General features: G+C 42.5%; 4 protein-coding genes across 10 annotated transcripts in view; all 4 read right to left on the bottom strand.

Moving 5' to 3' along the window:
- Positions 1-11,020: 11,020 nt before the first annotated feature.
- igf2bp1 (insulin-like growth factor 2 mRNA binding protein 1) lies at positions 11,021-56,115 on the bottom strand. 2 transcript variants are annotated; one of them, XM_029437832.1, is made up of 15 exons: positions 55,941-56,115; positions 54,834-54,894; positions 22,390-22,438; positions 19,470-19,521; positions 17,922-17,985; positions 16,766-17,056; positions 15,403-15,537; positions 15,202-15,324; positions 14,866-15,001; positions 14,635-14,757; positions 13,760-13,876; positions 13,147-13,221; positions 12,919-13,050; positions 12,689-12,802; positions 11,021-11,782 (listed from the first exon to the last, which is right to left on the bottom strand). In XM_029437832.1, exons 1-15 carry the CDS (start codon positions 56,113-56,115, stop codon positions 11,627-11,629), a joined length of 1,803 nt encoding a protein of 600 aa, XP_029293692.1. In that variant the 3' UTR covers positions 11,021-11,626. The 2 variants fall into 2 exon arrangements, with proteins under 2 accessions (XP_029293692.1, XP_029293693.1); XM_029437833.1 differs by having other exon boundaries at positions 13,760-13,883; positions 14,639-14,757.
- Positions 56,116-69,527: 13,412 nt separating this feature from the next.
- On the bottom strand, positions 69,528-90,585 carry LOC115012320 (zinc finger protein 646-like). Of its 4 annotated transcripts, none has more exons than XM_029437880.1 (7): positions 90,374-90,585; positions 87,540-87,793; positions 87,191-87,437; positions 76,845-76,934; positions 75,389-75,652; positions 74,827-75,009; positions 69,528-71,329 (listed from the first exon to the last, which is right to left on the bottom strand). In XM_029437880.1, exons 1-7 carry the CDS (start codon positions 90,506-90,508, stop codon positions 71,162-71,164), a joined length of 1,341 nt encoding a protein of 446 aa, XP_029293740.1. In that variant the 5' UTR covers positions 90,509-90,585; the 3' UTR covers positions 69,528-71,161. The 4 variants fall into 4 exon arrangements, with proteins under 4 accessions (XP_029293740.1, XP_029293742.1, XP_029293741.1 ...); XM_029437882.1 differs by having other exon boundaries at positions 74,875-75,009; XM_029437881.1 differs by having other exon boundaries at positions 74,827-75,006.
- Positions 90,586-106,629: 16,044 nt separating this feature from the next.
- Positions 106,630-127,817, bottom strand: rab11fip4a (RAB11 family interacting protein 4 (class II) a). 3 transcript variants are annotated; one of them, XM_029437930.1, is made up of 15 exons: positions 127,535-127,817; positions 120,127-120,214; positions 119,469-119,557; positions 116,430-116,590; positions 116,137-116,298; positions 115,675-115,809; positions 115,166-115,201; positions 114,844-114,952; positions 112,086-112,189; positions 111,325-111,465; positions 110,268-110,349; positions 109,945-110,082; positions 109,725-109,871; positions 109,417-109,560; positions 106,630-109,334 (listed from the first exon to the last, which is right to left on the bottom strand). In XM_029437930.1, exons 1-15 carry the CDS (start codon positions 127,685-127,687, stop codon positions 109,218-109,220), a joined length of 1,806 nt encoding a protein of 601 aa, XP_029293790.1. In that variant the 5' UTR covers positions 127,688-127,817; the 3' UTR covers positions 106,630-109,217. The 3 variants fall into 3 exon arrangements, with proteins under 3 accessions (XP_029293790.1, XP_029293792.1, XP_029293791.1); XM_029437932.1 differs by lacking the exons at positions 119,469-119,557; positions 120,127-120,214; positions 127,535-127,817 and adding an exon at positions 118,450-118,576; XM_029437931.1 differs by lacking the exons at positions 119,469-119,557; positions 120,127-120,214; positions 127,535-127,817 and adding an exon at positions 117,979-118,271.
- A 1,282-nt stretch (positions 127,818-129,099) lies between these two features.
- coil (coilin p80) overlaps positions 129,100-132,619 on the bottom strand; it is a 4,735-nt gene continuing 1,215 nt past the window's right edge. Inside the window, exons 2-7 of the mRNA XM_029436721.1 lie at positions 132,334-132,619; positions 131,656-131,745; positions 130,982-131,029; positions 130,835-130,904; positions 130,641-130,729; positions 129,100-129,734 (exon numbers count right to left, since the gene is read on the bottom strand). The exon at positions 132,334-132,619 is cut by the window's right edge and continues 702 nt beyond it. Of these exons, the coding sequence (XP_029292581.1) occupies positions 129,687-129,734; positions 130,641-130,729; positions 130,835-130,904; positions 130,982-131,029; positions 131,656-131,745; positions 132,334-132,619 (631 nt within the window). The 3' untranslated portion in view covers positions 129,100-129,686. The remainder of the gene's footprint in view (positions 129,735-130,640; positions 130,730-130,834; positions 130,905-130,981; positions 131,030-131,655; positions 131,746-132,333) is intronic.

The raw sequence follows: 132,619 nt of genomic DNA, 5'->3' as shown, positions 1-132,619 counted from the left end.
GCCTCCCGAACACAAACTGGAAGCTGGTTCCACTGGAGAGGAGCTTGATAGCTGAAGGCTCTGGCTCCCATTGTACTCTTAGAGACTCTAGGAACCACAAGTAACCCTGCAGTCTGGGAGCGTAATGCTCTAGTTGGTTTATAAGGTACTATGAGATCTTTAAGATATGCTGGAGCCTGACCTTTAATTGATTTGTAAGTCAGGAGAAGGATTTTGAATTCTATTCTGTATTTTACCGGGAGCCAGTGCAGAGCAGCTAATACAGGAGTAATATGATCCCATTTCCTTGTTCTAGTCAATATCTGTATAATCTGGTTTTTATAAATATTTATGCTCCAAACTCGGGACCGGAACGAGTTGAGTTTTTAAAAAACCTCAGTGTGTTTTTAAGTGAGTGTGATCCAGAAGAGTTCTTGTTTTTAGGGGGTGATTTTAATTGCACTGCAGACTGTACAGTAGACAGGAATCACCGTGAACCTCATGCTGCTTCAGGGAGAGCCCTGAAGCAGTTGATCTCAACTCGCAGTCTGAGTGATGTCTGGAGAGAGCATCACTCAGGACAGAAAGAGTACACATGGGTTCAATGTCGAGATAGTATGATGTCAATGGCGAGGCTAGACAAGTTTTATTGTTTTAAGCACCATTTTAATGTTTTTAAAGGGTGCACTATTCAACCTGTGGCTTTTACTGATCATTCTGTTGTTTGTTGTGATGTTTTTATTGCCAACATAAGGTGCAAATCTGCATATTGGCATTTTAACACTGCTCTGCTTTTAGACTCACATTTTAAAGAGGTTTTTATTTATTTTTGGAAATGTTTTAGAGAGGAAAAGGGTGATTTTAACTCATTGAGACAGTGGTGGGATCGTGGGAAAGCCGACATAAAGCAGCTCTGTCTACAGTACACTTTCAATGTTTCTCGAGACATTACTAAGTCAATGAAAGATCTTGAGTTAGAAATAGTGGAGTTACAGAGTTCTGCAGATTCCACAGGAAAAAGAGGCTGTTTTGAAGACCTCAAATCTAAAAAAGCCATCTTGGCAGACCTGCTAGACTCCAGAGCACAGGGGGCGCTGGTCCGGTCCCGTTTCCAGAACACCACCCTCATGGACTCACCGTCTAAATACTTCTTTGGCCTGGAGAAGAAGAACGGGCAGGGCAGACAGATCCACTCTCTACGGTCGTCAGGAGGACAACAGCTGACAGGAAGCACAGAGGTTCGTCGGAGAGCGGTGGAGTTCTACTCAGAACTCTACAAAACAGAGTACCGGGAGGATACAGAGGCTTTTAATCTGTTTTGCAGTAACCTGCCTAGAGTCTCTGAGGACTCTAATGAAGAGCTGGAGGGGCCTCTGACGGAGGAGGAGGTGCTGATGGCCCTGAACAGCATGCAGGGGGGGAAGGCCCCTGGAATAGATGGCCTACCACCAGAGTTCTACAGAACTTTCTGGGCGGTTTTAAAGACAGATATTTTAGATGTTTTTAACGAAAGTTTTAAAGACTCAATCCTCCCACAAAGCTGCAGGAGAGCGGTTTTAACCCTCCTGCCCAAAAAAGGAGATCTGCAGGACATTAAAAACTGGAGGCCTGTATCGCTGCTCTGCTCGGACTATAAACTGCTCTCCAAAGTCCTGGCCTCCAGGCTGAAGAAGGTGATGGACCAGATCATCGACCGGACCCAGTCCTACTGTGTGCCTGGCAGGTCCATAGTAGACAATGTGTCGCTGATTAGAGACCTTTTGGAAGTCTCGAGTTCATTGGGCATTAACACTGGTCTGATTTCCTTAGACCAGGAAAAGGCGTTTGACCGGGTTGAGCACCGCTACCTGTGGAGAGTCCTGGAGAGGTTTGGCCTCAGCCCTGGTTTCATCGCCAAGATAAAAGTAATGTACGAGAACATTGAGAGTGTGCTGAAAATCAATGGCTGTCTGAGTAGACCCTTTAAGGCAAGAGGGGGGTTAGACAGGGCTGCTCGATGTCGGGCATGCTATATGCTTTCTCCATTGAACCAATGTTGCACAATGTCCGTTGTTGTATAAAGGGCTTGCTTTTACCAATGTATACTAACCCTTTTGTTTTATCGGCCTATGCAGACGACATCATCGTTTTTATAAAGGACCAACAGGATATTTTAAAGTTGGGAGAAATTGTCAACATTTCTGGGAAAATCTCCTCCGCTAAGGTGAACTGGGGGAAAAGTGAGGCCTTAGCGGTGGGGGCTTGGAGCAATGGTCTTCCTCAACTCCCAGGTGGTTTAACTTGGAAGAGGGGGGGTTTGAAGTACCTTGGCATCCACTTAGGAAACGAAGAAAATGTTAAAAAGAATTGGGAAGGAGTCATTGAGAAGGTGGAAGGGAGACTTGGAAAATGGCGGTGGCTTCTTCCCCAGATGTCCTACAGAGGCAGAGTGTTAGTCATCAACAATTTAGTGGCATCTACACTCTTGCACAAACTTAAATGTGTCGAACCCCCTTGTGGTCTTTTAAAAACCCTACAGGCAGCGATTTTAAACTTCTTTTGGGACAAGCTACATTGGGTGTCTCAAGCTGTTCTGTATCTGCCAAAAGAGGAAGGGGGCCAGGGTTTGATACACCTTGAGAGCCGGACTGCTGCTTTTAAACTACAGTTTTTACAGAGGTACCTGACAGGGCCTGATGATGTCGTCTGGAGGCCGGTAGCCAGCACCATTTTTAAGGGAGTCGCTAACCTGGGTTTGGATGCATCTCTGTTTTTAATGAACTGTTGTTTTATTCGTGTGTGTGAGCTGCCTCCTTTTTACCAAGGACTAATCAGGGCATGGACAATGTTCAAATGGAACCGCCTTGAACCCGCAGCATCTCTGTACTGGCTTCTGGAGGAGCCTCTGGTGTGGGGTGCCCGGCTGGACCTGCAGGATGACAGCAGACCTGGACTCACTGAGGGACTGCGAGAGGCTGGAGTCGTGACGCTGAGGGGGATCGTCGACGCTGCAGGTCCTACACTTCACGACACCGAGGCAGTGGCGTCTCTCCTGGGTCTGAGGTCGACGCGCCACACCAGAGCTATCCTGAACGAGTGGATTAAGAGACTAGACACTGAGGAAATGGAGATGCTGCGGGACTATGCAGACGGCACTGAAACCCCTGATCCAGGGGATCCTTTTCCGGACATTGGATTAAAAATAGACTATACTGGATTACCTGAACAATATAAACAACAACAATCTGCAGCAAACATATACACACTAAACGGAAAAGCTTTTTACAAACTGTGTGTACGAGCACTCCACAAGAAAAGGTTGAGTGAGAGGAAGGACATGTTGTGGAATAAAAGACTAAAACTGCCAGAGGAGCGTGAGCCGGTGTGGAGGCTCTTTTATAAACCCCCACTGAACAAGAGGTCTGGGGACCTGCAGTGGAGGATCCTCCACCAGGCCCTGGCTGTGAACAGTTTTTTGTCGAAAATAGATCCCACCGTGTCCTCAGACTGTCCTTTCTGTGGGAAAACTGAGACCATCGAACACTGTTACCTGGACTGCCATAGACTGAAACCTCTTTTAAACATTTTAAAAACTGTGTTTTTAGACTGTGGGGAGGTTTTTACTGAGACTGCTTTTATTTTTGGTGCTGGCTATAAAAAACATAATGCAAAGAAATGGCAACTTTTAAATTTTGTTGTGGGTCAAGCCAAGCTGGCTATCTATAAAAGCAGGAAAAACCAAATAATGTCACTAACAGGACGAGGGCTGACAGAGATGTATGTGTCAATGGTGAAGGCCAGAGTGAGAGTGGATCACAGATTCCACTCTCTGATGAACAGTGATGGAGAGTTCACAGCTCAGTGGTGTTTCTCACCAGCAGTGTGCTCCGTGGTGGAGGGGAGACTATCTTTTAACCCTGTTTTTAACTAAACTAATTGAAAAGTAAAATGTTGTGTTTGTAAAAAAACGTCTTATTTAATGCAAATAAAGATGTTTTAAAAAATTTAAATTATCTATCTATCTATCTATCTGTCTATCTATCTATCTATCTATCTATCTATCTATCTATCTATCTATCTATATATATATAGAGAGAGAGAGAGAGAGAGAGAGAGATAGATAGATAGATAGATATAGATAGAGAGGTAGATATATATATATATATATCTATATCTACCTCTCTATCTCTCTATCTCTCTCTGTATCTATCTATCTCTCTATCTATCTCTATATCTATCTCTATATCTCTCTATGTCTATATTTACCTCTCTATCTATCTATCTCTCTCTCTTTCTATCTATCTCTATATCGATCTATCTATCTATATCTATCTATCTATATCTATCTATCTATCCATCTATCTATCTATCTATCTATCTATCTATCTCTATATATATATATATATATATATATATATATATATATATATATATATATATATATATATATATATATATATATATATATCTACCTCTCTCTCTATCTATCTATCTCTCTCTATATATATCTACCTATCTATCTATCTCTCTATCTCTCTATTTATCCATCCATTCATCTATCTATCTATTTGAAACTAATGTACTTGCAAGATTCTTGCTGTTTGGAGTTGTATCCTCATGATTGTTTGCACTTATTGTAAGTCACCTTGGACAAAAGCATCTATATGTCTGTCTATTCATCCACCCTTGAGAAGTAGATCCTTTCTAAAGTGGGAGATGTTGCTCCAGACTGTGTGATCCGGCCTCTGGAGCAGCTGAGACACTCCTATATCCATCTTTAAGCCTTTGTCATTGTCTCTTGAGTTCATCTTTATCAGTTTAAAGCACTTTATAGATGATTATAAAAACAATATAAAGCACACACAAAGACCACAAGGAGGCAAGAGGGTCCGTTTTCTCATCTTTTAATAACACATTCATATCTATGCTCTGTTTTGTTTACAAGGAGTTTAAAACAAGTGTTGATGAGGACTAAAGGAATCAGGCAGGCGGAGGGTGAAAGTCCATATACTGTAAAGACCAAAGGAGCCATCTGGTGGAAGCAGGCAGACTGTTCTCTCACAGACCCTCACCCTCAGAGCGGCATGAGGAGGACAGAGATGAGACAGAGCCTCCCTCCTTCCACCTGCAGCTACACTCAGCAACAACGGGTCCTTTTGTTTTTTAAACCACTCATTAGAAGGAAAATAGATCATCGATCAGTGTAGAAGGTCCTCGCAGGGCGCTCTACTCATGTAGGCTTTTCACAGAGAGAAAGAAAATACTAAATGCACCCAAAAACAAGAGATACAATCTGTTGTCATAAAAAAGAGAAACATTAGAAGTCAACCAAAATAAAACAAGAGTATTCTGAGAAAGGTTAAAGAAATGAAGAAAAGAAGATGGAAATTGAGGGGAATAAAATCTCATTAATGTTCGTTTGTTAAAACTGGTGGCAAGTTTTTGTCTCCCCTTTCAGATTATTATTCTATTTCATAATCCTTTGAAAACAACTAAAAATGAAGAAAGAAAAGAAAATCTTTGGAAGAAGTAAAGTTTTTTTCCTTTAATAGAAACACTACAGTATATGGAGGTGCCGCTACCCAGTTATTCATTTACCTATGTTTCTTTTGAGCAACTTTTTTTTTTTGTTATTTTTGTGTCCTTTTTCAAAAGAAAAAAATACCTATTTTTTTCCCAAGAGGTAGATCAACAAAACAATTATATGGTTACAGGTGTCGTGCCCCTTGATTCATGAGGTGAAATGACGGGGGTGGGGGGGGGGGGGTGGAGCAGCAGGGTGGAGCTACAGGACGAGTGTGGGTCATTTCAGCGGTTAGTTCTGATTCAAAGTGAGGTGACTGAATCAACTTCCAACACAAATAAGTTGTAAAATAGAAAGTATTCCCAGAGCGGAAGTTAATGCCTCTTTATGATCGGCGGGTTACCCGACACGTGAAGAGACCTCGTCCGGCTGCTCACACCACAATGTGTCCATATTGTATTTTTTTGCCTTTTTTCTTTTATTAACTCATGTATTTTTACAGTCCCACCTCCACGCTGGAGAGGGACAATTTCAAAAAACAAAAAATAAATTATAGTGGAAGAGTGAAGAAAAAGAAAGTGGGACTGTAACACAGTCTGTCCGTCCTTTCTGTCTGCATGTCTGTCCGACTGACTGTTTGTTCTTGTCTGTTTGTTAAAAAAAGAAAAGAAAAGAAACAATCTTCTAGCTGAGTTTGTTTATGTTTGAGGTAGCGTTCCTAGTTATGTGTCAAGAGGTTTGTTTGTTTTGTTTCGGTAGCATGTCCTTCTGCCGGGTCTCCCTTTTGTTTCAAATTTGTCGAGACTCGGCGTCCGTCTCTACTGAGGGATGGGGGAACACGAGGAGGAGTTTGCACTGCGTTAACGCAAACATGCCCTCGCAAGACTCTGTGTGTCTGTCTGTCCTTTCGCGTCCGTGAGGGCTGAGCTACATGTTGTCAGGTCTACAAAGCAAAGCTATGCTCTGCTGCCACAAACAAGAAGTGGGGTCAGATAGTTTACCCACAACTCTCACTTTCCAAGCTTCCAAACTTTAAATAAAAAGGACAACACCAGTGAGCTATAACACATTAACACATTAATACATATACTTTACATTAGTGCTGACAATTTTCTAAAGCATGCATCCATAACTTTCTATGTGTTTCACTAAACTGTGCCAGTCAGGCTGCAGATATTTAAATCTGGAACAATGACTGAAATAATTATTCCCCTCAACTCTACAGAGCACTTTAGCCTCTTTCAGCTCATTGTTTTGGTGTCATAACATCACTTTGAGCCATAGAAGGCAGCTGCTCTCAAAGCCCTCCGTACACCACCTGCTGCTAACATTCAGACATCTTTCTCAGGAGTTTAGTGAAGATCCAAAGTAGAGCTAGAAGGAGGATACGGAACATTTGTCAGGTGGACAGACAAATAAATGCTAATGTAGTCTGGATCTGCTAGATATGTAAAATTGCTACTGTGTGCTAACAACTTATATCAATTTAAAGGTGTTAGTTTTGTGTTTACAGCTTTTTGGTGAGAAACACGAAATCCAAACCGAGTGTGTTAGATCATCTGCACCAAAGGATAATATGTGCAACAGCAGGTGTGTAGAGCGCGGGGGCCTGCCAGCACATGTATGCCCAGGGCCCCCTAACAGCTTAATCTATGTTCACTCTGAACAATATTTGTATTCTTCTTATCTTTATTATTGTTTGATATGTGTGAAGGCACAGTCAGGATGGCTATTTCATTTTGGTTGAACTTTGAACAATAAAATAATTATATAATCTAACTGCAGCATGTCAAAGTTCATTTCCATATTATTGTGAAATGAATGGCTTCACAATTCTAAATATTGTGGTGTTTCTGGACATTGTATATGTTTCTGAAAATGGTCAATAGTAATATTACATAGCATATACAGTAAATGGGATAAAGCATGCACTGGTACAGTCCTTTAAAAAGTCTGGGCACAAGCTTGATACAACAAAATGATTTAAGTGTATTGCTTACATTTTAGTGTGTGATTAGTTTACACTGTGTGGCACCGCACACGGCCAAACTGATACAACTTATCAATATATCGCTCAACTTGCATAAAAAAGGACAGAGGGTTGTCTCTAGGGTCCAGAGATGATGGGGTGGGATTTCCTGGCAGCAGAGAGGAAAAGCAGATGAAACATAAGAAAGGTCTCAGTCAGGATGTGCTGCCACAGAGCAGCAGTGCTCGGTAGCATGCGTGTGTGACACACTCTACTGTCTCTACTGTATGTACAAAAACAAGGTGAGAAGAGGTCAGCTTCACCATGTGATGAAGTCATCTTCACTCTGAAATACTGCTGAAGTTATGTTAACAGCGTTTCTGTCTCAGTATTTCAGGTCGTTTGCTCAGCATGGCTCGATACTGCATGTTGGACTGAGCCCTTCCTGTGTGTTGGCACAGTCACTCATGTCCTGAGCTACATGTTAGTAGGTCGTCGTGTTTAGTAGCTGTTTTGTTATATTTGTAAATTCAAAAACAAAAGAACAAATCAAAATTGAACTATTTTCATTTTTCCAAAGAGTCAGAACATCGATAGTAAAAAAAAAAAGGTGGTTAAAAAAATGAAATCAAAAGGTCTTGAACATTGAGCAAAACGAACACGATGGAGACCAGCGCAAGAGAGGGCGAGGGGCCCTGATGTTCCCGCCCGCTCCAAAAATGAAATGATTTTTTTTTTTTAATAAAAGGAATTAAAACATCTCACTCTCCTCCCAGAGTACAGAAGGGCAACAGCGAAGGAGAACGCTTTGAAGTGTTTAGTGGAAGGACCGAGGGGGACAATAAGACAGGAGACGGTGGAGTTCACTCCTCCCTCCTCCCATCCTTCCTTTCCTCTTCCCTTCAAATCTTTAAAGAATTGCATTAGGTGTTACAGGAGGTTCTCAGTCGTTTTCATAGTTTGACGTTGTCGACATTTTTTATTAATTAGTGCAACAGTACGTCCCCAGATGTCACGTCCAAATAATGCTTGCTGTATTGTCAAAACTAAGATAAAACAAAGTAAATAAAATAAATGAATCCTAACCAATCCAAATGGCTGCAGGCTGAATAATGAATCCTAAAGATGGTGTCTTGGTGGTTGTGAACAGAGCTCTATGGTTTGGAAAGAGGTGGAAACTTGACACAGGACAACCATGTTGAAGTGTGAAGTTACCCCCTCTGGGCAAAAATGGAAGCATAGACACAATAGACTTTTCCCTGTTTGATGGTGAGCTGGTGGGGTGTGTGTCACAGAGGGAAGGTAAGACATTAAAAAGATTGTGAGTTATCTGGCAGTGTCCTTCAGTGACTCGCTGCCATCTTTCCTCTCTCAACAGCTTTTCCCATTCTGATTTTTTTATGCTTTTTTTCTCCAAAAATACAAAAGTATCGTGATCACATTTTTAACATCGTATGTACAGATTTGAATCTATTACTCAGCTGTGTTAATGTTGTTTTAAACTCTCTCACTTTCTGCTCCCATTTTTTCAAAGGTTTTTGGACCTCTCCCTCCTCGACAGTTGGAACACAGACGGAGGGCCATAGGTTCTCGTCCTACTTTTTTCTGCTTTTTTGTTTTGTTTCACCCAACCACATCCCCTGACAGAAATGAACATTTAAAATCAGTGAACACACACACACACATACACACACACACACAAACACACACACACACACACACGTAGCCAACAGGGAGCGTCTGAGGTGTTGTGGTCAGTGCACAGGTAATAAATATTCACATTCAGAGAAGTCAGAGCTAGTTCAGGTGTGTGTGTGTGTGTGTGTGTGTGTGTGTGTGTGTGTGTAGAATGCCCTTTTCTGCCTCCATGTACAGTCACGCTGGAGATGGATCACTAAACTCTGAAGAAAATCGCCTTAAAGGCTCACTGTCACATGTCTTCTTTGTGGCTGAGAAATACTTAAAGCCCTCTCAAAATGTTTGGCGCTTGGTGATGATGTCATCACAATAAGGCAGGAGAGGAAGGTCCTGCAGGGCACACGGCGGGCCAGTAGTCGCAGTGACAGAATGCGACATGAAAAAAGTGATGACATGTTTGCTCAGTGTGTGCACTTTAGGACCTCCTCTCCAGTTAACACCACTCCCCATTGGCCAATAGTTCACATAACACGACTTCAACCACACTTCAGGAAGACAGAGAGCATGTTTCCTCACCTAAAAAAGGCAAAATGGCACTGGACCCATTTCCTTTGTAGACCAGCAGTTTATCTCGCTCTGCTCTGAGGAAACACACAGCCTCCTCGTTCTCCTGAGCTCATTCAAACATTATCACACACAAAAAAAACAGAAAGAAATAACCAAAGCAACAAGACAATACCTAAAAAAAAATACTTTTTTCTTTAAAAAAATAAAAAATATTCAGGACTATCAGCTCTTTCTTTTTTTTCTTCTTATATAAAACACCAGCAAGCAAAAGAAAGTTAGGAATACTGAGGTAACTTTACCCTGAGGTAGGTTTTTTCTTTTTCATTTCTTCTCTAATCTGTTCTAATCTTGGCGAGAGCGTCCAGGCGTAGACCCCGCCCCTCATTATCATACGCAGGCAGGGTCTGGAAGCTCTGCCCACAGGCCTTTGGCAGATTGGGAGAGAGAACGAGGAAGCCGCCCCCCCTTCAGTCGGATTTTACCTTCTCTGAGCTCAAAGTAAGGAGCTTTGGAAGACTGCTTTTTTTAGTTCCCGCGCTCGGCCCAGGCCAGTCTTTAACATTCTTCTTTTCAGGCATTGTTTGTCCAAATGAACAAAGATGACTTTAATGCAGCGATGGTCTTATGAACCCCAGCTCCTCTGAGGAGAAAACCATCCTGTCTAAGACTGGCCTTGAGGCATCAGCACTGCAAGAAGGCAATGAGCAGAAAGTCTCAGACGCACTTTGTCTGTCTGTCATTGCAAAACGTTTTCATAGCTGTAGCAAAACCTCACACTCAATACATTCACCGGAGGGGCCGGGCTAACTCACATATCATATATATATAATATATATAAAATATGCCGTTTAAGGTGCGGGTCGCTAGACCGCTAGCATAGCTGCTGGCTGTTTTTATGAAGTTGTTTGATAATGTGTGAGCTAAGCCACTGCAATAGAACTGCAGGGCCAGCTGCGACCTCCGCTCCCCTTACTGTCTCCTGCTGTGCCTTCCGCCACACGGCTTAACGTGGAAGGGCCTCAGATCCTCCCCAGCCCCATGCCTCGTTGTAGGCTACATTATGCTACATATCATAGACAAGGGACTGGGAAATATACAAAGACCCCTTTTTAAAAAAGGCAAGGCGGCCAGACACAGCATTTCTTAACATTTACATGAAGATTATATATTTACAACCTCATATTTATTCCTTTTTTTATTTTAAACTCTCCACTATTCGAAGAGGTCTTTAAAGAGCAGTGTTAACATCTGGGACCCCTCTTCTAGACTTTCATTGGTTCGGAGGTCAGGGGTGATTGGGGCTATTGCCACATCTGTGCCCCCCCCCCCCGTGCCGCTACAGCAGTTTCCCTGCTCCCTCTCCCGGCTCTGCCTCACTGCATTCTATTATCAATAATAGCTCTGAATAAAACATTTCTATACATATATCTCTATGTTTAAAAAAACCACCCTTAAAATATAGGACTGAGTGCAGATGGTGGGAGAGGTCTGTAGGGGGCGATAGAGGAGCAGACGGCCTGCTAGTGCGTGTCAGCTGTGTCTCTGTGGACGTGCACCAGCAGTGAGGCTCCATCCTTACTGTGTGCTGCAGGTTGGAGCTGCACACTAGGAGGTCACCGCCCCTCTCTCTCCAGCCCTCTTTTCCTTCATCCCTACATCCTCATTCCGTCTCTCTTCTGGCCTGGCATCTGGTTTCTGTTCTCAAGTTACTTTTTGTCTTAATCCTCTTTTTTTTCATTTCATCTTTTGATTTTACTCATCTTCTCTCTTAACACCGATCTTCCTCCCTGGCTATCGGGCGTACTCCCTCCCTCTTTATATCTCTCCCTGTCTATCGCTGGGTCCGTGTGTCGCTCTCCTGTATCCGTCTGTCCGTCTGTCTGTCCGTCCGTGCATGGGTCTGTCTGTCTGTCTGTCCGTCGGGCAGGCGCGGGGGGGCGCCCACAGCATGTGAGGAGGGTGCGGGACCCTCACTTCCTGCGCGGCTGGTTCTCCTGAGTCAGTCCCTGCGTAGGGCTGCCCATCTCTGTGAAGCCCTGGGGGTTAGGGCTGGGACCCGTGCCCATCCCGCCTTTCTGTGGCTGTTTGACCTGAGTCAGGATGTCTCGGATCTTCCTCTGAGCCAGCTGGAGGACAGAGGACAGAAGACAGATGAGAAGGGTTTGTGGCAAACCGAAAAGCTGCACTAGTAAAGATATACACTGGTCCAAACTGCACACAGGCAAAGATGGAGACTAGCTGGTGAACATAGTGGAGCATTGAGGTGGTGGTGGAGACTCAAGCAGAGCCGAAAGACAGACACACCTGGACTCTGTGTCTGTTGGATGTGTATATGAACTGTTCACACTTGTTAATGTGGGGATGTGTCACTTGTGTTTGTAGCTTGTTACAAGATGACAAACGATTGACAAACAATGAACGCAAGTTTAAGCTGAAGAAGTTGTCATGTATAATAAAGGTTGACAGTTAAATTACAGTTGAGTATCATCTATATTCAAGTGCATTGATGCTCTCAGCCAGGGATGGGCAACTTTGAGGATAGGGAGGGTCAAAAAGTGTCCTCACTGCCACTTTGCACCCCCCCTTGCGGAGCTCCGACAGCTTGATTTCTGAGGGCGAGGGCCGCCAGTTGCCCATCCCTACTCTAAGCCTACTACTAATGTGACGAAGGAGAATGATGTATATAGAGTAAAGAATTGATTCAGAATTCATTTGTTTGGTAGCTAAACTAGAGGTACTAGGCGAGAGTACAGAGGAGTCCTACACGGCTGGCACAGGGAGCACAGCCTGTAGGACAATGAATCAATGACAGACTATAAGATCTATTACAGCGAGTGTCTGCAGAGTTAGTGTGCAACATGCCACTGATTAACCCTCGCTAGATGGGAATAGCAATTTCCAATATGTCAAATGTCCACAGGGTTTTTAAGGTAATGATAACTTCTCATAGTATACGGATATGTTCTTGATGTGTGCATGCTCTTCTATAGATAGATTTATCATAGAGTGATATGTTAAAGCTTAACGAGTACCTGGCTGGCGTAGAAATGACCATTGATCTTGACGATGACCTGGTCGTTTTCATCAGGAGTCTGTTCCCTGGGGACGACCACCTCCGCTGCTGTCAGGTTCTGCAGCTCATTCACCTGCACACACAAGCTGCGGTTACTTTGAGAGGAGGTAACAACCTCACGGCGGAGCGTTGTAGGTTTGATGGTTTTGAACACAGGTCAGTGGGCTGAATGACGCTCAGGGGGCTTACCGTCTTGCCTCCCTTGCCAATGACCCTTCCTGCAGCAGCAGCGGCCATCTTGATGTGAGTCTCCAGCTTAACCTCCTCCTTCGGCCCAAAGAAGTTCTCCTCCTTCAGTTTACCATAGATTCTGCCCTGAGCCTGCAGGAGGGAGACAAGACGTCCAATCCATTAGAAGTGTGTTGTGTTACAACAGCAGTTTGCAAAATAAATGGGATGAATATTAATGAGCTTTACCTTGAACTGAGCCTCAGGGGGCCCTGTCACAATCACCATCCTCATTTTAGAGTCTGGAGCTTCAGCCGGGGCGATCTGCAGGAGAGGAGGAACATCACTCATGGGCTCTTCTACAACCAAATATCTTTCACACCTAATAATAGACTTCCTATCCTATATATCGTTGATGAACTGAGACGACTTAACACCACATTTAGGTTAATAAATGGCCGATATATAATGTATAATGTTGTATTTACATCTTTGTTGACTTATCATTGATTGATCAATTACTGCAAATTCAAATTAACATTAAAAAAGTTCCTTTTTTTGTTCCTGGAAACTTTGCAGAGGATGTGTCAGGAGTTGTTCAGCCCTACGTTGTGTCTGCAGAGCTTCCTCTCATACTTTGTACAACAGCTGCACAGGGCTGGAGGCCTCTTTGTGTAAGCGGCACTGCCTGCTTCTGTCAGCACACAGTAATGATTTAGCACAAGCTTAATGACTACACAAGCATGTTGTCAACTTGTCCCTCAGATTTGAGCAGTCGGCTGGTAAGAGGACACTTCCGTGAGCGTCCTCGTGTGTCGTGTGTCCCTGCTCAACATGTAGCATGTGGGCTCCTCTCACAGACCTTGATGGAGGCTCCAGCGAAGCGGCTCAGCTGTTTGATGTGCTGTCCTTTTTTCCCAATGATGGCTCCCACTGCCTGCGCTGGGATGTACACATGGACTGTCTCCTGCTCTGGAGCCTGAACACACACACAAAGCAAAATATTACATAAACTGACAATCTGTTATGGGACTTGAGTCGTTTTCTCCTCCAGTCATAAAAGTGTTTTGCTTCTTAACTCTCTCTTCACTGAGATGTGTGAGCTTCAGAATCTAGTCTGCAGTTTGTTTCACATTCATCTGTGATCCCTTACATCTCAGATCAACACCTGAGTGTACCGGCAGGATTTATATAATAATAATAAAAACATATATGTATTGTCCACAAATGTGGAAATTTGCTTTGGGCTTCACAGGTTAGTAAAAACACATTACTGTACATCCCCAAACCTACACTGTGAATGGTGTTTACTACATTTGGTATGAAAGACTTTTTATAAAGAAAAGGTTGATGGGCTAGATCAGGCACAATCTGTCAATGTGTTGCTTTTTGTTTCACCTGCGTTCGATATTAACATCCCAATATGTTACCGGCCATGTTTTGTTCTTAGCCACCAGGTTATGACATCACAACTAGAGGTGTAGCGTCATGATGTGACACTACTCTTCATCTTGTGTCCAGCGGTTAAACTTTTGAAATAAATAATATTTGATTGATAGATTCTGGATGAGGGAGATCACTTCAGTCATAACGTGTGTTTCAAGATTTATTTTGTCCACTTTAGAATGTTCTCAGCCCACCACACCTTCACATGACGTAGACTCAACGCACGTGGAGTTATGAGCTAACAAAGCAATGTATTAAAGAAGGGGGTTTTCACAGAGCAGGTATTCTTACCCCGAAGCAGCCATAGGGGGCACTACCGGATGCGTTTCCAGGTGGGGGTGGGGGCATATTGGAAGAGGAAGGGAAGAGGCCCAGAGCACCCAGGTTGAGCCCCGGGATCAGGTGGGTCTGTTGCTGAAGAGAAGTAGGCTGCAGGTTAGAAAACTTCTAGTCCTCACACCGTAACAGTATGGAGCCCACAGTGTTACATGTGACATGAATAAATAGATCTTAATGACTCACATTCATAGCAGCGATGTCGTTCTCGTAGGCCTCCCTGACCTTCTTCATGACCTCCCCCTCGGCATGGCAGCAGGCTTCAATCAAGCCCTTCACTGTGATGGTCCTCTCTGGGTTGTACAGAGTCAGATCCTGAAGACTGCACACAGTACAGGAAGCTCATGAGTCCACAGCTGCTGGAGAGCCTCAACATGTGTGTGTTATATATGAAGTGTATACATTCTCTATACCACACATTAGATTGAATTAGGTCAGAGTGTGTGTGCGTGTGCGTGTGCGTGTGCGTGTGCGTGTGCGTGTGTGCGTGTGCGTGTGTGTGTGCGTGTGTGTGTGTCTTACGGGGAGATGGTGATCTTGGTGTCTGTGTCCTGTTCAACTTTCTTCAGGTTGCGTCCCTCCTTCCCGATCAGACGTCCCACAAAGTTGTTGTGAGCCAGAATCTTCAGAGGAACCTCATCAGCACTGCAAACATTTGGAAGCAACATTAGGATTTATTTCATCAGGATGCTGCTGAATACTATCAACATGTCAACAACATACGTCTTGGTGTCTTTGGCCTCCTGGTGCATGATGTCCAGGATCATGCGGCAGGCAGCTGAGCAGCCCTCGGGGGTCGAGTGGATGCTGATTGGCTTTTCAGCGGCGCCTGCGTTCTCCTTGCGATGCACGTCAATCCTGCAGTAATGGAAAAAGATCAGAATCCCTTTATGAATCAGCAGGTTCAGAACTCCCTGAGTTCAGAGCAGGACTTCAGGTTAACATAATGTACACCAGGGCTCATTCACTACATGTGTCAAAGGGCCAGCAGACACTGTAGAAATACAATAAAGAAAGTAATGTATTTAGGCCGATTATTATATTTCATATTTTCACTTTCACACAGGAGGCACACTGTAGCAGAGCTCAAGCAGCGTATGTTTTAATTCTGTATTTCCTATGATGGAGTGCGGTCCCATATACACAGCTTTAGTTATTGCTCTGGCACGGTCTGAATCTGCAGGGGGGGGGGGGGGGCTGCCTGCGGGCTTCACTCAGCTAATTGACACATCGGAGCGATGCCGTCGTAAATGAAACTGAAGCGTATCCACAGATTTACCCGACTTCAGTTGAACAATGTCGGCATACAGTTTGGCACAAACGGTTGTCAGGGGGACTATCAGCTGCACTACCAGTTGTGTTTTTATGCATCAATACTTTTTTCAATACTTTTTTAAATCATCTCTCAGATTGAAAGCTTACTGTAATTTACCACAACTCCATTGAGCCTTTAGGGAGCTGATGATGAATAAATCACTTGATCAAATTAAATTGAATTAGCACTTTGGTAAAGGGGCAGCTGGCGTAGATTGAGCCACGAACAACATGGATGTCAGGATTGTTTTTCTGTTAACTTTGTGAGCACTTATATCTGTTTACATGTATGTTGATGATTTGAGAGCAGAGTCAACTGAGAAAGGATAGATACAAGATAAATACTAAAGATAAGATTATGTAATTTAACAGTCCATGATGGATAGAAGTTGTTCTGATGTTGTGTATTCATCCGGCCACTTTATGTGATGCAGCAGAGAGCACGATGTATCACTGTGTTTCATAACAGTGGGAATGCGGTTTTGCAACATTGATGTTTCTGGCCGAAGCACTTAGTTCAGCAGTAATAACTCAAAGGTACAGCTCCTCAGAAAGACATCACACAGGGCTCACAGCTCCTCAGTGAGAGCTGACTGGAAGCCCCCATCTCAACTTCATTACAAACAGGTTAAAGCTCATGTAAACTCTACTCTAATTCATTTATTATTCATTTATTTCAAATTAGAGCAGAGCTATAACATTTGATGTTCCATGTTGTTCTCAGCCCGCAGCAGTTCAGCAGCTTGTTTCAGTGCAACAGGACGACACTCACTTGCTCTGCGTCTGCTTGGTGATGTTGCGGATGGTGGCTCCCTCCTTGCCAATGATGGCTCCAACGTACTGTGTGGGTACCAGCAGTCTCAGAGGGATGTCGGCGTGCGGAGGTTTAGCGGGCATCCCTGAGTTTGGAGAGCTACCACGAGGCCCGCCTCGGGGCCCGTAACCGCGCCGGCCATTGTCGGGCCCCCGCTGGCCTCCCTCCAGCTCAGAGTTCTCATCGGGGATGTAGGAGACGCGCAGAGCGTTGTTCTCAAACTGGTATCCATTCAGCTTCTGGATGGCTCTGAGGGCACGCAGCACATGAGATTATATTTCAGCTCAACCAGTGGAATATCTTTATGCTGCATTGTTTGTTTGTTTTTATTTCTTTTGTTCAGTTATAAGCATAGTAATGAGTTTTATCACAGTGTTTCTAATAATAACTCAAACACAGTGGTGGAATGTAAATAAGGACATTTACTCAACGACTGTACAATTGTATGCTACTTAATACTTCTACTGCAAACATAACTAAAAATAACTAGTTACCTTGGCGAGCAGATGTTATTATAACAAAGTAATAGTAATCCAATAATAGAATAAAACTATTCTGTTACCTAACGAGTACTTTTACTTTGATATTTAGCTGCTAATACTTGTTGACACAAAATATTGACTGCAGGAAAGTTACTTGTAATAGAGTATTTGTGTAATGTTGTAATGCTACTCTCAGAGATCACAATACTACACAAGATTAAAATCCAGTTTAAAATTGTAGTTCCTTTAAATGACCACTAGATGTCACAGGTGGTGCGTAGAAGATGCAACCTGATGAAAACCTCAAATCTGTTTTATTGAGATTATTCAATTAGATTATTACTATTCTACTATCTAACTTCTGAAGAGGGTTCTTAAGAGTGCCGGCACAGATCTCATGAAGTAGGAAGTCGTACATACACAAAAGACAAAAACAATTAATTAATTAAATTAAATTAAATTAAATTAAATTAAATCAATGAAATATTTTTTAAAAACAATGCAATTTTTAGATGGCATCTAGAGCATGCAGAATAAAACAAACTGTAAAATAGGATGGAAGCGTTTAGAGAGAAGAGAGTAAAAGAGGGAGACAGGGCAACAGGGTAATAAAGAGCGATGGAGAAACTTACTGCCTGGCATGCTCCCGGGAGGCATATGTGACATTAACCACTGCAGTCTCACTGTCTGTGTTCACTGAGAGGAGGAGAAAAAAGAGAGCATGTGTTGGTTTATTGATGCTTGCTTGGACTGCTTATGGTAGCTCTGGTACTTAGCGAGAATCTGTGAAGGTCCCTGTTGTTTCAAAGATAATCCACAAAGCAGGCTGCTGGAGAGACTCCTTTCACAAATTCAATTCTGGTGTTGCTACTCTGAGTGGTGGGAAATCTCCTCTGCACAGGAATTGATGTAAACAGCAAGTGAAACTCTGTATTTATCATTAGACAGGCTTCTCAATCAGCAATATTAATATTATTGCCTTATTGCAATAGGGTAGATCGAGCAAACTCATGGAATAACAGGACCAGCAGAGGCTCTCATGGAATAACAGGACCAGCAGAGACTCTCATGGAACAACAGGACCAGCAGAGGCTCTCATGGAATAACAGGACCAGCAGAGACTCTCATGGAATAACAGGACCAGCTGAGGCTCTCATGGAATAACAGGACCAGCAGAGGCTCTCATGGAATAACAGGACCAGCAGAGACTCTCATGGAATAACAGGACCAGCAGAGGCTCTCATGGAATAACAGGACCAGCAGAAGCTCTCATGGAATAACAGGACCAGCAGAGGCTCTGATGGAATAACAGGACCAGCAGAAGCTCTCATGGAATAACAGGACCAGCAGAGGCTCTGATGGAATAACAGGACCAGCAGAGGCTCTCATGGAATAACAGGACCAGCAGAGGCTCTCATGGAATAACAGGACCAGCAGAAGCTCTCATGGAATAACAGGACCAGCAGAGGCTCTGATGGAATAACAGGACCAGCAGAGGCTCTCATGGAATAACAGGACCAGCAGAAGCTCTCATGGAATAACAGGACCAGCAGAGGCTCTGATGGAATAACAGGACCAGCAGAGGCTCTGATGGAATAACAGGACCAGCAGAGGCTCTGATGGAATAACAGGACCAGCAGAGGCTCTGATGGAATAACAGGACCAGCAGAGGCTCTCATGGAATAACAGGACCAGCAGAGGCTCTCATGGAAGAACCGCAAACACATTTCTTCCTCAGCCACAGAGGTTATATTCTGAGATTTAATACACCCAACAATTTATTGAGAACATAATCAGCGGATGAATAGATAATGAAAATAATCGCTGGGAGCCGCTCTATTTATTGTTATCTGGGCTCATTTAGGACAACTTTCCTAAACATTTGCACTGCTCTTTCCGTTATTAACTATTTTTTGAATAATCAGTTATTTCTTCTGATAGATCTATCAGCAGGTGTGGAGCAGGTGTTATAATTTCTACACATAGAACAGTTGAGAAGTCATGCATAGATGTCTTGTCCTCTGTCATCACGTCTCTTTCTCACATCTCAGTGAACTCTCTGAACTGACTGCCGTCTTCACTGTGACAGGAACACAATCATCCCCAGCACAACACGGCTTTCAGGTCTTCACCCTGCTCTACAGTTAGCAACGTAACTGGGAGAAGATCAGAAGTCTTACCTTGTTCACAGTTCTCTACGGTTCCACACTGAGCCAACAGCCCATCCAGCACCTGATACACAGAGAGAGAGAGGGAGGGTAGATAAAGAGAGAGGGGGGGGGGGGGAAGAGAGAGGGGGGGAGATAGGGGGGGCAGAGAGAGAGGGAGCGGAGAAGGGGAGGGGAAGAGAGGGGGGGAGAAGAGAGAGGAGAGATAGAGGGGGGGCCTATAGCTCTATCGACGAGATACGCGAGAGCGAGCTACCGATCGAGCGGGAGCTTTTGTTTGGCACTTCTGGGCCTCGTGACAGGCCCGCGTTTCTGCTCTCTCTGGTTTTTTCTCTAGTCTCTTCCGTTCTCTCCGCTTTTTGCTCCTCTCTCGCGGCGTGGGCTCCTCTCTCTCTTTTTTTGCGTCTCTCTCTCTCTTTCTCTTCTCTTTTTTTCTCCGTTTTTTTTCTCTTTCTCTCTCTCTCTCTTGGCTTTGGCTCGCTCCTTCTCTCTTTTTTTTTTCCTTCTCGCTCGCCTCTTCGCGCGCGCTCTCGTCGCGGTGGGTTTTGTTTCTCGCGCGCTCGCTTCGCTCTTCGTGTGGGGGGGTGCGCGCGAGAGATAGAGGCGAGAGAGAGAGAGAGAGGTTAGCCTGAGTTTCATGCTGCACCCCCTGAGATCCAAAGTGGATTCATGAACTGCGTTCATCAAAGAAGAAAAGACTCTTCTAGCTGCTTCCTGCTACTTACAGTGAAGTGTGAGAGCAAGCGATCACATGATTCATCACATGAATGCTCAGAGCAGGGACAGCAGAGACTAGAATTGAACCTGCATCTGCCATAGTGTTCATTCTTTAAAAAAGTTTTTAATATGTTCATGTGATTTGAATTGATATAATAATCAAAGTCCATTTTATTTATGTGAAACCCTCAATATCTCCATCAGAAATCTTGATATTTACATTACAATGACACATAATTTATTCCTGACCATATTGCAAGAAAACTTGATCAAACATGCTTTAAGTAAACAATGACCTCAGCGTCAGCATTTCTGTCCAACACGATTATTAATTTATTCTGCTGTGACCTCTGACCCTCGTTAAGCTTCACACCCATGAAAATGACACTCAGTTCAGTCACTTTTGCGGAGAGACGTCGCCCTCGTGTGGACACACACCGCATGACCAGAGCAGCGGAGACTCTCTCACACACACACACCACACACACACACACACACACACACACACACACACACACACACACACATTGCGGCTTTGAGGTCTTGAAAAGCGCTATTAAAATTAAATGTATTATTATTATTATTGTCACAACCAGAGCAGCGGAGACTCTCACACACCACAACCAGAGCAGTGTAGAGACACACACACAAACACACACACACACACACACACATACACACACACACACACACACACACACACACACACACACACACACACACATTCCCATCTTGTGCATTGATTGAGGGGGGGCAGAGAGAAGTGATCTTGTTAGACTGTAAACTCATTGGACAGAGGGCTGCTCAATCCTGACAGTCATGTTGTGAATGATCAGTATTTCTTCATGGATTTAGGATTACATTAAAGACCACCGCTGCTGAGTAAGATGATTGATGAGTGAAATATTTAAACTTCACTTTGTTTAGTTGAGAGTCTCTGCTTCCATATCTATAGTGTATGCACAGAGGGCATGTTTGCAAGCTCAGATGTTTGTGTTGTTCATATGTTTTATAGGTGTGATCTGTGTCGCGCCTCAAACTGCATTTTGTCCTATTTAGTGCAGCAGTTCATGCTCACATGACCCTGATCAGGGCCTCGCTCAGCACTGTGGCTACACAATGAGCTGCTTGTGGTTGTTCAATGTTCCTGGAGTTGGTATTAAGACATCCAGCTGAAGTGACAACATAACTGCAGCAATTACCAACAAGCAATAGGTTAGAGTTTAAAACAGTTAGCCCATAAATTAATCGGTAATGTGTGATTCTAATCACTGGGCTCCCGTTACAATCAACCTGCAGCTTCCACTGACAAAGCTGGGAGGGGCTTTTACTTTGAGCCTCACCATGATTCAGTCAGCCCACTGAGGGTAAAGGCAAATACGGCCCATAAACACCCCCCACACACACACACCATCACCCCTGCACACACACACACACACACACACACACACACACACACACACACACACACACACACACACAGTCTCAAGTGGTGCAAATATTTGCAGTGCGGTCAGCTTGGGTGGCATTACGACCCTCAGCTTCCAAAGCTTCGAGTATCAGAGACACTGGAGCAGATTCTCGGAGGGCAGGTGTGCATGACTGCCAGGATTATCTATGATATGGCTGCACTGGCAGAAGAGCAAAGTGCTTCACTCATTCCTCTCCCTCCACTGCACAAACTTCACTTCAAGTCATCAGACTAAGACTCTTTTCTGCTCACTCCAAAAGAACACCTGGCTTCTGGAACAATTACAATTATTTCATAACTTTGTGATAATTAAAGCAAAACCAGATAAATGCTTCGGAGGGTTACTGCAGTAGGAAATGACTTGTTCCCTTAAGGGCTGGATCGTCGCTCTTCAGTGTGCTCTTTGTGTTTTTATCTGCTCCCTGTGGACACACTGTGAGGGCAGACTGCATGCTGTTTAAACATGGGGATAACAGTCTCTCCTGGAAGACTCCTGACCAATCACTGCAGGATGCTGCATCAACTGCATTTGCCTGTATGTGTGCCTGGTCAGCTTAGAAACACATTGAAGCCACATGGCTGGAGACCGGCGATTATTTAGAGCCTAAATATATATATAAACGTAATATAAATATAATATAAATGTTAAGTGGAGATGTTGTGGGTGGTAAGCATGTGTGAAGTCCAAGTAACAGACTCTCATTGTTCCCAGCAAGAAGAATAAGAGAGGAAATAGGAACTAACCTCCCACTGCAGGTGAGGTGGGATGTTTCTGATCTGCAGCTTCCTGGTCCTGTGGAGAGAAGAAGAAGAAAGAGAAGAGAAGGTAAAAGATAGTAAGATGAGTTAAAATGTCTAAAACAAAGAGAAGACTCTCAGACTTTTGGGACAGAACTAAGGCAGTGAGAAGTACTGTGTGTGCAGGCACGCGTGTGTGCGAGTGTGTGAAAGTGGACACTGCTGACAGGTCGAGCACTGAGTGTGCTGGGCTGAGGGTTCGGGGATGAGGGGCCACTGAATGAAGCCAGAACGTGTCTTGAGAGACAAACAGGTGGAGAGAGGAAGAGAGTGTGTTTGAAGAGACTTCCTATGATACGAACACGAGAGGAAAACGGTGAACACGCTATCCATCAGCTCTGACTGGCCCACAATGGATAACACTGAACACGAGTCCACCCTATGTCCCGGTGGTGTCCTTCACACAGTCTGCCACTGTAGCTCCACACACATCTGTGATGTCGTGTCAAACGTGTGACATCATTAAAAGGGGGCACTGACTCACTCACCGCTTTTATTGTTGGTGCTTTTGTTTGTCAATTAAGTAAATGATGCATGTCAGCGCTCCAGAAAAGCAGAAGGATTTTCTCCCCAGATTGGAACATCCCTGCTCCCATACTTCTTACATACATTGCATTAGGGATCAACTCGAAACCAAATACGTTATTTGGGAAAGCAAAAATAATAATAATAATAATAATTTCTTCTACCCACAGTTATTTTTCGGGAGAAAAAAAGCCATGATTGACATGTCTGTGTGTCAGCTATGTTTCTTCACATCGATTCATATCGTGGCCGCAAGATAAACATGCCCATTCTGTTTGCAACATGGGACTGACTGGTCATTTCATTTACTACACATTATAGAAGAGTGACGCTATATTCTGTAGTCGCACCGCAGGCTGACAGCTGACCTCCCAGCTGGATTTCTTTTGAACCAACACATGAAAATGAAGCTTAGAACCTGTAGGTCTGTCGTTCTTAGCTATACATGATCATTTCCTTCATTTAGAATCATGTCCAGAGTGGTTTAATTTAATCCATAATATTGAAAAGTGATGGTGTATTCTGTAGTCGCTCCCACCGAGTCAGAGCACGGTCCTAGGTCGTCATTCTGCATAATAATGAGCCATGTGCTTCTGTTTGTTGCAGGCAGAGTGTGAATCTTCTACCTAAACATCAACATGAAGCTTAGAACCTGTCGCTTTTATTTGTATGTGTTCATTTCTTCCATTTAAAAAAACACAATGTTTTATCTTGAATACACATAGCAGCTATTCTGTCATCTCTAGTGACTTTACAATGATTGCATCACTTCAATAATCAGGATTTCCAGATAATAAAAGTACATATTTCACCACAAGACATGAATGGTGAAGGACAGCCAGGCTTTGCTGCTCCATTTAGGAAGTGCCATCCCTGTTTGTCAGTTCCAAACCAATGACTCTGATGTTCACCCAGCGTTCACTTGCATTTCACACTCAGGGAGATCTATCTTGTGTGATGCCGCCATGTTGCCCATGAGGTGCTGATACCTCCACACCATCTGTACCATTATCTCTTAACCCAGATTAACTGCTGGAAACGTCTTGTTCTTGGCTGTTGTTGACACGACCACAAAAACACCTCTGCAGGTAGGTGGGGGGGCCACGATATCCAACAGCTTTTCCTGTCTACTTCGTCAACGGCCCTCCCCCTACACCCCCAGCTACTATAGTCCACCATTATGAAGCTTGATCTCCGGTTGTTGGAGAAAACCACTGAATCAACAGCAAGTAGTGGGACAGCCTCCTGCTCAGCCACCCACACACTCTGTGGGGGAAGGGTGGTCTGCTGAATAGAAGGGTACATGTGTGTGTGAGCAGGATTGGTTATGTATGCCTGCAGTTACCATGTATGTATGTGTGTGTGTGTTCTCTTGGCTGCGTCTTTTCCTTCACCGCTTCACGCATACGGGCGTCCACAGTAATGGCCCTCGTCCCCTTTAGCATTCAATACATTAGGAACACAAAGCACTCCTACCTTCTCTTGTAAACTCTTGAGAACTCTCATACTTTCGTATTGTTTAGTGACAAGCTGATTTGATCATTGGTTAGGATTTACAATCCTTTATCGGCCCGTTCTGGTAATCCTTACACACAAACCTATAGATTTTTATAGCATTTTTTAAAATGTCTTAATCTTTGTAGTACAAAACCAGGTTGTGTTACTGACAGTAGTTCATATATAAAGGAAACCATAAATATTGTCTTTTCATGTGTGTCATGGCTCAATCTCTCGTAGATCAGAGTGCACCTAGATGTTCAGAACAGAGCTGAAACTGAATGATTCTGTAGAATCAGAACGTGTAACAGATCCTTACACTGGACTATTTTCCATCTGTTGCATTAGTGCTGAACCTTTGACCCTTGGCCTTCTTACTGAAGCTGCTTTTTACCAGTGCATCGGCCCCTCTTTTCCCCTCTTTATCCAACCCAGCACCCCACCAAACAGCATCAATTGCCCTAAACCCCAACAACAACCAACCCCCATCTCCACCTCCAATGCTAAACCCCACCCAAACCCCCAGGAGGCTCCAGCACAGATGAATAGTCTTTTGTGCCTCCAAAATACCTGACATCCCCTATCCAAAACATGGAGATGTCCTTTGATCCTTGATCAATGCGCCGCTTTAACCATTAACTCCACACCTAACCTGCCAAACACACATAGAAACAGACAGTTCTCCACATGCATAACTTCTACCGTACACATCAAAATCTCCACCCCCGCCCCCCCAACATACAAATGTAAAGTCCCACCTTATCAACCCATCAACCCATTATCCTCTCCAACGCCCCAGCACCACCCCCCCAACACACACACATACACAACCCAACCCCCACCAAGCCACCAACAGTGAACTTGTTTGACCCCACTCGCAGCCTATCCCATTGGCTGCAACCATGGCAACATTAGGCATGGGCGGGCAGAGAAGATGGGCAGGTTGACGGACAACAGAACAACATGCTAACATTTGCTCGTTCCCTCATCTGTTTTCTTTTTTCATTTTAACCATGTTTGTCTTTCCCCCTCACCATGGTGGTCTGCCTTGTTGGGTCTCCTGTAACCTCTATGAGAGACAGGGCCCTCGAACCTGAGCTCAATGCTAAATAAACTCTTATTATTACACTGTTGAATGGATTCCATGTTTTACTGGTCAGATACCTGAATAATTACAGTAAAGCTGAAGAGGATTGGAAGAGAATAACACAATTGTCCAAAACGTTCCATTGAAAATAAATGTACACCACTGGAACAAGAAAGAAATCTGCTGTAAAACCCTCATCCCTGACCCATTGTTGATATGCAAAGATGGAAACACAGACAATGAAGCTTGAAAATGTCTTAAGTCGAAGGTAAAAACCGGAGCCTCAGCTGTGAAGGTAATAAATCCATGCTCAGCTCCAGCCTCCAGTGAAACAAAGGACCGGGAGAAAGAGGGGGAAGAAAGAAAAGAAGCAAAGAGAATGAAAAGAGGGGTCCTCAGGGAGGAGGTGGAGGAGAGGAGCCAGAGGAGAGAAAGGCTTTGCCTCTAGGAGGGGTCAAAGGCCAAGGGTTGGAGCGCTTCAGACCAGAGAGAGGGGCCTTGGGACCTCAGTGAGGCACGTCTTGTGTGTGAGCCAGTTCAGCTCCTTATACGTTAAAGAAACACAGGGTATATGTGTCCTCCTCCACCTAATGATGCAGCAACATAGAGATATGGTGCTTATTATTGGTAATGTTAACATCTATGAGAGACGGGGGCCCTCAAAGCTGACCCATATTGGCCGACCGCCCCTCCTAAACACCATTCCACTAAAGCTAACAAACATGGTTATCCACAATTTCAATACTTTTGGTCCACAGTAATTAAATTAAATTAAATTAAATTAAAAATGTTGTCCTTGATTCTTAATTTGCAGAGAACACATACATTTCAAGTCATTATTTTCTGTTGATTTTCTGTTTCAACTCAAAGATTACTTCACTTTTCCCATTTGCTTATCATCACATGACTGAAAAACTGAAAATACTAATTAAATAACATCATAAGGAAGCACAAGTCAGCCAAATGTGTAGTGCAAAGTCATGTGAATCTGTACTTTTTATTTTGAAGCCACTGGTCATCAGCCCTGACCAGTGGCTTAGAAATAAAAGACAGTATGTTCTGCCCGTTGCTGTGTACGGCCGGACTAATGAGAGCACAGCGCTCAATTCAACAGGACTTCATCACCTAAATGCAGAGTCAATATAATCAGCAGCTGAGGCCTGAGCTCCAGTGAGGGTAAACCTCAGCATGTTTCATGTGCTGCAACTTCAGAGTGCCTGACCTACGACACCACTGCAGTCCATCTCTGTCAAACACATGTCATATGGTCAAACTCCAGGAGAAAACACTGTAACACAGCAATGATGTGTTTGTGTGTGGACACATAACAAGCTCAGAAGTCAATGAAAAATGTTCCCAGCATGAAGTGGGGCAATACACACATACATATTAATGCTGTCATTCATAGTCACATGTCATCCAAAGTATTACATCTAATAAGACTATGAATATTAGGGATAATATGTGTGCTGGAAGTATCTTACCACCCCCAGTAGAACATTCTAATGACACGTTTGACTGACTGACACCTCTTCCAGCAAAGCGTACGCAGATGAACACTATTCTATTCACTATTCACATACTGACTCAGGTAAACATGAATTCATATGCATTGTTGTTGTTCATCAAGGAGAACAGATCATATAAACAATTACCCAACGTGAACACGAGATACAGTAACCATAATATATATATATATATAAATGTAACAATCTCAATGTATATATCTTATATATATCAATTTGGTTATACTATGTAAAATAATATAAAATTTTTTGATATATATATATATATTTATATATATATATAATGGAGAGAGAGAGGAGAAAGAGAAATGGGATAGAGAGAGAAATCTGAAAAAATATATATAGAGAACTAGAAAGAAAAGAGAGAGAGGAGAGAGAGAGAGAGAGAGAGAGAAAGGGAGAAGGAGAGCGGAGAAAGAGAAAGGGAGAGAGAGAAAGATAAAACATGGGCGAGAGAGAGGAGGTAGAGAGAGAGGGGAGAGAGAGAGGGGGAAGAGAATTGAGAGAGAAAGAGAAAAAAAGAGAGAGAAATAGAGAGAGAGAGAGAGAGAGAGATAGGGGGAGAGAGGAGATGAAATAGAAAAGAAGAGAGAGAGAAAGATAGAGAGAGATAAGGACGAGAGAGAGAGAAGACAAAAAGGGAGAGGGGGGAGAGAGAGAGAGAGGGAGAGAGAAGAAAATAGATATAAGGGTGGAGAGATGAGAGAAGAGCAAAAGAGAGAGAGAAAGGGAGAGAGCTAGGGAGAAACGATAGAGAGAGAGAAGAGAAAAAAAGCGGGGGAGAGAAGGAGAGAGAGGAGAGAGAGAGAGGGGAGAGAGAGGAGAGAGAAAGAGAAAACGGGAGAGAAGAGAGGAGAGAGAGAAGAGAGAGAGAGAGAGGGGTAGAGTGGAGAGAAAAAAAAAGTGGGAGAGAAAGAGAGAGATGAGGGGGAGAGAGAGAGAAAGGAGAAAAACGAGAGAGAGAGAGATAGAGGCGAGAGAGAGGCGAGAAAGAGAAAAAAAAAAAAGAGAGAGAGAGAAAGAGAAAAAGAGGGAAGAGCGCGATAGAGGGAGAGAGAGGAAAGAAAGAGAGGGGGAGAGGTGAAGGACAAGAGAAAAAGAGAGATAGAGAGCGAGAGAGAGAGAGAGAGCGAAAGGGAGAGAGACGAGGGTGAGAAAAGAGAAAGGAGAGAAGAGAGAAGCCAAAAAGGGCAGGGGAGAGAGAGAGGAGAGGGAGGGAGAGAGAGATAGAAGAAAGATGAAAAAAGAGAGAGAGAGAAATGAGGGAGAGAAAGAGCAAGAGAGAGAGGGGGATGTAAAGAGGAAAGAGAAAAAAAAAGAGAGGAGAGGGGAGAAGGGAGAGAGAGATAATATATATATCCAATATATATATTTGGATTTATTCTGTAAGTATAATTTTAGGACTAGAGAATATGAATATAAAGCGTAATACACATAAAAAAAGATAAAAAAAGAGATGACGAGAGAGATAAGAAGGTATAGAGAAAGCACGAGAAAGAAAAGGGGGTAGAGAGAGAGAGCAAAAAGAGGAGAAGGTGCTAAGTAGAGATAAAGGATATATCAGGTGTGCGAGGTAGATAGAGAGTGGGGGAGAGAGAGGAGAGAGTGGGAGAATGATATAGAGAGATTTAGATATGGGGTCCTCTCTATATCGGGGAGAGAGACGATTGATATATGGGGATAGGGGAGTCTCTAGACATAGAGAGAGGGGCGAGCTATAAGAGATATATAGTAGAATCGTCTCTCTCGAGAGCTATCTATAGTATCTCTCTCTCTGGTAGCGATATGAAGGAACATATATAGAGTTGGCTATCTCTTCAGCGTCTGTATCTAGCATCTCGCTCTCTCTCTCTCTCTCTCTCTCTCTCTCTCTCCTCTCTCTCTCTCTCTCTCTCTCTCTCTCTCCACATTGTGAGTAAGACAGTCCCAGCATCTCCCTGACCTCCAGTCTGAACACACTGGCCCATCTGAAGTCTTATCTTGCAGCTGTGTTCTCTCCGGTCGGGGAGACAAGCAGGGAAAGCTGTGGATGGTTCTGTGAACAACCTTAGAAGGTATATTCTGTAGGCTGACCTGAAGACCTGAAGACCATTTGCATGTGCTCTGCCATCAGAAAGTCTCAAAAGTCTCCAATCTTCAGATGTGTACAGAGACTGAGGTTTGACCGTATCAACATACCGTATGTATACTAAGATAACTAAGAAGTAACTAGCGTTACAATAAGACATATCTAGAGAGTCCTTGGTGTACAAGGAAAAGAAGAAGTGAGGATGAGCTTGTACAATGTATCTTTTCATTACTTTCACTTTAAGAATTGCCTCACGTATCCATGATTGTAAGATAAGGCAAGAATCTTTTTCAGACTTTAAGATGCTGCAGCTGGTCCAGCCTGACTCGCTGACACTACTACACCAGTGCTCATCCATACGCTGCAACGCCTTTCCTCCACAGTTTCAGTGCACTGAGCATTAGGTGACCTCACCAACAAACCACGTGAAAAACCACACTAAACAAATCACTATTACGGACTCGATAAACAAAGTGACAGAACTGCTGCGCTCTAGCCTGGCTCTGCCCAATTTCAAGGCAAACATCTTCTGTGAATCACAACACCGTCATTTACAAGCTCAACAAGTGTAAAAATGACAGCTTGCCATGTACTGGACTATTTCTTGACACACTTTTTGTTTGTGTACATATTAAACAAGATTTAACATGTTTCCAGTTTTTGTGCTAAGCAGACATGACAGGTATCTATCTTCTTGTCTCTCGGCCAGAGAACGGATGTATAGTGTAGTATGTGTCTGTGCTGGCCTCATCTGTAACTACTGCTTAGCGAGGCCCATGAAACACACATAGAGAAACACACACACGGTTGTAGAGCCATTACAAAGCCTTTACAATGCAGCCTGCTCTCAGATGTCCCCTAGTACCAAGCAAGCGCTGGCTGCAGGCTGGAAGAGCACACAAATGTTTTATGAGCGCTACATATCTAGCCAGCATAAAATCACAGATGAATTTTTCACGTGGGTTGAGGCAACCAAACACCATCACCCAGCATGCAAATTCCTATCATCTAATCTCATCCACCTGTCTTCTACACACTGTCACAGCTCCACCCACTCAGCCTTCCAACAATCACCACCATCACGGTGCTTTCTACTGAGCCGGCCTGTTCAGCACGGACGTTACATACTGGCTGCAGGTTGGATCCTACTACAGGTGATACAGGTTCACAAGTCACTTCCATCTGTTTGGAGGAACACCTGAATGGTACCTGGGAAACAGCAATGATACACCACCAGGAACCAGCAGGTGCTGGTTGCCCTCTTTCTGTTAGGTGATCCTGTTGCGCCCCCTCCTGAATACTCATAGTAGTTAAAGGAAACATTTTTGGAACCTTGCGCAACATTTATGTGGAAACATGAATTAAAAGTTTTCATCATGCTCAAGGGTGCAAACTGTGTCAATGCTCTCTTCTTTGCAACTCTCTTTCCTATTGCATGTCTCCTCCTTCTCCTTTTTGCATCTTTCCATTTTCCTTTATTCCATTCCTCGCTCCCCTCCAGTCCCTCTCCTGTACATTTTCCTCCACGCTGAAGGCTGGAGAGAAAGTTCCAGTGGATGTAACATGAGAGCTGTAAATAGACAGCACAGGCAGGAGGAGGAAAACAAGTAAGAGGAGGTGGTGAGAAGAGAAGAAGAAGGGGCAGTGCAAAGGGGGAGGAAGCAGTGATGCTGGAGGAGCGGCGCTTGTACTGCCAGCTGTAAATATGTGGAAATGCCAGAGTGTGAAAAAGAACTGTGAGGGAAAAGAGCAGGTGCGTTTTTAAAGGGAAAATCAACAGTGAATGACAGAGAACTGCTGCATCAGTGATGTCTGACAGCTAATGAGGTCACAGACAGTAGATGTGAAGAGTAAAGAGTAGTGGTTACAGCGCGGGCGTTTCCAGTCTGCCACGTCCATTAAATCTGTTTCCTTACGTTGGGGTGCTCATTTCGCACCTCTGTGCACGCTGTACAGGCGCTACCATTCCCTGCCATCTGAGTTTTTAAAAGCACTACATTAATATAACTGGGTGCTGCTCTCTATGACCCTTCCCTTTATCAGCCAATCAGAGCTCTGCTACATTCTTTGGACGGCCCTTTCGTTCAGCTCCTGCATCTTCTCCTCATAACAGTGACAATCCACACATTACCACACCAAGTATCAAACCGTAATCACGCCTCATGTGAGACATGTTACAGCCTTTCTTACTGCTCTTCAGAAGTGGAAAATAGAACAGAGCTAGAGAGAGAAACAGAGGTCGTCATCACTCCCTGATTGGCCCAGATTTATAGGGGAAAGGTCATCTCACTCACATGTTGCAATCTCATAGGTCCACTAAACCTTACTCAAGGCTGAATCTTGTCCAATCAAAATGTAATAATGACGCCACCATGAGCATTGTGGAGCGAGTTGACAGCTCACATGCAAAGGCACTCAAGTATACAATATTTATGTGTTTGTGTGTGTGTTATAAATATCCTTCCCTTAAGTTTCCTGTACTTCAACTAAGTTATTATTACTGCATTATCGCCTTTTATGGGTTTTTATTTATTTATTTTAGATTGAGAACAAGCTGAACTATGGCCTAAATAGCCTAGCAATCTCTCTCTCTCTAATATATATATATATATATATATATATATATATATATGATATGTATAAATATATATGTATAATATATAATATAATAATGATTGATGTACCCACCAGTCACATGAGGGGAATACATGGTGTTACTACTGTTTGTAAAAAAAAAAGAAGCTAAATGCTGCTTGTGTGTGTATAGACTCTGTAAGCAACACACACACACACACATAGGCTAAATAGAATATAAAAAAATGTTTTAAATAGAAAACACATGCATAAAGAATTTGGGTTTGTGTCCCTCATATTATAAAAGTTTAGCCTACAGCTGTACAAAAGAAAGGACGATTTAAGGAAGATTTGACATAATGCAGGGGCCATGTTAGTGGGTGAGGCCTCAGGTCTGGAATTGATTTATGGTAAAAGAGAGAGGGGTGTGCAACAGCAGGGTCAAAGTTCAGGCTCTGCTCTCCACTCTGACCCCGCCTGCAGCTCATGCGGCAGGCCTCCATTTTGGGGCGAGGAGATCTCCATTTTGAGAAGGTGGATGTGACTCACACTCAACCGTTATGGAAATACATTGACTTTTTTCATTATAAAAATAAATAAAAATGAAGCACACACAGCTTCCACCTCCCTGATCATTGTGTGACGTTTTGACAGCGAGAAAAGCCGCGGGCTGGTATACATTAGGAGAGCATTCATGTGTCATTCAGTGCGTGCAGCTCGGAGGTGCTCTTGCTGATACCGGACCCGCGGTCAGAGAAAGTTCACTACGTGACACGAAAATAACAAATATATGATGGGTTGTATATTTACTGCAGACATAATTAAATTAATTAAAGCCAGATCGCCGGTGAGGTGTTCAACATCTTCACCAACTCTTCCCTCACCCCGCCCCCGTCCTCTACTCGCCATTTTGTAATGCCTATAGCCATTTCATGTGAGGGACAGTGCTGGGCGGGAGCAGGAGGCCCACAGGAAAGCACCGTATAGTGTGTGTAAATGGCTGTTATTTATCAACGGAACTTGCATTAAAAAAATGTCATGTCCATGTGAAACTGCCCAACATAACGTACATTTTCACTTGTGTTCGGCCTTTATATTCCAGGCTGAAGTAAAACATCACATCACGAGCATGATGCTGTGTCATTATTAATGGAGAGCCTCTCGCTACATTGTTGCGATACGGAGTTGAACAAAGAGAAGAGAGTACGCTCAGCGCATGCCGGACCGGACTGAGGCCGTTACTTCACGCGCCTGCTTCACCCTCATGATCCTCTTGTTCTGCCACAGGGTCTGACCGTGACAGCGATGAAGCTCCATGCGGTAGATAAACAGTTTCACTGTGAGGTTAGAAGACGGTTAACGACGGTGTTGTTCCCGGCATAGACACTCGTGGGCATAGCCATTCTCTGCTTCACTACCACACCACCCTCTCTCTTTATCTCTCACCCATACACGTCCTACATGTGAGAGCCAGTGGGCGGCCATCTTGACCAACGCCCATTTACTACAATGAGTGTGCAGTCACATGACAGCGGAGAATACAGCAGAACAGAGCACATACACATAGAGCACATAGAGGAGGAGGGCGACAACAGCACATGCGCCATTACATGAAGCTGAAGCTAAGACTCTGCAGCAGCGCTGTTGGTCGTCTTCACAATCACACAGAGATGTATCGACATAGAATTACTGCTTCACATGTATAATATTTAGGACTCTCCTGTGCCAGTCTGTCAACTCAAGAACATGCACGCTGTTAAAACGGACACACCTCCCTTCGTGTGCGCGCACAGACACGCGCGTCATTTAGATACTCCACAACTAAAAATAATTCTAACAGAATCTGTGGAAACAATACAAGCGAACACAGCCTGAATTATAATTATCTTCATTATCTGGACACGGACACCTTCTGTTTTTATCTCTGTCTCTGCGCGTGCATGTGTAGAGTAGAGCAGAGGCGCACTAGCGTGTCTGTCCATTCACAAAGTGCGTAAAAAAAACTACTCGGGAGTTACTACAGCGGCGCGAGGGACGGGGGGGACAGGGGACGGGGCTGGATGTACTGCAGGCCTGCGCGAGGCAGAGGGAGGGGGGTTATTCTATAGAATGTGGGGGTTTGGTGCTGTAGAACGGCAGCCAGGATGGAAGCACAGAAGAGTCCTTTCCCGGTTTCACTGTAGTGCTCTTTTATTTAGCAACAGAGCACCGGTTATATCCCCGCGCCGCCTCCCGGGGGCTGCGAGCCCGGTAAAGGTTGTAGAATAAATACGGACGAGATGGGTTCCGAACATAGAAAACGGCGCGCTGTTGAATTAAACACGTAGCCAGTGGAGTAGCCAACATTTGTTTCCAATATACAGGCTGTGATGTGGCAGAACAGGGAAACAGTTTAAAATAAATGGAAACAATATAGTTCCATATATTCCATACTAAAGTCCAAAGTGAAGGATTATTATCTGTGTTCCTGAGAAATGTTTCCAAAGACACTGCGTCACTTCAGCTGTGACACGGAGAACCCCACACAGGAGGAGGGCGTGTTACATGTTTATAACTTATCTTTATTATTAATATTGTAATTATAATTTTTGTTATTATCATTATTATCATTCGGTGTCCTAAAGAGAGGAAACTTTTAGGTAGAAATGATTTGAACACAGGGCCAGGCTGATACTTTTATTTCAAATAAACCCAAAATACTTTCTACAATAAAGCAACATGCTGAGCTGTACAGCCTTAAATTAGCAGGCCACTGCCTGCTGGAACTATTACTAAATCATCAAGGAAAATCTCAACATTTAAACTGATTAACACATATAAGAAAACGGAAATAGTAACAGAATTGAGCAAATAACATGTCAAATGTTTCTAATTGTATTGTTATTTATGTCTGGCATTTTTGTATGTGATATGACAATTATCTAGGTAACATTTATTTTTAAAACAAAGAATTTTATTTTAATGAAAATGTATTGCAAGACAACTGGTACAGAAAAAACTAAACTAAAGCTCGGCCTTAAAATATATTTTCTCTCAAGAACACTATGAAGACTTCCCCCAGAAAAGACTACCTGATAAATACAGAAATATTAAGTAAATAACATTCAAAAAGGACCAAAACTTGAAGTATAATTTCAACTGAATCTAACTCATACTGTATCAGGACACCAACACATTATTTTAATGTAATTACAAACATTTTTGCTAAAAGAAAGAAAAAAAACTCATTTAAGACATTAAGTTTGTCATAATTTATAAATGCATAGTATTTTTATGAGTAGCATGTAAAGCTGAAAATAAATCATTCACAAATATTCACAAAAATACATTTATATTCATTAAGTAAAGTGTGTTTCATTTAAGATTTTCTGACACGTAGTCAGACACATTTGTGAGAATAACAAAACAAAAAAAGGACCTTTACAAAGAGAATATTAATAACTAGCTGTTTAATGGATATGTCATTGTCTCAAAATAATTGTTTGAATTCTTACCTCATAATCTAAAAACTAAAGAGAGTCTCAGAAATTCCAACCTGTTCATCTTTGTGATGTTTAAGAAGCTGCAGGAAATCATTTCTTCTTCACATGGCAGTGGCCTGAGATCAGAGCTGGGACAGGTAGTTACTCAGGTTTCTGTATAGATATATATATCTTTGCAGTAAAAGCGACATTTGATGATGTTTGACATCATTTTAACGACATCATTCATATGTAAGTCCTGAAATAGTAAAATAGTGTGATGATAATGTTTCTGTGATCATGATTATTGAATTTGAATAACAGAACTTAAATAATCCTCTCAGTAATATAGAAGCAGATTCTTCACAGGGAAAAGTGTATAAATCTTGACAAATAATTTATCTTTATTTATTTAACAAAATCCTTTGTAATCATAATCATTTTCTAACTAACTCCCTCACATTGTTTAAGAAAAATTATTATTTAAGGGAAAAATTCTGTAACATTTCTTGATCATTATAAATTATAAACACACACTGCTGTCATTCAGCACAGCCACTGTCATGCCTGTTTTAAACAATAAAAAGGTTTGCATTGTTGTCCTTCCCTTCAGTTCTTGGACTGAGTGAATGGAAAGCGGCCTCCGTGCTCGCCTCTTAAAAAACAAAATGGGGGAGAAGGAGGAAGAGGGGGGAGGAGGAGGGAGTTCCTGCTTTGTCTAAATGAGAAGGAGTGTGTGTGACGTCACCATCCACTTTGTTTTGAATCAGTGAGGAACAGGGCGGGACCAACAGCCGCCTATAGGGAAGCAGCAAGGAAAGGGGCCCGTCTCCACACACACAAACACAAACACACACACACACACACACTTCCCTCCTTGGATTTCATACCCTTGTTTGCAGCTGTGAACAGCAGAGGGCCGGCTGAGTCTCTGCTCCTCTCTGCTCTGACTTCAGATTCAGATTAGTTAGTTTTAATCAACACATGATGAAATTAACAGTGAGGAAAGTCTTCTTCAGGTCATCTACCTCAGAAAGCCAGGGAAAAATAAAATAATGCATCAAAAATATTTACTACTACTGCTACTATTATTACTACTACTACTACAGGTTAATTATCAGACACTCTTATCCAGAGAGACTTACAGTGAACTAACTACAGGGACAGTCTCCCTGGAGCAGCTCAGGGTTAAGTGCCTTGCTCAGAGGTACAATGGTGGCAGCCTGGTATTGAACTAACAACCATATGTTAGATTTTGGAAGCCGTATCACTAGACCACGAGACCATCACCACTACTATTATTACTATTACTGCTACTACTATCATTATTACTGCTACTACTATTAATACTACTACTATTATTATTATTATTATTATTATTACTACTACTACTATTATTATTATTATTATTATTATTACTACTACTACTACTATTATTATTATTATTATTACTACTACTACTACTACCACTATTATTATTATTATTATTATTATTATTATTATTATTATTATTATTATTATTATTACTACTACTACCACTACTATTATTATTATTATTATTATTATTATTATTATTATTATTATTATTATTACTACTACTACTACCACTACTACTAGTATTACTAGGCTACTAGGACTACCACTGCAACACTGCTGCTGACCTAGCAGCTGTTTTTTGAAGCGTAAATGGAATCACAAGAAGTAAAAAGCAAATGTCAGGCTGCGAGCGAACTACTCCACGGTTGCTAGACTCACATCACCACTAAAGGTGGACTAATGTTTGGTGTGATGACGTTTAGTAGTTGAATTTAGCGACTTTTGAGCAACCACCTTTTTTAAGACACATAGAAGCTGGGTTATTTACTGGCATATTATATGTAATAGAATAAAACGTTAAATTCTCTTCAGCTTGTGTTAACCACAATCATCATTTCAGGCTTCTAACCAAAAAACACACTGACTTTGAGAGGAGGGACCAGAAAGGGCTGAAATGCTAACTCATTCTGTATTTTAGGACTCTATAGTAGTATGAATGGAACCGCGTGCACATCCGCCTGACCGCCACACTCCTTCAAGAATGAATAGGTTGATTTACATAAATGAAAAGTACACGTCACATTTATAGTTTGTTTGTTTTGGGGCCCCTTGGTGCTTGTGTGGCCCTGAGCAGCATTAGGCTGGCAATGCCATGTCCTCCAAAATACACACTGAACATTTCCTCTCACATGCTAAAAACTGATCATTTCTTAAACTTTAATATGCCACACTGCTAAAATCCAGAGGACTTAGTCAGTAAATATGCTGTCACTTAGTCAATCAGGGACTTTGGTTCCTTCGTGGCCTAAACATACATCTGTCAATCATCTGGTCAGAGTAGGTAGTGTCCTTTCTAAAAGAATGAATCATACTGTCAGAACAAGTCCTTTTATTGTCAACACACACACATACGCACACACGCACACACACCTCCAGACCACGTGAGCAAGCGCAGTAGATGTGATATGGCACACCCCCGATTTGCACACACCCCCTTTAGAGAGGGGGGAGGGGAGACAGAGGGAGGTTTAACAGTTACAGAGCTGGGGATGGGAATTTTCTCTCTCTCTCTCTCTCTCTCTCTCTCTCTCTCTCTCTCTCTCTCTCTCTCTCTCTCTCTCTCTCTCTCTCTCTCTCTCTCTCTCTCTCTCTCCCCCTCCCTCCCTCTCATTCCTCCTCCTTTTCCCTTCACTTCCTCCCTCTGCAGCTCATATATGTCTGCATTTCAGTGCGCGTGTGTGCGTGTGTGCATGTGTATGTGTGTATGAACGGGGCTGCAGCACATGCCTGTGTGTCGGTCATGTGACCGGCAGGCATCGCCTCCATTTTAACTCTTTAAGAAGAAGAGAAGGAGAGAGACGAGGATCATGGAAGGGAAGTGGAGAGAAAGCAAACAATAAGCCAAAAAGTGATTCAACCATTTAAGCAGGTCAAATCTACCACCACTTCCACACTAAGGGCCTCAGTGTGGCCCCTGCTTTAGCAGCCAGTGTCCAAATGTGAAAGTGGTCAGGGTTCAAACCTCTGTCTTGAAGTGACACTAAAGCCTCTTTCACACATATTCCTGGTAAATTACTGGGATAACCTTCATTTTCACACCATGCCATGGCAATGCAGGAATAAATGAGGAGAGACAGTCCAGCAGATGGAGGTTATGCAACACTTATGGATGCCAGCCGCCATTATATATACTATATAGCATAATAATAATAATAATAATAATAATAATAATAATATATACTATATAGCATAATAATAATATATACTATATAGCATAATAATAATAATAATAATATATACTATATAGCATAATAATAATATATACTATATAGTATAATAATAATAATATATACTATATAGCATAATAATAATAATAATAATAATAATAATATATACTATATAGCATAATAATAATAATATATACTATATAGCATAATAATAATAATATATACTATATAGCATAATAATAATAAAGCAAGTTATAGTGGATTTTGTAGAGAAGTCTGCATCTCTAAATACACAATATGTTTGTTTACTCGCGGATCTTGACTCCTCCAATATCCTCCAACACACAGACGCAAGTCAAATCGCAAAGAGGTCTCTACGTTTCTATTTTCTCTGCGTCAGAAGACGTCTCGTATTATTTCAGGAAAATTGCGAGATGAGTCAGATCACCCAAGAAAGCATAAATGATAAAGCGTAAACACAGCCGTACTGGCATTTTCCCTGAACATTGATCCCTGTTCACATGAATATGAACACATGTGTGGAAATGTTCCTGCACATTTCAGGGAGAGACGGCATGTGTGGAAGCAGAACAGCAGCCACTGATATATGCTAAAGTACAGTTTAGCTAAATGCTATACAGACTTCTTACATGTACCGTGCATGTGTTACTGCACCTGTACCACTCGTATCTTGTCTCTTTCTCTCTGCTGTTTGTCATTTCCAAATGTTGCTTTACAACTCTATACTGCATGCTGCCATTGTGTACAGCAGGGACATAATCAGGTGTCAACTCAGGTAATATAATGTTAACCATGGTGCTCAGATTCCATCTCTACTCAAACAACTAAATAAAGTAAAAATAAAAAGTGTTTTGTCTCAGTTCTTCTCGTACATTCATTGTGCTCAGACAGACAGACAGACAGACAGACAGACTCTGTCAGTGAGTCCTGTGAAAACACAGGCCTTCAAAACGCTACACATTGATTTTTAGAATAAAACACATCATTCTGTGTCTAAATATAGAGTCTCCAGTCTGTCAAAGTTAGCTTCCACATTACATCTCCCTTTTGTCCAAAGACACTTACATTTACTTCTCCTACAAACACACTATTGGGAGGAATCTGGCGCTCAGTGGAGCTGGGGAGCGGAGAAGCCTTTAATAAACAGACACCTAAAAGAAACCTTAAATGTCTAAATGTGTTTTTGGAGCAGATAAATAAAGTAAGATAAAGGGAAACACTTAGCTCCAGAAAGATACAATAAAGGTTTTGCCAGATTGTCACAGGAACCATAACGTGTTGTCATAAAGATAACACCATTAAGATGATCGGAGGCAAGGTTTTTATATGAAAACTTTATAGGATTTAGATAGATATTAGATTTGTAGATATTATTCTTTGCATTGAAAAAGCGATTTTTCGATTGTGACTTTAAACACACGTAATCCTGCAGTGCCATCTGAACAAAGCAGTCATTTGGAGTCCTTTCAGCCACCAGGCATGAGATCGCCAACAAGTGACCCAGAAAGATGGAGGGGAACATGAGAAAGTGCACAGATTCAATACAAATGAATAGATGTCTTTATGTCCTGCAGGAGCTCTGCAATCAGGAATCATTGCAACATATACTGAAAGCTCCTTCATGTTTGTCTTCACAGTGTCAGTAATCCTACTTTAAACATTAAGATCACTATACTTTATCCTGTGCAAACACCTTTACACAAGAGATGATGTCATCGAGGTTGTCTCAAATTGGGCTTGAGACATTTTACAAAGTGTTTGGTGGAGTTTGGAAGACATGGCTGTTTACTTGGTAGGAGGTTCTAATGAGAGACACGATTGAGTTGCATTATGGGAATTGTAGGATGCAACATTTCTTCACACTATGGACTAAAAGTCCGGATCAGTCTGCTGCTGTGTTTGTGTCCGAGCCACCCAACTTAATGCTTAAACCCCTTATTACATTTTCTTTCACAGATTACAAATAAACATCAATTAACATTGTGTTCTTGACGCAAAAATAATGCTTTCTAAATCTATACTTCAGTGTTAAACTATTTGCATGCTTTCTGTATTTGTATTGTATGGTTTGAGTTTGGACGTGTAAATACAGCACTGACTCACTGACACAAAGGCCTTAGGCCACATTTCTATGTCCTTTAAGACTTATGGATAACTTGTAATTTGGTAAATGTATGTAGATTTACATAATTAATCAACTATATTTTTATTCTATTAAATTCAATTTATTTAAGATTTGGTTTGGTTAAAGAACACTAAAATTAACTATTTCTAAACCACCATTGATTTTAACAAATGCATTCAAAATGAGTAAGCAAATCCAAATATGATATAAATATTTAGCTAAACATTTAAATATTAATACTCCAACAGGTTTTACACATAAACCCTTTCATCTTCAGCTCGTGTTAACAAAGTGCCCTGAGGTCTGTTGGTGCATGAATGTGAGATGAGCAGGCAGAAGGCCGATCATTGCACAGAAACCTTTAGCATAGAGAGCAGAGCAGCCTTCACTGCTTTCACAACCCTGAGTTTGAAAGGCAGCTCTTTCAAATTAAAGTAAATGCTTTTAGGATTTGTTTCTTTTCAACACTGTTCCTTTCAGAGGTATTCACAGCATTTATTTTTAGGAAAGCAGATTGTCCCATTATTAATAAATGCACACAGAGGGATTCACAAGTGCATTTTGTGATTTATACCTAAAAGACTCCCTGCAAAAAAAGTTATTTTTGTATATAAATGTAAAATAAATCCACATGTGAAAAAAAATACGGTTCACAAACGCACACAAATATTTCTTGTTCAAAATAAATCCACAAATACATACAAATTCATCAAAAACATATTTGGATGTTGTTAAATCTACAAACTACTTTTTTGAGACTCCCCTGAAGGCATGTTTTTCAACAGGGAATTATCTTCAGCCAATCAGATGTCTCCCTGCTTCTCAGCCAATCACAAGAGGTATGATTTAATACGTTATGCACAGGGAGGGAACCTTTTTTTCCCCTCAAACTTTCCAAACAATAGAGTTAAAGGAATACATGGGAACAGGGGGAAGGGATCTCCCTGCGGAACCTAGTCAGTGACAGTGGTCCAAACATTTGACTTGTGCACCCCAGCTAAGTGTTAAAGCAAATCAAACGTGGACAGATCAGACTGTAAAGACTCCAAAAAGAATCCACACAAAGGGGTACAGCAACTGGATCTAAAAGAAAGAGCACCGGCACCAGGCGTGTAACTATTTGACTTTAGTTAGTTAGGTTAGCAAGAAGCAACTTATTAGCTAAAGTTGTCATAAGGAATCAATGCATTGCATAATATGCACACACATACGCACACACACATGCAGAGGAACCAGGAAGTTCTGTATGCGAAAGAGCAACTCCTCTCAGCCAATCAGAACCTAGTGTGATTCGCCTCCTGGCCTATGAAAAGCATGGATTCTATATGGGCTCCTTAATCTGCACTTCTTTCTCATTACTGCTAAAAAAATGTGAAGAATTTAGGTCCAAGGTGCAATGCCCTCGCTCCAGCCTCTCCCACACACACACACACACACACACACCTATCCCCTGGAGACCCATGGGGGACGTGTTGTCGGGTCAGACTGAGGAAGAGGTTAAAGGTAAAAGGTCGTAAAATAAGAAGGAAGAATGAAAGAGAAAAAGTGTCAGTCTGATTAGGGAGCAATAGTCTTAAACCTACACATTTTTCAACAATTAGGAAAATCGGTTTAATTAAAAAAATGATTTAAAACTATTTGAATAAATATTTTAAATGGAAGAGTGGTTTGAAGCAGGTATCATGAGCTATGTATTACCAAAAGCTAATTAAAAAAACTTGAAAATCGCCTTCATAAAACTTTAATATATTCTAAGTGTTTAAGTCAGTTTTAATTCCATCAACAGAAACACTGAGTTGTAAATAAAAAGTTCCACGTGAGAATATCTACTTTAGAGGAGAAAACACTAATACTGTCATGGAATGGGGAAAGTAGAGGAGTTCTGTTGATTACTTAGAAAGAAGAGTAGTTATATTGCTCTACAGGAAACATAAACAACACTTAGACTAAAATAAAATGTAAATGTAGCCTTTATAAATTGAAAAATCTACTTTGACCGAATTTCATCCAACAACAAAATATTTCTGTCTTCAATAGCCTTGCTTTTAGATTTTCTGAAACTACGCCTCCTTTTTAGCCAATTAACTTTTTCCAGTCATCATAATGACAGAGGTTTGAACTAACAGTGCTTCCTGTGTGAAATACATAACCATGGTTCATTCCTCTAGAACCCGTTCCTCTAACATGTTGCTTTGTCAACATTCAGGAAAGCTAAAAAATTAAATACTGACATATACATATCAGGTTTATGTAGCTACTTTTTAAATGTCTTCAGTGTGAAAACGTTGGTGGGTTTCAGGGTCCACTACAAACACCCGGACTTCCTTTTACATCTCATTCAAGCATCTTGTTCCTGTAGTTTGAAAATGAAAACTTCTGATTTTAGAACAACCCCCTCCCGTCCAATCAAACGGCTTCTTCTTAGAGCTGACATCCTATTGGTTCGTACGTTTGACAGATTCCTCCCTGCTGGTGTCTTAGAGCAATCCTGTCTTAATAGTAACATGTTAACATGTGGGAAGGCATCATGTCCCCTGAAAACATTTACTGCATCTGGAGTAGCATTACACCAAAGGGTTTCAAACCCCTTTTAGCAGGAAATATATCCTCTCTAAAGGTCAAATGTTTCTTTGTCTTTGTCCAAAACATGCAAGTGTTGCTAATACATAGTAGTTTAGTGGAGTTTAGTTTAGTTTAGTGTGAATGTACGGAGAAAAGGTTGCTAACCCTTTTTAGCAGGAAATATATCCTCTCTAAAGGTCAAATGTTTCTTTGCCATTAGGTGTACAACTGTGTCTCTGTACAGACTGGAGTGGAGTGACGGCACAATGCTGAAGTGAGTAAGATACAGTCCTTGAAGCCCGATCTCTTCACGCATTAATAGTTTTCACTTCAGTGCTTGTGCATGAGATATTCAGGCTCTTGTGAATGACTGTGGACTGAAGCAGACTGAAGGGGTTTGATTGGATTAAATGTATAATAGGTTTGTCAGTGTGTTGTTACATATCAGTCAGTCATTACAGGACTCCCTCATGGTGTTTCCACCAACTGCATGGAAATATTATCAATTGATTTATTATTTTAGGGATTTTATCTTTATCTAAAGCAGTTAAATCAGATTTAAATAAAGTCAATATTTTGTATTTTTCACAGAATTTGTAATGTCTCAATAATAATAATAATAATACAAATATTATATTATATTATAATATTCTATAGAGCACTTTTCATACAGATACAGCTCAAAGTGTTTTACAAAAGAATATAGAAATGCAAACGCAACACATCTCTACACTGGTTTAGATTTTGGTTTAAGCTGGTTATGGCATTGTTTAATTTAATATAAAGCTGCCACATTAGAGCCCACTCAAGACTTTACTAGATCAAACTAAATCCGTGTTTAGTGCAGCTCAGTGTGCATGTCTTAAGAGATCAGGCTGCCACTTCATCCTGTAGGTATGTAGTAACTGATGAAGATACAATATAGAAAAAAAGTCACGGCCAGGTCCTTGATGAAAAGCGTACATTCATGCTTTCTTGACTGAACAATGGATTTGACTATCAGGCAATTCTCAGATATCCACACATTCAATAATAATAGAAATAAAAGATAATGTAACATTGAATCCTTTCAAAATGATTCCTGGTAAAAGGGAAAGTGTATTTAGTCATCACAAAAAGTGTGTGATGAAAGATTTAGTAATGTTCTTTTGTAAATCATCATCAGTTTTACTTTAAATCACAAAATTCCTATTTTGAAATAAAGATCCTGCCTCCCCGTTGTTTAAGAAACACACCAAAGTCTGGTGCAGAACCAACACATTCTGGGGATTTATTCAAGGCACAACAGACAGGAGGTATTTCTGATAATACAATATTGAATGGCTAACTTGTGTGAAGCTGACAATGTTCTGTAAGATGTTATCATCAGCTTCGTGAGGCCTGCACTGGAGCTCTTATCACTGTGAGAGGTGTCTGATAGTAATGTGATGGTGCTGCCTCTGTGTGTGTACTGATCATTATACAGTTTACTTTTCTTACAATAGTAAGAGACTGATAGCAGTTGATTATTATTTTATTTTCTGTTTATGATGTCTTTGTTCTTTGTGATGTTCCCTCTTTTGAAAAGCAATGAAAAGTGAATTATAACAAAGGATCTGGGATGGATACTTAAAAACATGCTTTAAAGATGTGTCCCTTTATATGAAAGAAACTTCACACACACACACACACACACACACACACACACACACACACACACACACACACACACACACACACACACACACACACACACACACACACCGCTGGGTGTCATTACTATGGATGATGAGCGGAGCAGGGCTGCAAGGAGGCTCTCATGTACATGCACAAATGCTCTCTTAAAACACACACGCACACACATCTATACATATATATGCACAAGGGGCCCCATCCACCATGCAGACCCTCCCCCGGGGCCCCAACCCCCCAACAACCCCCCCTCCCCCTCCTCTTTTCTTTCTTCCTCTCTTTCTTTTTTAGTCTTTCCTTTTTTTTCCCTCCCTGCTCATCGTTACTCATGTATGTGCCGGTGTGGCATGCATGTACCCAGATGTGTGTGTGTGTGTATGAGTCTGAGTCTGTGTGTGTGTGCACACAATTTATTTTTAGTGAGCAAAACAGCGAGAGGTGGCCAGAATGAAGGAGAAAAAAAGAGCGAGAAACACAGAGGGGGAGTAAGAGATGGAGAGAGAGGGGACAGATGGTTTGAACCAGAGAGAAAAAACAATCAGAAAGATGGGGCGGAGGGGGGGGGAGCGGTCTTCTTAAAGAGACAGGACTCTTACCCCTTCACCTACATAAGGCCTCCATGAATCTATGCTGTTATTGGAGTCTGTTTTCATCCTCTCTGTCTTTCTTTGACCCTTCGCCTTCACATCCTTCCTTTAGATGTGTCCTTCATTAAGTTGTGGTTATCACTGCTAATGCTGACTGTCACTTCTTAGTTTAAAGTTTTTTTCTAAAAAAGAAAAGCAAATCGAAATATTTTTAATACATGTGTGTAAGAGAAGTGTGTAATACCGAAACACCTGCTGCAAAGAAATAGTGGGCACCTCTACTACTGGCTGCATACATTATACATTTACAGTCATCAGTAACAAAAAGCCAACTACTAACTAACAGCAGGACAAAAATATGCACAATTCCACCAAAGAGCTGAAGCTCTTCAAAATAACTTTATAATCTTCACATGTGGCGTCGGCCTGTAGTTTAGTTTACCCATCTGTGTGTTTACCGTGGCACTGAAGTTAACTGAGGCCTGTACGCTCAGTTTAACGTTACTTTAGTTTGTTTGTTTATTGGACTAAATCCAAAGTGGCAGAAACGAGTAAGCAACTAGAGCAGTCCGCCGGGGAGCGGTCGGCACTCGGCAGCCCCAGGAGACGGAGCCCAAGTCAGAGACCGCAGCAGCTCCACTGCTAACTGCTAACTGAAGCTACGCCCATCTCCCCGACAGCTATACACTCAGCGGAACAGCCTCCTGACAGCTGTGAGTCGTTTTCTTGTTTCTGAATTTAATCCAATATAGAACTATAAAACAGACTACGACCATACACAGACCATTGAAATATTATTGATAAGCCCTCAGGGCAGCTGTACTTCTTCTCCCTCTGTACTGAGGCAGACTGCAGCTAAAGTGACTCACTATCACCTCTAGAGGAACAAGTGGTATTACACACTGGAGGGGCCGGGGTTAGTCAGTTAGCAGTTAGCATGCTAACTTCAGTAGCTATCTCCGCAACACAACACAGAGATGTGTTTAACATGACGTCAACACTCTTCATGTGTAAAAGCGAAATAGAGAACCATCATTTCCATGCCGACAAAATATCTTATTCCTTCTTTTCCTTGTATTAACCGTCTCCTCTGAATATATGCAAGAGCAGAAAACTGCACCAAATAACTTGATTTATCTCCTGAGGGGAGACTATAGTTCTGTTGACCATGCACTAGGGATGTCACAAGAACCAATACTTTGGTACCAAGTCGATGCCAGAGGAGTTCAAGTGTCCCGTCGACATGTTGAAATTGTTAGCTTTTAGTAGTTACCATTAAGGGGCATTCAAGCTCTATCCAGTAAAGATGTGTATTGTGCGAAGGTAAATTATGAAGTTATCATGATGTGTTCAAATGTAATCTTGAAAAATTTACTTTTTGGCAAGAAACAAGTTTACAGTTGCTTTAATAATAATAATAATAATAATAATAATAATAATAATAATAATAATAATAATAATCATAGATAATAATAATAATAATAATAATAATAATAGATAATAGATATTAGAGAGGGAATTATGACCTGTTTAACTTCCAAACAGAAAACAGCGTGCAAACGTAATAAAGGAGTGTACTTGGGAATCGTGGAATTTCACTGGTATCTTTATCGACTACTACATTTCTGGTATGGTGAGAAATCAACACATGACAAAGTGCCACTATAGTAATAATCATTACATCAAAGTGATAATATACATATAAAGTGATCAAATACACAGCCCCTGTGTTCCGTCAGAATCAATGGTGGAATAACTATTTAAATCATTTACTTATCTACATTTTTGACTTGAATTAAAGTATCAGCAACAAAATGAACTTTCAGAGGTTTTTATAATTGTTATTATAATAATTATTATCGATGCATTAACAGTACTTTACAGTGTTTATCTTTTACAATGCATCATTTTCTATGAACATTCTAAATATGTTAAGTAACTAAAGCTGCAAAATAATTCTGATGAATTACAAAGTACAACATACATATATAATATAAAAGTACTTAAATGTTTTACTTTTACAGTCCTTAAGTAAATATTAGCCTAACTTTCCATCACTGGCAAAAGCCCACATCCTTAGGACTATTATCATTATCAATAACTATTTGAGTGATTATTTTCTCAATGCTCACTAATGCACAGTTGTATTTAAACAGCATATTGTATTCAAAATATTCATCACACCATTATAAGTGGCGAAAAAAAAGCATCAAATCTTCACCAGATAATGTTTTTTCACATTGGAGTCTCAAATGTATATTATATGTAATAGTCTTCTAGGATGAAATGTCCTCTTTGTGTTTCCACACAGTTTGTGTCCTTGCTGAGCCCTGATGACAGAGGGCTGTTGTTTTAGCCGGCTGAAGCCTCAGAGTCACTTCACCTACACGTTACCATGCACTGCTGCACAGGACGGGATATTTCTTGCAGTGTTTGTGTTGGCCAGTGTGGACAGAATGAGAACAGTGACCCACAGCCCCACAGTCCCGTATGATGTGTGATGACAGCACTCATCAGTACACAAAGATCAAGACAACGCTAAGACAATCCACCGCGTCCTTTTTCACTGACTCTCACAACTGCAACCGCTTCTCTGTCTGCGTTCTCAAACAATTGATGATTTAATGCAAATAGGCCACAGACAGACATGTAGAGCAGCAGCACATTACAACTCAGCCAGCGCAGAAACACTCTTTGCAGTTCAAATTTAAAACACGTTTCAGCCGTTTGTCTGACTTTATTACTATAACTCGTTCTCCGCTGGCATGGTGCAGAGAACATGGCAACATGCCAAGGAGAGAGAGAGAGATGAACATACCGTACCAGAGAGACTCTGAGAGTATGAAGAGAGAGAGAGAGAGAGAAAGAGAGAGAGAGAGATGAACATACCGTACCAGAGAGACTCTGAGAGTATGAAGAGAGAGAGAGAGAGAAAGAGAGAGAGAAAGAGAGAGATGAACATACCGTACCAGAGAGACTCTGAGAGTATGAAGAGAGAGAGAGAGAAAGAGAGAGAGAAAGAGAGAGATGAACATACCGTACCAGAGAGACTCTGAGAGTATGAAGTGATGGAGAGAGAGAGAGAGAGAGAGAGAGAGAAAGAGAGAGATGAACATACCGTACCAGTGAGACCCTGAGAGTATGAAGAGAGGGAGAGAGAGAGAGAGAGAGAGAGAGAGAGAGAGAGATGAACATACCGTACCAGAGAGACTCTGAGAGTATGAAGAGAGGGAGGGAGAGAGAGAGAGAGGAGAGAGAGAGAGAGAGAGAGAGAGAGAGAGAGAGAGAGGAAAGAGAGAGAAAGAAAGAGAGAGATGAACATACCGTACCAGAGAGACCCCTGAGAGTATGAAGAGAGGGAGAGAGAGAGAGAGAGAGAGAGAGAGAGAGAGAGATGAACATACCGTACCAGAGAGACCCTGAGAGTATGAAGAGAGGGAGAGAGAGAGAGAGAGAAGAGAGAGAAGAGAGAGAAGAGAGAGAGAGAGAGAGAGAGATGAACATACTGTACCAGAGAGAGACTCTGAGAGTATGAAGAGAAGGAGAGAAAGAGAAAGTCAGAGCATGAGTGTGGGAGAGCAAAGCGAGGAGGGACCGCCTCGCTCGCTGCCGCCAGACGATTGGTCGCACCCCCCTTGCTCCCTCCGCCCACCGTCCCCTCCTCCCCCTCCTCACTGCCATGAGAGGAGAGGAAGACAAACCATGGTGTGCTTCTCCTCTCTGTGTTAAAGCCCGTGCTACACACACATTTTGAATGCATTTAAAGTTGCAGCACACTTGACATAATGCACAGAAGGGGATATGAGGGACACGGCTGCAGCTCTTGGAGTTATAGAATAGAATCAAATAGAACGACAAATAAATAAACATGAAATATGAGCAAAAAGCGGGAAAGAATGTAACAGCTGCACAGTAAAATATTTACGAGTCAGATTAAGAGGACTAAACTGGAAAGAGAGATTCTCAACAGCATTTCAAATAAAAGAATATACATGAACATGAAGCAGACCAGTTCTTTTTTCTGTTGCTCAAGACATTTAAATGTGAAATGCTCGGTGCACAGATGGTGATGTGAGAGCATGTTACAGTGTGTGCAGTCATGTATGCTCACACACAGTTGGAGAGCATTTTGATAACAGAGAAGATATTAATAAGATACAATGATGATATAAAACCATGCAGATAGCAGCTATGGACAACGGTGGAGATCATCTGGGTGTTATCTTTATATTCTAACACCAGCAGGCATACTGCTTTAGTAGGGATCCCATCAGATTCTAAGTGTCCCGGAGCAACACAGTGAAGGCCAGAGGACACACAGCACCCTGCAGGACAGTCGCTGAGGATAGCAGACACACTAACCAAAGAAGAATGAGGGTCAATACAACTGAGCACACCAGCGAGTGAGCACAGTAGCATGGCAGCGCATTAGTAATGTGCTCACTTTTGCACAACATTCTTTTTTTTGCGTGATTGAATACCCAGTTACATCAGAGTTTAAACTAAGGCTGCAGGCGAGACACCATGTGACACAAACACTGGTTCCATGACAACAGACAGGAAGTAGTTCTGCACTCCGTGTAAGGGCGTTACTTTACCTTCAGAGCACCTGTGCCCTCACTAAAGCTAGGATGAGAGCAGTGATGATGAACTGTGAGCAGAGCTATGAAGCTACTTACTTTTAACAACATTTATAGTTGACTTTCAGAGAACAAACATCTCAACAACAAAAAAGCAGCATCATGACAGTTCTACGTTGAAACCTTTAACCACAAAAATACCTCTCAACTTCATTTCAAGAGTGAAAACACTCAAATAATATATAAGAATGAAAATGTTGTCAACATGAATGTGTGTCCATCAGACGGAGGGAGGACAGAAGGAATGACTCATCTTCGGTTTGTGAAGAACTTTGATGGATTGGGAGGTGGGAGGGGCTTCACAGTAAAATAAGTGTGCATCGAGGGAGCATATAGGGAACAAGAATGAGACGAGAGGGAAAGAGTCTGTTGTCTGCTTAATGACATTCAGTCGTCTTTAGGGACTCAGACACCTTAGATTGACTTTTGATTTATCAAATAAAAAGTGTTATTGTGAGCGTACTGAATGATGAACACATGAGCATTAACACAGCTACATATGCTCCACAGTTTGGAGGAAATCTAATATTCTCTGTGATTGTTATTTATCAAACATGGCATTTGACTGTTTTTAGATATTTGTCATTTGGCTAAAAAAAAAAAAATTCTATTAAATCAGTGAATATAACGAAGAACGAGCATCGGTTACTATTTGTCTCCAAATGCCACACTCAGGCATCACAAGGTGGAGGTGGAGGAGACAAGATGAGCTCTAAAAGTTGTAGCTAGTAAATCTGTGGGAGGGAAGATGCTAATGAGCTAATGAGCAGAGAAAGGGAGACACCGATGGATGGGTGAGGAGGGAGGGAGGGGGAGGTGCACCATACATTTTATACTTCTAAATAATCTCCCATTAATCATGTTCAATAAGTCACAAATTAATTAACTTGGAGTCAATCATATTACACAACAAACGTATTTAAATGCTGTTATGGTGTATTCTGTGTACATAACAGATGTTTTCACACATGTTCTTACAATACTCCCAACCCTTGTGTTTACTTACTAATAATAATGTTGTTATTGTATTATCTTTAATAACAACAATTGCAAACTCAGCAAATGTTTCCTTTAAATATTTGTATTCTAAAAGAAAAGATGTATTAGAAGAAAACATTAAATATGTCATGGTGTATATGTTTTCTGTAAGATCCAATATATTGATCGTGTTGGAGTGATGTTGTGTTGGGTCAGGACTTCCTGTTAGACCTCCAAACCTACAGAATGCACACAGGTAATCCCAGATATAAGCATGTACACCGGTGCAGTCATTATGAATCAGGCCACATGACAACATCACATTTAAAAGGAGCATACATTTTAGAGCATTATTAATAAAAGTGGACGTGTACAAAGAGTCCACAGTAGATCCTTGTTCATGTCAAGTTTCTCTCTTAGTTACATGGAATAGATCTTTTGAAGTATCCCAGTGCGTCCACATACCCAACAACAGGTAGACTAGAAACATGGGCAACAAAACAACGCATGATATTGTTCATGCCCAAGGGGGGGGGGGGGATGTCACAAATTTGCCATATTCATATAGAGCAAATACGCAGATTTTTATTAAAGATAATAACTTTATTAGATGTCAAAGATGAAACTTGCCACAATGCTAAACACTGCTGTAACCAGCACACACACACACACACACACACACACACACACACACACACACACACACACACACACACACACACACACACACACACACACACACACACACACACACACACACACACACACACACACACACACACACACACACACACACTACCAATGAAAATAAAATACCAGATCAGCAGTTATGGTCCAAATGTCGTGGTTGTAGCTATAAACTAAATCTAATTAGACGGGACACAAATGAAAACTCTGAAAATGAAATAAAACTAATCTAAAAATAAAAACACTAATTAGAATAATAACAACAAATAACTTTTGTGTGTTTCATTTACAGTAAAACAATGCAATTATTTTGGCACACTGTAACCAACACTTACATAAATATAAATATGCTAAAAGGTATTTTGATGTGCATTGTTGCGGAATAGGATTAAATAAAAAATTGAAGATACATTTCTAATGGACAGTTTCAAAGATTTGGGTGGATGTTACAGCTGTTACATTCCCCCCACCACACACATCAACTCCATGAAGAATATTACGACTGTCTCTGAAATTTAAAACCCCTCTATCTGTCTCACAGCAGTCATTCTGGATCCATACAGACACACAGAGTACATGTCTACATTATGGAGGGGCAGCCATGGGCGGTGCCCCCTGCAGCCTGTGAGGGCTTCAGCACAAACACTCCCAGAAAAAAAAAGAAGGAATTGAACCCTCGAACTTCCCGTTACAGGACTGCCCCTCCCCCCTCACATAAGGGGTTTGTTCGATCTGAATACCCACCCCTTCCACACAACACACCTCCATTGAGGTTCCATGTCAGAAAAAACTGCACCAGTGCAATTTTATGGCGTTTAAGCACAGATATATCATGATGAGTGTCTTATAAACAAATAAACCCCCCCCCCCCCCGCCATAGCCACACTTTCTGAATTTGATTTAAGGAAAACGATTTAAATGATATTACACAACTTCATTCTTTTATCTTAAAACAAAAAACTGTGTGTTAGCTCTAATTAATGCTCTTTAATGAATGCGCCACCACAGCTGGGATATTCTAAACATTTACTGAATTATTTTGTAATTGTGTGTTCACATCACACACAGCCATAGATACCCTTACTTGTCAGATGCGGCTTTGAGGTCTCGAAAAGCGCTATATAAATTCAATTTATTAGTATTATTATTAGATGTTAGATATCAATATTTAAACGATCATCTGAGGCGCAATTTGGATAATTCGGCTCTCGCTGGATGAACGGCCATTTTAAAATGGGGCCTCCAAAGATGACAGTTAGTCCACTCGCGCTGCATTGGTTTGTATACTGATATACAGCCTGCTGAAAGAGTGGAACACATGTAGGCGGACAGTTGTGCTCCAGCAGGGCGAGCTCCACACAGGGAACAGGCAGCAGCCTGGCCTGCGCACAGTCAGCTTTAGTTACTGCTTCGCCATTTTGCTTTCGATGCCTGGAGTTACTCCTCTGTGCGTGAACGCACCACGTGTTGTGGAGCCACCGAAGGCCCCAGCTCGCCCACAGTGGCTCTTATCTCACAATCACCTTCATCGTTGTGGGCCCTGGAGGTTACCGCAGAAGGTGTGGGCCACAGTCACAAGTCTTTACCGAGCCGCTGAGTTGAGAAGACTTCACAGCCGGCTGCCATGTTGCTTCTAAACATGGCAAGCGACCTGTTCCTGCACTTTGACAACAAGTGACATTCTGCCTCACTGCGTACTGCCATCCATCTGCGGGAAGATCACACTGTCTGCTGGCATTTCTGCGCCACAGCCATGATGCTACATTTCTTCATGGTTTGCTCTCGCGGCGCAGGCGTGCGCACAAAAACAGCTCGAACTCAAATATTTGACCACATTCAGGCAGAACCACATGAATACTGATTCTACAAAATGTTCAGATTTTAGAGCCAACAATAAACCACTAGCATCACATATAGTTCCACTGTCCGTTTTGATCATGTGATACACGCACACGCGTGGCCAAATGGCGGAACACTGAGACATGCTCCCTGCTCACCTCGTATCTGTGCCAAAGGTTACAGGCGTGAATGATGGGCTGCAGGCGAATTCCATAATACTGTTTAAAGCAGGTCAAGTCTGGCTCTTAGCACAGAGCAGCTGATCTACAATGGACCTCCGTTTATTCTTGTTAAGCTACAGGTTTATTCGTACATTCGAATGCTTTGGAACCATAAATACAAAGATAAATCAAATGGCTTTTTTACTGTGCAAATATAACACAACTGTCATATTTGAATTGCACTGCTGGCTACAAAAACAAAAGAGCTCTAAATATTATTAAACGATATTACAATAAGAATAAATAAAATCTCAAAATGCACAGCTGTGTTTTTACAAGAAATGAATGAGAATCTACAGCACTAAATATATAACGTTTGCAAAACAATTAGGACTCAGTTTAATCACATCAACTCCAACGTTTACATTTTGTCTAGAGATATTTTACCAGGTCAAAAAAATTAATAACGTCATTTTCAGAGTGCATTTCACGCGAATCAGTCATAACGAAGCGTATCAGCTTTTTAAAAATGATGAGATGTAATCCAAATATTCACATGCACCCAGGGAAATATGTTGTCAAAAAAAGGCTTACAGGAAATAATGTGTGCACACAATGAATGGTGTTTTAAAAAGCCTGTGGACAGAACCATGACACTACACACTATCATGTAGACAATATTTCCCTGAGAAATAACGTGCAACTGGGCCTGCAGCCTGCTTATAGCTTTATGTGATGACTTTACAAAGAATATTATATGTGGGTCTACATATGGCTCAACCAACAGCTGTATTTTCCGATGAAGACAAACCCCCAACTACCCTACACAGTACGAGAGCTGTCAGTTCACTTTCACAGCAATGGCCGACAAAGTTGAGGCTCCACAGTCACATCAGCACCAAAAACACCAAGCAAACAGCTCCTACCGCCGAACACAGCCGTGAACACAAAGACATGAACACAGAGGCTACACAGGCCTTTCAATACAACGAGACACATGGCGAGGGTTCAAAGTAGCACTTAATGCAAATTGACCAGTGAAGTCGTTAGAGTTGTGACTCGGAAAGAAAGGCGAGGTGATGCAACACATGACGGCTCTTATAGGGAGAGGGTAGTACCTTAGCTTCTTGGGGACGGAGTGCTCCACCTCAATACGTTTCCCCTGAAGTTCCACTTTACCTGGGGGGAATACAAAGACAAAGTTAAAAACACACTGTGGCTACATGCTAACTGTTTACTAGCTAGTGCAGGCCTATAGGGGGACGTGCTCTAACAGTTTTAGGGGTCATATGTGAAATGGAGGAGCCTAACAGCTAACTTCGTTAAACCTTAAGAACTAAAAAAGAAACAACAACAAGCTAAGTGGAGGGCGAGGGGTCCGAAGGACCCGAACTACAAAGTCCTGTCACTTGTGTCCCATAATGAGCTGCTTAGAGCCCCACAGATGCACTATGACAACCATGCGAACATGAACTCTCCTCTCTTTGATTTAAAGTCCAGCAGGCTGTATGGACGTGCTGTCTCCTGAGGTTTCAGGAAGATGAAGAAGCACGGGGAGCTGACATGGCGACCTTGCCCCCTCACGTTACATTTGTAAGAGATCATGAGAAATACAAAGCACAGACCCCACGGGCTGTATCAAGCTTTAACCATCACTGTGCCACTCATTGATCATGGGGGGGGTGAAGTCTAGTTTGGTCAGTAGCCTACAAGATATATATAAGATATGATATATATATATATATATATTTTCTATCTTTGTCACAGTGGAGAGCCGGCTTAAAGGGGAAGGGGAGCAACGAGGCTCCCAGTAGCAAGCCTCACACAGAGTATCAGTCCAACACACCCACATACCCGAGCCTGAAACACCCAGGCCATAGTCCCCTCAGGATTATATCATATATATCATTTCATTCGTTAAATATAAATATTGGCCTCGGGCTGAGGCTGGACGGTGTAGCTTTACGTTGACACTAGTGTGTCCCTCCCCCCTGCAAAAGTTGAACGGCTCCTCTGGGCGTATAGTTCTCCACACGCCATTAAACTAGCATCAATAAAACAATTGTGCGAATTTATTTTCAGCATCGGCGGTGGAAGGATAGTGAGACTGGGGCGCACAGCCGAAGGTGTCCGGGTATGCAGTACATCGGGTCTACCGCTCCCTTTACAATGAATGAAAGTAGAGGTGGAGGGGTCTTTGGCGGGCAGAGTCCACCGTAACTCACCAGAAAACGTCTCGATAGCCTTCATGGCCCACTGATCGTCCGGACAGTCCACAAACGCGTAGCCGGTTTTCATTAGGAACTGTCCGGAGTACGGGATCTTGTGTTCATCAAACGTTTTCCCCAAATCCTCGGCAGTCACGCTGTCGCCTAGATTCCCAATGTACAGCTTGTGCATGGTGGAAATTGTTGTTCCAAGTCCAAAAACGATTAATAAAAAAACAAGGCCCAGAATAACTCAAAATAAAAGCCAGCAAAAAAGTTTCTGTCCTGAATTTGGTAATAACGCAACAAGATATTGCCACACTTGCCACACTAACTGAAAGTAGAACAGTAGAGGGCAATAATATCTAAAAAGAAAAATGTCTGGAAAAAAATAGCAAACGAAACGCGTGTTATTTATCCGCAGAAAACTAAAATAAAAATGTTTTGAAAAGTGTAAAAACAGGTAAATCCCAGTAGAGTAAGAGTTGCAGCCGGCCCGGCAGACGGATAAAGCGGCAGCAGCCTATAGCCTCTGTCTGTCTGTGTGTCTGTCTGTCGCACAGGGAGGACTGGGTGTACTGGTGGATTGGTGATGGGTCTGTGGTAGAAGAGTGAGGAGAACTATGGCGGGATCAGCTCTGGAAAATGTTCTCTCTCGCTCGCTCTCTCTCTCTCTCTCTCTCTCTCTCTCTCTCTCTCTCTCTCTCGCTCACACACACACACACACATACACATACACCCTCTGTCTCTCTCCAGTTCTCAGCCTCCCCTCTTTCAGCGACACGCCTGCTGCCGGCGGAGGGTGACGCCGCCCTCTCCGACTCCGATTCACGCTTTTTCCTTTTTTTTGTTTGCAAAGAGGAAACCACGTGGTCTGCTTAGAGTAGGTTAGGCTGGGGAGGGGGCATCCCCTTCTCATAGGGTATTCACCATCTGAGCGCGTGTGTAGATGTGCGCGCGCCTGGGCACACAAGCCGAGAACCCTAATTCCGCGCCGTGCGCGCTCCATTCTGTACTGTACTGTGCACGTTGTGTGCTGCACCGGGGCTTTAATGCAACACGACGGCCACACATGCGCTTCTGCCCGTGCGGCAAAGTTTCGGCAGAGGCAGGCCACGGTAATGGAAGATAAAGATGTTGGATTGCATGGACTCACTTTGCCCTGCACCCCCTCTTAACTAGGAAACATTTACATTACATTTAAATAACAAGCCCCCCCCTGAATGTGATGCGTGCAGAAGAAGTTAGTCATCATGATGTTACATAAATGTACATAAACCTATGGTGAACTTCGGGCTGTGTGGGACAGGGAACAAAAGGGCCAGGGCCCCATTTTGCCTCAGGTGCCAAAGGCTCTGCAAAAGCCCCATCAACCGACACCATGTATCAGATATGGCGACTGCAGCCCGGCGGGTTGTGGAGACACTTTTTAGCACAGAGTATGGTTGTATTTGCTCAGTGAGGCCAAGGCTCCAGCATGCGATGCTCACAGCTGCAGCAGTGAGGGTGTACCACCCGAACACAAAATGGCACGTTAACTGCAGTTTATCATATTTCTGCGTGGGGCGCAGAGGAAATGACGGTATGGCGCAGTTTCTGGGCTACAGCAGCACGCGCCCCTCTGTGTGGATGGAGGATTTTCAAAATGGAGGCAGTAACTGATGCATACACCTACAGCCCCCCATACACACGCGCACACATAGTTTGTCTCACTTTGGCGCTCTGTGCGTCCAGAGTTAGCCTATCTACAGTATCTGTAAGGCCTACATCATGTTCTCATGTTCCCTCTGTGTGACACGTCATTCACACTTTGTAGCCTAACTGTCCAAGCCCGCAGCCAACGTGGCCCCACCCCTCACAAAACCTTTGCCTCATCATCAATGACATTAAAAACTAGGAAATGTTATTATAAAATCATAATTAATTGTTCATCTCCCTACTGGAGGAAATCACCAAAGTGTCCATATTTGATTCTGAATGCATGCCTGAAAGCATATGAATATGTTTGGGAATAAGATAAAAATCAGCAAATGGAGTAACATTTTTACCATACCATATGTTAATTCTAGATTAATCTAATTTCCATATCCAACATTAAAACCATAGGCATGACATTACTTAATCACATTGATAGCCATATTGGATGCACCAGCCTGCAGTGCAGTAATACTGTCATTATGGTTCAATAAAGCTTCCCCACCCGCCAATGACCAAATACTCACACTTCTCTGATGGTCATCACACTGATTCCATGTGCTTTCCAGTGATAAATGATATGAATGTTAAATATAAGAGTAAATATTCCAGAATGAGCTGAAGTGAATGCAGCGGTCCTTACGTCATAGTCTGAGAACATTGACACTTTTATTAAATTCAGGGTCTGAGGAACAAACTCAGATGCTGTTGGAGACCAGAACATTATTTATCAGGAGCAGCAAGAATTGAGGAAGTCTTATAGTATAAGTCATAGGGGAGTTTATGGCACTAGTTTTTTAATCCATATATGTCAGGAAAATATGTTTCCCATGCAGGCAAGTGGAGAATGACACGTGTTGTTTGTTACGTGTGGAGGTTGTGAGGGGCTGCTGCTTTCTGACCACAGGGATACCAAACAAATCACTTCCTGGTGAAGGCTTTTACAGGCTGGTCTGTCCTGGTGAGAGAGTCACTGTAAGAGTCAACAACATGTTCTGAATCTAAAGTGCAGCAGCTTTTACAGTTGTATGGCTTGATGACTAAATTAATTACAGCTAATGTAAAGTTTTTCCTTTGTGGCGTCATTAACATGTGTACTGGCTGAGTATGACTGAGTAACGTCCACAAGCTGACCTGTAATATTTGCACATACAAAGTGTTGGAGGGAGTATTCCCATCTTCTACTGAAGTCAAAGTTGCAATACTGCAATATAAAAACACTTTATTACATGAAGCATCCTGCTAAGTAGCACTTTAATGCTGTAGCTAGTTGAGGTTGAGATAAATTTTTTCCAAGTCCAAGGTGAAGTGTTAAAAAGCTGGAACCATCAAATGTTTGTGAATAATCACTTTTCATATTCGCTAATCGACTGATCCCTGCAGCTCTAAAATGTTAAACCATCTTATTTACTTTTGGCTAAATTAATCTGTAACAGTGCATCATATCTGTCTTTAATTTAAACAATCTAGAAAGTAAGTTATCAAATAAATGTAGTGCAGTAAAAAGTTCAAGATTTCCCGCTGAGATGTAGAAGAGTAGAAGTATAAAGTAGCAGAAAATGGAAATACCCAAGTAAAGTGCAAATACCTCAAAACTGTACTTAAGTACAGAACTTGAGTGAATGTAATTAGTTACTTTCCACCACATGCATTCTACCTCTACACGGCTTAGAGGAAGACAAATAAGGAAAAATACTTTTTTGTACTCATGCACTTCCTGTGTGTGAGTGTGTGTGTGTGTGTGTGTGTGTGTGTGTGTGTGTGTGTGTGTGTGTGTGTGTGTGTGTTTTGGGGGAGGGGTGGATAGGTCAAAGGCTGTGTAGAAACAGGGTGAATTGGGCGGGAATGCAGAAGGAGGAGACACTGCCTCAGAAAATGCAAATGAGTTTATGTTGATCTTTATCTTCTTTTGTCCTCCTCCTGACATTATTGTAGGAATATAGCACTTCAGATGACTTTGTCTCTTTGAAATGGTGCACGCAAAGGTAATAAAGCTTCCTCTGACTGTACACACCTTTACCTTTCTGTGGCACTGCAAACCACCAGAAGTTGTCTCCTCACACATCATACTGACCTGGCAGACAGAAGAACAGTGTCAGTATGTACTGCCAATCATTTCTCACAGAGCTGAGGCATCATGTATGTGAAACACTCAGAGAGCACTTCCATCATATAAAGGTTTTTTGTCTTCAGCACGGGAAGCCACATACAGGAAGTCAGAAAGGATTAGAGACTACCTAACACACTGAATATTTCTCAAAGTCAAGGATGCTTCCTTGGTAGGTCGGGTCCTTCCAAGCATATATATATATATATATATATATATATATATATATATATATATATATATATATATATATATATATATATATATATATATATATATATATATACATATATATATATTATTTTTTAACTTTATTTAGAACAATTCAGTACATTATCATTTCTAGCATGAATATTGATTTTGTATTTCTTAAAGCAATTTAAACAGATTCAAAACAGCAAGGCTGTATTGCTAATAAATTATGTAATAATTGTCCAAATTCCTGTTGATTTTAAATTATTAATAAAGTACAAAACATTCTAATTTGTGCCTTTTTGCGTCAACTTATGGTGAAAATATATTGATTTATGTAACATTTATGTGAAGGACAAAACAGAATTCAGGCACCAGATGATAATTCATAATATAAATATATAATAGGATATAATGCAGTATTTTCTAATATTTATCCCTGCTGAGTCAACACACGTGTAGACATGATTTACTTTTCTCTCTTTTGTCTTTTGTTTCGGGAAGTAACGTTTTTTATATGTGCACGTGGCATTTATTCACTTCAATGATATGTACATCATTTATAAACCATTATTGTTTCATGTTAAAAACTTCCTGCACAAAACATATCCCACGTGTTAAATTAATATTATGAAAATAAAGTTGTTGTATTACAAGATAAATGTACATGCCTGCTATGGCAGTATTCCCCTCACACTGTCTGATGATGCGGCCCTGGGTGTCCTCCTTCCCCTGCTTGTGTAACTTCTCTGCCTTCCTGCAGAAACAAAGAGCCTGCGAGGAACACTTATAAGTCACTTACAGACGGAACAAAACATCAGATGTATTTTGCAGAGCTGAGTTCACCAATGGCGCAGACCTTAAACAAGTAATGTTGTCTCTGTATTTATGTTCCACAACTGCATGTTTAGATCATCTGAATCATTCCTTTGAAGAAGTGTGATGTGGATCAAACACAGTTTCTTTTCTGCACCCAGACTCCAGACAAAGCAGCCATGTGTCCAGTGAGTACATTTTTTCAAGTTCTGTACTTAAGTACAATTTTGAGGTACTTGTACAGTATATCTCAAAAGTGAGTACACCCTTTAGATTTTTGCAAATATTCTGTTATATCCTTTCAGGGGATAACATTATCCTACTGAAACTTTGATATAACTTAAAGTAGTCAGTGTGCTGCTTGAATAACAGTATAGATTTATTGTCCTTTGAAAATTACTCAGTACACAGCTGTTAATGTCTAAACAGCTGGCAACAAAAGTGAGTACACCCCATAGTGAACATGTCCTAATTGTGCCCAATGATGTTGTTTTCCCGCCCTGGTGTCATGTGACTCGTTAGTGTTACAAGGATTCAGGTGTAAATGATAAGCAGGGCTGTTAAATTTGGTGTTTTGGGCACAATTCTCTCTGAATGCTGGACAACATGGCACCTCATGGCAAGGAACTCTCTGAGCGGCTGAAAAAAAGGATTATTGCGCTTCACAAAGATGGCCTTGGCTATAAGAAGATTGCCAACACCATGAAAATGAGTTGCAGCACAGTGGCTAAGATCATACAGCGGTTTTCCAGGACAGGTTCCACTCGGAACAGGCCTCGCCAGGGTCGACCAAAGAAGTTGAGTCCACGTGCTCAGCGTCATATCCAGAGGTTGGTTTCCAAAAATAGACGTGCGAGTGCTTCCAGCATTGCTGCAGAGGTTGCAGAAGTGGGATGTCAGCCTGTCAGTGCCCAGACCATACGCCGCACACTGCATCAAATCGGTTTGTATGGCCGTCGCCCCAGACAGAAGCCCCTTCTGAAACCGATGCATAAGAAAGCCCGCAAACAGTTTGCTGAAGACAATGAATCCAAGAACATGAGTTACTGGAACCATGTCCTGTGGTCTGATGAGACCAAAATAAACCTGTTTGGGTCAGATGGTGTCCGGCGTGTGTGGCGGCACCCTGGTGAGGAGTACCAAGACAAATGTGTTTTGCCTACAGTCAAGCATGGTGGTGGCAGCATCATGGTCTGGGGCTGCATGAGTGCTGCCGGCACTGGGGAGCTGCATTTCATTGAGGGACACATGAATTCCAATATATACTGTGACATCCTGCAGCAGAGCATGATCCCCTCTCTTCGGAAACTGGGCCGTAGGGCAGTTTTCCAACATGATAATGACCCTAAACACACCTCCAAGATGACAACGGCCTTGCTGAAGAAGCTGAAGGTTAAGGTGATGGACTGGCCAAGTATGTCTCCAGACCTAAACCCAATTGAGCACATGTGGGGCATCCTCAAGAGGAAGGTGGAGGAGTGCAAGGTGTCCAACATCCGTGCGCTCCGTGATGTCGTCGTGGAGGAGTGGAAGAAGATTCCAGAAGCAACCTGTGCAGCTCTGGTGAATTCCATGCCCAGGAGGGTTAAAACAGTGCTAGATAACAATGGTGGTCACACAAAATATTGACACTTTGGGCACAATTTAGACATGTTCACTATGGGGTGTACTCACTTTTGTTGCCAGCTGTTTAGACATTAACAGCTGTGTACTGAGTAATTTTCAAAGGACAATAAATCTATACTGTTATTCAAGCAGCACACTGACTACTTTAAGTTATATCAAAGTTTCAGTAGGATAATGTTATCCCCTGAAAGGATATAACAGAATATTTGCAAAAATCTAAAGGGTGTACTCACTTTTGAGATATACTGTACTTTACTTGAGTATTTCCATTTCCTGCTACTTTATACTTCTACTCTAAACTTACTTCATGTAGCTGACGCTTTTGTTCACTACGATTCTGAGGTAAATATTGTACTTTTTACTCCACTACATTTATCTGATCATTTAAGTTACAGTTACAATAACAATAACCCTAACCCAAAATATAATCAACAAATAATTGATCATGTATTATTATAGTTTAAGATACATTGTATTGATTAATTCACAAATTACTCAGTTTATATATAACATTAGTTTAAAACAAGCTCCTCTACCAGCTGCAACGTTAAAGGGATGAACACATTAATGCATCAATGATTATGATTCAATAATGTAACATAGGCTATATTATTCTTAAATGGGCCACTGTGCAGGATGAGTGCTTTTACTGTTGTAAGTATATTTTAATGATAATACTTACTTTTGAATGCCTGACTTTTACTTGTAACAGATTATTTCTACACCTTGGTATCACTACTTTTAATAAAAGATCTGAGTACTTCTCCTGCTCAGGTCCTCCTCTCTCATCCTCAGGTCCTCCTCTCTTCTCCTCCTCTCTTCTCCTCCTCTCTCTTCCTCCTCTCTCCTCTTCTCTTCTCTTCCTCTCTCCTCCTCAGGTCCTCCTCTCTTCTCCTCAAGTCCTCCTCTCTTCTCTTCTCTTCTCATCTCCTCCTCTCTTCTCATCAGGTCCTCTTCTCTTCTCCTCCTCTCTCTCCTCCTCAGGTCCTCCTCTCTCCTCCTCTCTCCTCCTCCTCTCTCCTCCTCAGGTCTTCCTCTCTCCTCCTCCTCCTCCTCCTCCTCCTCCTCCTCCTCTCTTCTCCTCAGGTCCTCCTCTCTCCTCCTCAGGTCCTCCTCTCTTCTCCTCAGGTCCTTCTCTCTCCTCCTCAGGTCCTCCTCTCTCCTCCTCTCTTCTCAGGTCCTCCTCTCTCCTCCTCCTCTCTCCTCCTCAGGTCCCCCTCTCTCCTCCTCAGGTCCTCCTCTCTCCTCCTCAGGTCCTCCTCTCTCCTCCTCTCTTCTCAGGTTCTCCTCTCTCCTCCTCCTCTCTTCTCAGGTTCTCCTCTCTCCTCCTCCTCTCTCCTCCTCCTCTCTCCTCCTCCTCTCTTCTCCTCACATGCCAGAGACAACAGGTTCACTGCATGTATTCAATTGTTAGCTTTAAGAAAAACAGTGTACAACATGACGCTAACAGTCTGAGCCGAAAATGTGTAGATTATTAATTCTTTAATGTGTGTGTGTGTGTGTGTGTGTGTGTGTGTGTGTGTGTGTGTGTGTGTGTGTGTGTGTATGTGTGTGTGCGCGTGCGTATGTGTGTGTGTGTGGGTGTGCGTGTGCGTGTGCGTGTGCGTGTGCGTGTGCGTGTGTGTGTGTGTGTGTGTGTGTGTGTGTGATATGGAGACATAGGGAATATCATAGGGGACTCAAAACAAGTCCAAAAGAAATAGCAAAATTGAAATACTTGTGAGAACTATCCCAATATGTCAAATATTATTTGTATCCAAATTATTTCAAGTTTATTTCAACATTTATATAAATTAATATAATATTAATATATTACCATTATATCACCATGCAGACAGACTCTAAATAAAAATATATAAAGTACAGTTTAAGAATGAACTTCACGGTAGACTTTAATAACCTGAAACACAAACTTTGAAATTGATGGCAGCATGTTCAAATGAACCACTCATTGCTTTATTCTTTAAGTTTAAATGATGTCAGAACATGAAATGATTGCAGGAATGTGTATTTATGAGATTATTAATGGAACTCCATGCATTTAGTCTGCATGCAAAACATTATGTATTAAATAAATTAAAAATAAATTAAATAAGTATGATTTGTTTCTGCTGTTGCAGTTATTTACAAGTGTTGTACAACCTATATATATATATATATATATATATATATACATATACATACAGGAATGTAAACCACAAAAGATTACTTAAAAACACAACTTAGTGAACTATTTGCCTTCACTCTTCACATATGTTGTTCATTGTTACAGTCTAAATGTGAACTGGCTCAGTAGGAATTTACTCTTTGTTTTTCCAAAGCTCTGTCGTGTAGAATATTCCTGAGACGAACTGGACAGGGTTTTTATATCGTAATACTTTAGAGAATACGGGAAACATTTGACATTTCAAGTAGATATTCAACTTGGTGGGACGAGCTTTAAACCCTTTTAAATCACATCTCACTGTCAACTCAAATACTAAATGAAATACTCTATTACATGCAGGCTACATCACAGAAACAGGAAGTGCTTCAGTCCACAGATATAAATTAATGTGTCTTCACTTATCATGTAATTGTGTGCTGCATTTATATGCTTATGAAATGTGTTTAGAAAGGCCAACATGGAGGATCGACATGTGTTTAAATATACTTCTTGAAACCAGAAGTATTCTGACCTTTTACTGAAGTAAAAGTAATAATATGCCAGTCTGAAAATGTTTGTGAAGTAAAAGTACAGAAGTATTATCAGAAAAATGTACTAAGGGCATCAAAAGTGAAAGTAGTGCACCATTACCTACTCATTAATATGTAAATAGTATTTTATTAATGGAGTGGGTCTAAGTGGAGCAGATAATCATGATTTTATTTACTGCTAGCTGAAGTGATTAACAATGTATCATATTTGTAAAAATCATCATATATTTTAATCTGCAAAGTAACTAACCAATACAGTGAGTGATAATTACAATGTTTCTCTGTGAACTATATACTATATACTGAACGCAGTACCACTGGTGGAATGTAATGAACTACGTGTACTCAAGTACTGTACTTAAGTACGATTTTGAGGTACTTGTACTTTAGTTAAGTATTTCCATTTTGTGCTACTTTATGCTTTTACTCCACTACATTTTTTAAGGCAATATTGTACTTTTTACTCTACTACATTTATCTGACAGCTTTAGTTACTAGTTACTTTACAGATTCAGATTATTAGCTGATACAAAATATAAAAAACTAATAAATAAACTGTGATATATTATCATAGATTAAGATATACAGCAGCAGTATATATATATACATATATATATATAGTCATTACAATTAGCGCCACATTTACCTGATGTGAGGAACACATTAATGCATCAATAATCATAATCCAGTAGTTTAATGTATATGATTCAGAAATGGGCTATTACGCACAATAGGTACATTAAGTATATTTTGATGCCAACAGAGTATTTATATAATTTAGTCTTTCTACTTTTAACTAAGTAAAAAGTACTTATTCCACCACTGTGCAGTACAAGCATAAAGTACCACACAATCTTCTGTGATGAACACTTCTCACACATCTCCCTCCTCAGTTGCTCTCCCTGAGGTTTTTTCCATTTTCCCCCTTTAATTGTGGAGTTTCTTTTAGGAAGTTTTTCCTTGTGCGATGCGAGGGTCTAAGGACAGAGGGTGTCGTAACCTGTACAGTCTGTAAAGCCCACTGAGACAAATGTATCATTTGTGATATTGGGCTATATAAATACATTTGATTTGATTTGATTTGATCTTCATCAGAAACACTTTCACACTCGTTTCTTTAGTTACTACAAACTTTTTTTAAATACATCTGTTGCTCTAAATGATGTGAAATATTTCACTTGTAGAACACAGTTCAGGGCAGAGGAGGTTTCATGTTTCTTCAGTAGAGCCAACTTTCACAGCACAGTGTTACAAATAACCACCATCAGGTACAACTGTGTAGCCACAATTAGCTCATGTGGACAACATCAGAACTAATTGATTAATTAATTAATTAATTAATAATTAATAAAGCCAAATTAATTCAAGAGTAAATATGACTTTTCCCAGTAATGACATTTAATTAAGTGTTGTCGCTGGAGAAACTTTAAATGAAAAATAAAAGTTGTTGTAACGAGAAGTGACCACGTGAGAGTGTTTCTATTCCTTATGTTTCTCCGCTCGTGCACCACTCACACTGTATGATTTCATTACGGACGCTCAGGATTGGATGAACATATGAAAAATTATGTCAGGGACTTTTACCGAACACGAGCTAGATCAAGATAATAGTCCAACACCAGTCATGGCGGACGGCGAGAGGCTTGATGCTCTCACACAAAATGGAGAGGGGGGGTGAGGTGGGGGCAGGGGAAAATGTCCACTTTACATGACACTTCAATAAATACCTGAATAATCTGAAAATGGAAAATAACAAGAGATTGAGAACGATTTCATTAACGAGATGAAGTTTCTTCTTGTAAAATTTGTTTGAAAACGTTCAGTTTATAAAGAATGGATGAGCAGCGGTATATAACATCAATTTCAAAAAAGAAAACAGAAACAGGTGTTCTCCTTAAAGCTAAGATCAAACAGTCAACGCTCTACTTGTAAATACTTTTTATACTAATAGGCTACTACTACTACTACTACTACTACTACTACTACTACTACTACTACTACAGGCTGTAGTAGTAAAACTAAAATGATCATTAGTTAGCTGTAGTCTACAGCTAACTAATGATCATTTTAGTTTTCAGAAATACTTGGAGTCAATTTATCTTTTATTAATTCACTCATTGTTTAAATCTTGCTTGTGTGGCTGATGCCTAAAATGACAGTTAAAGACTGTAGAGTAAATAGGCCTACAGCCGACAGTAAATGCTCCGTGTCTCCTCCAGTTCGGACTACTACCGCCACCAACCGGCCGAGACGGGTCACTACACCCAGGGCGGGCCTGGGGAGGCGGTCCGCTACACCCAGGGCGGGCCTGGGGAGGCGGTCTGCTACACCCGGGGCGGGCCTGGGGAGGCCGGGGCCTTCAGCATGGAGGCCTGCTCGGAATTATTCATACTAAAACTTTCAGTTTGAAACAAAAGTCTTCAGAAATCATGTTTATTTATGTATTTCTAATTGTTAAATCTGTCTATGCCAGAACTTGATTTAACCTTAATTTATCATCCTCGGCCCTCATGTCTCTCTTCGTTATTATCTACATTATATTATCAACATTACCAAAACACACATTTTCGGCCAGAAATAATTTGTTCCTACAAACTTCAATCGATTTAATTCGCGGGGAGGAAAGCCTGTCAAAAAAACCTTTCGGCATCCACCGACACAGCTGTTGCTAATTAACGCACGCACTCAATGTAAAGGCCTATATATTATTGGCCGTCTCTAATGACTGCTGCATGCGGGTTAGTGCCGTGTTAGCGAGCGAGGCGCCGGTGTAGAAGCACCGGGGCCGGGCGGGGCTGCAGAGGCCCTGAAAGGAGCCCGGCCATCGAAAAAGTTAAATGATTATTTATCAATAACCAGCGTCGATACAGAGCAGACGCCGCGTGCACCGACACGCGGATATTAATTCACCGTAATCCGCACCAGAGTATCGCGCGGCGGAATACTTCAGAGCCTTTAATCGGCCCGAAAAGGGCGCGCGGGTCGGTCCATTTATTCCTTTGAGAGTTCAATTAATGCGCGTTCCCGCCACGTGCGCGCTACTTGATGGAATAGTTTGAATTCGTAGAGTTGAATGGACGACACAGAGGGTAAAAATCAGTCATTTAATTTATTAATAATTTGATATGGTAATAATAATTATCAACGGCATTGAACACTTAAATCCAGTCCTATAGTCTACTGAAGTTTTAAAACTAAAATAACTTGTGTGCTCTCCAGGTGGGCTGTCAGTCACATCGGGTGAGTTGTGAAATCACATAAACACGACCTGCACTATCACTTCATGTACCACCGAGGGTTAAAGTGGGTATTCTTTGGTATTTTAATGTTTAACGAATCAAGTTGAAATAATCTTTACACTAGATCAAAGCACTGTCTGAAGTCAAAATGAAAGAGTGCCATCACCTCATCATGTGATCCGTGATGTTGAATGTGGAGGGTTCCTCATCCTGACAGAACACAACTCTAGAAAATCTTTAACGTTTGTCCTTCAGTTTGTCTTTGTTTAAATCTATGGAACTGATTACTAACCTGCACGAGGTGAATACTTTCTAAAGATCCGTCTTCACTTTGTTAAAAAACAAACAAACTATAGAGTAGCCTATGTTTTGTGTTTAAAATGTAGTATTACTGAGTTTGTTTTTAAAAAGGCACATCTAAGGACGGGCTTTACAAATTATCTTAGGTTATAAATACTGTGGTGTATAGCATTGGTTTACCTGTCCCTATACAAATAAATATATTTCTTTATACAACAGTATACACAGCTGTGCTCACACCATTACCTGAGGAAAAAATGTGCACACAGAATCTCCAAATGTGTGCGAGATTGTACTTTTTAAAGTGTTTTTTGATTGAAAAGTTAACCTGGCTGTATTTCCAAGTCATCAACATGAGGTCTGACTAAACTCTACATCAGAGAGAACAGGACGGTAAGATCCCAAATATTTTATCATTAATATCTTAGTTATAGTCTATTGGACTAGTCTCTGGTGGCCATTTTCAAACTGTCACCACAGGGAAATGATCAGAAAATCAAACCTCAGCGGGGTTAGAAATAAGGTCTGTTCTTAGATGTCACTCAAGGTCCACTTACTTGCTTGTTCTGGAGCTTTTGCCCATTTCAAATCATCAGATGAAGTGTGCTCAGTTGTCATGGAACTGTAGGCGTCTATACTTTCCATTATTCTGGGCACTTAGGACATGAGCTTGACTTAGAAAAAAGCAGCTTAAAAAATAAGTTACATTTTCCTGTAAAATATGTACATGCATCTTTTCAGTTTTCAGAAAAAATAAATTATCTAACAAGGACTTTAAATAAAAAAACAGGACTAGGATTATATTGTGGTCTACATAGGAAAAGCAGCCCTGATGGTGATAATAATAAAACATTTTATTTGTATAGCACTTTTCTAAATACTCAAAGACACTTTACAAGGAGAGAGAAATCAACAATGAAAACATGTCATGAATAAAAATAGAAACAACTTTAAAAAGAGAAAATACAATGTCAGTAGAATTGTGGGTATTTCAATGAACACCATGTTAGCGAGATAACGTAACAGAACTACATATTGGAACATGATTAAAATGTTACTCATCAAATTGACCGTTTACAAAATTCACTTCATCTTTTATGCATGTATTTGGAGTTATCTGGCCAATTGTGACTGGCTGCTTATTGAAACACCCTGCAGGTAGGTGTTAACTAAACCCCCACTGGGAGCAGTGAGACGCAGGCATGACGTTTTCTAGAGGAAAAGCAACACTGGAGGGTGTGTGGGAGCTGTGTTGGTGGGGTGGGTGCATCCAGAGCTGCACACATACTGTATTTTGGCCACTGTAGCTTCCAGGTGCAGCCATGGGCTCAAAGTGGCCGAAGTGCTGCTGCTAAGTCACTGGTGATCATGTGAGTGAGTCGGGATGAGGGGTTGATGTAAGGCAATGTTACATCTTCACAGCAGACACTGCTCTAGACAGGGGGAGGGGGGGGGGGGGCAGAGACAGTAATAATTATACAGCACTTGTCTTAAAGTGCTTTAAAGTGAAAGGAACGAACATGTTAACAGTCAGTTTGGAACAAAAGGGATGGAGACGTGTACTGTTATCTTCTAGATTTGATTCCCAGCCAACAGATTATTAAAACTACAATAACAACAAGCCACCAGTCAGATGCAAGTTTAGAAAAAAGTGAGCTTTCAGTTGTGTGTTAAAAGAAGGTAACTGCGCCAAACTGTCCTCGTCGGTGGTTGTTGCTAGTAATGTTGAGGTCCTTTTCAACAGCAGGGCTTCAGTCTTCACATCACGGAGAAGCCAAACTGGCATGCACATGTCAACATGTTGTGCACAACAACAGTCAGCTGGGCTCTTCCGTCGTGTCCCTGCTGTGGAGGCTGTGAGATGAGGTGTGGGCACTGTGACGTCAGGGAGAATGGAAACGGCTTTTGGGAATAGTCATGACACCTCTTAACGCACAATATACACAATCTTCATTCTGGAGCACGTTGAAAGGCTACGTAAAAAAAGGAGGAAGTTTCCACTTCTTCTAGAAGCCTCATTTCACTAAAATGTTGGGTTTTATGTTCAGAAACATAATTTGACTGAAGGGAGAATTTTGTCACATTTACTTTGACATTTTGGCACCCTGGAATGTTCAGATTCAGTCATCTGAATCTGAATCCTTCGTCGTTCAGGGTTTGAAATACTATCCTGATAAAAAATAGCCTTTCATTTCATTTAACATGGAAAAGGGGCGGGGGCGGAGAGAAACACTATTCATAATGGGAAGGATAGATATTTTCATAACTAGAGTGGGAGAGGAAGATAAATTCTTAGTGAGAGGACAGACATTTTAACTTATATCCAGTACATGGCATAGATCATACATGAGGGACAAGGCAACACATTTTTTAACCTAACTACTCAGTAATCAATCTCAACTAGTTCTCAATGGTGCCCTTCCCCGATCCCAAACACAACGTTCCAAAGGTGGGGTGAGGCGCTGGAGGGGCGTCCAAAGTCCTCCCCTCCTTGATGCTGGGTCCGAAAGGGGTGGGGAGGATGAGGAGGGTGTGTGGGGGTGGTGGAAGGGTGGCTCCTGGGAGTCTCATTGATTGTAGAGGGAGCGCTGCTCCCAGGGCATGGCCTGGATGGTGCGTGGCACGGGGGAAGGCTTGAGCGTGGATGCTCCGTTCGGATGGAGGGAGTGGCCGATGGGGTTGATGGTGGTGAGGGGCCGCTGGGGGGCCAGGGAGAAAGTGTCCTGGTGCTTCGGCTGTAGAGGGAGGTGGGGGGAGACAAAGGGAAAAGAGCCAGAGATAATTGGTGTGAAACAGTTAGAGCGGAGAAGAGAAACAATTGGAGAAAAAGAAGGGAAAGAAGGGGTGGAGGAAAAAGAAGGGCAGAAGAGTCAAATATCAGTGACAGCTGAGGGACAGATTAACTACATGTTTGATGCACTGCTGAAGTTCAGACAGATGTTACACTGCTGCATGTAACACACACATAACACCAAGGAAGGTGTAGCTACAGATGGAGACAGACAGAACATGAAGGTGTAGTTACAGATGGAGACAGACAGAACATGAAGGTGTAGCTACAGATGGAGACAGACAGAACATGAAGGTGTAGCTACAGATGGAGACAGACAGAACATGAAGGTGTAGCTACAGATGGAGACAGACAGAACATGAAGGTGTAGTTACAGATGGAGACAGACAGAACATGAAGGTGTAGCTACAGATGGAGACAGACAGAACATGAAGGTGTAGCTACAGATGGAGACAGACAGAACATGAAGGTGTAGCTACAGATGGAGACAGACAGAACATGAAGGTGTAGTTACAGATGGAGACAGACAGAACATTGAAGGTGTAGCTTACAGATGGAGACAGACAGAACATGAAGGTGTAGTTACAGATGGAGACAGACAGAACATGAAGGTGTAGCAACAGATGGAGACAGACAGAACATGAAGGTGTAGTTACAGAAGGAGACAGACAGAACATGAAGGTGTAGTTACAGATGGAGACAGACAGAACATGAAGGTGTAGCAACAGATGGAGACAGACAGAACATGAAGGTGTAGTTACAGAAGGAGACAGACAGAACATGAAGGTGTAGTTACAGATGGAGACAGACAGAACATGAAGGTGTAGTTACAGATGGAGACAGACAGAACATGAAGGTGTAGCAACAGATGGAGACAGACAGAACATGAAGGTGTAGTTACAGATGGAGACAGACAGAACATGAATGAAGGTGTAGTTACAGATGGAGACAGACAGAACATGAAGGTGTAGTTACAGATGGAGACAGACAGAACATGAAGGTGTAGTTACAGAAGGAGACAGACAGAACATGAAGGTGTAGTTACAGAAGGAGACAGACAGAACATGAAGGTGTAGTTACAGAAGGAGACAGACAGAACATGAAGGTGTAGTTACAGAAGGAGACAGACAGAACATGAAGGTGTAGTTACAGATGGAGACAGACAGAACATGAAGGTGTAGTTACAGAAGGAGCTGCACACGTCTAAGCAACATATTTCTCACAGATCTGCCGGTTTACTCGTGAACATAAAATCATCAAGATACAGTAACTGTCATAAACTGTTGTTACAATATTAACAGGTGTTAAAAATGATACACAAAGTCAAACCCATGTTAATCTCAATGAAAAGGATTGTTATGTTGTGTTTTGATGATTACGGTTTATTATTACATCACTTCTGCAACAGGGTTTGTTGTGCTACTTTAGCAGCTTCTGTTCCTGTTGAACTGGATTTTATTTGAATCAAATGTAAATAAGAAAGTAGTTTAATTAATGCAAACCAGTTTAATTATTAAGATGAAGTAAACATGAAATCTTAAGCATATAAAATGCATTCAGATTGGGACTTCTTGCTAAGTACTAAACACTGATGACATCTAAAACCTTTGAGAATGCTGAATATCACCGTACACGTTATTCTTTTAGACCTGCAGACTAACGTTAAGATTTAAAGAATTCAACTGTTACATTAAACTCCATGCCTCTCGACTGTTTAACCAGAGAAGGCAGCACAAATGACTGTTTCAGCCAATATGATGAAATATGACGACTCATGTGCAGCCCCAAACACAACATCCGCATGTGTAACAGCAAGCTGAGTGAATGACAGGTGTCAAAGTGTGAAAGGCAGGACTAAACTAGCAGCACAGCCCCAAGTTAGTAGTGTTCTACCGCCAGTTCAGAGGCCAAGCTAAAGAACGAGCCCATAAACTGAGCTTTAGTCTGGTGCTTTTCTTTGCTCGGCACGCTGTACTACTACTGCTACACTAAAAGTTAGCTAGTTGTTAGTACTACCTGTCGTTCCTATTCAATCTATAGCCCAACAACGCTACAAATACTAGTGAGGCCTGTAGTGTTTTACCTCGTAGTGACAGCGCCAGGACTCAAAGAGGCCCACTAGTTCTTACCTAGATGTGTAAAGCAGTGCTGAAAACTGTGCACCTCAACACCAGGTGAGCTACTGAATCATACCAAAATGATGTCTCAAATGATATTAGACATATTATATTAGACTTATGCAATTTTCATTTGCATTAAATACATAAAATATGGCTGGATAGTAGGGTGATCAAGAAAGTGCAGACAGTTTCACCAGGGTTTAACTGTACTTGTGAATAAATATTTATTAGTATTGTACCTGGTAATAACCGATATTCTTAAACATAATCACAAAAATAAAAAGTGGTATTATGTTATGACGGCTACTGATAGTCACAATCAGACAGTTTTACAAAGAGTGACTTTGACAAAGGCTTCTAACTAGTTAGACTTCATCCATAGCACAAAGCTTCTTGACGATCCAATCTGCCATGAATTCTGGGTAAATTAGAACTTTTCAAACTTAAAAAAAGATGTCCGACAGTAACTAAACTCCCTCCAATGCAGCTTACATCTGAAAGAATAAGGACATTATAGTGCGACACTTCAGTGAAGAGTGTAACAATATAAGACGTCAGCTCAGTGCCGAGCTGGAGCAGATAATCAGGCTTAAGAAAAGACACTCTTCATGTTTGAGAGAGCTTTCATCAGGCTGGCCTAACCCGACAGAGCGTGTTGGTGAGACCTGCTCCAGCTGTCATCCAATGACACTTCATCTTGGCTGTTGAGTTGACAGCTGTCATCGATTGATAGGAATCTAATTAAATCCTAATGTCAACATATCGGTGTGATGTCCTTAAAGGTCTAATTAAGGGACTCCAAATATTCTCTCCTATATTCTGGTTTGGTAGTTGGACAGGCAAACAATAAAAAACACCGACAGACTCACCACTCTTCTCTTCTCAAACGCAAAAAAATCCACCTGCTATCTTTATCCAAATTAACATACCAGCAGCTAATATCTATAAGCGAGTCGGCTGCTAACAGCATTCAACCTGCCCCCGATTTTATAGGGACAACTGGACACAGGGAGGTCGCACTGACGGGACATTTTAATTGCCCTGTAACTATAATTTATTTATATGAAAACAGCAGACTAAAAGCCAACTGTAAGAAGACAGCTAAGACTGTGTCGACCAGGCGTCTCTGCAGACAGCAGCACCTTTATTGGCCCCATCCACAGTCAAGGAGGGAAGACATGCGCTGTGAGCAGAGGCTCCTGCTGGACACAGAAAGCATTGAAATATTAGTCCCTCTCTTCCGATGTTAGTAGCCAGACAGGGAGAAGGCAGCTAGCCAGCAGACAGCGGATGGCGGGTGTGTGGCGGTTCTCTCTCATACCATGGGGTTGGCGCTCAGCCTAGTGTATCCCGAGCTCAACTCCTTTACCTCAGGCACCAGGGGCTGGAGCAGGGAGTAGGAGGAGGACGGGGTGGCACTGGAAGAGGAGATGTGTTTGTTGGAAGATGAGCTCCTCATGCTATGCTGGCTGCTCTGGGAGGACACCGAGCTGGGACGGCCCTGCTGGAACAAACAAAGGCTCAGCACTCTTTCATAACAAAACTATTAACAGAATTAGTGGTGTAACAAAATATTGATGGACAAGTATTGCAATATTATGTTTTGTGATACTGTAATCGACTCTCAAAAACACTATCAATTAATAATTTATAGTTTCAGAGCTCCGTTGACACATGCGACTAAGCTTCTTTCATTTCAATGGTGCATCTGACATTTAGCAGGTCCATCTCTGTGGGTGTGTGTAGCGTTACTTTTACCCCCCACCCCCACTTGAAGAACAGGTATGCATGTGTGAAACAGCGCCCTGTACTCCTTCCCTGCATAATGATACATATGGTATTGCCAATACACAGCCCTACATATAATGGTTCCTCTTCCCTACCTGGTGGGGGTCAGACCCCGGCTGGCTGCTCACACCGCCCTGCCCTCCCTGGGACATGGGGGAGACGCAGTGGGAGGACAGAGGTTCCTGCTGGCTGTGTCCTCCATGCTGCGGTTGCATCATGGAGTTAGCACTGTTTTGCTGTTGTTGTTGCTGCTGCTGCTGCTGCTGCTGCTGACGGCGATGAGTGTTGGAGTAATTGGAACGACGACCACCAGCACCACCAGCAGCACCACCACCACCACCAGCAGCACCTCCAGCAGACTGGATGGGATGAGGGAGGAGAGCAGGAGGTGGACAGAGAAAGACATGAGAAAGAGACATTTGGTAAATAATTTGTCTTTATGCACATGCATGCCAGTAATGCACACAGAAGATAAAGAGCGGAAGACAGGTGACAGATGAATGTGATGAATCAGATTCTTCTTCTTCTTCTACCATTCAGTGTAATGTCTACAGTTTATGTCTTACAGACTCATGACCTTTCACTAGCCTTTAGTAAAGCTGTTGATGTGAGGGGATGGAGTGGTCGAGTTGAACACACACACACACAAAAACAGTCACACAAACATTAACTCTACCCCGCCTAGAAATGATAATTATACAGACCATCAACTCCATGAATCGAATCTACATCTTTCTTTGTAACCATGACAACTATAAAAGAGGCTTGCCTTGTCAGCTTGTCCTAACCCTGACAACTTCACATCAGTTTTAAAGCTCAACAGTCTCCCTGAAGATTTACAGTAGACCTCTGAACTTTATCCTCCAACTCATTATTCCTCTAACACTAAACCTGCTAGATAAATTGTGTTCTTTTCTGAGATCATATCTTCATAGTTCAGACCATCATCCGTATGTTTACATTTTACAGACCAGATTCTCTGTCACGACAGAGATATGTGAAACAAATTCAATTTACAAGTTTTATACCATAGAGCACTAACTCCGAGTGAAAACACGTTCCATATTTTACGCACACAACTTGAGTTGAAGTAGGAAGTAGTTTCACAATGCATTGGACTATTAAAAATACATTTTGGGTACATTTAACAGATGGGTTGAATTTAAATTTTATCTATGGGATGTATTTTTACTGTGGATGTTGTCACCCATCACTTACATTGAAATTGTGTTAGGAGGGGATCTGTCCCTGGCCATCATGGACCACAGAAACAATTACTGCCACTGATATGACCTTTCAATGCCACATGTGTACATCCATATTGTTTAAGACGTGATACCTTTTAAAAATCTGCATGATCATTTTCACTTCCCAAGTAAGTTGTTTTGATAAACTGGATGTGTTCAAACCCAGAGATGACCTGTGGATGTCCACTGGTCCTGACAGTCACCTCTATAACTTGTGTATAAGTTGGCCCAAACTCACAGCTACAGTTCAATTTGTTGACTCTGACTCACACATACACACGCACGCACACACGCTCGCACCAACCTGGTTTTTGGCCGCGGCGCTGCAGCGGTGCTGGGCCAGGTCCAGCATGGTTCTGTAGCTCTTAAAGCAGGACGGGCAGTTGAACCGGTTCTTATTAACCAACCCCACGCACACACACACACAGACACACACACATACATTTGGATTACTACACTTGCGAGGAAAATCCACTGAATTGTGTGTGTTCCTTCCCTAACCTCTCAACCCTGACTCTTTCCCTAGACTCAGCCTAACCCTGGTCTAACCCTGACTCCACAGCACACTTTCACTATAGGAGGGCTGGCAAAAAGTCTAAGCTGGAGACAAAGGGTCAAGAAAAGAGTCCTACAACATGTTACATGCACATCCACACACACACCGTGTTCCTCCCCTCCATAGGGCCATCTGCGGAGCACCGGCAGTTTTACCACACCTGCCACAGAAACATTAATATGTCACCTCCTTTATGAAATGCTAAATCGATGGACAAAGTTGTTCTTGTTGTTGCACAAGTGAACAAACAGTGATGTGTTGCAGATATTAATGAAGATCAGTTTAACAAGTTTTTTTCCCATTGCAATATAGTTGCCGGTGGGAGGAGTCGCTGGTCCCAGATGGAGATTTCCCCATTTGGCATTTCTGTTATAAAAAAAAAAAATGTATATGATATCTTCAATGTTATTTATCATAGTAACACGAGATTCTCCCGGAAAATGTAACAATCATTTCGGTTTATGTTATGGTCACTAGTTTTATTTACTGCAAATTTGTTACTGAGAAATAATTTTCTGTCTGTCAGATTGGCGTGGCGGACAGCTGTAAATACTACACTACCCATGGGTCTCGGACTTTGGTGCTATGTAGAAGAAGCCAATCAGAGGCATGAATCAGTGGTAGCACATTCTAAACCTATCATTGTTGCAGTTGGAAGGAAAATACAGCATTATGGTTGCATGGTGTTTTCACCTGTCTCAGCATCGTGATCTTTAGCTTCTACCTGCTGTGATCAGAGCACATACGTCATTGGCTGTTTCTTGCCAAAAGGCAACTTGGGAGTCGTAGTTAACCTTTCACGTTTTTTGACAACGACAATTATTTACTGATAATTTAACTGGGAGAGTTTCATGCCCAATAGTCGTAGACGTCTTCTAACTATGAGTTATGTAACATTGGTCATGAAGAAAAGAAATGTGATTTTTAAATTAAAACCAATAAAAACTTGGTACTAAATTAGAGCCAAATCCAAAATGCCAGGTACTGGGTACACAAAAACAAATTAGAATTTCGGTTTTGCTTATGGGTTTCAAAACGCGCACATTGCCACTCTCTCTGGACTGGGTGGTGCTCCGCATTTTGTTTTAGTTTTTTTTTGCCACTATGGGAAGATTAATAAGAGTTGTGAGGCCCTGCTCAATGGACCGCAGCTGATTGCTGTCGGCGCAGCAGCCTCTCTCGCTCTCTCTACACACAGGGGCTCCGCTACTTTTATTACACCAGTCATCATCCTCAACCACCATATGTTTTTTTCCAACACCCAATGAAAGTTATTTCAGCATTTATGTTGTTTATATTGACCACCATTTCCTCTATGAAGTAAACAGGCCTGCCTATTTATGTCTTCACACGGCACTGTGTACTCACATCCCCAGGACTGAGACGCACAGAGCAGAACAGAGCGAAGTCAGGCGTGTAGAGTTGAATTTGGTGCGATTGGACACGCAACACATTAAATGTTAATAAACTCTTAATAAACAAGCAAAATGCATGCTGATATACTAACGTTACATGATGATATACTAACGTTACATAGATGCTGATATACTAACGTTACATGATGATATACTAACGTTACATAGATGCTGATATACTAACGTTACATGATGATATACTAACGTTACATGATGTTGATATACTAACGTTACATGATGCTGATATACTAACGTTACATAGATGCCGATATACTAACGTTACATAGATGCCGATATACTAACGTTTACTAACGTTACATAGATGCCGATATACTAACGTTTACTAACGTTACATGATGCCGATATACTAACGTTACATGATGCCGATATACTAACGTTACATGATGCTGATATACTAACGTTACATAGATGCCGATATACTAACATTACGTAATGTTGATATACTAACGTTACATGATGCTGATATACTAACGTTACATGATGCTGATATACTAACGTTACATGATGCTGTTATACTAACGTTACATGATGCTGATATACTAACGTTACATGATGCTGTTATACTAACGTTACATGATGCCGATATACTAACATTACGTAATGTTGATATACTAACGTTACATGATGCTGATATACTAACGTTACATAGATGCCGATATACTAACATTACGTAATGTTGATATACTAACGTTACATGATGCTGATATACTAACTTTACATAGATGCCGATATACTAACGTTACATGATGCTGTTATACTAACGTTACATGATGCTGATATACTAACGTTACATGATGCTGATATACTAACGTTACATGATGCCGATATACTAACGTTACATAGATGCTGATATACTAACGTTACATGATGATATACTAACGTTACATGATGATATACTAACGTTACATAGATGCTGATATACTAACGTTACATGATGATATACTAACGTTACATGATGTTGATATACTAACGTTACATGATGCTGATATACTAACGTTACATAGATGCCGATATACTAACGTTACATAGATGCCGATATACTAACGTTTACTAACGTTACATAGATGCCGATATACTAACGTTTACTAACGTTACATGATGCCGATATACTAACGTTACATGATGCCGATATACTAACGTTACATGATGCTGATATACTAACGTTACATAGATGCCGATATACTAACATTACGTAATGTTGATATACTAACGTTACATGATGCTGTTATACTAACGTTACATGATGCCGATATACTAACGTTACATGATGCCGATATACTAACGTTACATAGATGCTGATATACTAACGTCACATGATGCTGTTATACTAACGTTACATGATGCCGATATACTAACGTTACATGATGCCGATATACTAACGTTACATGATGCTGTTATACTAACGTTACATGATGCCGATATACTAACGTTACATGATGCTGTTATACTAACGTTACATGATGCCGATATACTAACGTTACATAGATGCTGATATACTAACGTTACATGATGCTGTTATACTAACGTTACATGATGCCGATATACTAACGTTACATGATGCCGATATACTAACGTTACATAGATGCCGATATACTAACGTTACGTAATGTTGATATACTAACGTTACGTAATGTTGATATACTAACGTTACATGATGCTGATATACTAACGTTACGTAATGTTGATATACTAACGTTACATGATGCTGATATACTAACGTTGCGTAATGTTGATATACTAACGTTACGTAATGTTGATATACTAACGTTACATGATGCTGATATACTAACGTTACGTAATGTTGATATACTAACGTTACATGATGCTGATATACTAAAGTTACATGATGCTGATATACTAACGTTACATGATGCTGATATACTAACATTACATGATGCTTATATACTAACGTTACATGACGCCGATATACTAACGTTACATGATGCTGATATACTAACGTTACATGATGCTGATATACTAAAGTTACATGATGCTGATATACTAACGTTACACATGATGCTGATATACTAACGTTACATAGATGCTGATATACTAACGTTACATGATGCTGATATACTAACGTTACATGATGCTGATATACTAACGTTACATGATGCTGATATACTAACGTTACATAGATGCTGATATACTAACGTTACATGATGCTGATATACTAAAGTTACATGATGCTGATATACTAACGTTACATGATGCTGATATACTAACGTTACATGATGCTGATATACTAAAGTTACATGATGCTGATATACTAACGTTACATGATGCTGATATACTAACTTTACATAGATGCCGATATACTAACGTTACATGATGCTGATATACTAACTTTACATAGATGCCGATATACTAACGTTACGTAATGCAAGTTATGTCCTTTGGTTACAAATAAATCACTTATATATTTTGGCATTTCGTGTCCTTATCGTCCGTTTGTCCTGCCCTAGAGCCGAGGTTGTGACAAATTGGGGGCTCGTTCCGTGTTGTTACGTGGTTAACTGAGTAAGTGACCCAGCTGATTTTTTTGTTTTGCTGTTGCCGGTAGCGGTAAATATTTGTTGTTCGGTAGCGTTTGGGAAGAGGACACTCTTGGTTTGGTTGAACAGGATAATTTGGATGATCTGTTGGGATTGTCGGTATGATTTTGTTTGATGTGTAACTGCTGTATGTTATTCTTATTTTGACTGTGGAGAGTTGTGGTCTTAGAGCCAGCTATTGTTTATGCTCGTAGCAGATTAACAGGTGTATATTTCCCAGTGCGTAGTTTTGATAAAGTGGTGCGGATTTTTCCCTGGTAGGCTGTAGCGGCATTCCCTTTGGGTTTGTCGGGGGGATTGTTGTAGTGTTGTGGCGAACGTGGTTGAAGCTTTGCTTGGGAGCATGCCCGTGGTTTCAGGAGGGTTGCTAGCTTGCTAGTCGCCACCCTGAGCCAGCGGTCGTTAGTGTGTAAATACCCACCGCAAGTAGCTGCATGTAGACTAGGGGGGAGTTTACTTAGTAGGAATAATTTGAGATAGTGGGAAATATCCAAACCAGTTGAGGGTAAGCCTTCTTGTTATATACAGGGAAACTTCACTATATGGCTGGTCCTGTTTTTGCATAGAAGTTGTGTTTTGCTGGTTGAGTGTAAAGATTTGGAAAATAAACATGTTGGATCTTGAGGCCTTTATTGCTAGTCCATCGGAGGAGGCGTTACAGAAATTTACAAAGGAGCAGTTGCTTAAACTTTCTGAGCATTATTCAGTGGTTGTGGGGGACAAACGTCTTAAAGAAGATATTAAAGTGGCTTTGAAGTTAAAACTGATTGAGATGGGAGTTTTGACGGAGGATCAGGAAGAGCCTGTTCCAGTTTCCACTACTATGTCTGCCCAGGCGCAGGGGTTGACTTCTGAACAACAAAAAGGAGCTTCTTGCATTGCAAAAGGAGCACGTGACAATGCAAAGGGAGCATGAAAGATATATGCAAGAGTTGGAAATTAATAAGCAAATTGAGGTAGCGAGGATTCACCAGCAAACGGAACATGCAAAGATAGATCTGGAGATTCGTCGGTTGTCTGATGTAAAAGGTGGCAAGTGGTCCATTGAGGATCAGAGCGAGATGCATAAGGTTGGTGTGCGTCCTTTTGATGTCAATAATTTGCGTTTGTTGCCGCACTTTAATGAGAGCGACTCAGATGTGTTTTTTGCATTGTTTGAGCGAGCTGCAAAGGCTAGGGACTGGCCTGATGCGGACTGTGCTCTAATGCTCCAGTGCGTCAAAGCACAAGAAGCATATTTGGCGTCGAGTTTAGAGGATAGCTCTAGCTATGTAAAAATAAAAACTGCCGTGCTTAAGGCATATGAGCTTGTGCCAGAGGCTTATCGCCAGCGTTTCAGGTCTTGGGAGAGAAGAAGTGGTCAGACACATGTGGAATTTGCGAGAGGTCTGACAACTCACTTTAAACGTTGGTTAACAGCCCTTGAAATCATTAATTTTAATGATTTATGCGAGTTGGTGATTTTGGAGCAGTTTAAAAACTCGCTTCCTGGCAGAGTGGCCACCTACATTACTGAGAAGAAGGATGCCACTGCTGCTGATGCTGCGTCTAGCAGATGAATATGTGCTGCTCCATAAGGGTTCTTTTCGAGAGCGCACAGTGCGTGATGACGTTGGCTGGAGAGGGAGTAAGTCTGACGCTGCATCATTTGATCCCATACGGTCTTGGAAGTCTGGTTCGTTTAGGTCTGAAACCAAAACTCGAGGCAGTTTTGATAAGAGTAAATCATGCAACTATTGTAACTAGGCAGGACACTGGAAGGCAGAATGTCCTTTGTTACAGTCGAGGAATAAGGGTATGAGACCTAAAATAGTACGGCCGGTGGTCATTTCTTGCAGAATGAGTTGTTCAGGAAATGGATTTCCCTGGGTGGTGATATTGTTGGAGAGGCCGTTTTCCAGTTGGTGATGCCGGCTAAATTCCACTCCCTGGTGCTCAAAGTGGTCCATGATGATAGTGGACACTTTGGCGTCAGAAAAAGGTATCCGAGCGTCCCTAAACATTTTTTTGGCCACGTGTAAAAAGAGACGTCTCCGCGTACATTAAAACATGCCATGTGTACCAGCTTGAGGTCTATTACAACGAAGGCTGTGGTAAAAGCGTTAAATCAATTTATAGCTGTATTTGGTATCCGAAAATTATTCAAAGTGATAAGGGGTCTGATTTTTCATCACACATGTTTGCACAAGTCTTGAAGGTTTTGCGCATAAAGCATAATCTGTCATCTGCCTACCATGCGCAAAGCCAAGGGGCTTTGGAGAGATTTAATCGGTCTCTCCTGCATGCGTATTGCGTTGAGCTGGATATACACTGGGAGCAGGGTCTTCCGTGGCTGATGCTGGTTGCTAGGGAAGCTGTACAGGAGAGTACAGGTTTTGGCCCTAACGACCAACTCCTCTGCTCTGAGTTCTCCTGTCTCTGAGCTCTTGACTAATTTCTACTGCTTTTTTAAACCTGTTTTTACTGTTTCATGTTCTCTTAATCTGCTTCTCAGGTACCGGGGTTGCTGAGGATACGGAGGGTAAAGTGGCAGGCCTAGGGGCGTGTAGAATTAAGAGTTGTGTGTGTGTGCATATGTTGTGTTTTTTGTTTTTTTTACTTGGGGATGGTGATACAGTGCTGATGGCCCAATGGGACATCAACTTTATGGGCCAGCACTTAAAAGGCCAGCATCCGCGATGCTGCTCTCCCTCTCCCTGCCTGAGCCAGGAAACCGCGGGTTTTTGGCGTTGTCTTTTGTTTGCATACCTTGCTGCGCAAGTTATGTCCTTTGGTTACAAATAAATCACTATATATTTTGGCATTTCGTGTCCTTATTGTCTGTTTGTCCTGCCCTAGAGCCGGGGTTGTGACAGATGCCTAACGTTACATCAGGGGTCGGGAACCTTTTTGGCTGGGAGAGCCATAAAAGCCAAATATTTTTAAATGTATCCTTGAGAGCCATATATTTAATAAAATTGAGTTTTAAGTACATCACGTCTCCGAGTACTAAAAGCGGCATCAGTGTTTCCCCTACCATTGTCACACATGTCATCATAACTGGCCCGCCGGTTTTGGTAATTAAATCAATGCATGGCACAACCACGGGAAAATACATATTTGAGGAAGTATCTAAATGTGTGAGAAATGAAACTGCCCCGGGACAAACTGAGGGGACTGACGACAGACGGAGCGCCTGCGATGTGATGAAAAGAGCAGATAAGTGGAGAGGATGCGGGAGAAGATGCAGCTGACGGTGTATCACTGCATCACACACCAGGAAGCGCTGTGTTGTAAAGCTCTGGAGATGGAACATGTAATAAGCACCGTAACACAGACAGGAAACTTTATAAGAGCCAATTTAAGTATTTTTTTGAGGAGATACATTCTGAACATGGCGGTGTGATGGCTGAGTCGAGGGAAAGTGCTGAATAGATTTTTCGAGTTGCGTGAGCAAATCTGCAGGAAGCAAAGGGAAACACACCACAGATATCTGGGACGAAAAGTGGCGATGTGAGCTGGCCTTTATGTGCGACATAACAAAGCATCTCACTGTTAAACCTCCAGCTTCAGGGCCGTGTGATCACGGACATGTATGATGCAGTGAGAGCTTTCTAAGCCGAACTGCCTGTAGGAGACTCGGATGCAGCAGGGATACGTGTTTCCAAACACTGACAAACCATCTCCACCGCTGTGTTCCCGACTGCGCATGAACTGCTCAGCAATCAGTTTGCAGTTGACGTGGAAACAGCGCATGTGAACATCCACATGGAGCTGATTGACCTCCAGTGTAATGACACACTCAAGGCAAAGTATGACTCTGTGGGGGCTGCAGTTTCCAAGCTTCACCCCCGAAACGATGCTTTAATTTTGGCTCACTCTGTGATCGAGTTTGACACCCCTGGTTTACTGCTTGCTTTGCACAGTTTCTCCTCAGCTGTTTCGCGAAGGGCAGGGCTCCGCCACACACACACACACACACACACACACACACACACACACACACACACACAGGAAAGGAGAGTGGAAAACTAAAACAGAATTCGCTGCTAAATGTTTTACTTTATAATGACACAGTATAATTATTTATTACTTGTTAATCATGTTAAAAAATGTCAGCGAGCCATATCTCGTCATCGAAAGAGCCATAGGTTCCCGACCCCTGCGTTACATGATGCCGATATACTAACGTTACATGATGCCGATATACTAACGTTACATAGATGCCGATATACTAACGTTACATGATGCCGATATACTAACGTTACATGATGCCGATATACTAACGTCACATGATGCCGATATACTAACGTCACATGATGCCGATATACTAACGTCACATGATGCCGATATACTAACGTCACATGATGCCGATATACTAACGTCACATGATGCCGATATACTAACGTTACATGATGCCGATATACTAACGTTACATGATGCTGATATGCTAACGTACATGATGCCGATATACTAACGTCACATGATGCCGATATACTAACATTACATGATGCCGATATACTAACGTTACATGATGCCGATATACTAACGTTACATGATGCCGATATACTAACGTTACATGATGCCGATATACTAACGTTACATGATGCCGATATACTAACGTCACATGATGCCGATATACTAACATTACATGATGCCGATATACTAACGTTACATGATGCCGATATACTAACGTTACATGATGCCGATATACTAACGTTACATGATACTGATATGCTAACGTTACATGGGAAAATGTTCCCGGAAATAAATTTAGAGCCAGGTCTCTTCGGTGGAAACGCAATGACTTCCTCAAAAAGGTTCATATTCCCTGGGGAAAGTTTCTCCGGTTGAAACAGGGCTTAAATGAAACAATAGGATTTTAAGTTACTCTATTCATAAGACACTTGACCATTAGTTTTACAAACATGGTAGTATACGTCTGATTGCTCTTAGTAGGAAAGAAGTCTAGTTTCTGTCTCTTCAAATTCTTTGTTATTGGCCTTTGGTGGGTCAGTCCCGACAGTCTCCGAAGGAAAAGACCCGAGCACTACCGCAGACCGGGTGAGCAACTGGAATCGAACACCAACGTTTAAAATGCTGCCGCTGTAGCCTTCTGTACTGCTTCATAAGAAGTCACTGCATGGCACAAGTTCTCTGCCACCTGCAGGCTACAGCACACCACCCCCCACCTGCTCTATTAAAGCAACAACATGTCAGACCCGGAGACATGGGGTGCTGCACAGTGACAAAGTAGAGCCCTCTAGTAGAGATCCGGAGATTGATGCGACAGAGTAGACCAGCGAATGCTTTTCAAGCGACACATGACATCTGATGGTCACTGAATGCCATTTTGAAGCTCTAAATCACCAGATATTCATCACAGAAGGAAAATTGTGATTCAAATATGGTGGTTAAAGCAGGACATTTTACATGGCTGCATTCTCCAATTAAACTTTCATTCATATTATATCAATCATTTAAAACATATAAACGTAATAGTATCCAGACCTCAGGTTTCTGGATAAACTAGCTCATAAAGAAACAACACGGGTCAGATTTTGTAACTACAGCTGTTATTTCAATGGGTCAGATACATATTCAATCAAAAAGGAAAATTAAAGTATTGGGCATCCCTATAAAAAAAAAAGTTATAAAATACCGTATATTACACAGCAGAAAAACACACTGAGCAGCTGTTAGTGAAATTACTGAGCCATTTGTAAATGATTCATTCTCATTAAGGGGTATGTCACCTAAGATGCCAACACACTAAGAATTGTTTATCGATTTCACAGGTTTTTGTCATTTCAGACTAAATTGTATACCACTGTAAGAAGATTGAGACCACAGCTGTTATAAATAGAAGAGGAGTAAGAGGAGCACAGGGAAAGATGTTGCTCATCTCCTCTGATAGTAGGAACTGTGATTCATAAACTTGATCACAGTATCAAATCACACTTGGGACGCATCCTAAATCTAAATATCTCTCTACATATCATCCAAATATAAAATATGCAATAGTACCGTCACAGAATTGTTTTATTAGCCATACTAATGTTGCTGACCACACACCATCCCAGACATCACCCACTCTTTTCTCATCTCAGGCAGTCAGACCCACCTGGTTGGTCACAGCAGCAGTGCAGCGGTGCTGGGCCAGCTCCAGCATGGTCCTGTAGCTCTTGCAGCAGGAGGGACAGTCGAAGCGGTTAGGCCCGTCATCGTGGATCCTCTGGTGGTTACGGAGGTACCGGGCCAGACGGAAGGCCTTCCCGCACAGATCGCACATGTAGCGCTTCTGACCGTGGATTCGCATATGATTGCGCAGGGACATGTAGTTGGTGTAGGGCTTGCTACAAAAGTCACACCTACGTTTGGAGACAAAAATAGAGTGGAGGTTAGAGGTAAAAAGGGGTAAATTACATTTCAGACATATAGCTGATGCGATGCTCTCCACAAAAGGTCCCTGCCTGAAGTCTCCAGTCTTGTGGGTGAGCTTGTGGTTGAGCAGGGAGCTGGCATGCTTGTAGGCGCAGGTGCACAGGTCACAGACATACGGCCTCTCGTCTGATTCCATGTCGTCTGACGCCGTTGTTACTGGTGGCGGTGCTCTGGACTCTAAAGAGAGACTGGAGCTGGAGAGTGACGCTGAGGACAGACTGGAACTGGAAAGGGCTGCTGAGGACGAAGGGAGCTGATCGCACCAGCTGATGGTCGAACTCGGCTGTCACAGACGAGAAGAATTCATTAAAATCAGAGTACTACAACATGCATATATCAACATTGATTAGTTTATCATTTTCCTGGTAACTAGATATTTTCATATGAAATAAAATTTTGTAGAAATACAACAAAATATTTGAAACGCTTTTCAGTGTTATGTGGTCCAAGGTTGCTGCTTACAAGGAAGGCACCGGCTGATTTGGTGAGATTGATGTGAGTGCACTCACAGAGTGCATACATGACAGAAACTATGAGGCATGTCTTCAGATTGTGTTCCATTAATGATGAGGACATGTCAATAATATCACGCCCTGCTGTGATGAGTAGTCTTAACATTTCAACTAATACATAAAATATGGCTTTACACTGGCCAGCTATATAATACATGTCAGCTGAAAACGAAAAGGCAGGTCAGCACCACGGACAGCCACACATTAGACATCTGCATGTACCTCAAACTGAGACCGAAACCCGGCCCATACCAGCGTATCAAAGACATAATCTGACCAAACCTGAAAGGTGCTGTGCAGTAGAGAGCGTTAGCTAGCCAGGCTAATGCAACACATTTGCTACTTGCAACACATCACAGAACCAAATGATTGGCTCAGTCACAGAGCAAAATTCATAAAGGACACTTGAAAATACCCAAACCTGGCCTGAGCCTAAAGCTTCACATGGCCAGAAACAGAACTCTCGCCTAAATGAGTCAAGAGTGGAGTATGTGAACACAAAAGCTCCTCCCTGCCCAGTTATGACTGACATCTGCAGATAAAGACGTTCTTAATGGTAAAGCAGCATTTGTTTGGTATGGAGACTGAGAACTCAGTGTAACGTAAGAAAACAAATGCAAGTGGACAAAATAAATAAATAAAGATATCATCTTCATGAATGACCACTGCAAATTGAGAAATTATATTGAAAGCACTTCCAATTTTCCTTCCCCATAATGTAAGTAAATGGGATGAACAAAACATTACAAACCCCTCTCAATTTACTGCAGTCCAGTTCAACACCACTGTAAACTACAACCCCAATAATAAACATGTAGCCTTTCTGACAGTGCCAATCAAAACCGAACATTATGTTTGTTAAAGGTAGTGTGTGGCAGAGCTGTTGCATTAGATTATACAGGTAAGCCTAATTAGGTGGCCACTGAGTGTACATGGCATACAGAAATACACAAGAATTTGTGTCCAGCGGATACTTCTCGCTGTTGTGTCTGACTTGCAGCATTTCTGCATTTGCTAGTGTTTCTGGATTTGAAGCATGCTTCTTTTATGTTGCATTTGTGTAGTCTAATTCTTCGTTCTTAAGTTGAGATCAAAGAACTTAAATAGCGAAAACTTTTTTTGGTAAACATAGTAAATATTGTTTATATATATATATATATATATATATATATATATATATATATATATATATATATAAAAAAGGGGGGGGACACCCTCCAGAAGAGTCTGCACTTATCTACTATAGAAATAAAGTGTGTCTTTTTTACACATCCCTGTGAAAGAGCTCCAGGAGACACTGCATCTAGTGACCAGAATGATGTTAAATCATCAGTGTTTGAATACACATAGCTTAGAGACAGAGGAGCAACATCAGGTAAGTGACACCAACTCCTGAACTATAACAGAGTTCAACAACTCAGACGAATCAACTTAAGATTCTCGTTCACACGGTGTAATAAGGTTACATGTGTGTGACAGCGAAATACATTTGAGATAAAAGAAACATTTAAAAAATGTATATAATAATATATATATATCATACAAGTTAATGTGTCTGTGTGCGCTGTGCAGTTAACTTGTGGGCTGAGAGCGACCATGAATGAACCGCACAGTCTGGCATCACAAAGAGGTCTTTCAGAGTCCTCCGCGGGGCGTCTTCCGCTCCCGTTTCCTGCGGGACAGCCTGCTCCTGTTTACTTTGCGCTGCTCGCTAACAATATTGCAGGCCTCATGCAAACACCTCTGCTTTCTCTGCTCACGTTAACCCTCTACGGTTCACGATATCGTAGCAGACTATTCAAAGTACAGTCTAATACAAGGTGCAAACCAAAAGAAACACGCTGACTGGCGGCGCTGCCTTATTTAACAGCACGGCTGTGGTGTTAGCTAACCGGACTGTGTTGCCTGATGTTAGCATTAGCTCGATGATGCTTGGCTACAATAATATGCATTTTGCTAACCCTTTGGCGTCTCTTTACAACACAGCTGTGGTATAGTGCTGATCATACATGTCCAATTTCACTAAAGTCTTGGTGGCAGGTGTAAAACATAGAGTATGTAGGCGCTAATAATTACTAGCCACTTAGCTCGGCAGCTAAAACTCAAACTAGGCCATGAGCCGCTCACCATGACGATTGGTACGTTAGCAAATAGCTAACGAAGCTGTGTTCTGTTACAGAACCTGCAGCTTCACATCACACACTGTTGCAAAACGGGACCTCAGACACTTATTAAACACCCCCCTGTAAAAAAGGAGGCTTTGTCTGGTGCTTCTTTAGTAAAATGTTTGATAAAGCTACGTGTTGGCTGGCTCGCTAGCCAACGGTGGTGGCAGGCAGCTGCTTTCTTACTCCGGTGTCGTTGGGATCCTTTTTCCAGAACAATTGAGAGCAGTGGCCGAAAGACTCTGTCGATGTCACATAATTCACTCCATTTCTATCTTGAAAGTCTCCGTGTGTGCTGCCGGTATTTGTCCTGGCGTACATCGTCGGTTTTCGGGTTATTCGACTTTTTCTGATAGAAAAGAAATAGGGCCGCTTTGTCGGGATCTTCTTCCGAAAAGAAAAATATTTCTTCTGTGAAATGAGCGTTTTGGCGGTGGACATATCACAGCATGCGGGGCATTACTGCCGCCTACTGGCCTGGAGTGTGAACGTACCAAAAAGTTGCTACTAGATAGATCCGACCTGTGTACGACCATAACAGGCTTATGAGCTGCTTACGAGCCTGTCGTGAAACACAGGCATATACATAGTATGAAATTAAGATGACGTTAATATTGGCCTTTTTTCTAGATATTGCATATTGTGTACATGTCCTTACCACTCTTCTTTTGTACAATTAGGTGTACATGTGAAAACTGTACAATTATGGAAGCAATTGAAGAGCTGCTGCCAAGAAAAGGATGTCATGGAGGAATTCAATGAATATGAGGGATATGGTGCAAACATAATCTGCATAACAGATCACCCAGGATTCAAATCAAAGTGTCTGGATGTTTTGGTGTTGCAGACAGCCTACCAAAGGTATTCGAAGAGGGACAGACAACAAGCAGGTGATCAGCCATGTAATGAGTAAGTTACTTGTGTAATGTGTAGAGCTCAGAAACTTTGATGTGTTTCTGGGTTGTTGAATGGTCACTCTGGCACAGTCACAGAATAAATAGAAAAATAAGCAAATAAGGTGGAAGTGATTACCATTGACATGTATTATCTTGTATTTTACAGAATGTATCACTATGTGGCATACCGCCAGCTGGTGAGATTGTGCTGGGGAATACTTGGTAAGAACCACAGAATGCCATCAAAAGATCTGTGCTATGTTTCCATCTGACAACTAGTCAGTCCAGCTGACCTGACACGTGGTCGCGTCTACATAGACTTGTGGTGTGTCCGTGGAGGGGGATCTGTCTCCATCCATCCATCCATCCATCCATCCATCGTCTACCGCTTATCCGGGATCGGGTCGCGGGGGCAGCAGCTCCAGTAAGGAACCCCAATCTTCCCTTCTCCGGGCCACATCCTCCAGCTCCGACTGGGGGATCCTGAGGCGTTCCCAGGCCAGTGAGGAGATATAATCTCTCCACCGAGCTGGACCCGGGTCTCTCCCAGCTGGACGTGCCTGGAACACCTCCCTAGGGAGGCGCCCAGGTGGCATCCTTACTAGATGCCCGAACCACCTCAACTGGCTCCTTTCAACGTAAAGGAGCAGCGGCTCTACTCCGAGTCTCTCACGGATGGCTGAGCTTCTCACCCTATCTCTAAGGGAGACGCCAGCCACCCGTCTGAGAAAACCCATTTCGGCCGCTTGTACCCGTGATCTCGTTCTTTCGGTCATGACCCAGCCTTCATGACCATAGGTGAGGGTAGGAACGAAGATCGACCGGTATATTGAGAGCTTTGCCTTCTGGCTCAGCTCTCTTTTCGTCACAACGGTGCGGTAAAGTGACTGTAATACCGCCCCCGCTGCGCCGATTCTCCGGCCAATCTCTCGCTCCATTGTCCCCTCACTCGCGAACAAGACCCCGAGGTACTTGAACTCCTTCACTTGGGGTAATGGCTCATTCCCTACCCGGAGTAGGCAATCCACCGGTTTCCTGCTGAGAGCCATGGCCTCAGATTTGGAGGTGCTCATCCCAACCGCTGCACACTCGGCTGCGAACCGATCCAGTGAGTGTTGAAGGTCACAGACCGATGATGCCATAAGGACCACATCATCTGCAAAGAGCAGCGATGAGATCCTCAGGTCACCGAACTGCAACCCCTCTCCTCCACGACTACGCCTCGATATCCTATCCATGAAAATCACGAACAGGATTGGTGATAAAGCGCAGCCCTGGCGGAGGCCAACATTCACGGGAAACGAGTCCGACTTACTGCCGAGTATCCGGACACAACTCTCGCTTTGGGCGTACAGGGATTGGATGGCCCTCAAAAGTGACCCCCTCACCCCATACTCCCGCAGCACCTCCCACAGTATCACCCGGGGGACCCGGTCATACGCCTTCTCCAGATCCACAAAACACATGTAGACCGTGAGACCACCCCTTGATCCAACTCACCACCAGATGGTGATCAGTCGACAGCTCCGCCCCTCTCTTCACCCGAGTGTCCAAAACATGCGGCCTCAGATCAGATGATACGATTACGAAATCGATCATTGACCTTTGGCCTAGGGTGCTCTGGTACCACGTGCACTTATGAGCATCCTTATGTTCGAACATGGTGTTTGTTATGGCCATTCCATGACTAGCACAGAAGTCCAACAACAAACGACCGTTCGGGTTTAGATCAGGGAGGCCCTTCCTCCCAATCACGCCTCTCCAGGTGTCTCCATCGTTTCCCAGGTGTGCGTTGAAGTCTCCCAGCAAGACTACGGAGTCCCCTACTGGAGCCACCTGCAGGGCTCCATTCAGGGTCTCCAAGAAGGCCGAATACTCAGAACTGCGGTTTGGGGCATAGGCACAAACAACAGTCAGAGTTTTCCCCCCCATAACCCGAAGGCGTAGGGAGGCGACCCTCTCGTCCACCGGGATAAACTCCAACGTGGCGGCGCTCAGCCGGGGGCTAGTGAGTATCCCCACCCCGGCCCGAGGCCTCACACCTTGGGCAACTCCGGAGAAGAATAGAGTCCAACCCCTATCCAGGAGTACGGTTCCAGAGCCAAGACTGTGCGTGGAGGTAAGCCCCACCAGATCCAACTGGTAGCGATCCACCTCCCGCACTAGTTCCGGCTCCTTCCCCCACAGAGAGGTGACGTTCCACGTCCCCAGAGCCAGCCTCTGCTGCCCGGGTCTGGTCCGTCGAGGTCCCTGACCATCACTGCCACCCGTGTGACAGCGCACCCGACCCCAGCGGTTTTTCCCATGAGTGGTGGGCCCACAGGATGGATGGATGGGAGGCACCACGTAGCTTCTTCGGGCTGTGCCCGACCGGGCTCCGTGGCAAACCCGGCCACCAGGCGCTCGCTGTCGGGCCCTCCCTCTGGGCCTGGCTCCAGACGGGGGCCCCGGGCTTCCTCCGGGCAGGGTCTCTCCTTTCCTTTCCCTTTCTTTCATGAAGTCGTTTTTGAACCATTCTTAGTCTGGCCCCTCGCCTGAGACCAATTTGCCTTGGGAGACCCTACCAGGAGCACTAGGCTCCAGACAACACAGCTCTCAGGTTCATAGGGACACACAAACCTCTCCACCACGATAAGGTGATGGTTCCCAGAGAGGATCTGTCTGCACAACAATTTCTTTCTGACATGTCTGAAATGTACAAAACACAACTTTGCTAATAAATCTTTCAAACCAGCTTGAAATTGTATTGCATGTTCATACATGTCTGCGTAAAGAAAATATCTAATAACATTCATAATAAAAGATGTGGTTGAATTGATTGAGAGAGCAATGATATCAAATTAAACAAATATATGAATTATGTACATGCATGTGGTGATTGTATTTTTAACACGTCATGTGCAGGTCTACTGGTACTACAACTGTAATGTGCAGATGACGTACAGTCTGTATACTTACTGGTGTACACACAGCTTCCTCCCCAGTGTGGATGTCCAATAGATGGTCACTGATCATACAGGTATCCTCAGTTCTGTCAGTGGCTTCTTTCACCAATGTTTCAATACCTATGTAATAATAGGGTGATAGTTAAAAGTTAAATAGGGTGATCGTTAAACGTTAAATAGACTCACGCTTTTACTTAAACTACAGAATAAAATGGGGAAGCCTGTTATAAACATTGAATCTATCCTTAATTAAGCTAATGAAGTGTAATTAGCTAAAGTTATTAATACTACAAACAATAACACACATACAGTAGGCCTAGACCGATTATGGCTTTATGCTTGAAACAATAAATAAAGTAAACAAGTAGCACGGCTTACCTTCGCTCTCTCCCTTTTGGCGAATGCATTTCGCCGTCTCTTTGATGGAGGACTCTGCACCGACGGACGTGTTTGAGTCGACGTGCTGGCTTGTGCTGGCTGGGGTCTTGGCAGTATTATAGGCACAGCTTATGCGTTCAGTTTTAAATTCTTTTTGAATCTAATTTCCTTGGCTCGCATAGTTTGTTCGAAACACGATCTATCAAAGTGCTGCCCACAAATCGTCGGTTTCATCGATGCACTTGTCTTGTCCATAAACGCAACATTTTATAATCTTTTGGCCACAGAAAGCTAGATTTGGAGACAGCACCACATCCCCATACAACACATTGCTTCACAATTATCCTTGGCGATCGATTGTTGTCCATTCTTTCTCATAATAATTGACAGCAGTCTTTGCTGGACGCTTCAACGCAGACAAACACTGGCGGCGGCTGTGTTCTACTTGTGATGTCTTCGCCCGAACATTGCCGAAGTGGATGCTCCCGGCGCAGCGACTGATTGTTGTTAGCGGAAGTCATTTTTATGCTGTTATGATCGTGATTTATTACGAATACATCAATATTGAAAATATATATATGGCACATTTCACAATAGATATGCAACTTCTACCATATACCAAGCCCAATAACACTGACAAAATATCATTTCGTAGGCCCTTTAAGGCATATATGAACTATGTGTATAAACTATAACTGAAGGCTTTTCTGTAACAGTCTACGAGCACATTAGTGTTCATGTTGGACTCATGAAGATGGTAACTGGCTGTAAATGTTTTCCAAGACTGCTCTTTATTGTAGCAAAGAGGATTACATCTCAGCATAATAGACCTGCACCATCTGTGATTTGATTTCTATCTGATTGTTTTGAAATGTCCTTCGAGGAATATTCTGCTTTTGTGTATTGCCGTGTTCACCAATAGACAGTAAAGTAATCTTATCTCATCATTGATTTCTTAGATCTCATTCAGATGAACATATTAACCATGAATGTCCCAATACATTCTATTAGAATATTTAGTTCTCTTCTAATGATTGATTATTCGGTCTTTCTCTTTTCTCTGCCATTAACTTTCTCAGCAGCAGCTTAATTTCAACATGGTCTGTGGTACCGTAGTATATATATATATATATATATATATATTAGAGAATATTGTACTATATTGAAGGATTGCATAAATAGACGGTCCCTTGTATCAGCGCATACGTTTCAACCTGTATAATATTTGTTTAGTTATTGTCATTTCACACTGATATTATTTATAATAAAAGCGATCGAACGAATGGAACTCTGTTCTTATTTATAACTATTTATAAGGTTGACATATGGTTGCGCACACTCTCCCTTGCTCACCACCTGTGTGATGATATGTGCGGTAAGTGGATGAAACGGAAGTCCAGCCCGCAGCTGTATGTCAACCTCACACTCACCAACGAGCGCGAAGATTATAAAGCGCTGGGTTTTGATCTTCCGAAACACACCCGCGTGGTGTCCCTGCCTGCTATGGCCGACACGGGGTGCCAGAGCTGCCTGATCAGCATTAAAGTCGCCCAACAAATGGATCTGAATGCTGAGGACCTCATACCCGTGTCCATGAACATGAGAGTTGCAAATAACAAGGGAATTCGTATTCTCGGAGCCTCAGTGGTCAGATTCACCGGTAACAATGACGACGCTCGGAGATTGGAGACTCGCCAAATCGCATATGTGACGGACACGTTGGACCGCATATTCCTCTCCTGCGCAGCCTGTAAGTCAGTCGACTTGTCTGCAGTTCCTGCTGTTTATCATAACCTGGGAGAGGTCTTTAGTAAACAGCGAGCCCTGTTTCTGCCTCCTCATCGACCTTACGACTGTGCCATTGACATTCTTCCCGGCACTCCTCTACCTTCAAGCCGCCTATTCAACCTGTCCCGACCTGAGCGAGAGGCTATGGAGGTTTACATCTCTCGTGGCTGGTCTCATAAGACCATCTTCTCTTTCAGCTTCTTTTTTGTGGCTAAGAAGGACAAATCGCTTCGGCCATGTATTGATTATCGGGGTCTGAACAACATCACTATTAAGAACAAGTATCCCCTGCCCCTCATCAATTCAGCCTTCGAGTCATTACATGGCGCTACCGTCTTCTCCAAGCTCGACCTCAGGAACGCTTACCATTTGGTCCACATACGGCAGGGGGATGAGTGGTAGACGGTATTCAACACCCCCCTTGGTCATTTTGAATATCTGGTGATGCCATTTGGACTCACCAATGCAACCGTCGTTTTCCAGGCTCTAGTGAACGATGTCCTCCGAGACCTGCTGAATCGTTCTGTATTTGTGTATCTGGACGACAAATTCTGATTTTTTCCCGCACTTTGGAGGAGCATGTACAACACGTGCAACAAGTTCTCCAAAGGCTTCTGGAGAATAAATTGTTTGTGAAGGCCGAGAAATGCAAGTTTCATGTGGATTCGGTGGACTTCCTCCATTATCAAGAGGGGGCAGGTCAGGACGGATCCAGAGAAGGTTCAAGCAGTGGCTCAGTGGCCCCAACCTACCACTCGGAAGCAGCTTCAGCGTTTCCTGGGTTTCGCTAACTTCTATCGCCGGTTCATTAGGGACTACAGCTGGGTTGCCGGACTCCTCAATCAACTTACATCCCCGGCAGCATCCTTCTCATGGATTCCTCAGGCTGAGGCTGCATTTACAGAGCTGAAGAGACAGTTTACGTCAGCTCTGGTCCTCATTCATCCCGACCCAGCAGAACCTGGTTTACATTCAATCCACCAAGAGACTAAATTCCCGGCAAGCTCGCTGAGCATTGTTCTTCGGCAGGTTCAATTTCACACTAACTTTTCGTCCAGGATCCAAGAACGGTAAACCTGATGCTCTGTCCAGACTGTTTTCCATTGACCAGGATTCGGCCACTCCTGATACTATTGTTCCCTCTTCCAGCATAGTGGGCGTCGTTACGTGGGAGATAGAGGTGTCATGAGCCCTCTCCCTGCCTGGTAACACCACTAATTGTTTGATTACCTCCACCTGTCTCTGCTCTGCTCCACCCTCGTTAACCTACCAGCTGCACTGCATTTACCACTAATCATGCCCTGTATAGAAAGCCCAGTTTTTCAGTCCACACTTGTCAGATCATCTGCAAGCCTACATCGGAAATCCTGCCTGCCTGCCTGCCTGCCTGCCTGCCTGCCTGCCTGCCTGCCTGCCTGCCTGCCTGCCTGCCTGCCTGCCTGCCTGCCTGCCTGCCTGCCTGCCTGCCTGCCTGCCTGCCTGCCTGCCTGCCTGCCTGCCTGCCTGCCTGCCTGCCTGCCTGCCTGCCTGCCTGCCTGCCTGCCTGCCTGCCTGCCTGCTTTCAACTCTGACTCCTGATCTGTGATCTGTTACTACTACTCTGATCTCCAGCCCCGGTAAACCCGACTTGCCTTCCGCCTTACGACTACGAGTTTAGAATATCCCTGAACTGTACTACTGCCGTGCCTCATTCGGCCCTGTTGTGTGTGTGTTTTCAATAAAACCTTGATCTCGCAATTGCGCTCCTGGGTCCTCGTCTGTCTGTCCTGACAGAATGATCTGACCATCATGGACCCAGCGCACGCTCAGACCAGCATGCAGGTAGAGACTGAGATGTCTGTCCTACAGCAACTGGAACGCACTGAGGGAGACATCAATCGGATGACCGGCGATATCGCTTCCCTGCTCCAACTCAGCCACCAACAACAATTTAACCAGCAACAACCACTACTAGCCCACGTCCTGCTTCTACTCACCAATGCGGCCACTCCTGCTTCGTCTGTTCCAGTACCGTCTGCCCTACTCCATCCCGCTGTTGTGTCTTCTCCAGCTGCTTCAGGGTCCAACGCTGCAGTTCCGGCAGTACCGCCTCCAGAACCAAGGATTGGCCATCCGGAACGCTTTGACGGTGACCCGAAGCAGATTCGAGCCTTCCTGACCAGCTGCCGAGTGCAGTTCGCATTACAGCCCAGGACCTTCTCGACGGAGGGAGCCAGGGTGGGTTATGTCATTACCCATCTCACCGGCCGAGCTCGGTTGTGGGGAGCGGCAGAGTTCGACCGGCAGACCCCAGCCTGTGCCTTCGAAGAGGAGATGTTAAAGGTCTTTGACTTAGGTTCAACAACAACCAAAGCATCACAGGCACTGCTGACCACCCGCCAGGGCAATCGGACGGTGGCAGACTTCTCCATAGACTTTCGTACCCTGGCAAGTCGCAGCTCGTGGAACTCCGAGGCACTGGTGCACGCCTTCCTCCACAGCCTGGCGGACTACATTAAAGACGAGCTCGTCTCTCATGAGCAGCCCAAGACACTTGATGACGCCATTGCCCTTGCCGTTCGCATTGATCGGCGTATCCAGACCCGCAGAAGAGAGAGAGAGAGGGCGTCTGAGTCAACCAGCCATCCGCATTCGGGGGGAGTCCTCCACTTTCCACCCCCCGCCTGTCAAGCCCGTCAAAAGCCGCAGCTCACCAGGTGTAGGGGAGATCCGGGTGAGCTCAATACATCTTCAGTCTCCCCCCCATCCGAAAACCCCTGCTTCAGCTCCGCCTTCGACTTTCCGACACAACTCACACCCTGGCCGCCCTAGTGGATTCTGGAGCCGAAACAAACATAATGGACACAGAGCTCGCGCGGCAACTGGGCGTGAGCCGTCAACAACTCACTCCACCCGTTCCTGCACGAGCCCTGGATGGACACCGTCTCGGCACCATCACTCACATCACGGCCCCTGTGACAATTCTGCTGTCAGGAAACCACCAGGAGTCCATCCAGTTCCATCTCCTACCCTCACCCGGCCAACCACTCATCCTTGGATTTCCGTGGCTCCGTCTTCATAACCCCCAACTGGACTGGGAAACAGGCACAATACGCGAGTGGGGGAGGGGCTGCCATCGGACCTGCCTAAAGGGAGCCATCTTGCCAATCGACCGGGGAGCTTCCAGCACCGCCCCCGACATATCCAATGTTCCTGCCTGTTATCACAACTTGAGAGAGGTGTTCAACAAGTTCAAGGCCACGTCTCTGCCACCACACAGACCATATGACTGCGCCATCGACCTTCTGCCTGGCACCACACCCCCGAAGGGCCGTCTTTACTCGCTGTCAGCCCCAGAAAGAAAAGCCATGGAGGACTACATAAACGACTCACTGGCCACCGGCATAATCCGTCCATCATCTTCCCCCGTGGGAGCGGGATTCTTCTTTGTCGGAAAGTAGGATGGCTCTCTCCGTCCGTGCATCGATTACCGGGGCTTGAACGACATTACAGTGAAGAATCATTATCCTCTACCCCTACTCTCCTCTGCCTTTGAACTGCTGCAAGGGGCCACAGTGTTCACCAAGCTAGACCTGCGGAATGCCTACCATCTGGTGCGGATGAGAGAGGATGACGAATGGAAGACTGCGTTCAACACTCCAACAGGACACTACGAATATCTCGTCATCCCGTTCGGTCTCACCAATGCCCCGGGAGTGTTCCAGGCGCTGGTAAACTACATCCTCAGAGACATGCTCAATAAGTTTGTTTTCGTTTACCTTGACGACATTTTGATCTTTTCAAAAATTCAGACAGAACACACTCACCATGTCCAGTTGGTGCTACGCCGGTTGCTGGAGAACTCTCTCTTCGTGAAGGCAGAGAAGTGCGAGTTCCACGCCAAGTCTGTCTCATTCCTGGGTTATGTGGTGACCGAAGGCAGCGTTCAAATGGATCCTGCAAAGGTGTCTGCTGTGGTGTCGTGGCCGGTTCCAGAGACCCGTAAGAAACTGCAACAGTTCCTGGGGTTCGCCAACTTTTATAGGAGATTCATCCGGGGTTACAGCACAGTGGCAGCACCACTCACTGCGCTGACCAGCGTGAAACAGCTGTTTCAGTGGACAGCAGCCGCTGACAGAGCCTTCAAGACCCTTCAAGACCCTCAAAGCTCGTTTCACCTCAGGCCCTATTCTCCAAATGCCTGACGCTGGACGGCAGTTTGTGGTGGAGGTGGATGCTTCGGATGTAGGAGTTGGAGCAGTGCTTTCCCAACGAGCAGCAGAGGATGGTAAGATGCACCCCTGTGCCTTTTACTCCCGTAGACTGACTCCAGCAGAATGCAACTACGACATCGGCAACCTTGACCTGGGACATTGAGGAGCAGGTCAGAGAAGCCATCCGGAACCAGCCGGGCCCCAGTGCATGCCCCTCTAACCGTCTCTTTGTCCCAGCAGATCTGAGGTCTCAGGTGATTCAGTGGGGGCACGACTCTCGCCTGGCCTGTCACCCCGGAATCACACGCACCCTCCATCTGCTCTCCCAACGTTTCTGGTGGCCGTTGATGAGAAAAGATATCCAGGAGTTTGTTAGAGCTTGCCCCACTTGCAACCAGCACAAGACCCCCAGTCAGCCCCCAGCTGGGTTACTCCAGCCTCTGCCAGTCCCCATGCGACCCTGGTCCCATATCTCCCTGGACTTCGTTACGGGCCTTCCGCTATCTGAAGGAAACACTGTCGTCCTCACCATCGTTGACCGCTTCAGTAAGATGACCCACTTCGTGCCCCTCCCAAAGCTGCCAACTGCAAAGGAGACCGCCCGGGTGGTCTTGCAACATGTGTTTCGAGTCCATGGTCTGCCCAGGGATATTGTGTCAGACCGAGGCCCTCAATTCTCTGCAGCCTTCTGGAAGGAATTCTGCAACCTTCTTGGGGCCACCGCCAGTCTGTCATCGGGATTCCACCCACAGTCGAATGGTCAAACGGAGCGCATGAACCAGGAGCTGGAGAAGGCACTAAGGTGTGTGACCTCACGCAACCCCCGTGCTTGGGCCCAACATCTTCTCTGGGTAGAATATGCCCACAACTCACTCATCAGTTCTGCCACCGGACTCTCCCCCTTTCAATGTGTTTATGGATATCAACCACCTCTGTTTTCCAGTCAGGAGGGAGATGCTACCTGTCCCTCTGCGCTCGCCTATGCCCGCCGCTGCCGCCGCACATGGGCCCAGGCTCGCGCTACACTCCTGAAGTCCAGTGCAAGCTATGCTATCGGAGCTAACCGGAGGAGGATCCCAGCACCAGTTTACCATGTCGGACAGAAGGTCTGGTTGTCGGCTCGAGATATACCACTGCGGATGGAGTCGCGGAAACTGGCGCCTCGCTTCATTGGACCCTTTCCCATACAGAGGGTCATCAGCCCTACGGCAGTCCGACTACTGCTACCCAAGACCATGAAGGTACATCCCACCTTCCACGTCTCCAAGCTCAGACCTGTACATGAGAGCCCACTGGTCCCAGCAGCACCACCGCCTCCTCCTCCGCGCTTCCTCGACGGTGACCCCGTCTACACGGTCCGGCGACTGCTCCGCTCTCGACGAAGGGGTAGGGGCATCCAATATCTGGTGGACTGGGAGGGTTATGGTCCTGAAGAGAGGTCTTGGGTTCCCGCTGGAAGAATTGTGGAGAACTGTCATGAGCCCTGGTAACACCACTAATTGTTTGATTACCTCCACCTGTCTCTGCTCCACCCTCGTTAACCTACCAGCTGCACTGCATTTACCACTAATCATGCCCTGTATAGAAAGCCCAGTTTTTCAGTCCACACTTGTCAGATCATCTGCAAGCCTACATCGGAAATCCTGCCTGCCTGCCTGCTTTCAACTCTGACTCCTGATCTGTGATCTGTTACTACTACTCTGATCTCCAGCCCCGACTTGCCTTCCGCCTTACGACTACGAGTTTAGAATATCCCTGAACTGTACTACTGCCGTGCCTCATTCGGCCCTGTTGTGTGTGTGTGTGTGTGTGTGTGTGTGTGTGTGTGTGTGTGTGTGTGTGTGTGTGTGTGTGTGTGTGTGTGTGTGTGTGTGTGTGTGTGTGTGTGTGTGTGTGTGTGTGTGTGTGTGTGTGTGTGTGTGTGTGTTTTCAATAAAACCTTGATCTCGCAATTGCGCTCCTGGGTCCTCGTCTGTCTGTCCTGACAGAATGATCTGACCATCATGGACCCAGCGCACGCTCAGACCAGCATGCAGGTAGAGACTGAGATGTCTGTCCTACAGCAACTGGAACGCACTGAGGGAGACATCAATCGGATGACCGGCGATATCGCTTCCCTGCTCCAACTCAGCCACCAACAACAATTTATCATGTAACGTTAGTATATCGGCATCATGTAACGCAGGGGTCGGGAACCTATGGCTCTTTCGATGACGAGATATGGCTCGCTGACATTTTTTAATATGATTAACAAGTAATAAATTATTATACTGTGTCATTATAAAGTAAAACATTTAGCAGCGAATTCTGTTTTAGTTTTCCACTCTCCTTTCCTCCGCTGTGTGTGTGTGTGTGTGTGTGTGTGTGAGAAAACCTTGATCTCGCAATTGCGCTCCTGGGTCCTCGTCTGTCTGTCCTGACAAGAGGGAGTTATCAGGAATGCTCAAAAGGATCAACCTGATCCTGGTAATGGTCCTAATAACCGTCTGTTTGTTCCCAATTCTGTGCGCTCCGAGGTTCTTCAGTGGGTTCATGCCTCTCGTTTTGCCTGCCACCCAGGGGTTAACCGGACACTTTCCCTGCTTTGCCGTCACTTTTGGTGGTCTTCGATGGAGTTTGATTCCCGTGCCTTTGTTCTTGCCTGCGTGGTCTGCGCCCGCAGCAAGGCCTCCCACCAGGCTCCTTCCGGTTTGCTTCGGCCGTTCCCAGTTCCTAGTCGCCCGTGGAATCACATAGGTTTGGATTTTGTTACTGGTCTGCCACTTTCCCAAGGAAACACAGTCATTCTCACCATCATGGACAGATTCTCCAAGGCCGTACACTTCATACCCCTTCCCAAGCTCCCCACTGCCTTCGAGACTGCCGGTCTCCTGGTCAGCCATTTGGTCCGTTTACATGGCATCCCCAGTGACATCGTTTCTGACCGGGAACTACAGTTTTCGTCTCAGGTATGGAAAGCATTCTGTCGTGCTATTGGGGCATCTGTTAGTCTTTCCTCAGGCTATCATCCACAGACTAATGGGCAGACGGAGCGGGCCAACCAAGACCTGTGGTCCATGCTACGGTGTGTCACAGCTCAGAATCCCTCTTCCTGGAGAGTTAACTTCCCTGGATCGAGTATGCCCACAATTCGCTCTCCTGCGCCGCCACGGGTATGTCTCCATTTGAGTGTTCTTTGGGATATCAACCACCTTTGTTTCCAGTCCAGGAGGACGAGATTGCGGTGCCCTCAGTCCAAGCACATTGCGTCGCTGCAGGAAGATTTGGAGGGGTGCTCGCTCGGCTCTGCTGAGGACCACTGAGCGTAACCAACGCAACGCCGACCATCACCGGACCCCCGCACCAGAGTGGCAAATAGGTCAGAGAGTTTCTTCTAAAGACATTCCATTACAGGCGGAATCCAAGAAGTTAAAGCCTCGTTTCATTGGCCCATTTGAGGTGGAGAGGGTAATTTACCCATCCGTGGTCAGACTGAAATTACCATCATCCCTGAAGATTCATCCCACCTTTTCATGTATCTCAGTTGAAACCAGATTCCTCTAGTCCTTTGTGCCCTCCTACCGTCGCTCCTCCACCCACCCGAATCATCGACAACCACCCGGCCTACACGGTCCAACGACTGTTGGACATCCACCGACGGGGCCGTGGTTACCAGTACCTGGTGGATTGGGTGGGATACGGTCCAGAGGAGAGGATGTGGTTGTCCCGCCGGCTCATACTGGACCACTCTCTCATTCGGGATTTCCACCCGGACAAGCCTGGTGGGTCGCCTGGAGGCTCCCGTTGAGTGGGGGGGTACTGTCACGTATACCGTGTGTGTGTGTGTGTACCCTGGATCACTGCAGGGCTTGTCGCTCAACTCCTGTTTGATCGTCTGTCTACCTGTCTGCCTACATACCTGCCTACCTGCCTGCCTACAGTACCTTTATTCTCTCACCGTCTAGTGTTCTGCACCTGGGTCTCCTCTGGACGTACCCATAACAGATAGTTCCTATGGAGCAATTTGGGGTGCACATTTCTTGTATAATGAAAATTGCTTGTAGTTTTCCGAAATATATACTGATAATCATTAAAGGTGGTATGCTAGCGAGTTTTATTTGCATTGGAGGACTTGCAAAACACTAATAAAAAAAGGTTCAAATTAATGCAGCAGACACCGAGATAAAATGGGTCAAGCTTTAATTTAGCGGTGAACAGACAGTTTCACGGGAACGACTAATATCAGAAATGAATGCCAAACCTGTAGCCAATCGAAATTGTGTATTCGCCTGGACGATGGTTTAACAGCTAATAAATACCACGTGTACCTTTGCTCAGTTTGTGTTTCATTTGTGGGGACATATCATGTTTCTGTGCACATACATGTGTGTGTCTGGAGTGGCTACTAACCTGTAAACTGTGAAAACACGTGATTCAACAAGCCATTCAGACTTTGCTCCCCTTCTTATGTCACATGCAGCTTCATTAAGGCCCTGTCACACATATCCGTATGACAGAGACGTATGCCGGCGCATACGAAAATTTGTCAGAGTCCAAATACGTCCAACTTTTCATCGTATCGGATCGGAAAAGTGAACATATACAGATACGCATGTCTAACCTATTGATCACTTCCTAATACAAAATGTATCAGACGAATGCCCAACGAATGCATAAGCTATGAAAAAATATGGCGTGTACAAAATATCGGCAACACGCTGGTTTACGTTGATATAAGGTAAGGTATAAGTAGTATTCGTTAAGAGCTCACTGTGTTACGCTGGGGTGCGTTGTTGAATGCTGATGTTTTGAGCATGTTCAAAATTATCGGACGTACCCGACCTGTGCCTCATAAGATATGCAGACGTTATGTGACGTTAGACATACGTGAATACGGAATACGTAGTTGAATATTTACCTACGTAAATACAGTATGTGAATACTTGCCTACGTAAATATAGTACGTAAATACCTACGTGACTACGTTAGAGGTACGTTAGATATAGGCTACGTCGGCTGACGGTGAATCCTACAGCCAATTTATTGATGAGTGGATAACTTATTCCTACCCTATGTTAAGATGATGCCTGACGACGGAGTAATTTATTAAACGTGTTTCTACAGTACAGCTAGCATTCAGCATTTTAGCCGTTCTCCAGCATCAGCATGACGTGAACCAAATGGCACCTACCAGCTCCGTTGGCCAGACGCTCTGATACGTTTTAAATAGGTAAGTGATAAGGTATCAATGTTTGACATACGTATAATAATTTGTTATGTATGCGTCAGCTACAACACCGCTGTGGAAAGGTTGGACGTATTTGGACTCCAACACATTTTTTGCTAATTTTCATATACGCCGGCATATGTTTCTGCCATACGGAACTGTGTATGTCTGGCGTCTTCGGGGTAACGTCTGCGTCCTTCAAACGATCACAACTTATCCTTAATTTATATCAACCTATTGCCGATATTTTGTATGTGCCGGCATACGTCATACGGATATGTGTGACAGGGCCTTTAGAATATAATGTGTCTCTCCACACGGCTTGAGAACTACTTTTACCAAGGGGCGCCATTTTTCTTACGAACCAATCAGAGCAGACCTGGCTTTTTTGAGAGGGGTGCTTAAAGAGACTGGCGCTAAAAGGGAGCGTTTCAGACAGAGGGGGAATACAAGCGCATTCAGACCGACAGTAAGAGTGTGAACATTAAAGCATGTCCTAGTAGAAAGTATGAACCTGAAAATGAGCACAATATGTCCCCTTTAAACTTGCATGTGTTTTTTTGACATGACAAACAAAAATGTCTGCCGTGAAGGTGTAGGTCCATTGTTCATGTTATTTGTAACACCTGTGCTTTTTTATGACAACTGTCTACTGTGAAAAAGGCCCCCCAACTGTTGTCTTTGTTTTGTAGATGTTCCCTGTCATATTCTACTTTTAATACCTTTATTGTTGTTACATTGTCTATTTGCCCAAACAAATTGACACAGAAAAGATGGGCCAAGCCGTTTTATTCCAGCAGAATGTCTGCACCAGACCTGCTGGGATCAATAAGGTTAGGGTCAGATAAGGGGTCAACATTAGCCCAACAACAGGTTTCTCTTGCCATGGATTACAGGCACACTACTGGACAGGTGCACCTAATGAAGTGGAACATTAGGGTGAGCACCAGACAACCATCATCTGCTATAACGTGCAACAGTAGATGAATAGCGGAGCTCTGAATCGTACAGGAGACAACAAACAAGACACACTTTGTCATGCCAAAGCAATATATTTTATTTACACATCTAGTTTCACCCATAACTCCATGTGCGATACACAAGTAAAATAAATCAAAGTGAACAAACGTGAGATGTTACAGACTAATATATTTCAACATGTTTAATATTATTCCAGTTAAATACTTTGGCTATGACACTTTTAAGTGTGCTATGTATTATTGACTTCATATTATAATCTACAACACATTTTGTGTCAAAACTATCCAAGAGACTTTTTAATAAGCAAAATGACTTGCACATAAATAGTAACTAGATTCTGTACAACATTTACAATGTATGAAATCACAAATGTGTCTTAAGATAAAGTCAATATAAAAAAAGATCACTCACAATGGAAACAATGAGCAAAATCATAGCTGGACTGCTTGAATTACACATTTTCATACCTCGTATGCTAATGCACAAAGCCTGTGAAAGAACAAGTAAATAAACTATGCAAAATAAATCACTGTGTGAACAATTTGTGCAATGGAGCAAAGCGTAATATTGTCCTCACTATAGCAGCTCACGCCTGTGCAACACCATTAATACTCAGATCACACTGTGCCTCTCACATTGTGTGAAACAATGTTTAAGTCAAATATTAAGGTGAAATTATGTCAAGTGAGACTAATTCACAACCTAGGTAAAGTGGTTCCCCTAAAGACACTGGCGTTTTGAATCCGTAGGTTGCTTATAGTAAGCAGGAGCTTTTTTTCTATAGAACAAATCGTCCCGATGAATAAATCAGTAATTACTGTGTTTGTAAGAGGCTAGAGAACATTATATAAACAACCGTACTTAAAGGAGGCCCGTTTAGCGCTACTGCTCAGGAGGTAGAGCAGTTTTCAGTAACCAGAAGTTTGCCGGTTCAATCCCCATGAGACACTTACTGACCACTCCTGATGAGCCAGTTGGCAGCTTGCATGACTGTAAAACACTTATAAACTAGAATAGCACTTTATAAATGCAGTATATTTACTCATTCCCCATAAAACATTTGCAAAGTCCTGCATTGTTTACATGCATCTTTAGCCTCTTCTCTGCCTTTGTTGCCTGGTCTGATGCTCAGTACTGTGAAACATACAGCCGGCCATGTGCATGTACAATACGAACAAACGCCTTGAAGAGGATTTGTGAACGAACAAGTCAGATGTTTCCAGCTCTTCAGCTCCAGTTGGTGACATTTCATAGTGACACATTGGTATGAGAGATATAAGTGTATAACCAGTATGATCAAAACAGTGACATCATTTGGCACATATCATTGGCTCTTAGCACCTTTGAATACCTTTTACAGCACTGAATTGTCCCTCACAGCCCGATGACAGCATCGAGCTGTGAACCATGTGGACCTTCAGCTGTGTTGAGACGGCCACATTAAAGGGTTAGAAGCTGTGTCACCGAAAAGAACCATATCAGTGTTTATGCAAGTTGTAGCCATTCTGTACATAAACACAAATACTTTACATTGACCATATCTTTTATTTCAGATTTCTTTTAAGAAATTGTTCAACATCGATTCATCAAGAAATACTTCTAAAACACAACTCCCTCTAAAACTACAACTTGTCTTTTTACATTTGTGTTTGTGTATAGATTAAACTAACTACATACAACCTGTTGATTAGTGATCTTCAGATGCTAAGCTAACCATGTCCTGACTCCAGCTTGGTATCGAACACGACATGAGACTGATGTCAATATGCTCCTCTTATACAACTATTCTGTTCCTCCTCTGATGCTTCCACTGCTTCCCTTTCATTCCCATATGGTATGAAAGGGAACTAGCTTTTATAATGGTAGCTTGCTTTTTCCTCAATATTGACAACCACGGTGTTCAAAACTGCTTTGTACAAAACATGGCAAACACTGGTATGGTCCTTTGAATAGTTTTATGTCCGACACTCCTTAAATGTAGCCCGCCATTAGAATGAGTCACAATTACTACAGAGTGTAAAAGAAATAAAGTGAACAACAAAATATGTTTTTGCGTATTCCCAAATATTTTCCATTCCCTAGGTTTCAAATATAGAATTATAAAAGTTGGTGGACAGATTCAACATGAGACATCAGTTCTACAGTGTGTGTGATTCAGTTATAAGTGGTGAGAACATTTAGGGCATTCAGAATTTGGGCTCCAGTTTAAAGTTATAATTCTGATTTTTATAATTTTTCATCGCCACCATTCTTTCCAGCACTTGTCATTTATTGTATTTGGATTCAGTAATGGTCTCTATCGAGCAGTTTTTATTGTTATTGGCGGAGTGAAACGATGCAGTATGTAATCCAGTGTTACTGCTAATGCTAACACAGCACGTCCTCACGTTTACTGCTAAAGATGTGTCTATAAAACAAAAGATGGTAATCAGTGAATCAGTGTATGACATGCAGGATGCAGCGTGGATGGCACGATTGACTGACTTCTTGAGTTGGTTTGGCTGCACTGTGAACAAATACTTCTATACTTCTGTCAGAGTGCTTGCTGCTGTTCCCACCAGTATCCAACCAGGACTAAAATCATGAAGATTATAACTTTAAGGTAAGTACAGAAACACAAGTGCTTGCGTGTGTGTGTGGCCTTTAACTCTTGATCTCCAGGATGGAGGGGTTATGGTCGAGAATAGCCAGAATGATTTTGTCCATGTACTGCCTCAGACGCAGGTTGATCTCCTCCTGCTCCTTCAAGGCATCGACCAGCTGAGGGAGACACAGAAATGCATTAGAAGAGTCTGTCATAACAGACATCAGCATCGCTGCCATCATCCAGCAGCACACTCACTTCATCCCTTGATGCGTTGTCGATCTCAGCTGCCAGGCACTGGGCCTTGGTCTGACAGGCAAACAGGTTCTTAGCCTCGTACAAACTCAGACTGAGAATCTGAGCGTTCAGGTCGTCGTTCTGATCCCGCAGCTTATGGTTCTCCTGAGGAAGCAAAACGAGAACAGTTCCTTTCAGACGGGGATGTGCATGAAACTCTCCACTATGTGCAGTACAGCATCTAAAAAGGTCATAAATACAGTCACATCAAACTCATCAGGAGCTCACAAAACTGAAAAGGTTGGATGTGCGACAAGCATCACACACACCTGTTTCAGTCTCTTGACTTCATGTTCCATCTCGAGCTCTCTGGCCCTGGCGTTGAACTCAGACAGCCCTTTGCTCTGTCCTGGATGCTCCATTTCCAGCTTAAACAACTGCAGATACTCCAGCTCCCGGCGGAGATCATCGATCAACTGCAGAGAGAAGACATCATTTAATGGAACTCCTGAACACCTTCCTTAAGACGTTTGTGTTATCCAGCCTCACCTCCTGCATGGCCTCCTTTTCCTTCTGAAACTCATGGCGATTATGCCAGAGCTTGTCCATGATCTTCCTGTAGAGGTCCATCTCATCTTTCAGCCTCAGACCGGTGTCCTCCAGCTTGTCGGTCATCCTCTGCTTCTCCTGCACAGGAAAGAGAATTCACCTCTTCATCTTCCTTCACTTTTTTAGGACAATATTTATATTAGTTAGAATAACACTGTAGAGACCAAAGTAATTGCCGAGATGTGGGGACACAGCGACAACAAGTCGGTCTGTAAACTGTGATGTTTCTGGATTCCACCGTTTAGTTACTTAATCACACTCACCTGGTCCAGTTTCTCAGTCTGTGACTTGAGTCGGCACACATTTAACTTCATTTCTTCATTCTCTTCTTCCAACAGCTGTAGCCTGTGTATGAACACACACAAACACAGTCAGTACAGTACTTCTCTTATACAAGACATTCAGTTTGACTGAATGAACTATGACAGATTAAGAGATAAACGTATGCTAAGCCCTGATGATACAGATGCTTGGGTTACTGTAGCAGCATCAGCAGGAGCTGCAGACTCATCAAGCTACACCAGAGAAAGATGGAGTAACTACTCTCATTCCCCTGCCCCCATCACCATGTGTGACTCCCCTGTTGACACTGTGGAGTCCTTACGCTTCCTGGGCACCATCATCACCCAGGACTGGAAGTGGGAGCTGAACATCAGCAACAAAAACAACATAAAAGCACAGCAGAGGATGTACTTCTTGCGGCAGCTGAGGAAATGCAACCAGCCAAAGACGATGATGGTGCACTTCTACACTGCCGTCATCGAGTCCATCCTCACCTCCATCACCATCAGGTACGCTGCTGCCACTGACCGGACAAGGTCAGACTACAGCGTGTCATTCGCTCTGCGGAGAAGGTGATCGGCTGCAATCTGCCATCCCTCCAGGACCTGCACGTCACCAGGACCCTGAAGCGTGCAGGTAAGATTGCAGCAGACCCCTCCCACCCTGGACACAGACTTTTTGAGTCACTTCCATCCGGCAGGAGGCTGCGGTCCATCAGGACCAAAACCTCACACCATAAGAAAAAGCTTCTTCCCCTCTGCAGTTGACCTCATCAACAAGGCCAGAGACCCCACTGACACTCCCTCCCCTTTACACGTCACATTAACGTAATGCTCAGCCAACGGTCCTTATATTGTATATTGTACATGGTCTCTAATGTCTATATATTGTTATTTTTTATATTTCTATGCACCAACTAAACCACAGCAAGTTCCTTGTAGGTGAAAACCTACATGGCAATAAAAATGACTGATTCTGATACAGCTGCATCTGTTTTTGACCTGGAGGCACAAGAGTTTGAGTTTATGAAGAGTTGACCTGTTACAGAGCAGGTCTATTTCCATGTTTCTGTCTCTGTCCATCTTGCTGTAAGCCTCCCGGTGCCTCTTGGTCTCATCCTGCAGACTCTGATCTGCCCTTGTTTCTGCATCCTTTACCTGCTCCTCCAGCTCATGAACCCTGGGATGACAACACAAAGGAGAAAGAAATAACATTTTATAGGGAGAAAAGATGGTGGTGTAAAGACCTGAAATAAGACTCCAGTACAGCAAAGTATTAGTTTAACTATTTCGTAAGCTTATTCAACTTGGTTCATACAGGTTTTATTCTTCAGCTCCCGCAGTAATCTCTTTTAGCACACAGCAACAAAAACACAATAAACCAAGAGCACCCCCTCATGGACAAAACTAAACACTCACACTACAAACATAATTCTTTAACATTTCAGGTGGCAACAAAGCTGTAATCACATTGGTTTCAGATGAAACTGCAGGATTTCCAGATGAGGTTAAACCTCCTGAGCAAACCATTAGACGATTCAACTGTAACCTCATTCTTACAAAAAACAACATTAGAATTGATCATATGTGGAACAGATCATCATACAGGCTCATTGAAGGTTCAGATAAAGTTACATCACATTCATGAGTAATATCGTGTGAATTGTGAGGTTTTCAGACATACATGTGAAAATATGAATATCAAATGTGTTAGTTTGCTAAGAGTAAATGTGACACATTGTAGACCAACATAAAAACATGAATTCATAATTAAAAGGATTCAGTGATGAATTGTCCTACCTGTGTACAAGTTGTGTGTTCTCATGTTTGAGTTTTGACTTCAGGTCTCCGTTGGCCAGACTGTCGCTTTCCAACTCTGTCACCTTCTTTTCCAGATAACTGACCTGAGGAAGACAGCCAGGCTTTCAGCTCGTCCTACCACACAGGAGCTCTGACACATTCCTAATGTCTGAGCCCTTATCGGCTGCACCTGTACACACACTCTGCTCCTCCTCACAGGGACTCATGTGGCTGCAACTCAAAGCACACTCAGGAGTCTGCTGCTTTTATTCCACAGGCTTAAACATGGCAGCACACCTGTGTATTGTGCAGCATGCCAGCATTGGCCCTCAAAGGCAGAGGACACAAGGTCCTCCATGATTGTCTCTGCAGAGCCAGATAAAAAAAGAGCTAGTAGCAGAACACACACCATATAAGGATTTTGTAATTCAATTATTTAATATGAGAGTGTATTTGTACTTTGTTACAGCTAAAACGTTTGTTGAATAAATAAAATGAATAAAAACAAGTAGCACTAAACACTGAACTGCACCTTTAATCAGGTTTGTAGGAGAAGACTAAAAGTCAGGTGTGTAGGAGAAGACTAAAAGTCAAGTGTGTAGGAGAAGACTAAAAGTCAGGTGTGTAGGAGAAGACTAAAAGTCAAGTGTGTAGGAGAAGACTAAAAGTCAAGTGTGTATAAGAAGACTAAAAGTCAAGTGTGTAGGAGAAGACTAAAAGTCAAGTGTGTAGGAGAAGACTAAAAGTCAAGTGTGTAGGAGAAGACTAAAAGTCAAGTGTGTAGGAGAAGACTAAACGTCAGGTGTGTAGAAGAAGACTAAAAGTCAGGTGTGTAGAAGAAGACTAAAAGTCAGGTGTGTAGAAGAAGACTAAAAGTCAGGTGTGTAGAAGAAGACTAAAAGTCAGGTGTGTATAAGAAGACTAAAAGTCAAGTGTGTAGGAGAAGACTAAAAGTCAAGTGTGTAGGAGAAGACTAAAAGTCAGGTGTGTAGAAGAAGACTAAAAGTCAGGTGTGTATAAGAAGACTAAAAGTCAAGTGTGTAGGAGAAGACTAAAAGTCAGGTGTGTAGAAGAAGACTAAAAGTCAGGTGTGTAGAAGAAGACTAAAAGTCAGGTGTGTAGAAGAAGACTAAAAGTCAGGTGTGTAGAAGAAGACTAAAAGTCAGGTGTGTATAAGAAGACTAAAAGTCAAGTGTGTAGGAGAAGACTAAAAGTCAGGTGTGTAGAAGAAGACTAAAAGTCAGGTGTGTATAAGAAGACTAAAAGTCAAGTGTGTATAAGAAGACTAAAAGTCAAGTGTGTAGGAGAAGACTAAAAGTCAAGTGTGTAGGAGAAGACTAAAAGTCAGGTGTGTAGAAGAAGACTAAAAGTCAGGTGTGTAGAAGAAGACTAAAAGTCAGGTGTGTATAAGAAGACTAAAAGTCAGGTGTGTATAAGAAGACTAAAAGTCAAGTGTGTAGGAGAAGACTAAAAGTCAAGTGTGTAGGAGAAGACTAAAAGTCAAGTGTGTAGGAGAAGACTAAAAGTCAGGTGTGTAGAAGAAGACTAAAAGTCAGGTGTGTAGAAGAAGACTAAAAGTCAAGTGTGTAGGAGAAGACTAAAAGTCAGGTGTGTAGAAGAAGACTAAAGGTCAGGTGTGTAGAAGAAGACTAAAAGTCAGGTGTGTATAAGAAGACTAAAAGTCAAGTGTGTAGGAGAAGACTAAAAGTCAAGTGTGTAGGAGAAGACTAAAAGTCAAGTGTGTAGGAGAAGACTAAAAGTCAGGTGTGTAGGAGAAGACTAAAAGTCAAGTGTGTAGAAGAAGACTAAAAGTCAGGTGTGTAGAAGAAGACTAAAAGTCAGGTGTGTAGAAGAAGACTAAAAGTCAGGTGTGTAGAAGAAGACTAAAAGTCAGGTGTGTATAAGAAGACTAAAAGTCAAGTGTGTAGGAGAAGACTAAAAGTCAGGTGTGTATAAGAAGACTAAAAGTCAAGTGTGTAGGAGAAGACTAAAAGTCAAGTGTGTAGAAGAAGACTAAAAGTCAGGTGTGTAGAAGAAGACTAAAAGTCAGGTGTGTAGAAGAAGACTAAAAGTCAGGTGTGTAGAAGAAGACTAAAAGTCAGGTGTGTATAAGAAGACTAAAAGTCAGGTGTGTAGAAGAAGACTAAAAGTCAGGTGTGTAGAAGAAGACTAAAAGTCAGGTGTGTATAAGAAGACTAAAAGTCAGGTGTGTATAAGAAGACTAAAAGTCAGGTGTGTAGAAGAAGACTAAAAGTCAGGTGTGTAGAAGAAGACTAAAAGTCAGGTGTGTAGAAGAAGACTAAAAGTCAGGTGTGTATAAGAAGACTAAAAGTCAGGTGTGTAGAAGAAGACTAAAAGTCAGGTGTGTAGAAGAAGACTAAAAGTCAAGTGTGTAGGAGAAGACTAAAAGTCAGGTGTGTATAAGAAGACTAAAAGTCAGGTGTGTAGAAGAAGACTAAAAGTCAGGTGTGTAGAAGAAGACTAAAAGTCAGGTGTGTATAAGAAGACTAAAAGTCAAGTGTGTAGGAGAAGACTAAAAGTCAAGTGTGTAGAAGAAGACTAAAAGTCAGGTGTGTAGAAGAAGACTAAAAGTCAGGTGTGTATAAGAAGACCAAGGGTCGATAATACAGATTATTTTAACCTGGTTTGTGAACCGTCGTTATTAAAAGATATCTGGACAGTGTGCTGGAGTCTTTTGTTCTGAATTGCCTTTCATCCAAAATGTACAATATCTGCCTGCTTGTTTGTGTGTTTGTACCTTCTCGGTGATGTCGAGGTCGCAGGAGTCGATGCTGTCAGTGAACAGATCCTCTGTGCTGCTGCCCTGACTGGATCCAAACACACTGTGGTTGGCCTGGAACAGCTGACTGCAGGGACCAGAAACCAACAAGATTACCACATTATTATTCTTCATGATGATTACATAGACAGCCATCTTCTGAAATCCTTTCTCACCCTGATAAATGCTGAACCCATCATTAGTACCCCCCCACCCCCACCCCGCTCTTTCTATGCTAAAGCAGATTTACTGCAGTATTCACATTTAAAAAGGTCATTAGTAGGGAGGTCAGGTCACTCACCGTCCAAACGCTGTGCTGGAAATCTTTCTATTAGGGCTGAAACACAAGAGACAGACTGAGTCACACACTACCTGCTGCTTCAACAGTTACCAGAGCTGCCAACTCATGCTTGGACACTTCTCCCACGCAGAGAAAATCTAATTTATAACTGAACACTTGGGCTGCCCCGGATACCTACGTGTTAACATCTTAGTGTTGGTTTGATCCTCTTTGACCTGCCATGTCTTTTTTCACAAACTGTGAGAAGCAATACATAACAAAAAACACAGACACAAAAACCTGCAAACAGCCACCCCATCAGATTTGATATTGTTGCTATAGCAACAGCTCACCCTTTGATGTGGGTGCAGCACCTGGTGCCAAGAACGAATTAGAGGGTGGAGTTGGGTGAATGGCTCAGGTTATATCGGGTTACGCTGAGGCAGCAGCTTCAGTGCATCTACCATGTACTGACCACCGTTTGTCCTGTGGAGCCTTTTTGTTTATGCTCCTGTCTTCACGTGTTTTACCTGTTGGCCTTCAGGTTTCGAAGTCGAGCTTCCAGGTCATTGAGTAGATTCACTTTTTTGCAGCACTGAGAACAATAGATGTCCAGCAGCTCACTGTTATACAGCTGCCGCATCTTCTGAGGAGTCTGCCCAGCACTGCCAATACAAAGAACACATACTGATACTTAAACAAGCACAATATAAATATGACAAGTTAAAATAAAACACCATAAAATATTAATATACAGAGAAAATATGAAGTGATGCGATAAAGTTGGTGAGGCTGTTCCGCACTGAAAACACACGGTCACCTTGGTTTTCAGTGCGGTCGGTGACAGCTGAAAGGTTTTGATCGGCTGCTCTAAGGGGGCCTGGCTGGGCTGTAAGGGGTTAGAAAGCCCGTAATAAAATCTGGAGCCAGACTATGGATAAAAAATTCTAAGCATGCGACTCAGGGTGTGTGCTTCTAACTTGACCACTAACCTGGAGGGGAGTGAGGACCCCAGGTCCGAGAAGCCATTTGTTCGGGTGTCATCTTCAGGGCAAGGACTACTGGGAGTAAAATCCACATCCTCCCCCTCCCCGTAGTCCTCAAACTGCTCCTCCCCAGAGATCACAGATGCGGACGCTGAGCCAGTCAGGAGGCTGAGGTTGCACAGCAGGAAGTACACAAAGGGTGGTTCATTTAAAAAAATTAAATGGAGAAGTACAATAAATGACCACACTGTAATGTAAAGTAAGGTGTTGTGATACAGACTCACACTGCTGTGACTGACCTGCCCTGCCGTGTTGGATCCAAAGAGTCGCAGCCGTTGCCGTTTTCAGTGCTGCTGTCCATGTCACACTCCCCGTCAGCACAACCCTCACCATACACACTGCCTTCTGGGTAGGAGCGCGTACACATGATGATTGGAGGGCCCAGCTTGGCCGTGCCGTTCTACACATACAAACATCAGACTTTAGCATGGAGTCAAGATTCACAGCACACTCCGAGGCAGCTCGTGTGTTCAAACTGTCACTTGTGGACATTCAGTACAAGACAACACATTTTGAGACAGAGTTCAACTTGAAGGTACTCTGTCATTTTTGCAATCGCGGTGCAACTGGCATTAAAGTCCAGATACATATATGAGGATACTCTAGTGGAAGTATCACGGTGTCTATAAACTGCACGCTGATGCTTCCTAAAAACACCTGTGAATGTTATACCAGAAAATTCCTCAACACCAAAACAGCTTACAATCAAGCATTTATCATCCCCTGCTTAAGAAGACATCTGGCTAATATTCATACCCAACACAGCAACTGAAAAAGTCCTGTTCCTGTCAACATAATCCATAACCTTTAAAGACTAATGAACAATATGTTAAGGATTCCAAAATATAGAATAGAATATACGTCATCATACTTTGTCGCTGTGAGAACAGTTCTTCATTATTCTTGGAAAATGGGAATTAAGGAAATTGGTCTCATATTTGTGACCCAACAGTTGAGGACTGCAACAACACAGTGCTTGTTTTATCCTTTACTTCCTAGTAGCACTTGATTATCACAGAAATTATCAGTCTATACTTTAAATACAATTAAAATCATGTAAAACATTTTACTCCTGCAATAATAATCTACAGCTTTATCAATAATCTGTAAATACAGTTTATATTTTACATAACATCTACATTTATTTTCTGTCGCTCACCGTCGCCCCAGGTGGGTCAACAGTTGAGGGTTAGTTTTGTGTTTTAAACATAATTATACAACGTGAAGAAGTCTGAAGAACCTCTGACCTCAAACCTCAGTTACCTCCAATTGAATCCTCAGCAACCAGTGCAGTTTAAAGCACATATAACCTGACCTGACATTACATAGGTCTGAAATAAAATTAAATGCACCTTGTGATACAGTAGACCTCTAGAACAGGTATTTTGGGTGGACTAATCAGAAACTGAGTTGGATTATGTAGCATGCCCCTCATCCGTGTGGCATCAATAATGTACATGCATGTCTGGCCCCACCCAACTGACGCACGCGCACAAATTCATCAATTATACACATGTTTCTGTCTGAGATGAAGGTTAGTGTGTGGCGATGCGGAGCTATGACAAAGAGTAAATGAGGAATTTAAAACGGTGTGCTCTCATGCTGACCTTACACTCTCTGAAGTAAAAATCACACTATTTTACCCAGACAGCAACAGGACTTAATGAATTGTGTTGTTTGATGTTCACTACCGGTCTACAAATGAACATGTTTGGAAGTAACATCGTGCCACCATAAGACAAACAAGTAGACATTGTGCTGGTTAGTGACATGTGCATTTATTCTTACCAACTTCTTCTATGCCATCTCTTTTTTTAAGGCTTGTAGAATTCCACTGCCATGTGCGTTACATCACTGTGTATTGCTGTGTGTGCAATGTCTGCTGAATTGTGGACTGTGTTGATCCAACTTCCCCTCAGCAGAGGTCTTTTAATCAATATAACTCATAACACCTGTGTGAATCCACAAAGACCAACAGCAAACTGCATGCACCAATAAGAACCACAAAAGGTGGGAGATCTCCCGCCCCACAGGAGTGAGGAGGATGTCAATCAAGAGTTCAATTATCCAAACTAAGTGAAAACATCTGTGTACCCACACACTTGTGTGGACATGTGTCTTCTCTCTCTCACTCACTCACACACACACACACACACACACGCACACACACCTCACAAATCAAGTGTGCATGCATGTCCCCTCTCATGTGTGTGTGTGTGTGTGTGTGTGTGTGTGTGTGTGTCATCTAAACAAACATACGGTTTCCTTTATCGTGGAGGTGGGACCAAAATCCACTGTGATCCTGAAGCTTGAAGGCTCAGTGTGGAGAACACACACATCACTGCAGCAGCTCACTCATTCACATCTGAAAACACACTGAAGCTTTAGCTGGGACAAAGCCACACCTCCATCGCTCTCTCTCTCTGTGTCTCTCTCTCTCTCTTATTGCTAGGCAACTGTTCAGTTGGGCTGATCTCTAGTGGGGGCATGGGCAGTCATACGCTGCAACACACAGTACACACACCAACTTATGATATATGTTTTTATTATTTATGCTACTGTGCATGCTTTATTCCAAACATGTGGTATAGTAGCTTGTTAGGAATGATAAAAATGAGTAAATACTGAACGGAAACATTTTGAAACAGAAAACAAAAAGATGGAACAAAACAAACTTTTGACTTAAATCTCATAATCCTGTAGGTTAGAAACTATAAAACATTATGACATGACAGGGACTTCAGTACTCGGAACAATTTTAATTTAATTTTATTGTTTTTTTTTTAAAGTTTGGATAATGACCTGAATAATAATCATGACTCACATCGAGCGTAACCAGTAGAACTTTTACTCCCAAGCACAAGGGCCCAGGTGGCCTTTCACTCTGTGTGTGTGCAGGTTGCAGTTTCACAGGTTGGGCTCATTCAGTCGCTTCATAGTTTTGTTTTTTTTGTTCTGTTGACGTTTTTACTCTTGTTTTACTTCAGTCAGTATATGATCATTTTGACTTGCCATAGGTGTTGTGTATGTACACTGTAAACACTGTTTACAGTGTGGCTTTGTCCATTTATACAACTTCTATTGAGAATCTATGAAGGCCTATAGAGCTGTGTTATTTTAAAGTCTGATGTATTCCTGCATAACTTCTAAATGCAGATGAACTACCCACAAACATTATAGTAAATGAGGTGCCACACAGGGGCAGGTAACAGAGGTGCAGGTGGAGAAGACTAATGCTGGTCCATCACATCACACCATGCGAGGGCAAAAGAATGTACCTGGTAAATGTAACCATTGTCAGTAACAGACGGCTGGGTGGAGGTCACACTGCGAGGACCCACGGCCATCTTTAGTATCTCCTCACAACCTGGCAGGAGGAGGGCGGCAGGGAAAGAAAAAATCCACATAAATACTAATCCTTGTATTGTTCATTCTTTGGTTTTTACATTTCAAAACCAACAAAACAAAAAACTATTGTTTTAAAACCAGAACGGAAAAACAGGGAAAACACAAACAAAATATGGGCATTGTTTGTGGTTCCTTGACATTAAAAACCCTACATTTTCCAAGTTTGCTCTCGCAAATGTATGACTTATGACTTATATACTGATATAATCTCAGATAGTTTATTCCTTAAGGTTATCAACATTTTAAGTAATAATAGTTCAATATTTTGTGGAGAACTCTTATTCTCTTTTTTGCTGATAGTTTAATGAGAATATTGACACAACTCTCATGCCTGTACTTTAATATGGTGCAACAGCAGTTAGCTTAGCTTAGCTTTAGCACAAACACTGGAAACAGAGGGAAACAGCTAGTCTGGCTCTGTCTGAAGGTAACTTATTCCACCTGTAAATGCAGATAAAATGCAGTATTGAGCTGAATCTTCACTATACCTTGTTGGTACATCATTCAGATTGAGTGTGCATGTCTTACCTTTAATGGCGAACACTCCGTGACAAAAGTCTTTGAAGTTGATCTTCCCATGAGCGTTAGGATCCAGGTACCTGGTTAACTTCTTCACCTGAAAGAGACACACGTTTGTCAGAGATCTTTACAACACAATACTGCACCCTGGATCCCCAGACTGTGGACATTAGGCATTAGTCCAGCCATGTGAGTACAACCCTCTTTAACCTCCTGCTGTATATTTAATAGAAATGGGTTGTGATTTTTAGCCATGCTGACTCTCTGTTATTAATGTCTGCTGGTTGGTCGGTCCATCACTTTTGTCATTTTGAAATGATAATTTGGTACAGATTTCCATGCTCCCCAGATGATCATCTAGTGCAGGGGTGGGGAACCTCCGGCCTCTGGGCCGTATACGGTAATACATAAACACACTGCAAAAAAATCCACTAGAAAAATAAAATAAAATCTTGACAGCAATAGTATAAAACGGTTGACTGACTGTTTTTCCTGGCCACGGTCAGGGTCCTTTAACACAACACGAGTGGACGTGGTCACGCGGTCACTTCATGTCTAAAAACTTCAATATTAAACGAGACTGTCGTTGACATCAGCGAACGCAGCATGGCGAGTGTAAACAAGAGAAAGGTGGATGCAGAATGTCGCACGTTCCAGGAGAAATGGACGAACGATAATTTCTTTGTGGAAGTAAAAGGCCAGTGTGCCTAGTTTGTGCGGATGCGCTTGCGTTGATGAAAAATAATCTCGACCGTCATTACAGCACGAAACATGTTAAACTGCACTACTGCTGAAAGGACGAGTGTTTGGATACAGTTAACGCTCTTCAGCGGAGTTTAGCCCAACAAGCAGCTCTCTCCAGAGCGGAACATACAAAGATGGAAAGATAGAAAGATAGAGCAGGTAGACCACCACACCAAGAACAGACTATTCCACCACTGCTGTGCAATTATCACTGACATGTGCAATATTCACTTTATTTTCTATCAACCACTTAGTACTTATATTATATTTTATTCTATTTAATTATTGTGTACTGCCTTTTTACTTCATATGTTCTTTTGCTGTGACAAGATACATTTCCCCGTTGTGGGACTAATAAAGGATTTCTGATAAAACAGAAAGATACATGGATAAAAAAGTTGCTTTTTTGCACAGCATAAAAGAAAAGTGAAATGAATGGGCTTCTTCTTAAAAAAAATTGCAGAGGTTATGAGTTCAATAATTAGTACGGCCCTCGAAGGATGTTGTAAAAAAATAAGATGGCCCTTGATAAGAACAAGGTTCCCCACCCCTGATCTAGTGCCATAATGAAGTCAAACTGTCAAATACCTTGGTTTATGACTAAATACCTGTAACTAATGACATTCTTTTCAACGGGACTTCATTAGCAAAGGTTAAACTAAACGCTAAACTAACATCGTGATTACAGTTTACATTATACCTGCTACATCAGTTTGCCAACATTGTGATTGTGAGCATACAGTGTGGGGTGCTAACTTTATAGCTCAAAGCACCACTGTGCAACGTATGACCCTCCCCCCCCCAACAATTTATTTTAACTTCTCCACAACTTTTACACCCACTTTCTCAAGCGTACGTACACAGGTACGTACACAGATACGTACACAGATACGTACACAGATACGTACACAGATACGTACACAAACACCACAGATACGTACACAGATACGTACACAGATACGTACACAGATGCGTACACAGATACGTACACAGATAGCGTACACAGATGCGTACACAGATGCGTACACAGATACGTACACAGATACGTACACAGATACGTACACAGATGCGTACACAGATGCGTACACAGATACGTACACAGATACGTACACAGATACGTACAGATACGTACACAGATGCGTACACAGATACGTACACAGATACGTACACAGATACGTACACAGATAGCGTACACAGATGCGTACACAGATGCGTACACAGATGCGTACACAGATCCGTACACAGATACGTACACAGATACGTACACAGATACGTACACAGATGCGTACACAGATACGTACACAGATACGTACACAGATGCGTACACAGATACGTACACAGATGCGTACACAGATGCGTACACAGATCCGTACACAGATGCGTACACAGATGCGTACACAGATGCGTACACAGATGCGTACACAGATACGTACACAGATACGTACACAGATACGTACACAGATACGTACACAGATACATATATATTTCGCATTTGTTTATCGAATCTTAGATGTGAGTCTATCCTAAGTACTTGACATTGTAAACCTCATTTATGACCTCATTCAGTTTTTTTTCACCATGAACCTTTCATTTCCGTGTCGTTTATGTATAGAAAAATAAATTGAAACTGTCTTTTTTACATTCAGTGTGCAGTGAGAGGACTCAAGCCATTGTAATACAGAATGTAAGAATTCAATAAGCCGGTCAGCAGCCTTGCTAGATGTTCTGGCAGTTGTATGAATTACTCCCTCAGCATGGCCATTAACAAAAATGCTTCTTATTTTTTCAATTAGATGGCAGTCTTCAGTCTCCCTAAGGAGTCTGAATCCAAATTGTTGTTGATGCAGTAAATGATTAGTCTTAAGATGTATTATGAGTTGCTATGATACATCTTAGAGAAAACTGGGATGAATGCAATGAAATGGATTGATAACAGCTGTTTCACAGCACTATGGGAAAGTTCTTGTTATAATTGACAAGTTCACAAGGTGTGCTACTGGCTCAACTACAGTCTCGTGCTGCATGAAAACATGGTGAATGACTGAATGGCTTTCTGGAGTAGATGACAGTAACTCACTGTGTACATGCACGGTCAGGTATTTGGTTTAGGCTGTCATGTCATAACATTTGTTTGCCTTCATATCCTCACTGAGCACTGCCGACAATGCCATCTTGCTTTTTTCTGCACCATCATCAACCTCTCTTCACACAAAGTTGATGTGGCATTTCCTTTGGTTGTAAAAACTCGACATCAGAAGAATGTGGCTCTGACTCTGACACTCATACTCAGAGCAAAAGTTGTGAATTAAAGCTTTGGATAAATAGATCAAAGTGTATATGGAACAACCAAACCGACATCTATTCAAACACAGGCTTCTGTTAGCTCTTAGTGTCACTCTCTCACGCTGAAAACGTAACAATAGTGGTAACTGTAGTGCCCTGTAGTACTATCAGTGTCCCACGGACCATACAAAATGTGTTTGGGACGTAGTAAACTCACTATGATGCGTCCAAGGATATTTTCCCTGATAATGTTACATTGTGAACAACAAATCTGTGTTACAATGTGCAGGAGAGCTAGTTAATGTTAGCTGTTAGCAATGGTAAATTATAGCTTTATCATGATTTATAAAGGAGTGCATGTTGAAGAACAGGGGATGTCACTGGTATTGGTTTGGACTACTACATTTCTAGTATTGTGACACTCCTAAAGATAAGTGCATACTAAAATTAGTCGCCCATTTTAGATGTGTCTGCATTTACACATGTGCATCCTGCACTGCAGATTTGCTTTATATATATATATATATATATATATATATATATATATATATATATATATATATATATATATATATATATATATATATATATATATATATATATATATATATATATATATATATATATATATATATATATATATATATATATACACACATACACACACACACACACAGTGGCGGGCCGTGCATTTCCCACCTAGGCCTTCAGTGATGTCCTATACAGTCCTTCCTGAATTATTCCACCTCTTAATACCATCATAACATAAAGGCCAGACCTCCAATCCAACCTCCAGCCTCAATCTGAGGCTGGAAGCAGCGCAACCAAGAGGAAAGCTATGAAATGAAGAGAATAGACTATGGGGAATAATTTTTGTGATAATTTTTTGTCATATTTGTGGAATAAATATATCAAAATAAAATTTATATTCTGATTATGTTTAGGCCAGCAGAGAAGGCCTTGCTGGCCCTGACGGCCCACCACTGTATATATATATATGATTTCCTATAATATTGTATAGTGTTTTGTATAGGGAGCCACCTTTTTTTAACTGATTAGTATCGGCTATATTAAGCTTTTGAGCCCGATCCGATCCTCTGTCTTTTACGTCAGCTGTCAACTCTCCAACTCTCCGCTGTCTGTCTCTCCTTCACTCTGTTCTCAACTAACAATTATTTTCATTTGAATTATTTTCTCAACATATTACTTTTGTTTTATATAATGTCTGGTTCCAATTACATAAAACAGAGAAACACATTAAAAAAATCTACAATTATGTTGCATACTTCAAAATGTTGTGAGATAATTATGTGTAAGAGTAATTGTTTAATATCAGAAAAAAACACATTTTTGGGTTAAAATGAGCAAAACAAGAATACACAAAACAAAAAACTGTACAGACATAACACTAATTTGAATAAAACGCTTTATATGTGCTTTGATAACTATTGCATACGTACTGTTATCACCCCTAGTGTGTGTCAGTATAGGACCAGTAGTGTGTTATAAAGATTGTTATTTTATACGCTCACTACAGTGAACTAATCACCATAGAATCGGATGTTTTCCAAATGAAACCAATGTAAATACAGGACTGGTGCAGTGAGCCCCCTCCCATAGGCTGTTCCGTTACTTAATAACCGACCAATCCGCTCACAGGCTCCTCGTGAGGCTCTCATCGCCATGGTGACAAAGAACACAGACATGAGAGGAGCTGCAAGAGGGGAGGAGGAAGATAGAGAAGTAGCTACCTCTTAGTACGACGGAGTTATTTTTAGTAATGTGTTCAGGGTGCTCAGCCGCCATGACAGCTTAAAGGAAAATCTACTATCATTTTTCTGTGATACAGTGCATCCAGGATTTAACCTGCAGCCTCCCCCAACACTGAGTCCTATTTATTTCTCTTCAGGTTTTGCACAGCAGTGTGCAAATAACCTGGTGTGACTAAACACAAGTATAACAATGTATGTGAGGAACTTCTGTAAATGTAAATGAGATTAATCTGTCGCTCATCTGAAGCCAATACAAAAATTGTGCTCCAGCATATACTTTACAATATTGCTCATCATTTCCCAATGCTTACCATGTGTTTTAACATTCATTTACAATTCTTCTGGGAGGCCACTAGTTTGAATTTTTCAACAGGGTATGAAAATAAACTTGAAGCCTGCTTTGGATAGGTATACCTGTGGGTACATTCAGACAGATTTATTAAGCCTTTGTGTGTTAATGCTGTTGCGATCAGGGACCAAATTGAAAGCTCTTGATGATTCAACTCCCAATGTTTTAGATGGGGATAACAAACACTTCAGTGTAGGCAGAAACATCATGTGACACAACTGTGTGTCAAGATGTTCTAGTAATAATAAACATTGTGTTTTGGTTAGGCGCCTATCTATATGTTGAAAGGTTAGAGTGTATAAGGCCTTAAATATTATGATTGAAGTATATGATTGCTATTCCCATGCTCTATTATGTCTCATAAGTTGTTCCAGAAATTTTACCATGTGTTACACAGATTCTGTGCAAGATTTTACAATTTCTTACCAAAATTGTCAAAAACGTTTCACATTTGGATATTTCTGCAAGAACAGCATTTTTGATGGCAATTTGATGGCAAGCACATCTGTTTTGAAAATTGCTAAGAAACCCCCGTATTGTAAATATAGCTAGGAAAGCCATACGTCCTCTGAATGTTTTGGTTTGTGGCTGTTTCATGAGGCTGTGATTATCGTAGAATTCACAACAGCTCATTTTATACAGTGAGATCAAGTTTCAAAACATGGTCCCACGACAATATAATGGCTCCTATGGGGTCTCAACTTTCCAGTTATGACTCATTTATGCAACTCAAAGACTGTTTAGGGACCCCGGCTCTCCCTCTCCAGTTATTGCTCCACACCCCAACCAGCCACAACTTTTAGACCAGGCTAATCAAGATAGATATGGTATTTGGCTCCAAATCCTAGCATGCTGCTGAATCATGGGGTAAGCAATCAAATGATTCATCAAGAGTTAGTGTAGACAACTGGTCCCAGGTTCAGTAGCACAGGGAGCCCTGGCATTACTGGTTGGTACTGAACCAGTAAGGTTGGCAGTGAGCTCTCTGTGGGACTGAACTTCCAGTAAGGCTGGCAGTGAGCTCTCCGTGGTACTGAACCTACACAAGGGGTTGCCAGATGATTCAAAGGGCGTAACAAGATGATGACCCAGGTAGGAACGAATATAAACACTACATTTTCTACACAATGTGCTCTTTATTCTTTGGTAAATAAAATTGATGAGTCAGATAGTGAGTTTGACCTCTCCAGGCCTCTAAAATGATTTAAATAAAACCAATCTGAGAGGAACAAATTCTTTAAGTCAACTGTTCGTAACATGCATCCTGCAACAAGGGGCCACAAGGAGATATTGCTTTAAGTAAGTGTAAGTGGCCACAAGCTCATAATAATGTTGGGAACTACTGACCTAAAGAAGAAAGACTCAGGCTACACACTTTTTCAGAAATGTAGGTTCTCCAAGTACATTCCAGTATTGTTCTGATTCAATGGCTGCTGACATGATGGACTTAACAAATACCTCAAGTGCCAATACTGAAAAAAGACCAAAAGCCTTTTTAAGAGAAAGTGGTTTTTGGATCATTTAGTTCTTGTTAGGCCCCTTATTAACCTCATCAACAATTTGGCTGAGTGACCACAGGCATTCTATGCACCTTTAGTCTATAGTTAGCTAAATACTGAACAGACATGTAGAGCACCTTTAGTCTATAGTTAGCTAAATACTGAACAGACATGTAGAGCACCTTTAGTCTATAGTTAGCTAAATACTGAACAGACATGTAGAGCACCTTTAGTCTATAGTTAGCTAAATACTGAATAGACATGTAGAGCACCTTTAGTCTATAGTTAGCTAAATACTGAATAGACATGTAGAGCACCTTTAGTCTATAGTTAGCTAAATACTGAACAGACATGTAGAGCACCTTTAGTCTATAGTTAGCTAAATACTGAATAGACATGTAGAGCACCTTTAGTCTATAGTTAGCTAAATACTGAACAGACATGTAGAGCACCTTTAGTCTATAGTTAGCTAAATACTGAATAGACATGTAGAGCACCTTTAGTCTATAGTTAGCTAAATGCTGAACAGACATGTAGAGCACCTTTAGTCTATAGTTAGCTAAATGCTGAACAGACATGTAGAGCACCTTTAGTCTATAGTTAGCTAAATACTGAACAGACATGTAGAGCACCTTTAGTCTATAGTTAGCTAAATACTGAATAGACATGTAGAGCACCTTTAGTCTATAGTTAGCTAAATGCTGAACAGACATGTAGAGCACCTATATTCTATAGTTAGCTAAATACTCCAGTCCCTCCCAGCCCCTCACCTCGTCTCCTTGGCCGAACTGAAGCCCGAGGTCTACCAGGTGCTCCACACGGATGAAGCCGTCAGCATCCTCGTCACACACGTCGAAAACCTCCTTGAGTCTCCGGAGAAACTGCAGGAGCTGCTCTTGGTCGGGAATAACATGTCCTTCCATTGCGGAGATGCTTTGTATTTTTCCTGTTAAAGAATCGCTGTGACAGTCGCCATCATCACCGTCATCCTCTTCTTCATCCCGGCCTCCGCTCCGCTCCGCCGGACCAACTGCTGCTGCTGCGCTTGTTCAAGAGGCGCGACAAGTTACGGAAAAGGCCGATGATTAACGACTAGGACACAAGGCATTGCGTCACAAACCGGCTGCTTATTAATAATCCAGGTGTGTTACCACCCACGTGCCCTTTCAGCTGTTTGTTAAAGCTTCACTGAAAACCATCTGATGGCATCCACATGCTTGGGAGACCATATCCACCAAAGAAAGAGAGAAAATAACACATGAAAATTAGGAATGACGTCAATAAAAATACATATAGTAGGTTATGAGGAGTAATTCAAAATGACGATTTAAAGCAATGTATGTAATTTCTGAGAATAAATTATTATTCTTATAAATGGAAACTTTGCAGAATACACTCAGCCTTCCTTGGTATGGTATGACCAATGGTTTATGCCATGCCTTCCTTGGTATGGTATGACCAATGGTTTATGCCAGCCAAAGTAGCATATATATTAGCAGCTAATATATTAGCAAAGCTTAAAGGTTCAATGTGTAATTTTGAGCCACCTGCTCCAAAGAAATAGGGTGCAGCATTTCACCTCTAAACTGGGTCCATACAATATGTGATGTTTAGATTTTAGTTGTAATAGTTTGGCATATTTATTGTATTATAATATATTCTTTATATTTTGTATTGCATTTACTCCTGTGTAATGCCTGTCAGTCAGTCAGCAGGGCAAGAATACCAAAATTCGACCAAACTGCTGAAACTCTGATCTCTGGTCAGAAAACTCTGCTGTCTGATAATCTTCACGTGGAGCTGATCATCTGTGTTTACTGGGCACTGATGTTAACCGGGGCTGTAGTCTGTGTAACGTTACATTAGTTTGTTTATTGGACTAAATCCAAAGTGGCAGAAACTAGAAAACGACCCTCATATTCGTCTCATCTTCCCGGTGGCGGCGCAGCCGGGAGAGCAGCCCGCCGGGGAAGAGAGAGGTCGGCAGAGCCGGCACTCTGCAGCCTCCGTCAGACAAAACCCCAAAAAAACAGCCTTCTGGCAGCTGTGAGGAAGCGAGCATGTGGTTTTCTTGTTTCTGCCACTTGTAATTCAATCCAATAAACAAACTATAAAACAGACGGAACATGGCTGTAATAATTACACGTCCGCAGCTGTACATCTTCTCCCTCTGTACTGAGGCAGACTGCCAAATGTTCTCCAACTAAATTACTTTTACATTATACTGTGAATGTTACTTGTCTGTCTATGTACATTTTCTCCCACAATGCAATGTAAAAAGAAGATGGAGGTGGTAGTAACTGAGTATGGTGGTGACGCAGCTCCAAAAAGATCCTTAAAAAAAAGATTTAATAACCCAGTTTGATGCAGGCAATGTATGCTTTCCTGATAGTATAAATGGCAAATTTGGAAAACAGCAACTACATTTTAAACTTTTACATAGGAATTCAGTATACTCTTGACTTATCTCATAATTTTGAATCACTATGTGTTCTAGTTTTAGCATTCCTACCATTCTTATCTTTACCCGGCAGAAACAGCCTTCCATAACAGAGTACATTTCCACAATGGAATAATACAATAGACCCGAAGTATTTTATTAGAAAAGCTGTTTATACACGACTGATATCCACAGTCACAACACTGTATAAAACATAAAACTGTCTAAGTCCTGGAGGTGATCACTCATTTCACCTACATATTAAAAATTATATTTGTCAATACTTACACCTCCAGTAGCTTTTCTGTGCAAAGTGATGAGTTATTGAGAAGTACAGAGAAGCAAATACATCAATCTTAATCACATCCCTTAGCTGTCATATGCAATGCACAGAAGTAACTTCCCAGTTTAACGTAGGCGCTGGAGTACGAGTTGAAGGATCCTGAAGTAAAAGTAAAGTGGAGAAAACTGCTTGGTCCCATTTAAATGATCAGCCTGGGTTCCAGCAGGGAGTCCCAGCGCTCTGTGACCTATGGGAGGAGGTGAAGAAGGTATTTTAACTATGATTACACTTACTTTACAACAGGATATTACAGGGAACAACTGACGGACTAACAGCTAATACTTTCTGCATATGAAGTCGTTTGGTCAGCCCCCCACTTTCTCCTGTGTGGGTGAGTGATTGAAAAGTGTGGATCACTCAAAGTAGAGGGAAGGGGCTCAAAGACAAAACAAAGGCTTTAACTGCTTTTGCTGACTATCAGTGTCAACCTCTGTAGCCCTGTTGTTTCATAAGGCACTGTGTGTGTGACCGGTTTAGTATAAATAAAAAGGTGTGTCCGGTTAGCATGCGCTCCCTGGAATCATCCATTTACCTTTAATAACATTTCATATATGGAAATTTAACACTCATCAATTCGATGTCTGATTATTGTTATTTCCAAATTGTAAAACAAAACATCAAATAAGAAATTTTGTTTTTAATTACAATTTGGTCAAAATGTAAAAAAGTACAATATAATAAGATCATATCATCATGCATCACATGATTCTACGCCACTGAAAGTCAAAGGATAATATTGGCCTATCTGTACTGTACACAATGACATACAGAGCTTTTACTTCCTCTTAATGGGATGACTCAAACTCCTATGGTTTAGCTGCACCCATTTTTCGGAGAATAGTTCAACATTTTTGGAAATATTTATCTGCTTTCTTTCTAAGAGAGAGATGAGAAGATCGATATCAATGTCATGTCTGTGCATGAAGTCATGGTTCACTCTGGACAGAGCCAGACTAGCAGTTTCCCCCTGATTCCACTCTTTACGCTAAGCTAGGCTAGCCGCGTCAGTTACTCCAGTTCCATGATATCGATCCTTTCATAGAACTGCTCATTTAAAAAGGTGCAGTAAATAAAAGTAGCTAAATAGTCTGACCTGGGAGCCTCTGGACACTGCATACTCCACACTCTCAGAGCCATCTGCATTCTGATAGACCAGGTCAAACTTGCCCGGCTCCACAGGAGCTGAGGGAGAAGCAGCAAGTTAGAAAGAATCAGAAAATAAGATCCTTTGAATGTTGACATTAACTTTGAATTGGGCATTTTAAAGTATGATAAAATGATCCTGACCTTGGAAGGAATTAAGAAGTTCCAGCTCAATCTGTTTGGTGGTTGGGTCAAAGCTCACAATCTTTCCCTCCTGAAATGTGGAGCAACATGGAGGGTCAGTGGTGTGGGGGCACAAGTATAATGAGGTCAGATGATGAAGACACTCACCTTATATTCTGATACCTCCGGTGTATAGTTCTCAGTTAGCTCCAGTAACTGTGAACACACACACACACACACACACACACACACACACACACACACACACACACACACACACACACACACACACACACACACACACACACACACACACACACACACACACACACACACACACACACACACACACACACACACACACACAATTAAGCTTCCAAGTAGTCTTCAGTGTCTTATTTGACAAAAGGTCATGCACTAAGTTATTTTGAATGCAGATCATATATACAGATCATGAATGTTTTTTTTACTGCCTGTGAAAAACAGTCAAAGTGAAAAGGAGTTATTCACATTCAAACATTAAGTGCATTGTTTTCAGCAAGAATCACCAGAGGATGGCGCAGGGAAATTCATCCATGCATCTTCAGAAAATATTTGCTCCCAGAAGCTTGGTGACGAAGGGAGAACTGCTGTAGCTGGTGAGCTATCTGCTAACAAGCTAGCCATGGGACAAGCTAGTTAGTGAGGCACAGCTCTCTGAGCTTCTTTTCATTTTCACTGCACTGCCTTTACTCTCCCCTGGTATTTAGTCATCAGGACTGTGCATAACATCAATATCACATATCAACAGTTAGTTTGTAGTTAGAGAGTAGGCCTGCAGTGTGAATAACACGGGGACTTACCTTGAAGGCAATCAACTGCCCCAGCTGAGGAGGGGCAGCCAGCAGAGGCATGGAGCTGTAGTCCCGTCGGGGAGCAGCTTCTGCTCCATTCTACAACATGAACACAGTGTTTCAGAATGGACAGGCAAGGACCATGTACACAACAGTACTGTCAATAAGACTATAACGTGACCGAGGATTTCCTTCATGTGACTGACTGTTCGCCGTACCCAACCCCTAAACAGCGCTTGTCCATTCCTAGCTTAGCAACTGTAACTAGGCAGCATTGGATTTCCACATGTTGCAGCGGTGGGCCGGAGGTCGTAGTGAGAGCTATACTTTACACATGAAGAGTTTAGAGGGTGGAGACGTTTTAATGGATTAAACTTAATGTTTGTAAGCTTCAAACATCAGCATGTCCAGCTAACTAGTATTCAAGACTTTTACCATTAACATAAAGTGGGAATGTTTAACAAGCGTAGCAACAGTAAGTGGGGCGGGTGGCTTAGCTGCATACGCACGCACGCACGCACGCACGCACGCACGCACGCACGCACGCACGCACGCACGCACGCACGCACGCACGCACGCACGCACGCACGCACTGAGGATCTCTAACTTAGCACACTGAACTAAGGTTTTTAAATGCAGATGATAGTATCGTACAGAAGCTGAATCAGACATTAGGTGCAGACAGACCTGGAGGATCACTGACAGGTTGGTCAGTGAGTCTGTGTGGCAGGACGGCTCCTTGGCTCCATGATAGCTGAACTCTGTAAAGCCTCCTCTACCTCGACCTCCACCCCTGCCTGTCTCTCCAGGACTCCCACGTCTGGCGTGTCCCCGGCCGCGGCCTCTCCAAGGCGACTGGCTGTCCCCCCCGAGGCCTGGCTGCTGCATTGGCCGGCGGATAACCAGCTTGATCTCGTCATCACAACCTGAGTTACAAGGAACTACGTTGTCATGGTGATTCGGCACCGCAGCG

The sequence above is a fragment of the Cottoperca gobio genome, chromosome 8 (assembly GCF_900634415.1).
Source record: "Cottoperca gobio chromosome 8, fCotGob3.1, whole genome shotgun sequence".
NCBI classification, from domain to species: Eukaryota; Metazoa; Chordata; class Actinopteri; order Perciformes; family Bovichtidae; genus Cottoperca; species Cottoperca gobio.
The sequence above is the reverse complement of the archived record's forward strand: the minus strand, read 5'-3'. Positions and strand labels throughout refer to the sequence as shown.

What these genes read in the sequence shown, in the direction of transcription:
- igf2bp1 (XM_029437833.1), bottom strand. Translation starts at nt 56,115, where the DNA reads ATGCACAAGCTGTACATTGGGAATCTAGGCGACAGCGTGACTGCCGAG. An exon ending in TTGGCAAGGGAGGCAAGACG is followed by an intron (nt 12,803 to 12,918) that starts GTAAGCCCCCTG and finishes TTGTGTGTGCAG; the next exon opens with GTGAATGAGCTGCAGAACCT. An exon ending in GTCATTTCTACGCCAGCCAG is followed by an intron (nt 11,783 to 12,688) that starts GTACTCGTTAAG and finishes TCTGTCCTCCAG; the next exon opens with CTGGCTCAGAGGAAGATCCG.
- LOC115012320 (XM_029437880.1), bottom strand. Translation starts at nt 90,508, where the DNA reads ATGTACGCCAGGACAAATACCGGCAGCACACACGGAGACTTTCAAGAT. An exon ending in GCGCCGCGGCCAAAAACCAG is followed by an intron (nt 75,653 to 76,844) that starts GTTGGTGCGAGC and finishes CATCCCATCCAG; the next exon opens with TCTGCTGGAGGTGCTGCTGG. An exon ending in GGCTGAGCGCCAACCCCATG is followed by an intron (nt 71,330 to 74,826) that starts GTATGAGAGAGA and finishes CTCCCTCTACAG; the next exon opens with CCGAAGCACCAGGACACTTT.
- rab11fip4a (XM_029437930.1), bottom strand. Translation starts at nt 127,687, where the DNA reads ATGGAAGGACATGTTATTCCCGACCAAGAGCAGCTCCTGCAGTTTCTC. An exon ending in AGTTCGGCCAAGGAGACGAG is followed by an intron (nt 120,215 to 127,534) that starts GTGAGGGGCTGG and finishes TGTCTCTTTCAG; the next exon opens with GTGAAGAAGTTAACCAGGTA. An exon ending in TCCAGCACAGCGTTTGGACG is followed by an intron (nt 114,953 to 115,165) that starts GTGAGTGACCTG and finishes TGGTCCCTGCAG; the next exon opens with TCAGCTGTTCCAGGCCAACC.